This window comes from Ammospiza caudacuta, chromosome 5 (genome assembly GCF_027887145.1).
Source record: "Ammospiza caudacuta isolate bAmmCau1 chromosome 5, bAmmCau1.pri, whole genome shotgun sequence".
In the NCBI taxonomy this organism is placed as follows: domain Eukaryota; kingdom Metazoa; phylum Chordata; class Aves; order Passeriformes; family Passerellidae; genus Ammospiza; species Ammospiza caudacuta.
In genome coordinates, this window is record NC_080597.1 from 74,320,567 (window position 1) to 74,464,745 (window position 144,179).

At 43.9% G+C, this 144,179-nt stretch overlaps 1 protein-coding gene across 1 annotated transcript; it reads left to right on the forward strand.

Annotated features, from left to right (window-relative positions):
- The first annotated feature begins 46,178 nt into the window (after nucleotides 1–46,178).
- Nucleotides 46,179–104,415, forward strand: PRKCQ (protein kinase C theta). Its single transcript, XM_058806158.1, has 19 exons — nucleotides 46,179–46,222; nucleotides 64,576–64,965; nucleotides 66,131–66,256; nucleotides 70,454–70,653; nucleotides 71,861–71,921; nucleotides 73,593–73,755; nucleotides 74,397–74,428; nucleotides 74,525–74,610; nucleotides 75,704–75,833; nucleotides 77,095–77,204; nucleotides 77,325–77,442; nucleotides 78,460–78,635; nucleotides 82,081–82,254; nucleotides 93,190–93,281; nucleotides 94,687–94,749; nucleotides 98,394–98,532; nucleotides 101,071–101,259; nucleotides 101,794–101,922; nucleotides 102,541–104,415. Exons 3-19 carry the CDS (start codon nucleotides 66,139–66,141, stop codon nucleotides 102,694–102,696), a joined length of 2,136 nt encoding a protein of 711 aa, XP_058662141.1. The 5' UTR covers nucleotides 46,179–46,222; nucleotides 64,576–64,965; nucleotides 66,131–66,138; the 3' UTR covers nucleotides 102,697–104,415.
- The last annotated feature ends 39,764 nt before the right edge of the window (nucleotides 104,416–144,179 follow it).

Consider the following 144,179-nt stretch of genomic DNA (forward strand, 5'->3'; position numbering starts at 1 on the left):
TAAGCCCCCACAGTAGAGGCGAGTGAAAGGCAGGTCAGCTCCTCACACTGGCAGCAGCACTTGGTCCCTACAATGTCCTCAGGAGATAAAGTGACTCTGCTTTGGGCTCAGAGAGGAACAGGGATTGCCTCTACCCCAGAAGATCTTTGCCCTGGATTTTTTGGGGGATTTGGTGGAGCTGGCTGACAAAGTTCAATATATCCTTCCAGCAGTGTCTGCCTGCATTGAGCTTAGAATGCAACTGGGTGAAGCAAGCCTGGAATCTCCAATTTGCTCTTTCATGCAGCAGTGCTCAACGATTCTGCTCAAAGAGTCAATTCAAATCAAAATTCTGCTTTGAGGGAACCCGTCCTGACATGTAGGAAAACTGTACTGTGGTTGATGTGCAGACTTGTGCAAGGGAAGAATTAAAGTATTGCTTTTCTTCTCCCAAGTACACTAAAATGTCCATAGGGAGTTTCCATGGAAAATAGCAGTAAGTGAACTCTGGGGAGCACAATACTGAATTCAATGGGCCAGCCTATGTCATGAAAACCAGAGTTTTCATCAAGACATTTGATGTGGTGGGACTTGAGGCCTCTTCTCTCTTTGTCAACCAATTTGGGATAATTCTGAATCAGAATGAGGGGAGTCACATGAGGAATTGCAAATGGCTAAAAACTGTTGACATGGCTACAGAAATAAGAAAGCTGGTTGGATTTTAGAAGGATTAAATTACATTTATTTATCTCCTGCCTCCCCAGGAAGGAAACATTTTGGTTCTGTCACCTCTTGCTCACTCACATGGTCCTCTCTTTACTAGAAGGACCTTCCTGTTACTATTGGGTGTAGTTTACTACCCACCACATAAAGGACCTCAATCTTTCTCTTTTAAAATGCAATTTCCCCATGAGTAGGACACTCCTTTACTCTCAGACTGGTGTGGGGTTTCTCAACATGACAGGCAAGACTTTTACCACCTTAGAAGTGAAGGAGCAAGACAGGAGAGGCTCTTCCACTCAGGAAAGCAGAAGGAGGAGATGAAAGAAGGAATACAGGCCCAGGATGAATCCTAAATAAATGGGTGGCTTCTCTCCTTGTCATGGGCATGATGATTGCTACTGCAGGTGGCCACATTTAATGGTCACTGGCCCAAAAGTCCTGGCTGTGCCTTCAGCAGTGGCTGCTTTCCTACCTACTTCATCCTAAACAAGTCCTCTTGTCACTTCTGGTTGCCTTTATTTCTGTTGGAGCTGGAAATACACATATGGGATTCTATCACATCTCCTGGGAACATCCTGTGGGGGTACAGGAATAGCTGAAGGCAAATCAGGTACTCAGGGGATGGTCCAGTAACATGAAAATAATTCTACACATATGTTCTCTCAGGGTGACTCCTTCCTCTTCTCTCTCTGCTCTGGTTTGAATAAGGAAAACTTGCTGAACAGGCACCCCAGGGGGTTGATGTATTCCATAGCCAAGGAAAGCAATGCCAGCATCTTCCCAACAAATGCTTTTTCCTGCCCATGCAGCTCTTTCTTCCAGCAACTGGTTGCAAATAGGCTTTATTGCTCAATGGCTGGCTCAAGTAGACGTTTAACAGGCTTTAATTCTTCATCAGGCTTCAGATTTTCCACCCAGGAAATCTTCCTCCTTTTTATCGCCTCTCTTTTCTTTCCCTTTGTTAAAAGGGGGACATGACAGCCTGCAGGGTGATGTCTATTGTTGTGAGTTGAAAGATCTAGCACACTCCAGAGTCTGAGAGCATGAATGAATTATTAACATCCTTCCCCACTGCTATGGGTAATGTATGCAGCACTTGAAAAGCCTTTTCTTCCCTCTTAAAGCAGCGTAGATGTTTAGCAGCTATTCAAAACAGCCTGGCAGATGCTGTGTTAATATTGCTCAACCAGGGCTTGACAGGGGTGGATTTTGGATCCTTCCAGTTGGACAGGAGAAGGACCATGGCCCAGGAGTGGAAGCAGCAGCGTTCCAGCAGTAATTAAACAGCTTGTCCCACACTAACAGCCCTGCTAATTAGTGTGAGAGAAGGAAGGGTTGCACTACCCAGTGTTCAGCCATGGCTGCTGCTGGCTAACTTCTCTCAGATGACCAGGACAGGCTAAACAAGCACAGGCACCTGTAGATCACTCTGTGGTCAAAGGGGTGCTAATGTACAGAATCACACAAATGGCTTGGGTTGGAAGGGACCTTAAAAATCATCTCATTCCATGGCAGGGATACCTTCCACTATCCCAGGTTGCTCCAAGCCCCATCCAACCTGGCCTTGAACACATCCAGGGGTGTGGCAGCCACAGCTTCTCTGGGCACCCTGTGCCAGGCCTCACCCTCCTCTTAGTAAACAACTTCTTCCTCATATCTAATCTAAATCTACTCTTCCTCAGTTTAAAGCCATTCCCTCTTGTCCAGTCACCCCTTGCTGCTGTGAAAAGTTCTCCTGCCTTCTTGCAAGCCTCCTTTAGGTACTGGAAGGCTAATTAGCTCCCAAAACTGTTTTGCATCATTCTTCAGTTTTATCTGCTGTTCTCCACTGAGTTTATGGAGTCTCATCATCATAGCCTGTCTCCTTCTCCTCCTCAGTGGCCCTCTTGCACCACATCTCCAGCTTCTGCTCTGCTTCAGTTGTAATGCTCCTCTGCTGAGCCCCCCTGCCTGTGGGGATGGTGATTCCAGGCAGCCTGAGCTGGGAACCTTTCCTGGAAGCAGTGAGATGAAAGCCAGCAGACTCAGTGTTAGGTTGGTTGATGTGCCTTCCATCAGGCTGCCATGCATGATGGCAAAGTTGTCACGTCTCACTTGTTGAGGACAGAGGACTCCAAACACACTTGGAGCACTTTCTAGCACATGTTTTGAAACCAAAACATGGCCATTGTCTCATACATCAAGAAAGGGAAAGGTTGAAAAGTTTGTATTGCAAGGGATGAACAAAATTGTTACTCTGTAGGTAGGAAAAGAAAATACCATGAGAAAAACTGTCCCATGGGTTCTTTGTTCCTGAATTTCTAGGTAAATGTGAGATAAAATAACAATCATGATCTCTTCAGGGACAATTATTCTCAATAAGGAAGTCTGATTTCTCGCAGTTTGGTGTCATGGCCTCACATTCTCTATTCCACAGTCAGCCCCATTTACTGTCCAGTCCTCTATAAACCTCATTCTCCAAAAGTTTCTTGCCTATCCTCTGCTACCTTCATTTTCTTCCTGCATCACATTTTTGCCCTGAAACACCTCAGCTCTCCTCATGTCCATGAGCTATTGAGTCATGGGTTGTGGAGAATGGGTGTGATGGTCAGGGGATGCAATGACAGCAGAAAATCCAAAGTGCTTGTGTTCTTCTCTGCCCCCAGCTATGAACACCTGCAGGGCTGCTTGGCAGCACCTCTGAGGCTGCTGTCCTGGTGTTAAGCTCAGTTCCACCTTGCTGGTGGTTCCACATGTTATCAGGGAGTGCTGGAAGCAGATATGTGCTCTGACAGGCACTCTGTGCTCTCAACCACATTTCTGTCAGAAAGAGATGAAAGAAGTTGAATTCCCCTCAGTTTGTCTCTCTGTGAGAGATGCTGTTAGCTGACCTGCTGGACCACAAAGTTTTGTTCCTCAGACCTTCAGCATTTCACTTAGCTGCGTGGCCAGAAATATTTCTGCTCCCTGGGCTTTCCTTGTACGTGGGAATAATGTGAACATTTTCTTGAGAGAAGAGGCTGGAAATGGGAAAAGAAAAATCACAAGCCAGAAACATCTACATTTTTTCATGCTGTTTTTCATGCTGAAAACCAAATAATCTCTGCAGCAGCTGAGTGTTGGCTTGGTCTGTGATTTCACCTTGAGGGCTGAATTTGTCAAGGCTTCATGAGGCTTTAAACCCCCAGGCTGAAAGTTCTTGTGGTAGTGAAGGAGGATGGTGTCAGACCAGCAGGTGATATCTGGAAGGTTCCTGAAAGAGAGTCCTGTCTGCACTGCCCTGACCTCTCTGCTGTCGGGAGTTTAGTTCAAGCATGGCTTAAAGAAAAAGGCCACGAAGCCATGCAGCTGAGAGAAAAGTAACAGGTAGCTGTGAAGCAGTTTCAAAGCAGTTTCCAGCCTGACTTCTATAAACAATTAGTCTCTCTCAGGCATCCTTGCATAAACAATAAAGTTCTCAGGCAGTCTTCCCATAACAAAGGTAACATCCTCTCTGGGAAAAAATGGCACCCTGGGAACAGTTATGGAAGTTTTGGGAACCGTTCGTATCACAGTGAGAACACTGGATTTGTTTGATGTAAACAATCAACGGTATTGTAAAACAAAAGGAGTGGTTAGAGTTTTCTCTGTTAGCCTATCGTAAACCTGGATTTTGGAATATGCATGAAGTTAATTAACACTGTTATTTAAAGTGACTGATCGATCAATAAATTCGGAGTTCGATGCATTATAGGATGGTCGTTCTCCCCCTCACTTCAACACTCTGCTATGGCACAATCAGAAAAATCCAGTGTTTCTGATCACAGACACGTGGGTCAGAATGTCACAGTGAGATGTGCCACTCTCCATTTGTCCTGCTCCACACTTGATCCAGATCACAGGTGTGAGAATTACTGAGAGCTTCCCCCAACAAAACTAATGTGGCCTCTCCAATGGCTCTCAGCAGTGCTTGCTCATGGCCAAGCAGGCAACACCAACACAGATATTCCTACACAGGGACAGAACTGTTCTTGTCCCTGTTCCAGACTGCAAGGCAAGATGTATTTTATTGCCATCTGTATGGCAGTTGTCTTTTGTCAAGTGGGCACTTTGCCTTATCTCTCTCTCTCTGAGTGACCACAATCACTCCTCCCTCCAGAGGGGACATCTGCTGATAACAGACTATTGAGTGTCTTTGCATGGCTGATAAGAACTACAGCATCCCACTGGGAGATGTGACCAGAGGGAGGAGCCAAGCATTCCTACCTGGATATAATCTGGAGATTCTGGAACACCAGCACGGCTTCTCCACTGGATTTCCCAGAGGAACAGCAGCTGCCTCTTCTTCCACTGGATCTTCAGAGGAAGAATACATCCTTCTCTACAGGATCCCCTTGTTCCAACAGAACCACACCTGATACTTCAGGAGGGCTGCAGGCACAATTCCAATGGGACTGCCACCAACACCCTGACCCACAGGGTGTCAGGTTGGGTTCTGACTCTGTCAGTGCTGTTCTAGTGTACTGCATTGTTTATTTTATCCTTTATTTTTTTCTTCCCTATTAAAGAACTATTATTTCCTGCTCCCATATTTTTTTTCCTGAGAGCCCCTTAATTTAAAATTTATAGCAATTCAGAGGGGTTTACATTCTCCATTTTAGGGGAAACTCCTGCCTTCCTTGGCAGACTCCTGTCTTTCCAAACCAAGACAGTCCCTTGCAATGTCCGTGAAGGTGCTGCTGCTTTGTGCTGCAGGAAGGTGACACCAGGTATCACCAGCTTTGTTGTGTGGGACAGTCTGGAGAAACAAAGATAGGGCTGGTGAATGGGGACCCTGACACACCTCACCCTGTGGACCCTGACACACCTCACCCTGGGGACCCTGACACACCTCACCTTGGGGACCCAGACACACCTCACCCTATGGACCCTGACACACCTCACCCTATGGACCCTGACACACCTCACCTTGGGGACCCAGACACACCTCACCTTATGGACCCTGACACACCTCACCTTGGGGACCCAGACACACCTCACTTTGGGGACCCTCTGCACGCTGTGGAGGTTTGGACTCTCTGTGGTGCCTTGTAGATAGCAGTGCCAAAAGTGTTTCTTTCCCTTTCTATAGAGGACATAAAATACACAGGAAAATAGGGGTTTGTTCTTCAAACACGCTCAGCCTTTAGCCCTTGTTGGAACCTCACATATCCTCCTTCTCTATGCCCCGTGGACTTAAAGCTAATAACACATATGAGAACTTTGTTAACAAACATCTCACCCAGACTACACAAATCATCAAGTTTCCTGAAGAAATTTGGATTTTCCCTGCTGCTTCAGGTCAAGGTAAAGCATTTGGTGGATGCAGAGGCTTAAGAAGGCTCCTTGAGAGTGCACAGGCTCTATGAGATGGAGCAGCATGAAACTGCCTGGGATCAGAGTAAAGATCTGCTCAGCCCAGTTCTGCCTCCAGCAATGTCCAACAGAAAATGTGAAAAGAAGACCAAGAATATCCTGGCATCAAGCAGCTCTGAGTCTTCAGCAGCTACCAAGATATTATGTTTTCTTTCCAGAATATGTTCTATCACTTTTTGAGGTGTTCTCATCCCCTTGTCTTTTGGCAAAATGTATCAGAGCTGTACTTCATCCTGCTACAAGAAATACATCTTTTTTTTTCTGAACTAATCAGATAGCAGTGCTATTTGATGCTCCCCTGGGGTTTAGTGTTAGGAAAATTAGATACAAGTTCCAGTATTCATTTGTATCAGATGCCCCCTCAGCTACCTTTTTTTTTTTTTTTTCCAGACATTTTTTTTTTCCTAGACTTTGTAATTCTTAATTACAGAGAAATAATCCTAAATTTTAACATTTTGTCACACTGCCACTGTTTCCAGTCCCAGGATATTTTGCTCACAGGTGGGGAGACAGGACAGCAACAATAAATAACATCAGCTGAAGGCCATGGAAAGATTTATATAGTAGTGTAATTATGATTTCTGTTATTGTTCTGTTAGCAAAGGCTGCATCACAGAACACAAATGGCATTTTCTTGGTCATAAAATTTTTGTCTTAGAACAATTTGAAACCCCAAATTACTCTCACATCCATGCCACAATTAGTGAGCAGGAGTTGTGGTTGCCCATGAATTTCACTGGTCTATTTGAGTGTCCTCAGCAGCCCCAGATGGTTTGTTCTCTGACACAGCAAGAATTCTGGATAAATAGAAGTCCTCAGGTCAGTGCAGCTCTGGAGCCTGTCTTTCCTCCCTCCCAAAGTGAGTAAAAAAATCTCTTTTTAACAATTAAAAAAAGGGCATTTTTCATTAAAAAACAAGCATCAAGACAGCAAGCTGAGGAGCACAGAACTAGAAACCCAGAGGACAAATCTCGATACCTAGAAACAGATACAAGACAGTATTGCTGTGACTCTCTATATTTCCTAACTCCCAAGGGCTTCATATTTTTCAGACAGTCCCAAATTGTCCCTTTTGTCTGAAACATCAACCTTGTGTCTCATCAGCTAAAATAGCTTCATTTTCAGAGAAATTGGGGGTAGAATTCATACCACCTAATATCATCTCTGTAGGTGTTAGTCACTCTTTCCCCACTTACAATTTAAGAAAAATATGGTCATTTTTAAGACATGATTCATCTGACCTGATTTCCACGTCTGCGATTGTCTGAGTTTGATGTGTTCTGGAGGGGCCTGTTTCTCTCAGGATAAAAACCCTAAACTGCAGTGGATGCTGAGAGCACCCATCAAATTCATGGGCTGGCACCTGCATTCCAAATTTGAACATCTGCATCTCTCAGGGTTCCAAAAGAGAGATGCACCATCTCCTTTTGCTCTCTGTATTATCAGCTTTTCCAGGTGGTTTCATCTAATTTCACCTAGATTTCTGTGTGACAGAAACAGTCTTTCCTGAAGAAAAAAAAAATTAAAAAACCCCAACTTCCCTGCAATGCACAGACACATTTCCTCAGTGCTAATGCATGTTTTATGTCAGGTAGTAAAACCCTGGTGTGTCACTGTTTACACATCAACACCACGTGCAGGATTAGGCTGTAAAAGGAACGTGCTGATTTTGGTTCCTTTTGCCAACAGGGGTAAATTACTCCATATGTCAAGTGGCAGTGAAGTCTTGGTGTGGAGCATTAGTGGAACTATCCTTTAATACCTGTGGGCCATGGCCAGAAGAGGATGAACATTTGTTTCTTGATTGTCGGGCAACAGCTGGGAATTAACAGAGTTAATAGTGCTCAGAGAAAGAAATATTAAAGGAAATCACGGGGATAAAATGAACACAGGGATTTTAATGGTATTTTCAGCTTTTCTTTTTTTTTTTTTTTTTTTTTTTTTTTTTTTTTTTTTTTTTATAGTAGGATATACAATCCAGAACAAATCCAAGAAGGAGGTGACATCAATCCCTCCCTGAGACAGCCTGGAGCCACTGGCTCTTACCCACTGCCATTTATACTCTGGTCTAGTTCTGAGCCAGGACTAGTTAGGAGTGACTCAGACCCTCCCAGTACAAGGGTTTTTCAATAATTGTGAGCTACTGAGGGAAAGACAGATGCATTACTCAGAGAATTTTGATAAACTAACACAAGTGTGCCCTGGTGGAAAATAAGATATAAGTACAACTTAAACAATCACAGATCCAAAATGTGGTTCTGGTTCCACCATCACCCAGTTTGAAATTGTCTTCTTCCAGTTTGCTGGAACTACAAGTCCTCATCTCAGACTTATTTTCACTAGCCATTGGCTCCCCAACAGCTATTTAATTTATTCTCAGAAATCTAGGAATAACTCTGGGAGCCCCAGCTGGTAGGAAAATTCATGCATCCATATTGCCATGAAGATGATAACCTAAAGGACAAAAAGCTTGGAACACAGTGCTCCTCGTGGCCCTCAGGAAAATCAGTCTTTTAAGTGAAAGCAAGCCACACACATTATTAGTATTCATTTAAAGTAAAATAAAGCTGGCATGTTTTTGAGAAAATTGGGGACACCTAGGAAAGAACATATTCTCTTTTTCTCACTCTGAAGACGAGGCGACTTCAGATTTTGATAGTACAATTTTTTTGACCTGTGAAATGCAGCATATCAGATCTGCGGCACAGCTTTCATTTCAAGTTCTCATTTTATAGGATGATCTCTTACATTCCATAGGTTTGCTTGCACTGAAATGAAATATATGGCAATATAAAGGGCATAACACTAAACTTATCACAGGCCTTGCCTGAAGTGCAGGCCTCCCTAGTTCATGTTATCTACTTTTGCTTTCATTTATAAAAGTGCACCTTGTGGTGCATCAAGGAATTTACATTGTCTTGATAAACAACTTTTTTTTTTTTGCTTGATAAACACATTGTCTTGATAAACACCTATTTTTTGTTGTTGTTGCAACCGTGAGTGCCTGCAACAGAGTTGAATAGATGAGGGAAACAATGGAGAAAAATCAAGAAGGCGGTCTTAAGAAATAAATGTTCTGTAAGGAGAAAAACTCTGCTAGTGCTCAGTTGAGCTCCACACTGCTGTGCACTTCAAGCCTCCTTTTCTTTGGAGACATCACCCAGGAGCATTGAAGGTAAGGTGAGGGCACAGTGCCCAGCTCTGGCCCCTCAGCTTGGGAAGGACCTTGGGACACTAAGCACATCCAGAGGCTGGAGAGGGGCTGGGACACAAACCCTGAGGGAGCCCTGAGGGAGCTGAGGGTCCTCAGCCTGCAGAAAAGGAGACTCAGGGTGCCCCCAGCACTCTCACAGCTCCTGAAAGGTGCCTGTGCCCAGCTGCCCTTGGGCTCTGTCTGCAGCAGCACTGGCACACCCAGAGCACACAGCCTGAGCTGGGCCGAGGGAAATCCAGCTTGGAGAGCAGCAAAAAGCTTTTCCAGCAAGGGGGAGAAAGTTCTGCAATGGCTGCCTGGGGAGGTGGTGCAGTCACCATCCCTGGGTGTGTTTAACCAGCCTGGAGGTGGCACTGGGTGCCAGGGGCTGGGCTGGACTCCAGGGCCTTGAAGGGCTCTCCCAACCCAGGGATTCTGGGAATTCTGTGAAGTACCAGCTTAGGCAAGACAGAGATGGTGAGGGTAAAAGGAGGTGATTCACTAAATCATGTTCTAAGAATGGGAATCTTGTATCCTGACAGCCAGAGGTGTGGCTCAGACCACCAATTACCCTCCTGCAGACCTTCATCACCTCCTCGTGTATTTTTGGTCAGAGGCTGGACCTGCTTTCTCTGTTCACACCCTGCAGTGATCAATTCACATCCCACTCTGTCCTGGTTCAGGGCAAATTTTGGAGAGAACTCCCAAAGGGGCTCCTCTGGGAAAGAAGATTCAATCGGCCCCTCACCTAACTGGTTTGGGAGAAAATACCTCCTTGGAGAAAAGTGGGAAAAAACTGTTTATTAAACAATAAAACCTAAACAATATTAAACAATAAAACCCCTTGCTGCTCCAAATGAGAGACAAACTCAGAAAAGTTCCCTCCCTGGGTTGCAGTTCAGCTCACTCAGTCTCTTATCAGCCCCTCTGGTGCTGGAAATGTCGCAGGCCTGGCCCGGTCCAGTGGGCCACAGGTGGGAGCTGCTGTGCTCCTCTGGTGTTCAGTCCAGAGCAGGTTTGTAAAGGTCCAAAGAAAAGGAAAAACAGCCCCACAGTCCAGGGAACTTCTTTGCCTCATCTAGCTAAAACTAACTAAAGCAAAGGAGAGCTCTGTCCCGCTGTCTGTCCATCCACAGACAACACAGGCCAGAGGCAGGAATGTGGAGGAGGAGTGCAGTGTCTGAAAACAAACTGCTGCTTCTTCTCTCCCCCTTCATTCTCTGTAACAAGTCTTAAAGGTGCAAAACTTATTATTCAGCGTAAACAGAACAAGATGATTGGGGATAAAAGCATCATATAGTCAACCTATGACACACTCCCATATCAGCCCAAGTACACAGCCCCTGGGGCCAAAACTGCTTAAGCTGAATTGATTCCTGATGCACCTTTCCTCTGCTCTTGTCTTTGTGCCTCCCTGGCATCTCTGGGAATACAAAGAATACAAATGCTTCCATTTGCCATGATCCTTTCATCTTCCAGCGGGTGAGGCCCTGCTATTACAACCCTCTGCATGTTGTGTAATTATTGTAACAGCTCCCTTCGGGCTCCAGTCATTAGAGCTGTCATTTGATTAGGTTTTTGTCACGGGTCTTTTAAAGAATGGCTGTACCCTTCACACATAGCATATGTTAATTTATTTCCACAAACATCCAAGTGTCTCTCCTCAGCTTGACAGTGACTTGCCTAGATTTTGTGTTTCTTTTGCACATATTACTCTCTTTTAACTGCTGACCAGATGGAAAAGACAATTCCATGCTTGATCATATTTTTGCTCATAATCTAGTCTTATCAACAGATCCAACACATGCATTTAACTTACACATATGAATCAGACAGGGTTCTTCAGACAGCTCTGAAATCATAAGATTAACATTTAACAATTAGTAATTTTCCTATAAAATTTTATTTGTAGGAAGAAATTCCTTTGTCATTTCTAAGCTATCTCAGTGTGCTTTTACAGGATGTTTAAGTTTCCACTGGCTTCAGTAAGTGTTTAACTCTTTCAGTTTGGCTATCAGCTCTTTGATGGAGCCACACCTGGAACATCTGTAAGGAAAACACACTCAATTCCTACGTTATGTTCTACTATGGATGTTCTTGAAGAGCTTCATATGTTTGAGAAATGCTCATTTCACTTACACCATCTTGGCAATTATTAACCTACTACACTCTGACCACAATACCAGTCACTTAAAAGTTGTATAATATTCCTTTATCTGTGTTTGGACCCTATTTGTTACTAAGATGACAATCCCACCACAGAATTTATGCTGTCCTGACCTGAAAACTCAAATTATTGACCTGTGAGGAGAAATTGTTCCTATGTTTTGAGCTGTTGTGGTCATTCAATTTTAAATAACATTTTCTATTCAAGCAGCTGTTGCCACAGAACAATCTGAATTAGTTCCCTGGTAGAAGAAAAATCAGAGGAACAGAACTAATTCTCTCCAGCCGTCACAGCTCAGCACCATGACATTGTGACCATCACAGCTTGGTAAGAAGGTAAAAAGCTAAACAAGATGCTTTGGATGTCTGGTATCATTTCCTCCTAAGGAAAATACAGGAACTTGCAAAGTCACTCAGTGCCTCAATAACTGTTCAGCCACTAAGAACCTGATATTCCTGCACAAATAAAATGAATTTGCTATTTTGATGTCCTGCACTGCCAGTGACAACACCCATCATGCCAAATACTCAGAAGTCAGGTGCATCTGCCTTTGGGTCCATGTTGTGATGCTTTGAGAAGGCTGAGCTAGAGCAGAGGCTGGGCAGAGTTCCAGAATAAAGCAGGGATTCATTCACAGGATCTCCTCCATGGCTGCACCTTGGGCAGCACCAGAGCCCAGCCAGGGCTGCACCCAAGATGACCCAAAACGGCCCCAAAATGCACGAGCGCTGCCGGGGTCTCTCCCTGGGATCAGCTCTGCTCCATTTGCACCTTGCAGTTCATTGTCCCATTGCAGCTTTAGCCCTGCAGTCCCACCCTGCTTGTTTTTCTCTCTCCAGCCCACGGGGTTTGTGCTCCTGGGCTGAGATTTGGGGCATTTGTCCTTGGTGCCCAGCTGGAGCAGGAATTGTTTTGTCTCCCTGCTCTGTGCACAGAGCTCACCATCCCGTAATATGAAGCTCAGAACTGCACACTAAAGCAGTACAGAAAGTGAAAAATATAAAAACTGAAACCTGAGGCATCATCTAAACCAAGAACATTAAGTCAGACCAACCCCTCACGTGCTAGGACAGCATGGGGAACATCAATTTGGGATTTTGGGATGGCGAACAGCTCTGCACAGAGCTGGCAGTGGTGGGAAGGATGTTCCTCTGGTCCAGGTTACAAAATAATTACAGACAGCTCATGCCTGTGTAATGTAAATTGATTGCGTGCCAGACCATGCTTATTTATCTCACCCTGCTTCGGTTTCACACATTGAAAAAAAAAACAAAAAAAGAAAGACCAAACACATCTTTTTCTTAAAAGCACAGTCAGAAAGTCTGATTTTCAGGGAGCTGCTTTGCCCCTGCTGTCTGTCCCACTCCTCCAGCACCGTGGGCTGCTCATCAGGGAGGAGAGATGCCTGTAACCCCCAAAGGTGGGAAAGTCTGCAAGTATCCTTCTTCAGGAGGCAAACAGCTGCATTTGGGTGTTACAATTTTCCACCTCAAACCAGCCCTCGGTGGGCCAAGCAGATAAAGCTCCACCACAAGCTACGGTGCAGCTCATGTGACAATTTTTTCTACTGAAGACTCGAAGGCAAACGTTTGACACATGTCTGGTTGTTCTAACCACAGAGACAGTATCTCCTTCCTCTGGGCTCCGTGGGGAGGCACGGGCTGGGGAGTTTCTCACTCTTCCCTCAAGTGCCCTGAATCATTCACCCTCAGAGATACCTGAGCAAGAGGAAGATAAACTCAAGAAGAAACCTCAAGGGCAGTTATTTTGTGGTCTCCCATCCCAATCAGTCCCAGCTAAGTTTTGGGGCCTTGATCCATGGGACTCTGCAGTTTTCCCAGGTGCAGAAGTCCCAGTGAATCCACAGGATGGATCCATCTGCTGGTTTCCATCTTCCTCCTCATGCCTTCACCCCAGGGAAGAGTAATGCAGTGCCCCAGAGGCTGTTGGGGTCTGATAGGTGCTACTGAATCATCGTAAACAGGGTCAAAGAAAAACAATAAAAATGTGTTCCCATACTTCTTTTCTTTTGTTTTTACTTGCCACAGGAAATAGGCATCAAAGGGCTGCTCTGAGGAGGCAGAGTGAGAGCAGAGCTGCTCTCATAACAAAGGCCCTTTGTGATTCACCATCTTCTGCTTTTCCTAGAAGGAAAGTCAAATATTATGGTACTTGTTTATGAGGAAGTTAAAGAAGAGCCAGCCTCCTGGAGGCCTGCTCAGAGGAAAAGTCTGTGACTCAGAGACTTCATGCCCAAATTTGCCATGGTCACATCATGCTCTTGCATGGTCCCTGCACAAAAACATCAGATCACATAATCCCAGAATATCCTGATTTTGAGGGGACCCACAAGATAATGTTTGAAAACCTGCATGTACCTATAGCTGTCCCCTAAAGCAAGTCAAAAAACACTTTTAGCTTCTGCTACAGTTTCTCTCCTCATTGGGAAAGTTCTCTGCTCAGAGTGGCAGAAGGATGTAAAGACATGGAAACATCTTAATTGAAAAACTAAAAATGAGAAGTTATGTAGATCCATTCAGGAAAATAGTGGGAGGTTTTGGAGTTGCTTTTTTACAATATAGGATTTCTTAACCTCTTGCATAGCAAAACAAAGTTTGAATGAAACAAACAAAACAAAGAACAGGCACAGGAGCACAGTTTTAAATATTATAATGTCACGAGATTGGCCAACTTTCTGCTCAATTTTGCCTCGTGTCCTCAGCAGTCTCACACTGCCATCCAGTATATTGTAAGCTTATTTCTATAAGAAATAAAATAGCTTAGTAAATAGAGCATTACAAAAATAAAGTGAAGAATTTAGAAACTTGGCTCTGGGAATTATACTCCCAAGAGAGTCTTGAAGAGTAAAGAATGGGACATCATCATCTCAGGAGAAGCCCTGACTCTTGGTCCCTGGACCAGGTCATTCCAGCCAGACCTTTGCAGCCCCTAGGCCAGGTGATACCAGTTCAGATTCAGGATGAATGGGACAAGAAATGGTGACTGAGACTGCTGGGATGGGTTAGCAAAAGACATGGAAATGGACTCTGGCTGATGAGTGGGAGTGTGTGAGGAAGACAACAAAAGGAAAAATTGGCATGGACAAAAGTGCATAGCAACCTGGGCAAAATTCAACAAAGAAAGTCACATCTAAAAAAAAGAGGAATGGAAGTGTTAAGGTTTTGTTTTTCTGCCTCTCTAAAAATGAAATGTTGGGGCTCTGAGCAACCTGTTTGCTCTGAGAAGCAGAGATAACTGTGAACACAGCTAGGGGGTTAAATACAGGGGAAATAAAAGAAACCACTGAACCTGACAAGGAACAAAACATTTCAACCTGACTTAAAGAGACCTTCTCTGGGCAGCTTTGTTGATTTTCAAAGAACTCCCCTCAACACCTTACTTCTATGAAATCTCTCACTCCCCACCTGTATTTTTTAAAATTTATTAATTTCATTTACCGAGCCCAGAAGTTTATGAGTTCTGTCCACTTCTTAATTCAACTTGAATTCCTTTTCTTTGCAGCTGAAGGGGCAGCTGGGAAGTAAAAGCCCTTCTGCACCTCTTCAAAATACAGTCCTGCACATATTCCTTTTCCAGGCTCAGATGTCCATAATACCAAGAGAAGAATGACAAGAGTACCTATGTTCAGTACTAACAGAAAGCAGAACTTGAAATGACCTCAGCGTGGGATTCAGCTGTCACAGTTCTGGCTGTGTCTCCCAATTTTTCCTTAATGTGTCCTAGCCACATAGTCAAGGCTTGATTCTCAATCTGCCAATACTTTTCTCTTTCTGATGTTTCAGTTCCTGATTACCACCACATTCTGAGCTCCTATCAAGGGATCTAGCCTCCCACAAAGCAAGAATTTCTCTTCAGTTTTAGATCAGCCATAAAGTCTTCCATGTTTTCAGCTTCTTTTGATAAGAGCTGGTTTAAAGGATCACTCCCACATGTCTTGATGTGGAGTGCAGAACTCCTTCCATCCCTGCTGCACACTTTTGTTGTTAACTCCCTCTGCCTGAGTTAGCTGAAAAGCCTCAAAAGAATGAAATGTTTCATGGCCAGCTGCTGTCAGAAATGTTTTCCTTCCATGGCATGCTTATCTAGATGATGCAAAATGAGGCATTTGCTTTCCTCTCTCCCTAAAGATGTAGTTCCATTAGTGCTTATACCCAGGCTCATCTTCCAGGCACTGCATTACTCCCTTACATTACTTTAGTTTACTCTTTACACCATTAAATGTTCACTAATCACTCTCAATGGCTGTGCCAGGGCCCTGCCTTCTCCAGGGTCTGAGTTTCAGTAATTTCTCATTGTGCAACCAGGATGTTTTCACACTTGGGGATTACTGTGAAAACATCCTGTTACCATGCATTAGCTCCTTCTGATCGATTGCTTGTGTTTCCACGTTTTCCAGTTCATGGGAGCTTGCCAAACCAGTGCTTTCCAAATGCAAGGCTCTTTGTTTCCTTTATTTAGAACCACTGAGGTGTCTCGCTCATACCTGGTGGTTTTCAGTAGCTGTGATGTGGCTACATCTCCGTGCTCATCCTAGAATATTGATTGCAGGATAAAGGCTCTCATTGTTGGGAAAAAAGGTGTAAAACTCGCTTGGTGTATTGATTGTTACTGTCTTGCGAAATGAGATTCATGACCCGACTTCTGCTGCTGTGCTCAATACACATGTGCTGGAATAATGTTTGAGCTGCCTGCCAGCCCTGTCAGACAATAAATCAAGGCCAGAAGAGATCTCCAAAGTTTGGAAAGCTGAGAAGAGTTTCAGTCCTTCATTCCCAGCTCCTCAGTCCCAGCAGAGTTAATCTTCACAAGGATTTTCCTCCAGCACATCTCCCAAGTTCTGATAAGCTGCCAGCGTTTAGGGAAGCTTCAGTTTTGGGTCCTCAGCAAAGAATTTTAAGAAAGCCTCATTTTCAGGGGTTGACACTCAGCCTTTTTTGAAGATTATTCCCATCATACCCACAAAAATCCATCAGCAGCTTCAAAGTATTTCTGAAAGTCCTATCCTAAGAGGACTGCTCAGGTTCCTACCTTTTGCTTTGACTTCCAGGATTGGAGCTCTGGCTTTCCAGACATGTTCAGAAAGAATGAGTTTGACTCCAAGTGAACAAGTCTCTGACATTTCATGGTCAATCTATTTCAATGACAATTTCAGTGTGACCTCAGTGCTGCTGACCACGTCCCTCAATGCTGCCACTTCCTCTCTAGTGCCCATCTTTCTGAAACGGAACATCACTCATCTTAATAAGATCAAAAAGGAGAAACTCTCCCTCATTGTCAGGAGAGAAACTTTATGAAGTTCAGAAAGAAAATGAGTAATTTACATTCTGCAGTAAGTTTTTCATGCAGTGCTCCTTTGTCTCATTTAACTTTAGACAAGTTAAATATTATCAGTTTTAGGATTTTGAACTCAGGATTTACCACTCACAGGCTAACAGCAAAACTTTGTTACATTAATTGTAATTCAATCTTTCTTAATTCAACATCCAGATGCACAGGCAGTCTGCAAACATATTTTATTTTCTGTGGTGTAGTTTGGTCTGTAACTCAGATGCATAATTTCCACTGAATGTGACGTGGGTTGGAACCTTACGTTGCCCACTGAAACCCACTGAGGTTCCCATCTACAGTAATTGCTCTTGTTTGTGCTGCACACAAATATTTACAGAAAAATAGAAGTCCAAACTCAGAGGTGGTGCGTTTGTTCAGAAAAATCACAGAATCACAGCAAATTGGGATCTTAAGATATCATCTCTTCCATCATCTGTCTCAGAGTAGGATCAACCTTACCTGTTTCAGCTCTTTACACACAGAATCACAGAATGGGTTGGGTTGGAAAGGACCTTAAAGACCCTCCAGTGCTACCCCCTGCCATGGGCAGGGACACCTTCCACTGTCCCAGGCTGCTCCAAGCCCCATCCAACCTGGCCTTGGACACTTCCAGGGATGAGGCAGCCACAGCTTCTCTGGGTAACCTGTGCCAGGGCCTCACCGACCTCACAGGAAGAATTTCTTCATAATATCTAGTCTAAATCTCCCCTTTTCCAGCTTGTGGTATTTTCGGGGCCCCCCGTCATAGGGAGGAAAGATGAATCTGACTCCATGTTCTTAGAAGGCTAATTTATTATTTTATGTACTTATATCAAAGAATGCTATACTAAACTATAGTAAAGAATAGAGACAGAAGGCTTAACGAGATACTCGTTAAAAACTCGTGACTCCTCCAGAGTCTGACACAACTGGACAGTGATTGGTCATTAAGTAAAAACAATTCACATGTTGGATAAACAGTCTCCAAACACATTCCAAAGCAGCAAAACACAGGAGCAGCAAATCAGATAATTATTGTTTTCATTTTTCTCTGAATCTTCTCAGCCTCCCAGGAGAAGAATCCTGGGCAAAGAAGATTTTTCAGAAAGCATGACAGTGACAGTCCTATCGCTGACCTTGTTTAATTCCTGATTGAACTCTCCCACAAGTTTTTGTACACGTGCAGGCTCACCTGACTTGTTCTTCAAACCTCAGGTGATGGAGCATCTCCAACCAACCTGCTCAGACTGTCTTGGTCACCTCTGATGAAACAGCCTCGATGTGAGCCCTAATTTCTTCTTGCTGGAATTTAAACCCATTACTGCCAGCCCTGTTCCTGTCATCAGAACCAGTGAATGCACCTCTCAGTAAATGCCCTTTTGGTGTTTTAGGGTAATAATTGCCTTATTGTGACTCCTTTTTACAAAGGAAGATTATATGATAAGGCACCATTTTTTTCCTCTCAGGCACTTGCTGTCAAAGATAAACAGAAAGTGATACTCTGACAGCCAGGTGATGTGTCATACATTACCCTGTATGACTTCTTATTTAATTAATAGCTCCATCCTGCAAGCATTTGCACAATTTTATTCCAGTAAGCTTGTGGACACATAAATATTGGCAACATTCATTCAAAGAAACATATTTCTTCCATTTTTTAAGATTATGTGCTGTTCATGTGCTTCAGGCCTGATTTAGAAGTCCAAACAGCTGAAGTCTGAATCGATCCTCATATTTCTGTAGAAATGTGCTAGAAAACAGCCTTTCCTTGAATTATTGCATAAAAAAAAAAAAAAAAAAGAATATGCACATTTATACCAAACTCTACATGAATAATAGGTTACCAGGATGTGCCATTATCCAGTCAGTTTCAGAGCTTGTATCATCTGCTTTATTTTGGCATGTCATGCTGTCAAACAATCTCCAAAATTTCACATTTGAGATCTACCTCAAACATAAATCCTCTTTAAGTGGTTCATTTCAAGAGTTTGTCAAAAAAGCCCCAGGATTCAATGTGTTTTACAGAAATTCAAAAGAAACTACACATCCATACACATGCAAACATATATATGTGTAGGCATATAAATGTGTCTATATATAAATATTTCATTTATGCAGTTTGGAATCCAGATTTAGCCATAAAAACTCAAATCACTGTTTTTCTCTTTGTGTGGGAAAGGATGAGTCAATCTTCAATCCAGTGCTTGGGTCTGAATCTCTCCTCCCCAAATCTGGCACAAACAGAAGTAACACAAATGAATTATTTGGAGTTACACCAACATGAAAGTATAGCAATGGAGAAAAGAATAATAATCCTCTGTGCATGAAGCTGAAGAGGTTTATTTTAGTTTCATTTATTCCCAGGCTTTTCAGCTGGGAGTGCTGGAGTTTTTCTAACTTCATATGGTGTAACTTGAGTCTGCTGTAAAGACTCCTTTATTCTTTTAAATTTCCTTTGTGTCATCTGTAACCCTTGACTCTCTCATGGAAAATGTGTCCCTCAAAGACTTCTCACAAGAGGGATTGATTGGTTTCATCTTGATTGCATTTTGTAGGACAGGAAATATAAGCAACGTTGACCTAATCCTATGACCTGAGGTATGAAAAAACAAATAAATTAAAGGGAAAGATTTGCATTTGGCTGTTTGCCCATGGGGTCAGCTTTAAGGACTTGATGGCCCCACATCCTGTAGGACCTGGGAGCAATATCTACAAGGCTTTTGCATAAGCCCAGGTCTGATTTATCCAGTTTGGATCCACTGCACCCAGTGCAGATATCCAGAGCTCAGCTCACTCAGTACCCTGCTCTTAGCTGGTTCATTGGCAAGTCTCCCAAAAATTACCCATGTCACCTTCCTCCAGTTACATCCCAGTGTTGTTTAAGGCCATTTCTGCAATTTCAGGCCAAAATGTCTTATCCCCAGGAGACACAGAAGAGAGATATATCTCTTTGCTTCTATTTACTAATTTGAAAGAAGTTGGTGTATTATGCTTTGCTGCTCACTCTCTTGACCTGAACATCCTCCATGGCTTCCATCTATTTCCATGGCCATGCTCCCTACACCCTAATCCCTGTTATCATCCTCTGGTCTCCTCAAAAATCACATTGCAGCCCACCTGGCACTCACTGCAGTCAAAGTAAAGCTGAAACCTAAATGGTCCAGCCTTTCAATACCGGTTTCCCAGTCTGCATTAAACCAGCAGTTTTTCCTTTCCATGAAACCTGTTTCAGTGGCATTTGTCCATTACATTCAGTCTGGCTGGATTTTCATTGTTTAAACTGCAAACTAAGGTTTGGTTGAAAGTATTTCCCTAATATTTTGCTTTCCTCTTCCGTTCCTGACTCCCTTGTTTATTTTGCTTAATTTAATATCTCACGATGATTCAGGAACTCACAGGAGCCCAAGGGAATTCCAGCCACCAGGACTGATCTGTGTCAGCAGCCCTGGAGGCAGCACAGAGCACCAGGCTGAGAGCTGTGCTGTGTTGCAGATCCTGCCCTCTCTTCCTGCCTGTTGCTCTCTTTCCACCAGATATTCCCATCCCTGGAGCAGAGCTGGGGGAATGAATGGCAGGATGGGTCCTGATCCTGTGAAATCACACTCTGCAGTGATGTCATCTAGTCTAAAAATCTCTGTAGTGAAAGCTGTGGGGTAGAGTGGTAAAACCAGATGGAATTTTTAGCTTTTGAAAGATTTATAATCATAAAATCAAAGGAGGGTTTGGGACCTTACATGCCATCTAGCTCCAAGCCCCTGCCACGGGCAGGGACAGCTTCCACTAGACCAGGTTGCTTCAAGTTGGTTTGATATAGCATACAATAATAACTCATCACAAACATCAGAAAAAAAAAACCAAAATGGAATCTCATTACCGCAAAAAAAAACCCAAAATCTCATCTTGTTCTTTATAAAGAAGGTTCACTTTAAGCGGATTTATACACTGTGGATCTTTTTACTTTATTTTATTTTAAAATACCATTAATTTTATTTGCTTATCTTCTGACATGACATTCTTAGAGTATGACATGCATTTATCTCATCACCACTTAATACCATCAGTGCAGATCCACAGGTCCAAATTACTCAGCATGAGGATGCCACTGTGACACTGCTGAAGGTGCAAAGTGGAATCAACAGAGCAAGATCAGTACAAATTTTGTAAAGGACGCTTATTTTGATGCAGGTAATCTTCCCTGGCAGAGTAAATCCATGAGAAGAGGTTAATGGCAGCCCAAAATACATCAGCCTGTCATTGAAAGACATGCACCATCCCAGAAGTTTGCACTGACAGGAGTGTGAGGTTAATTAGCTTGGTAGCCAACAGCATTGCACAGCTTCTGACCTTTGCATTGAGCACCTTTTCTCTGGAAAAAAAAAAAAAAAAAGGAAAAAGCAATGCTGGGGAAAGATGTCAAATCTTGTATGACTGCAGCTAGCAACTGGAATATAGATGAGTTCATACTCACAAAAAATATTCTCAAAAGGGTTTTAAGTTGGGTTTCTTTGTTGGTGTGGTTTAACTTGGCAGGGTGAGTGAGCTGAACTGCTCACTCACTCCCAGAGGGATGGGGGAGAAAATCAGAAAAAGGGTAAAATTAATGGTTAAGATAAAGACAGTTTAGTACAAAGAAAAGAGAGGAAAATAAGCATAAGAATAAGAATAAGAATAAGAATAAGAATAAGAATAAGAATAAGAATAAGAATAAGAATAAGAATAAGAATAGAATAAGAATAAGAATAAAGATAAGGATAAAAATAAATACAAAACAAGTGGTGCACATTGCAATTGTCACCTCGTACTGACCCAGCAAGGGTTGGAGCAGCAGCTGCCACCCCCTGGACCATTCCCCCTGTTCAGTTTTCCTGTTCAGAGATGCTGTATGGTCTGGAATATCCCTTCTCCAGTTTGGGTCTCCTGGCTGTGTTCCCTCCCAATTCCTTGTGCCCCCAGGCTCCTCCCTGCCAGGACAGAATGAGAAGCTGAAAAGTCCTTGACTTAGTGGAAGCACAGCAACAACTAAAACATCAGTATGTCATTAACTCATCTCATCCTAAATCCAAAATACCAGCCACTAGAAAGAAAAATAGCTCTATCTCACCCAAACCCAAGAAATACTCAGTGTTTTTTTTACCTCTTTAAATCTATCCATTGCTCTAATAAAAACATTACCTCTCTCTACAAAACCTCTTGTTACTGATATCCTCAGGACATCAGGGCTACAGAAACACTTCTAGTAAAAAGTCAAATGAATAATACATTAAGGAGAATTTCTCTGTAAATATGTCTTTCAGGTCTTGTGTTTACTCACTTGTAAAAAAACATGAAAGAGAGAGCTTTGCTTTACAGCTCAAGAAAGGTGCAAAGAAAGATGACAAAGATGATAAAAAAGTAACCTTGGACTCACTTCCAGGCTGAGGAGGTGGCTGAGGAGTACAAGAAGGGTCTATCACACTTATACCCCTCTCCTAAATGTTTTTCCTTTGTTTGACATCAGACTGATACTCTGCAAGAACCCCCAGAGCATCTCCCCTGGCCATGCAGATGTTGTAAAAATGAAAAAAGGACGGGGAATAAGCTCAAGAATGAGCTGCTGCTTGCCAGCTTCATGCTCACCAATAAATCCCCATGCCACATCCCAAGGGATAAAACACTCGTTATGGACAGGTTCCTGCTGTGGAGCACAAGTATATCAGACCCCAATGCAGGCTGATTGTTGTGACCTTGGCCTGAAAACAAGACCCTAAAGGGACATCTGAGAACCACAGGAACATAAGACATGTCATGGAGAAGAGCCAGGCCCAAGGGCAATGTGGTGTGGACATAGCCAGGAACATTCCCAGGACAGGCAAACAGCGGTCACAAGGGTTGCAGGTGAAGAGAGAGGAGAGAATGTTGACCTCATGTTCAGAAGGCTTGATTTATTATTTTATGATATATATTACATTTTGACTATACTAAAAGAATAGAAAGTTCTCGGAAGGCTCGCTAAGCTAAGAATAGAAAAGAAATGAATAACAAAGGAGCTCTCTCTGACTCTGTCCCAGAGAGAACTCGGTCCTTGATTGGCAATTAATTGTACACATCCAAGATGGGCCAATCACAGGTGCACCTATTGCATTCCACAGCAGCAGATAACCATTGTTTACATTCTTTTTCTGGGGCCTCAGCTCCCCAGAAGGGAAAATCCTAAAGAAAGGATTTTTATGAAAAGATGTCTGCGACAAAACAGTGCCTGGTTTGGTTAGGTATTAATATTTTTAGGTGTTTCTCCACAGAGCAACAATCTCAAATGTTTTCTGGGAGAGACCAGATTCTGGTAAAAAAAAAAAAAAAAAAAAAAAAACAAAAAACTTAGTGAGGGCACTCTACAGCAGAAAATACTTTTTATTCCCCCTACCTGTGGTCTGAAGACTCTGTCAGGTGCTGAAGTTGACTCCCAGCTCCCCCTTCCAAGCAAGCCACTGCTATTTTTTAAATGTTACTCTCCTGTGCTTCCAAACACTTCTATATGTGCTACCTTTTGGCCATGCAAACATTTTGCTTCCTCAAGACAGACCCATGGTCCTGGGCATCTGGTTTTAATTTCAGCCTCACAAGGGGGTCTGTGATACTGCAGCAGTGGAAACAATTCATTATCACAATTAAATCACTGTTTCATCTCTCAGTTTAATCTGATTTTTCCTGGCCTGCAAAGGCACCTCTGGGATTTATTTCAGTGTTGGGCATGGCTGAGGAACTTTCTTTTGCTGTGTGCCTGACTTACAGGCAATAATTCCTCTGGAGCACATGCTTGGAGCCACATTTCAGACTCATTCCATATAAAAATGGGGCTTGTGGAGCCATATCTTGTGTGCATCCCTTGCTGCACACCTTTGGGTCAGTTTGAAGGTCAGCCTGAGGGCTCTAAGAAATTCACATTTCCCAGAAATGCAGAAGATGGGGATCCATCCCCACCTACAAGGTTGTAGCTGCAAACACAACCTTTATCAGACCTTGGAGAATCCACAACAGGCAAAACCCCTGTGCTGCTCCTCGCACCTTGCAAGTGGGTGAGAGAAACAAGTTCCCCAAAGCAAGTCCACAGGTAAATCATGGAACGACTTCTTTCCTCCTCAAACTGTCAGCTCTGAAATCACCCAGCCCACCATACTCTGCTTCTGTGGGAAAGAAAGGGGGAAATGGGAAAGGGGGAAATGGAAAGGGGAAAATGGGAAATGGGGAAATGGGAAAGGGGAAATGGGAAAGGGGAAATGGGATAGGGGGAAATGGGATAGGGGGAAATGGGAAAGGGGAAATGGGAAAGGGGAAATGGGAAAGGGGAAATGAGAAAGAGGAAAATGGGAAAAGGGGGAAATTGGAAAGGGGGAAATGGGAAAAGGGGGAAATGGGAAAGGGGGAAATGGGAAAGGGGGAAATGGGAAAGGGGGAAATGAGAAAGAGGAAAATGGGAAAAGGGGGAAATGGGAAAGGGGGAAATGGGAAAGGGGGAAATGGAAAAGGGGGAAATGGAAAAGGGGAAAATGGGAAAGGGGGAAATTGGAAGGGGGGAAATGGGAAAGGGGAAAATGGGAAAGGGGGAAATGGGAAAGGGGGAAATGGAAAAGGGGGAAATGGGAAAGGGGGAAATGGGAAAGAGGGAAATGGGAAAGGGGGAAATGGGAAAGAGGAAAATGGGAAAAGGGGGAAATGGGAAAGGGGAAAGGGGGAAATGGAAAAGGGGGAAATGGGAAGGGGGGAAATGGGAAAGGGGGAAATGGGAAAGGGGAAATAGGAAAGGGGGAAATGGGAAAGGGGAAATGAGAAAGAGGAAAATGGGAAAAGGGGGAAATGGGAAAGGGGAAAGGGGGAAATGGGAAAGGGGGAAATGAGAAAGGGGAAATGGGAAAGAGGAAATGAGAAAGGGGGAAATGGGAAAGGGGGAAATGGGAAATGGGAGAACTGAGGCAGGGATGTTCCTCTGTGCTGTTGAAGGGAAGAAGAGCCCAGATTTCCTGAGCTGTGTGCTTTATCACCTGATCCCACTGTGCCACACCTCGAGCTGTAAATTGCCATCTCTGTTTTCATGGGACACTGGTGCAGGGGGTCCTTACAGAGAACAGCCCCCAAAAACCCCTTTTGGCAGCTCTGCTGTCATCTGCCAGCACCAGGACAGCCCACAGCTTCCCCTGTCTGGAACAATTCCCCCACCAACATCAAACACTCATTTCCTTCTACTGGGGGGAGGCCATTGACTTTTGTGGAGAGGAGAAAGGCAGTGCTTGGCTAGAATGTGGGAGGAGGCCACATTTCTACAATGGTAGAAATTGTGGTGAAAACCCAGAAGAAGACAGGAGGTTATCTTCACCAGACATGGGTAAGAGCTTTATTTGGAGGTCAAAGAATTGGTCAATCAATTTATTATTTTTTTTTTTGCCTTCCAGGAAAATTGTGTCGCAGGAGGAAAATTGTGTCACAGGATTTCGGTTCATACCTGAGAAAACAAAGTTATTTCTGAGAGGTGTGAGGGACATATGAACCCAAGTGATATCCTGCATCTTCATGGAGTACCAGGGAGCCTTTGTGCAAGGGAGTTTGTGTCATTCCAAGACTCTCTGAAGATTAGTGATGACAGGCTAGAGTCAAAAAGTGTGGGGAAACATCTGGAGATTATAATTTCAATGAAGAAGATGGATCATGCTTTAATTGCCTGTTTTATTTCTATATTTCAGTGGAATGCTCCTAAAGCAATCATTAACAAATTGAATTCTCATGAGAAAAAGGCAGGGCTTCTCTCACTGACCTAAACTGAGATGTCTGGAACCATCTGAGGATACCTGAGACACTCAGGTGAGGCTGGCTATGTAGGACCTGTGCCTTTCTGGACATGTGGCACTCAGAAACATCTAAAATTGCACTAGACACCCAGAGAACAGCAGTCTGGCACCCTCAGAGTCCAGGCTCCACAAAATCATCTCCATTTTCTGCTGAGGGTGTGACATTTCAGTGCAATGCTGAGCCTCTAAATGCCGAGGAAAGTTAAAGAGCAGTCTGGCACTTCACAGCCAGCCAGCAAATCCCTAAAGCAAAGTATTTTACTAACTTTTATTTTAAGCTTTCCTTTAGCAAACATAGCATGTCTGAATACAAATTATCACAAAGATCAAGATGTTCAGATCTGAAAATACCTCAAAACAACTGTCTGCTTTAACCTTTGCATATTTTACATCTTTTTTCCTGATAATCAGATTCCACCCACTAAAGGATTTCAGAAGCACCGGAAGGCAATGCTTCTATAGAGGGTATTTGGAACATAATACCTCCTATAAAATGTAGCTGGGAATTATTAAATACCATCCTAAAATAGATGTTCCTCATTAGACCTATGCTAATTCAGAGGATCCTGCCATTTTTAAACAAGATGGTACATGCATGTAACATCTGTCTCATTTCTAGAAAATGGTCCCAAGCTTAAAAATTTGAGTCTGGATCTAGATCTTACACCTCGTGAACTGTCAAGAGCTCCAGGCTTGGGGTCTTGCTGAATAAAAGAAAGAAAGAAATAGAAATAATATTAACACAGAGGTCCCAGCACCCAAGCTCTCTGATGAGCCCAGAAAGCAAGACAGGTGTGGAGTCACAGGTACCAGATAAATTCAGTGATCAGGAGTTCATTCATGGAGCCTTTCTCAGCTGCAGGAATTAACTGCAGATGTGCTGGACCTCTCTGCTGGGTTTTTCACCATATAAGTGACATTTCTTCCCAGATTTACCAGAAATGAGGTGATATGGGGCGAGGAGAGCTGGATGACTACACCTTCCCAGGAATGAAAAAAACAGAAACATGGTAAATTCACAGGACTTCAAATCCCTCTCTTTTTTCCCCCCCATCAGTTTAAAAAAAATTCTTAAGGTGAGATAAACGTCTTGTTTGTGGTATTTTCTTGGTACCCATGAGGGTGAGGTCCAGCCTGGAGTCTGCTCTTTTAGAAAGGTATGGAAAAGGAAAGGATGGCAAAAACACCTCAGAGGCTAAGAAAGCATCAGCTACAAGAAAAATTAGAATGAGTTGGAGCAATTTAGTGTTAAGAGAAGACAACTTCAGTGCAGGCAAGATGGTTTCCACTCTGTGAGAGTTACTAATGCCCAAAGAACTAAGAAAAATTATAATAAGCCAAACACACATGTTTCCTTTGATATTTTCCACCTCCAGGAACTTGCATTTCCAGGATTTCCTACACTAGAGAGTCTACTGGAATTTATTAACCCTCAATAGATTTTTATCTGTGCATTTGTCTAAGTGCTTTTTGAACCTGCCTAAGATTTCTGTGGTCACAACATCCTCCAGTGAGAGGTTTCATTACTTATTTACAGGCCTTGCATGCTGCAAGAAGAATTGTATCTGCCCATTGGTCTGAACCTATTTATTTCATATAATTTGATGTCAATTTGGTGTTCTTGTGCTAGAAAAGACTGTGGGCAATCATCTCTTACATGTTGTCTCAATGGCACTCGTGGTTTTTAGAGGTCTGCATCACAGGATGAGAAGTCAGAGGCTTATCATGATGGATTTGGATTGCATGTTAATGATAAATTGTCTTTCTAGTGGTGAAGGGAATGAGGTGCTGAAACAGATTACATGGTAGGAGGATAAGCTTGATTGCATGTGTCAAGAAGGCAGACAATCAATGCTGTTCATGATGCCGTTTATCCCATTCTGAAGTAAATGTCCACATTCAGTCAATTAAATTGCACTTTAAATTCCACTGACTATTGACTGGGTCTTCAGTGACAACCATGAAGCTCCAGAAGCCTTACCTACAGAGAGAGATAACTAAAGTTAGAGGAGAAAAACACCACCCCTTTGGGTCCACCCATGCAAAGCAGGACTGACAAACTTTCATCTTTAGCAATGCTAAACTGTAGAATCATTGGAAGCTACAAAAATGCCATGAGGATGATCTGAGTTATTGCTACAAGGACCAGCTTTTCCTGTGTGTTTTTTGATGCTAGGCTCACAGCACCAGGCCAACTCCCATATATTTTGATTTTACAATTTGTGCTGGGCAGCAGAAAACAGTGGTTGAGCTCTGCCAGGTCATGGAATGGAAGTGAAGACAAGAAACTGAACTGTGGCAGGAAAAGATGGAATCACTTGGGTTCCTTGCTCTCAGCAAGGCTTGTAACAGGTATTTTTCCCATTGAGAGCCCAGTGCTGTGGGTCTGCACTCCTTCCTTTCCCAAACCTCCAGACCTGAGGGACCAACAGCTGAGCTTCCCTCACAAGGGCAGGCATTGACTTTGGGTGGGCTTAGCTCACCCAAAATTATTTCCATTTAGTGGAAATTACTAAAAGATGACCTTGGCTTTGAGAGGCACCACCATCTGAACCGTGACACAGCCATGGAGATCAGCACCAAGGCCTGCCCTGGACTCCACAGCCCACATCCACATGAGTACTCAGGTTCCTAAATCACAGAATCACAGAATGATGAGGTTGGAAGATGCCTCTCAGATCGTCGAGTCCAACCCATGTCCTAACACCTCAACTAGACTGTAGCACCAAGGGCCATGTTCAGTCTTTTTTTAAACACATCCAGAGATGGTGATTCTACCACCTCCCTGGGAAGAGCATTCCAGTACTTTATTATTCTTTCGATGAAAAATTTCTTCCTAATATCCCACCTGTACCTTCCCTGCCATAGCCTGACACTGTGTCCTCTGGTTCTGTCAATGCTGCCTGGTGGAACAGACCGACCCCACCTGTCTGCAGCCTCCCTTCAGGAAGGTGTAAAGAGCAATAAGGGCACCTCTGAGTCTCCTCTTCTCCAGGAGAAGATGCTGCATTCACAGCAGCACAAGGGTGAAGCCTCAACAGGTGAAGCCTTGGACAGTTCCATGCCCAAGGTGCCCCATGAGGCTGATTGCTCGTCCAGTGCCATCACTGTGGCTAATTCCATGCCAGCTGGTTATTTCACCTCCTTTCCACTCCTTCCAGGTGCATCTCATTATCCCTACATCTAATTAGCCAGATCTAAAGAAATGCCAATTTTTTAATCTCTTTTTTTTTTTCTTTTTTTGGTGAATAATGGCCACTCTTAAATCCATGTACCATAATAATGGCAAGTAAGATGAGCAGCATTTAACAGTCATTGAGCTCAGCACAAGCCCAACTGACATGCAGGAGCCTTTTATAACCAGGTACTCTCTGCACTATCATCAATTATCTCCTAATTAAACAACAAAATTCCCCTGAAATGCCCTGGTTAGACATCATTACTAAACATTTTGCCATCACTTAGTGGATTAATGTGTCTAATTAAATAACTTGCAGCGTGGAGGCAGGATCATGGCATGATACTTGAAACGAGGTGTGCAAACCTCCATAAATTGTTTGAAGTCAAAACCTGCTTGGTCTTGTATTGACAGAAAGGATTACTTTAAAAATCAATATCTTTCTTCTGTTATTTTTTTTCCCATCTGGGTGAATGAAAACAAAGAAACTGCACAAATTCCAATGACAAATTGCCCCTGGAAATGTTGGATTTTCCATGCTCAGAGGAGAGACAGCTCATTTGCTCAGTGTTTTCAGGGGTGGGAATCTGAAGATTTTACAGCAAGGATTTGATAAAATTTTCCAGTTAATTTTCCATCAGTGATGAAATCTGAATCCTTTATACACCTTCTGGGGTGTCACTCCATACTGGAGCCTAACTTCACCTGTGAGAGGGAATTCCTGCACTGTTCATATGATACTAATTACACCAGAAAGAATTTGGGGATGATCTTCTCCTGGGAGTGACCAAACCCAGGTTACTGGGTTATTTCTAGTTCCAATCTACTTCTAGGAAACTTGCTGGTTTTCAGGTCCAGCTTCAGCAGTTGCCAGCTTTCCAGTTAGTGATGCAGGCTGAAAAAAGGTTTTTTAGGATGAGATTCCCCTTTGGAGCTGGAGGGGCTATTCACATGTCACAGTGACCCTGATGACAATGTTGACTCTCAAATCCATGTCAGCAAAGGGCAAACCCAAATCACCCTTCCTCTATCCTAGGAAATAATAAACCAAGAGTCTGTCAGTGAAGAAAAAAAAAAATAATCTGAAAAAAACATGATTAGGTGGTAAGATATGTTTGTGTCCTGAGGATGTACAGAGGGTTCAGATTTGTATTCAGATAAAGTGATCACAGTGAAACTGAAACTCCCTGCATGGTAATTACTTCTGAATAATGGCAAGGATGCTGCCTGAATTATTATAAACTCTGAGGCACCTACCAGAAGCAAATGTGCCCCAGATGCTGTTTGGTTGGATGGGGTCCTGAGCTCTCTGCTCTAGTGGAAGGTGTCCCTGCCCAAAGCAGAAAGCTGGAACCAGGTGATCTTTAAGGTCCCTTCAAACCCAAAGCATTCTGTGATTATGTTGTTGGCTGGCACTCCAAAACCGCTGATGTCATGGCTGATGCACTCTCCACCAGGAGGCAGACATTAAATCCCTTCATTTTGCAGTTGATGATCTTGAGTTTTCACTTGATCTGCCCTGCTTGGTTGAGCAGTCTTGCCTGTTCTTCTCTTTCTGCCAAACTGAGAGCAGAAGGATTCAAAGTGAAAGTCACACATATATGAAAATGATCCCTTTGGCTTTCCTGTGGTCTGCAGTTTGATCACTGCACTGCTTTGGAAGATTGATTGTGCATCTCTGGCAGGTTGGACAGAGATATCCAGGTTATCCCTCACTGTTCTGCTGTGGTTTTTTAATTGTGCTCACTGCCCTAGGGTGCCACTGCCTGCCATCATGCCAACGTGGTCATGGTCACATGAGTTAGAATCAAACCTACTCATCTCCAAACAAGCACTTCCTGCCTTCCTTTCAGCCTCACATGTGTCATCATCTTCTGCTTATTTTACTGCCCAGTGCCTGTCACAGTGATCAGTTCCCCTTCCTCCCCTGCACTGCACATACCACACCAAGAAAAAAACAGAGGGGACAAACCCCTGCCCACAGGGGACAAACTGCTCACAGGGAGGTGGCATTTCATTTGGGGTAAAAGGGGTAAAAGCTCTTGCTGGTGGGCTTAGCACAGCAGCCTGATGAAAAGCAGGCAAATGAACCTGTGCAACAACCAAAGGGATGCCTCGGGGTTCAGGCTGGAGGAGGGAGGTCACATCCAGGCTGTGGCTGCTGAAAGGTGTGACAGGGTAAGTCAGTGGCACAACTCCCTCAATGTGTAGGTGACAGCCCTCTCTTCAGTCAGCTGGAGAGCAGGGAACCTGGAGAACAGAGTGTGGAAGAAAACTGGAGAGCGACTTTTGACAAGGGCTTGTAGTGATAGAACAAGGCACAGTGGCTTCAAATTGAAAAAGGAGATATTTAGGTCATACATTAGGAAGAAATTCATTCCTGTGAGGAAGGTGAGGGCCTGGCAAAGGTTGCCCACAGAAGCTGTGGCTGCCCCATCTCTGGAAGTGTCCAAGGCCAGGGTGGACAGAGCAACTTGGGACAGTGGAAGGTGTCACTGCCCATGGCAAGGGCTTGGAACAGAATGGTGTTTTAAGGTCTCTTCTATGTTTGGGGACACTTGGCCTGGTTAGACAGGAGCAGCCACCTCCTCCACAGCCCCACAGACCACAGCAGGAACAGCAAAAGCAAAATTACATCAACCCTGTTCAAGTGGGAAGGAAATAGCTCTGCAACTCCAACCTGGAATAGAGCTATAGTTGTTGGTCCTCTTCACCTCCTGCTCCACATCTTCTAGGTTATCTCCTCAAAATCAGACTCTTGCCTTCTGAAATGTCTCCTACATCATCTCTGGCTGCACATGGCTGTGCCCATCTCTGCATTTGGTCTCATTTTCCCTTGTGGCCATCAGACTCCTCAGCTGAGGGACTGGAGCTGACTCAGACCCTGAGCTGAGGTACCAGAGCAAGGACTGCAGGTTCAGGCATGGAAGATCAGTCCATCCATTTCTGCAGTTCTTTCATGTTAGAGAGGGGGAAATGTCTGTAAAGGAATAAGTGCCTGGAACAGCTCCCCTGGCTCTGTGTCACTGCCATGGCACAGCACATCCCCCCTGGCTTCTAATATCTGGGCAAATGCATTGAGAACATTTGCAAAATTAATAGTGAGACTGGTGGGGAATACAAGTAAACACATGCACAAATACTCACACGGGCAGATGGGACACAAGACTGTTCTGTTCCTGCAATTCTCTTCTATATCTGGGCACCTCTAACTTGTTGTCACCTCCTGCTTGCCCTGCTGCTGGGAGTGACCAGGTCCTCTCCCTGGTTTTAGATGTGGTCACACCCTGATGTGTCTGGGGCTGTACATCTGTAGGACCTTCTGATATCCTGTGTAGATTATGCCCCTGCTACATCCCTGCATGTGAACATTTCTGCAGAGTGCATATGGATGTGGCTTGGCAGGGTTAGGGTTACAGTTGGACTCGATGATTTAAAAACTGTTTCTCCAACCTAAGTGACTTCATGTATGAATATGGATTTGCATGCATAAATACCTTGGGGTTTGTTACTTGTATGCCTCCAGATTAAGGAGCAATGGTTTCAGCATTCAGTTTTCTGGCTCTTAAAAGCATGTTTTTACTCTTAAATTAAACTCTTGACCTTAAGTCTTAAATTAACACCTCACTCTTAAATTAAGCTCTTAACTTGCTCTTCCAGCAAACCTCAAATACAAACCAGTCCATGTAACTTCTTGTTCCAGCACATTCCTTCTGTCCCTTGACTCAAACAAAACAAAACCTTCCAGTGACCCTGAAGTAAACCCATACAAGTATTCCTCTTGATCCAGACTTCTAAAATGATTGGAGATGTAATGCTGTGGTTTAAATGAGCACAAAGCTCCTCAAGCCAATGAACTTTTTCTGATTTGCAAGGAGCTGCCTTTTTGACTTCACTTTCTCAACAATATGGATCTGAATCTGACTGGAATCTACACTGACTGGAATCTACACTTCATGGAAATGAAATCCTACATTAACTTCAGAAGGAAAAGACATGATTCCTGAAGAGAATATATACTGTCTTAGCATCACAGTTATTATTTAGCATTCATATTTCACCAGCACCTTGATTAAAAACCCTCATGCTAGGATGAGTCCAGACCTGTAGAAGTGAAAACTGCTGCTCCAAAGAGCTCAGAGATCCACATCAAAAGAACTGGGGGAAGAAAGGCACTCCACTGGAATGAAATTTCAAAGATAGATGCATAGTCTGCATACCCAGTGCTAAGTGTAGTGACATTACCAAAAGTCAAGGCCCCCTGCGCCTCATGACCTTCCAATTGCAGCACAGAGCTGATTCCCCATTACTGAACGTGCAAGGGCATAAGAAATAACAGGAATTAGGAGTTTGTGCAGTGACATTTTTAAACATTCACTGACTTTTAGGGAAAGCCCACAATGAATATTAAACAAGCCCCTGCCTTTCCTAGGGCTGGTGGGTAAGACCTGACTTTCTCAGTTATGTGAGGTGACCTTTCAAAATAATTTTTGTCGCTGCACCATTCCCCTGTTCTCCTGGTTCTGCAGCCTTATACACTCTGGGACTTCAAAGAATTAAGTCTCTTTTGCTGTTAATAAATGGAGCCCTGCATTCCCTCACCTGGAAAAGGACTTTTAAAAAATGCTACTGTGCACAGAAGAGTGCTCACAAATTATAAGAGCATTTGAGTGGAAAGCAGAGGCACCAATATAAAGAATTGCTGGTTTCAATTGTTACATTTAGTGCTACAGCACCTTGATGCCTTACACAAGACCCAGATTAAGTCCAAATCTGCAAGGCTGTACTGGAAGATAAAACACAAAGCCTTCTTATCACCAAAGTCCCACTTGAGCCTTCAAAATAGATTTCAGGTACAACTGGAGTGCTGCACTTAGCTCCTGTGTGGAGGACCCTCTATAATGCAGTCATTTAATTTCAGGGCATGTTTGAGCTTTTTCTAATGCATCCTGAAGGAAATCATAGGATCAACCACTTGGGATGAGAAAGCAAGAAACAGATTGTAGTTTTGTTTTTGCTCTCCGTCTTTTGTTTTTCCTCTCATTAGCAGGCAGTGCCAAGCAGCCTTCCAGCCAACTAATCCTCTCTGAGAGCTCTCTCTAAGAATCAGACAAAGCTGGAGGTTAAAAAATGATTCATACAGGGATGTGTTTGTCATTGTCTGGAAAGCAAAATGTTCAAATCCACTAGTGACAAAACAGCCCGAGCTGACACCCTCATGACCCACTTTTAATAATAAATGAAAATTCCAGGACTGTGTGTCTGGGGTAAATGTGTGAGGCCCCTAGAGCCCAGCTAGGAGAGATCCTACAGGAAGGATGCTCTGGGATGTTTTCACCCTTCATGTCCTGACCTTCTCCAGAAAGAGAAGATAATGCAGCAATACCATAGTTTTCATTTGTTACCAACAAACAACAAGAGCACTGAGGGGCAGAGAATCATTAAGACTAGAAAATACCTCCAAGACCATCAAGTCCAATTTTCAGTGAAGCAGCCCAGGATGTTTTTCATTCCAGATGTCCAGAATAGTTGCAGCCAATTGTTAGGTTATCCCAAAGTTGCATTTCCATGGCTGTAGTGTCAAGGACAGTATATGTTATGAGTAGAAAAGTTGTCCATTTTTTTTTAAAGGCTGCAGAGTTCACAAGTTAAACCAATTGCTGCCAAGTTGGAGTTCTAACTATTTGCTGTTAATAATTTCATATTGTATTAAAGGAAAACTATTAACTTGTTGGTAATAGTTTTCCTTTAATTACCTGTTGTTGATAGTTAAAAATCCCCTTTATCGAGTATCCCCCTGCTGCTTCCTGGAAGATGGCACCTGGGACTGTAAGGAGGTGACATCAGGGTTGGCATGCAAATGAGGAAACCCCTCACCAAATCTAGCAAGAAAAACCCCTAAAAACAATGAGCTAACACAAAATTGAGGGATTGAAGTAATGTCTAGACATGAATAACAGAATCCAGTATCTGCCAAGACCCTTTTTACCCCTCACCCTAACCTAAAAGACGTTGGCTAGAAAGAGGACCTCGAGTGTCAAACTGAAAAATTGGGGAATCTCCTGATGCTCTCGTGAGGATGGAACCCCCAGCTCTGCCTACAGACCAGTGGACACAGCTGCACTCTTCCTCCTCCTCCGAGTCACTCCTGGGAGCAGCAGTGGTGTGAGCGCGGACCCGTCGGTTCTCCCCCACCTGAGCTGATCACTTTTAATAAAGGCATTAAAAAGGAGAAAGATTTCCTGCCCTGTTTATTTCAGTATACGAAGATTGTGATGCAATGCACAGATACCAGTGATCAACCAGCCCTTCCTCCACATCTGTCGTGTCACAGAGCAGCTCCCTGAGCTGGTTTCAGCCGAGCTCAGGGATTTCTGCACTGCACTGAGGGCAGCAGCACCGGCATCCCCAAAACCACTCTGAGCGAGGTGACATCCTCTGTGTTCACACAGTGTCCCCACTGTGTGGTGCTCCAAACCCTCACCTCCTGACAGGAGCTCTGCCTGTGCCTCCCTCACAGCCCTCTGCTCTTCCCATGGCTTACACAGGGCGCTGGAGGTCACCTACAGCAATATTCTGTCCTTAATTTCTTCCCCTTTTTTCTCCCCCTGGTGTCCTAGCAGAACTGTGGAGGTTTCAGTGCTTCTGTCCCTCCTTGGGCAATGTGGACATGAGTGTCACTCCATGTTGATGGAGTGGCCTTCAGCCATTTTTAGGAAAACAGAAACAATGAGCACCATGGCCCTGAAATGCCCGGAGATCTCCCATTTATTTTTACCTCTGCCAAAATCCCATTTCTACTGCAGCCAGCAATGCTGCAGACACTTGGGCACCTAGGCGGGTTACAATCAGCTGTGGACAGTGACAGAGTGAGAGGATCATGGCTTACTTTAACTTCAGGTACCTTCCTAAAGCTGGAATTGCTCAGGACATTGCCCCAAGTGTCTCCTCCTGAGCCTGAGAACTCTGGAGCCTCTACCTCTGCTGGTCTGAGGGCACTTGGTTTTCAGAGAGAAGGTGACACATTTGACACCATCTTATTTTGTTCTTTCCCATACTGCTAAAAATTGAGTCCATTTTGTTTCTTTCTGTGTGTCCCACAGCTGAGATCATTGATGGAAAAAGTATCCCGCACACCCAGTGTCTTCCAGGGAACTGAGGTTACTGTGGTGTGACGGTGTTCACAGGGGTCTCAGGTTGAGGGAAGAGATGAGGATTTGACTCAATGTTTCAGAAGGCTGATTTATTATTTTATGATATTTATTATATTAAAACTATACTAAAAGAATAGAAGAAAGGATTTCATCAGAAGGCTAGATAAGAATAGAATAACAAAGAATGATAACAAAGGTTTGTGGCTCAGACAGGGAGTCTGAGCCAGCTGACTGTGATTGGCCATTAATTAGAAACAACCACATGAGACCAATCACAGATGCACCTGTTGCATTCCACAGCAGCAGATAATCATTGTTTACATTTTGTTCCTGAGGCCTCCCAGCTTCTCAGGAGGAAAAATCCTAAGGAAAGGATTTTTCATGAAAGATGTCTGCAACACTGTGGCAAGTCATAATTTGGAGAATTTTATGGACGTAATAGAAAGGATCACAGAATCACAGAACCACAGAATCACTTAGGTTGCAAAAGACCTCTGAGATCATCAAGTCCAACCTATGACCACCAATCAGCACCTTGTCAACACAGAATCCCAGAATCAATTAATGCAGAGTCACAGAATCAATTAAAATGTGTGGCAGTGATGTGACAATGGTTGCCTTAACCATTGTTCCCTGATGTGTTTCCACCAGCCAGCCCTGATGGTAAATGCGCTCACTTCAGAAATTTTCATAGCACCGAGAAAACGTTTTGACCTTTCACCTTAACCACTAAGAAAAAGCAAGCCAGCAAACCCACTCCTCACCCAAAATATTCACCACACAGAGGTCAGGTCTGAAATGTTCCCGTCAGCAGCCTCTGCTCGCCCTGACTTACATTAACCCTGCAGCAGAGGGGGGTGATTTCTGGGAAACTCAGAAGGAGCGTGCAGACAACAGCACCCAGCCGAACAACTCATTATTAGCACAATTTCACTGGGAAACAACAACCTGACAGCACCTTAGTTTCTTGTGAACGGGGCACTTCACAAGAATTAATAAATGAGCTCGCGTGAGAAACAGAGAGAGAATTCGGAGAAATCAAACGAGCGCCCTCACAGATCCTCTGTGGCTCCCAGCTGCCCGCGGTGGGTCACAGAGGAGAGGTGAAGCCCACAGGAAGGGCTGGGGTTTGGGGAGCTGGTCCTGGCTGAGGGGTGGCACTGGCAAAGCAAGCAGAAGGGGCAGATCCAAGCTCATTTTGCAGCACACAGAGGGGGAGCGGGATGCGAGTGGAGCAAGGGGCTGCTCAGCACCCTGGGTTGGGTTGGGGGAGGCAGAATGGGCTGAGTCAGGGTTAGCACCTTCCAAACCCTGTCTCAGTTTCAGGGACCCATTTCCTAAACTGCTGATGACTTGTCTCAAAGCCTTTCTTGGAAAAAGCACTACTGAGTGTGAAGGCCTCTAAAGTGCCTGATGCCATTTTGGTGAAGGGTTTGGTGCTTACATCTTCATCAGTGCTGTGTGCACATCTACTACCTCCTGATACATCTCCCCAAGCTTTTCCCTTGCAAAATCAGCTCTTCCTTTGCCTAAACCTTCACCATCTGCAGCAGTTTCCCTCATTCTTTAAGCAGAGGGTGCTGAGGCCCTGGCATAAGTTCCCAGAGAAGCTGTCCCATCCCTGAAAGTGTTCAAGGCCAGGGCTTGGAGTAACCTGGGACAGTGGAAGGTGGGTGTCCATGGCAGAGGGGTTGGAAAGATCTTTAAGGTCCTTTTCAACCCAAACCATTCTGGGATTCTGTCATTAACTTACGCCACACCTCAGGAAAGACTCTCCAGTGGGACAAGTCTCCCTTTCTCCTGTCAGGCCTGACTGTCAGTTCTCACCATGTGCCTTACGGATGTGCCCAAGTGCAAAAGACACCTGGGAATAAAATTTAGCAATATACAGCAAATAATGTAGCAAAAATACAGCACTAATCTGGCCTTAATTTCTTTCCCTTTTTTCCTCCTCCTGGTCTCCTAACAGGAGTGTGGAGATTTCAGTGCTTCTGTCCACACTTCACTAAACTTTTCGCTGTATATTGCTAAATTTTATTTCCAGGTGTCTTTTGCACTGGGACATGCCTGCAAGGCACGTGGTGACAACTGACAGGCCAGGCCTGACAGGAGAAAGGTGGAACTTGTCCCACTGGAGAGTCTTTCCTGAGGTGTGGTGTAAGTTAATGACAGAATCCCAGAATGGTTTGGGTTGGAAAGGACCTTAAAGATCTTTCCAACCCCTCTGCCATGGACAGGGACACCTTCCACTGTCCCAGGTTGCTCCAAGCCCTGTCCCACCTGGCCTTGGACACTTTCAGGAATGGGACAGCTTCTCTGGGAACTTGCACCAGGGCCTCACTGCTTAAAGAATGAGAGAAACTGCTGCAGATGGTGAAGATTTAGGCAAAGGAAGAGCTGATTTAGCAAGGGAAAAGCTTGAGGAAATGTATCAGGAGGTAGTAGATGTGCACACAGCACTGATGAAGATGTAAGCACCAAACCCTTCACCAAAATGGCATCAGGCGCTTTAGAGGCCTTCACACTCAGTAGTGCTTTTTCCAAGAAAGGCTTTGAGACAAGTCATCAGCAGTTTAGGAAATGGTAGCTGTGCACACAGCACTGATGAAGATGTAAGCACCAAACTGACCTCTTCACCAAATTGTGCTGTCAGTTCTCACCACATGCTTTACAGATGTGTCCAAGTGCAAAAGACGCCTGGGAATAAAATGTCCTGGGATTTTTATGTAATGTGCCTGATTGCCCGAGAGCCAGAGATTGCCCTTCTGTTTCCCAAGGCTTTGATCTCTTATCTCTAAAGGAGGGGAAGGTGATCCTTTTCAGGAGAAGTAAGGATAAATGCATTAAAAACTAGGAGATAGTAATATAGTGGTTGTGAAAACCTTTGGTCCTGCCTTAAACATCTTGTTCTCTCTGGCTTTCCCCATCCAGATTATTTGCTGTCAGAAGCAAACAGCAATAACAAATGTCCCTTTTAGGACCCAGTACGAGAGGTTTCTGTATTGGACACAGCATTTACCAATTAATGAGTGATAAACTGCTTTGATTTACTACAGTGTATAGCCCAGAATCAAAGTTATCAGGCAAATCCTCCTACCTCCTCACCATTACATGAGATGGGCAGGCATCTGAGATCCAAATTTGGTGTCTTACTGCTCTTTCTGGCAAACTCTTTCAACTGTGTGCCTACTGAAATTGTACAGATTAAACAAAAAAAAATTGATTCCTAGGAGGAGTTTTCAAACCTGCTGTGAGTGCACACTCACTACATCAAATGCAAGAGCCTTTAACAGCTTTTCTTTTGAAGGAGGTGACTCCAAGAACCTCTGTCCCACCTCTGCAAGCATCAGCAGCATCTTCCAGCCATGATGTCCATTTCAGATTCCACTTATGCTGCAGATTCAATCTTAATACAGACCTCAGACATGGGAGGACACAATGGTGAGGGCTGTTGGCAGAAAGGAACAAAATTCAGACATCCAAATCTAAAACTGAAAACTAAAAAAAAAGTCAGCCTCACAGTCATCTTGCCTTTAGAGTACCCTCTAGAGGAGTGAAAAGGATAACAAAGATAAATGCAAGCATACTGGAAATCCTGGTGATCTCTTAACTTCTGTGACCTCCCTGGGCAGTGCCTTCTACTGATTCCAAATGAAACCAACCAAAAAGTCTTTCAATTGGCAAGACAGAGGATGTATAAATACACAACAAAAAGATCCCAATGTCATTGAGATGGATTCTCCATCCTTGGAACCATTCAGAAGCTGCCTGGACATGGTGCTGGGCACTCAGGTCTCTGTGGCCCTGCTTGTGCAAAGAGTTTGGACAAGGTGACTTCCAAAGGTGCCTTCCCAGCTCAGAGGTTCTGTGTCTCTGTGATTTCTAAGCTGATTTTTGTCTGTTGATTTTGCTTCAGGTTTTCCCTGTGCTATTAATTAATGTCACCAAAAGGGACAGAAGTGGTCCTGCAGCCCTCCAGGAGCAGGCACTTTGTCTCCAGTTGTGGTTAAGAATAATTGGAGTGGCTTTGGAGTGGCTTTCCATGGTCCCCATTTTAGGGGGAATTATCAGGGGTGGTGTCTCTGCAGGAGTCAGAGGGGGGATATTGATTTCACACAAACAAAGGGAGACTGTTCTCCAGGACAGCAGAGGAGCTTCCAATCACAAGGGACTTTGCATTTTCCCAGCAGTTCCAAAGCAGCTCACCTCTCATGCAGTGTCACCTGGAGGCATGCTCACATACCACGAACCCTTTGTGGATGTCTTCACCCACTCCCACCCCTCAGCCTCTTTGCCCCCATCACTCTGATCACTCAGCCCTTCACAGGGCCATTTCCTATGAAAATGATTCCTCTTACAGGCAAAGGGCAACCCTATTTTTTTTGTTGTCTTTTCATTTGTCGGTTTGTTTGTTTTTTTTTTTTTCCTTTTCATTTTTGCTTTGCTTGTGTTTCTTACATGCAGGCTGTTGTGCTGCTCTGGCTGAGAGCACTGAGGTGATGGGTTGAGTCAGCAAAGTGAGGAAACCATAGCCTGGAGTGACAGGCAGAGGGTACCTTTTCTGGGAAAAATAAGCCCGAAAAAGGACCCACATTAACAGAGGATTAACCCTTAAAAACCAATAACCTGTTGCATATTCATACACCTCATACATGATGCATAAATTCCATTCACACACAGGATTCTGTCTGGTCAGTGTCAGCTTCTTCCTCCTAATCCTGACAGTGTCTTCAGAGCTGAGCAAGGTGGGAAGTTAATTTCTGATAATGGAGCAATAAATTCCCTTTCTCTGAAAGAGTCAGGTGCCCTGTGACTGCTATCTCAGAGACAGGAGACAGGCAGAGGGTGGAAACCAGCAGGTGACGGCAGGCAGAGGCTTTGCCTCCCTCAACCTGTGCCCTAAAATGCATTTTATACACATGCTTAAATTAATTATCTTGAGTGCTGCTGACAAACCAGAGCATTGAGCCCAAAATGACACATAAAAAACGTTGAAACTTTATAAAATCAGAGATGAGCAAACTTTATGGGCTGGGAACACATTTAACATCATATATTCAGCTGATCCTCAACATGAGACTAACAGCCTGAAGGATTTTTTAACACCAGCCCCACAGCTGATTTATTTCTCTTTATGGCTTGAAAGGGACAACACAAATCTCCAGTCAAGGAGTTCCCAGGAAGTCAAGTCAGGCTGGACCCTGTGGAAAGATTTACTCAACGTTTTCTGGTGAAGCCTGGCAGATGGGCATCGTCACACAGCATTTTGCAAGCGGTTTGATTTGCTCACTGCATTTCCTGTCCTCTTCTGGGCATTGTGTAACCTCCAGCTGGGCAGACATCTCATGGAACAGAGATTTGGGAGTGCTGGACCTGCTCTATGGTAAAAGGGATGAAGTGCTCTCCGCTCCTTTCTAAGCAGTTTTGTTTTTTATCACTGCTAGAAGAGACTGAAATGTAAATTAAACCTCATGGTAACATGCAGTGCACTCTTGTGGAAGAAGTAGAAACCTTTGAGGATAGAACTAAAAAATACAAAAATCTCTGAAAATAACTTGACCTGCTATATTTTTTCTTTATTCTTCAAACACATTAATTAATTCATTTCAATTAATTCATTTCAATGAATTCAAAGCACAGACCAAGAAGAATATTATATCTGCTTTCACAGCAGTTATTAATTATGTTCCCTTATTATTTCCCCCACCACCTCCTCTAAATTAAGAATAAATTACAAACAACTACCCTTAAAAAACAAACAACAGAGCCCAAATATTTTGAGAATGAAACTCTTCAGAAAGGCCCACTGCCCAGGCAAAATGCTCAATCAGTTTTGGATTTTTTTTTTTTTTTTTGTTCTTACTGCAAATGTGGGTGGTTTTCAAATACAGGAAAGAAAACACGATGGCTTGTGGTGATATTTTCCACCAGAAAGATGCAGCTTTAAGGGCGTTTGGTTTCCAGATACCTCCACCCACAGGAGTGGCCTCACCTACTGTAGAACCTGATTAGTTGTAGAGTTGAGTTAAATGACAATAACAATGCTCAGCAGTCATGGTGTGGTTCAGTGGAAGCTCTGTGTAGCTGGGTAATTATCCTGAGTGTGGGTAATTAATATGGCAGCTGCCTCCCAGACCACAGAGCTTTAAAATTATATGCTGTGGGAAAAAAAAGGAAAAAAAAAAAAAGGAGTGGAAAGAAGTGGAGAATCTGTTCTCTGTATCCCTGGTGGACTGGATGGAGTTGAAGATGTCCCTGCTCATTGCAGGGGGTGTGGACTTTACAGCCTTAAAAGATCCTTTCCAAATCCAACCCATGCTCTGCTTCTGTGATCCCATAAGGAGAAATGGGTTTAAATCCCACCAGGGAAAGTTTAGGCTACACACGAAGAGCAGTGAGGGACAACTTTGGGACAGACAGGTGTGGACCTCACCAGAGGTCTGGAGTGACAAGATGGGTGAATGTCCCTTCAGAAAGCGCTCCTGCTGATTTATTTTCCCTTGCAGCAGGTGTTGGAATCCTTGGCTTGTCTTGCCAACAATTTTCCCTGATCTGAGATCTTGTTCTTGCACAGTCAGATGTTTTGCTGGGGGAGGATGCAGGATCAAACCTTCTGCCAGATTGGAGGTGTGAAAAATGCGTATTTCATGATTGGCTTTTCACAAATATTAAAATGAATGTTATATGTGTTGTGTTAGAAAGTAATGCTGTATTAATTCTCTTAAGTAGTCTGTTAAATATAGTTTTAGGTAATAACAAAATGTTAAAATAGAAACTATGCTATGTAGGATACTTTTTTTCTAAAGAAAGGACTCACAGTGAGACAGCAGCCACAGGACACCTGAATCTTTCAGAGGAAGAGAATTTGTTGCTCCATTATCAGGAGAAATGAACTTCTTCCCACCTTGCTCAGCTCTGAAGATGCTGTTAGGATTAAGAGGAAGAAGTTGACACTGCCCAGACAGAATCCTGTGTTTGAATGGAATTTATGCATCATGTATGAGGTGTAGGAATATACAACAGGTTATTGTTTTTAAAGGTTAATCCTCTGTTAACGTGGGTCCTTTTTGGGCTTATGCTGCCCAGAAAAAGGTACCCGGACGTCCATAACTCTTTGTTTCTATTGTCTCATATTGTCCTAAGTTGAATTGTCCAAATTATTATTACTCTAATTATATTACTATTGTTATAACCATTTTATTACTATTAAACTTTAAAAATTTTATAAGCAAGTGATTGGCATTTTTCACAGAGATAAGTGGCCTGGTGCACTGTCTTGTGTGTGATGCATGGACAGTAACTCTGAGCCTAAATATTTGCACACCTGCCAAGTTGCTAAAGGCAAAGGGATCCTCATGGAGCCACCTGCTCTGTCGCGCTCTGACCCCCAGATCATGGAATCACAGAATCCCAGAATGGTTTGGGTTGGAAAGGACCTTAAAAACCATCTCATTCCAACCCCCTGCCATGGTCAGGGACACTTTCCACTAGACCAGGTTACTCAGAGCCCCATCCAGCCTGGTCCTCAGCATTTCCAGGGATGGGATGTGACCCATGTGAGAGAAGCAATGGGGTCAGGGAATGGGGGACACACCGTGGGGCTGCATCCCAGCTGGGGATAGGCCAGTACAGCACCCAAAGCTTGCACCCAGCCCAAGGGCAGGAGATATGCTCCTCTAAACATCAGATTCCTGTGCAAATTTCAGCAACCGCATCAGCCACCAACAGAGCTGAAAACTGAAGCTTGGGATGGGTATACATGGAGTTTTGATTATCTACAACTTGCCGTCAGCTGGGGTGAAAGAATCTATTCTTTTTGTATACTTTTGGTATCAACAGCCCAATATAATGGACTCTGATGCAGACAGGAAGGATGATGTGTAAGTTAATGGGGTGTGAGCAATTAAAATGCAAAATCATCTGCCTCACTAAATGTCTTTTTCTCTCCTGCCAGTGACAGGAATAGGTGTTACAGACTAATTGTCTCAGAAAATAGGAAAGAACCACTCTTTGAAAGCAATTCATTTCCCCTGATTTCCAAAATCCCAACAGCCTTTCCCTTTGCCTCACCTCCCTTTTCTTTATTTTAATGCATAATTTACATTTTAGAGACCAGCATCAAGGGCAAAATAATCACAATTATACTCAAAGGGCCATCCCAGCCTGCTCAAAGTGAACACTTACAGACCCTAAAGTTTCTAAGTACCTCATTTGGGTGATCTCAGACAAAACATCTTTCACAGAACTGGCATGTGTGGTGTTCTGTACATCAGCCTTGTAGAGAAACACTATTTGAGATTCTTCACTGAAGCCTTTGGAGCCACAGAAGGCGGCTGAACATGGCCTCATGTTTTCTGTGGGTACACCAGGGAGCTGAAGGACATTTTTAGGTCTCCTTGCTATAGCTGTGATCAAATTGATCTGTCTCTCAGCAAAGCCCACGGGTCTCACAGAGCTGGTGTGGCCTGTAGGATAGGGAAATTTCCCACTCTCTTCTCCAGAATCCCTTGCCACCACATTTCTGGGGTTTCCTTTCCTTCCCGTGGCTCCTCTCCCATGTTCCTGGACCAGTTTCCTGCTCCAGATCCGCCCATCCATGACCTCCAGCATCCCACCTGTTCTGACAGCACAGGAGGACACCAGGATTCCTGGGGAGCTCAGAAGGTCTCCTAGGGAACATCTTGAGCAAAACTCACTTTTGACACCCTCAGCCCCTGAAAGGGATGCACCAAACAGGTACCACCCATCCTTCTTCCCCACAACAACCTGGTCTGAGGTTCCTAACAGAGCCAAGGACATAACACAGTGGGAGAGATGAATGAAGAAAGGACTTCTCCGCAGACACTCCCTCTGCACCCCTGTGGAAAACGCCACTTGTTTTTAAAATTTTAAAAGTTTAATTGTAATAAAATGGTTATAAAAATAGTAATATAATTAGAGTAATAATAATTTGGACAATTTGAATTAGGACAATATGAGACAATAGAAACAAAGAGTTATGGACAGTCCGAGTACCTTTTTCTGGGCAGCATAAGCCTCAAAAAGGACCCAATTAACAAAGCATTAACCCTTAAAAACAACAACCTGTTGCATATTCCTACACCTCATACATGATGCATAAATTCCATTCAAACACAGGATTCTGTCTGGGCAGTGTCAGCTTCTTCCTCTGAATCCTAATGGTGTTGTCCTGGCTGAGCCAGGCAGGAAGAAGTTCATTTCTCCTGATAATGGAGCAATAAATTCTTTTTGTCTGAAAGATTCAGGTGTCCTGTGGCTGCTATCTCGCTGTAAGTCCTTTCTTTAGGAAAAAAATTATCCTACATAGCATAGCTTCTATTATAACATTTTGTTATAACCTAAAACTACATTTACCACACTACTTAAGAGAATTAATACAGCATAACTTCCTAACACAACTCATATAACATTCATTTTAATATTTGCGAAAAACCAATCATAAAATACGCGCATTTTTCACACAACCCCTCAGCAACCCCCCCTGCCAGTCACGACAACAACGCTTTGCAGCCTGGACAAAAAAAAAAAAAAAAAAAAAAAAGAAAAAAAAGAAAAAAAAATCAGATTGTCCTGTTTGATTATTTTGGGAAAGATCACTGCAGGCAACAGGGATCCCAGCCCTAAGGGACATCGCGCCCAAACAGAGGACACCGGGGGCGTGGAGGGGGTGGTGCCGAGGACGAGGAGGAGGAGGAGGAGGAGGAGGAAGAAGAAGGGCGGCCAGGGCAGCCCCCGTGGTGGCTGCGGGCGGCCCGGAGAGCGCTGCTTCCTTGCGGGGGCGGCGGGAGCGCTGAGCCGGGCTGGGCTGTGCTGAGCTGGGCTGTGCTGAGCCGAGCCGGGCTGGGCTGGGCTGGGCTGGGCTGGGCTGTGCTGAGCCGGGCCGGGCCGGGCTGAGCCGGGTTGGGCCGGGCTGGGCTGGGCTGTGCTGAGCCGGGCCGGGCTGGGCTGAGCCGGGCCGGGCTGGGCTGAGCCGGGCCGGGCTGGGCTGTGCCGGGCCGGGCTGGGCTGAGCTGAGCCGGGCTGGGCTGGGCTGGGCTGAGCTGAGCCGGGCGGGGCTGGGCTGGGCTGTGCTGTGCTGTGCTGAGCCGGGCTGGGCTGGGCTGGGCTGGGCTGTGCCGGGCGGAGCTCTGCAGAGCCGGGCTGGGCTGGGCTGTGCCGAGCTAAGTTTGTCTGTGCCGGGCTGAGCCGAGCCGGGCTGTGCGGGCAGGACTGGGTTCAAGCCAAGCCAAGCAGAACTGAGCCGAACAGGACTGATCCGAGCCGAGCCGAGCCGCGCTGCGCGGGCAGCAGGTACCGCGGGCGGAGCGGGATGCGCGGGGGATGCAGGGCCGGGCCGGGCAGGGTGTCCCGCTGCAGGGCGATGTGCCAGGGCCGAGAGCACATCTCCGAGAACAGGAGAACCTGTGCAGCAGCACCGGGAAAGTTGAGGGCGCTGCTTGGTGCATTTCAGCGTCCCTTGCTCCGCTGCAGCCATGGGCGCTGCTGTTTCGGGGTTTTAAAGGCGATCACTTGGCGTTTGTCCGGAGAGCTGTGTTTTATTTATCATTTTACCTTTAAATAAGAGTTTAAATTGCTTTCGGCTTCTCCACCTGGTTCATCTTGCGAGTGTTTGTGGTTTCGCCATCGCATTTTCCTGCCTTTAAAAGAGAGCGTTGTTCTCTCCCGTGTAGCTTCGTGTAACAGAGAGAAGGGGAAAGTGAGAAACATAATGAAACAACTACAATGAAACAACGAGTACAAACAGCTTTAGTCAACAGAGTGAACCAACTGGGGAAGATATAGAGGGAAAACCCTTTCTCCTGCTGGGCTCAGCGATGATTTGTAGGTGTTTCACGGTTACAGCAGTGTGTGATAGGACAGACAGACAGAAAAGTAGTTTTAGAGGCTTTGCCGCAGTTCAGCGGCTGGGTATGTATCACTTTGGGGTCGAGTTTGTAATGTTCTTGCGATAAGTTTGAGGGCAGATTTGGGCAGTTTAAGAGGAATGAAGCCTCCTTCCCTCCTGCACCGCTCGGGCTGCGTTTCCTTTCGGAGGAGGGACTGAAACCCAGCCCGACTGAATTCTCTGCTACACACTGAACTCGAGCACAGCTAAACTCTTGGGTGTAATCAGAGCCTTTCTACCAGGCAAGTAATCAACTTCTCAGCTACACTTTAATCTCCAGGAGTGTGATACTTTTCAGAGAAGAAAGCTTTTTTTTTTTTTTTTTTTTTTTTTTCCATTTGTGCCGATGAAAGAACAGTAGCAAAAAAAAAAAAAAAAACCCAAACCGACTTCAGCAGCTGAAAGCCACTCAATTGAGTCATGCTAACAGCAGATTATTTAGTAGGGTTACTAGGACAGGAAGAGATAAAGTTTCACTGAACTTGTTATTAAAAAAAAAAAAACCAACAAAGGCGGGGGGAGCAGCAGAACTATTTGCAGTGAAAAGGGCAATGTTCAAACTTTTGTGTTCTTGAACAGCCAAGTCCTTGAGGCCCTGCATGTGTGGGGTTCTTTTGTATTTCTCTTTTTATCCTTCTTTCCAATTGAAGAAAGGACTCCACATCTCTGTTGAGGCCACCAGGCACTGTGAGTTTCTGGGGAATGAGCTTTAGGAGCAGAGTTGAGGGAGTAGCAAGGAGCTCCTGCTCCAAGGAGGTTCTTGTCCCACCTGGATGTGGTGGAGCAGGACTGCATCCAGCTGGAAGTACCAGGATGCTCCTAGGATGCTGCTTGCCTGGAGTTCACCAGGGAGCTGCCCTTCCTGAACTCCTGACATCAGAATTGAATCTGAATCCCAGCATTGTTGCCTCTGCCTCTTTTTTGCTGTCTCGGCTGGACATGAGACTTTGGTGTCTGCCAGACACCACTTTGGTGTCTCTTTACTTTCCAAGGCCCCCTGAGCCCTGCTGGACCCCTCATTTCCCTCACATGCCTCTTTACCCAAGCCCTGTGTGGACATGAGGTGAATTAAGCAAGTGATGCTCAGCCTGTGCAGAGGTTTTGGCCTGGAAGGAGAATCCCTGCCTTAAAATGATGCCACAGTTGCACTGGTACAGGCAACACAAAGTTTACTTGGACTTTCCCCTCACTTTTACATGTATTTTATTATTTGTTTTTTAAGGCCTTATTGAAGATTTAGATCTCCCTCCTGAACCTCTACCCTGCAGTTCAGCAGCCCCCTGTGCCCAGGCTGGTTTTGTGCTCATGTTGCTACACTGGGGAAACCTTTTCATTTTCTTTTTCCACCTCGAGGTTATTACACTGCCAGGGTGGAGCTAACTAAGCTCTTTTGTCCCTGCCTCAAGTGTGTTTCCTCTCAAAGAAAGTTACTTGCTTGACTCTCAGAGCTTCTCACAGGAGCAACATGTGCCTCAGTATCCCGTCAGAGATGGAGAGCTCAAAGGAAAGAGGGAGAGGCAGGGAAGGAGGGATGGAGGGAACAAGAGAAGCAGCTTAGCTTTCCCAACCTGCCAAATTTTTATTTTTCTTCATTGGGATATTTTGCAGCTTAGTCTCTGTTTCCACGTGCTCTGAAGGAAGTGATGTGGTGAATATAACTTCTGATGGCAACTTTTTTGGTTTCTTCTCTTATTACCTGAGTTTAATAGCAGAGAGCTCTGTAGCAGCTTAGGAGGGAGGTGAAGGATGAAGCATTTTCCAGGGTTTGGCCAGGAGAGCTGTTCTGCTCTTGGCTTTTTTAATGCATGTGCTTGTGGATCCAAGTTATAACACTTGGCTGCAAGTTCTGCTGTTGCTTCCCATTTTGCTGAAGCCAGGATTTGTGTAAACAGAGTGTTGTTCTTTGCTCAAGCTTTGAGAAAGTGACTCCTAAACTAGAAAAGGAAGAGAAAGTCAATACAGGAATATGAACATCCTAAACCTGTGTGTGTGAAACCATGGAAAGGATTAATCAGAGCCTTGTGCCTGTGGTCACAGGTACCAGGAGCTCTGCACAGCTCCCTCCCAGGGCTGCTCACGGGCCTGTTCTCACACAGAAACGTTCCCCAGGTCACTCTGGTGATTGACATTGGAAGCAGCCAGCAAACACGCACTGACAGTGTGTTTCCATCCCGTGCTGTTGTTCTCTCTTTGCCTCCTTGCCTTGCATCCAGCTCCTGCTTGGGAGGAAAACATTGGCAAAGGCAGCCCAAGCAGCAAACCCTTCTCTGTAGCCAACTGCACGGTGTTTTTATTGTATCATGGCTTGTTTGTGTCAATTTTGTGATTTATCTGCATCGTTGCTTCCTTGTGTTAATATTGTTATTTATCGGGCCTGTTGGAGATTTTTCATCTCTCCCCACCAGCCAGATCACATCCAACAGAGATAACATTTATTAACTGTGATGGTGAGGGTGGAAGGGACCCAAATTACTTTGCAAATCACACCCAGCTGTGTTAGCAATGGACAATTCCTCTGGTTGCTATCATACCTTTTAGCAACACCATTGCTTAGGAGTGGTTTTCTGGGCAGAGTGGTGAAATCCCTTTTGGGGGTGTTTTTATTTCTACCTATGTGTAAGAACATGTGCTGTGTTTGGGGCAGAAATGCTGAGTGGAGTAAATGTGCAGTTTTAAAGGATGTACCCAGGGTGAGATGAAAAGAAGCTGGTGCAGCTTTCACTAAACTGTGCCCCGTCTCTGTCACCACATGTGTAGTGAGGATGTAGGGCTCAATTATCTCTCCAGTGAATTTCCTGATATTTATATGAACTGTAAAGACCCATGAGATGTCCAGGGGATGAGCTCAATGTGACATATTTCTGGTTTGTTTCTTTTTTTAATGGTCATTTCCACCTCACATTTGACCCATTTTGGGCTGGATTATTTCTCAGTAATCAGCTGCATCAATTGTTACAGCATTTAATTTGCTTGGCATTCATTGTGGAGCAGCGTATCCTCCTTTCCTGATCATCCCACTTATCTGCAGGAAATAAAAATAGCCAGAGCATTTGTGTAGGAAATACCAGTGCTAAAAGACAAAAATGTTTCTGGTTGATAAACAAGTGAGAAGAGGGAGGTGATGGATCTTGGGCCATCATGATCATGGATGATATTCAGCCTGATTCTGTTAGAATCATAGATCACAGAATGGTTTGGGTCAGAAGGGTCCTTAAGTTCATCCAGTTTTCCCCCTGCCACGGGCAGGGACACCTCCCACTATCCCAGGTTTTCCAAACCCTGCTCAACCTGGCCTTGGACACTTCCAGGGGTTCTTAATGAGAAATCTGCATCCATTTACCAAAATATCACCTCCTGACATAGGCAGGGAACCCACAGACATGAAAAAGATCCGTTTTCATCCAAGGTTACCAGACCATGGAGAGTTAAAGGAAAGTATTTGATGTGACATCTAGAGGAGGAAGTTAGAACATCTTCCATGATACTTAAAAAAATCTTAAAGATACTTAAAAAAATGGCATTTAAAAAGTTTTTGTACTTTTCACATGATAATTATCAATACATTTGTCAGTGGGAGGACTGTTCCTAGAATTAAAACTGCCCTGAGAGGAGAGAGGGATGAGATCACACATGAATCCATAAAAATAATTCTATATACATCTACATTCTTACCTACAATGTGTATGAGTGAAAGCAAACTTAGCACAGATAATGGTACATATAGAAGTAGAAAAGGTGAAAGGAGGAGATGGGAAGAAGGAGGAGGTGTTGCAGCCTTGTGTGTAGCCAAATTCCAGCTCTTCTTGGGCACACTGAGCTGCTCCCTGGTGAAGTGTTACAACAGCAGGATCTAAGCTGGAAGCATCAGGGTTTACAGACTCAGATGGCTTTGGAGGACAAGAGAAATTGAGGAGTTTTCCTTTCCAAAACACTGAAGATGGTCAGTTTTGGGGGTTTTTTTTAGGTTTTTTAATGGAAAATATTTTGTTCCACAACAAAGATGTTTTGATTCTGAGCTGTTATTGTGTCTTGTAGGAATTTAGTTAAAGATGATGGGTGCATTTCCATTCAGTTGTTTCCTGCAAAGTGCAAGGTGACATCTTCATGTGGTGCAGAAAGGTGTTGGCTCTGTCTCCAGTGTCCATGGCAATAGTGATCAGGGAAGATGTGGATCTGTGGATAAATCTGGTTGGCAGAAAGAATGAGGATATGTGGGAACCTTAGGGATGAATCATTATGATTAATTTGCTTTGTCAAAATATTCAGACCCTACAGCAAAACCCATCATTTTCCTTCAGAAAATACCCATATTTTTAGTTGGAAAAAGGAAAGTCCTTATGCTTGCCAGAATTTTCTATGGCAACCAAAAGCACTTCTCACCACCTGCTGCCCATGGGTTTCACCATTTAGAAAGGCAGGAAAATGATGTTTGGAAAGGTGATCCCAGACATTGGTAGTAACTTGGGAGAAGGTGTGAGTGTGCCTGCAGAAGTGAACCCTGAGCTGAGGAGGTGATCTAGACCTCACATTTGTCAGGAATGCAATCAGAGGCAGGAAAACACCTGAGTGGAAAAAAAAAAAAAAAAACCTGAGAAAAAGGTGTAAGGAGGTGGGTATAAGATAAGTCTGTGGTGAGAGGAGTGTGTGGGGCTGGAACAGCTCGTACAGGCTGTTCCAGCCCCACACACTCCTGCAGAAACATGAAGGTTTAAGGTATAGATTCAGCTGTGTTCATGTTGGAATTCAGGACATTCCTCTGGCTGTCCTGGACTGCCAAGACCCTGCCAGGGGGCTCAGAGACCCTGGCACAGAGCCCAGCATGCCTGTGATTTTTATTATGACCCACGGAGCAAATTACCAACCTTAAATGAAGATCTGCAGGCCACGACAGTTTAAGTAGAATGATAGTGAATTTATCATGGGGTGAAAAATAGATTTTTTGGCATTTTTAGAATGAGGGTTCGGGGTCAAGATGGAGGAATCTCAGCGTGTCCAGCCTTTCTCCTTCTTCTTCTTCTTGGCCTCCATCTTCTGGGTGATGTTGGCACTTTTGGATTGGTTTAAGGTAGAAGCTCACTGTCTAACATAGTTGATAGGTATTGGTAAATTATTGTAAATAATGTACACATAGTTTTTAGTATAAAAAGATAACACCACCCCAAGGCAGGCAGAATGCCTCTGACTGTCTTGCTGAGTGGACCTTAGCTGGACAGTAGCAAGAATTTTATAGATAAGAAACAATATACAACCTTGAGACTGAGAAATGAAGAGCTCTGACTCCTTCTTCGACCTTTGGGCTGGGAAAAGAGACTTTCTAACACATCTTGGGGTCACTCTGAGCAGCAGAAGCCCCAAGATGTTTAGGTCTGGCACATGTTACCGAAGGGCTTTGGTGGTAAAGATATGGCTGATGAAGCAGTGGAGGATCAGAGCAATGTACAGGAGCAACCTGCTCTAGTCCAAAGTGTCCCTGCCCATGGCAAGTGATCTTTAAGATCCTTTCCAATCCAAACCATTCTATGATTCTGTGACGTGTGAGGCATTTGGAAGATCCAGGAAGAGTACAGCAGGCAGCTTAAACCCTGAAGATCATCGCTAAACCAAGCACAGATTCCTCCTCTGTCATCACACTGGGGTGTTTTACTGCAGAGCAGCCACCCACCCAGGCCAGGAAGTGCAATTCCTGCCTCAAATGTCATTGCACCACGTATTTCTGGACAAGCAAATAAACCCAGTCCATCCCAACAAGCAGAAGGGCTGTCCCACCACTGTCAATGCCCCCATTTATGGATATGTGTATGGATTTGGTGTAGCTCATCTCGGGGATGCAGGGATGGAGCGTGGAAGAGGATTCTCAAAGCAAACTAGTCATAGGGCTTTGGCTGAGTTGTTTTGTGAAGTTGTTCTGGGGTTTTCTGTGAGTGAGGAACCCTTCTGACAAATGTTCTCCCAGCTCTGGGCTGACAGCAAGGTTTTTCTTGGGTTTAGTAGGGGGATATTTTATCTCTGTCTGTCCTCATTGGTGCAGTAACTCATCACTTTGTACTCAGTTCTTTGGGATTAAACACACAACAGCAGTTGCCTCATTTGGGCTAAATGACTGTTGGAGAGGCCCTAATCTATACAAACTGCCCAGATATGCGGCCTTAATTTTATTTTTTAACCCAAAAAAACCCCAAAAAAGTAAAACAGAGAGAATTGCTAGAGCGTGGCAGCATAACTGTCATAGAATCATTGAATCACAGAATGGTTTGGGTTGGAAGGCTTCTTCAGGACTGTTCCAACCCCCCTGCCATGGTCAAGGACACTTTCCAGTAGACCAGGTTGCTCAGATCCTGGCCTGGAACCCTTCCAGGGATGGGGAAGGAGGTCACACACTCTCACATAATTTCCTGAGCCATGCAGGTGTGTCAAGGCTTTGTCTTGGTACAAGTGAAGACCAGATTCAGCTGAGTGTTTTAATGACCTTTTTAATGATTTTGTAAATAGCAGATATATATATATATATATATATATATATATATATATATATAAATATAATATGACTATATATATAACTATATATATAAAACTATATATAACTATATACACGCACACACACACATATATATATAATATAACAATCCCCAGGGATACTCAGGGACACCAGACCCAGCAGCAGGATGGGTGTCACCTTCCCATAAGGGCCAAAATTTGGGATCACCCAGTGCCATAAATCCCCAGGAACCTGACTCTAGATTGTTCTTGGAGCAGAAGTTTAACTTCTATTTTGTTTTAAATCTAAACTTATACATGATTAATTTTACACTTGGATCTGAGCATTTTCTTCTGAGGAGGTTTTTGATGTGGTGGTTTCACTTTGCTGTGCAGTTTCTGTGTGCTGATGAGGCTGCTCCTCTTCCTCACTAAATCAGGAGCAAAATCAGGGACAGCTGAGGTGGGAGGAGAGCCTGGGTGAGAGGGGAGGCATTTTGGGGCTATGTCCAGAACAGAAAGAGCAGCTGAGGCTTGTGGAGATCTGCTCTGACTTGTGAATGGGATTTGAAGAAGGTTATCCATGGAAAACAGAGACAAGTGCAGCTGTGGGAGTCACTGCTGCTTGTCTTGAAGGATTTTGCATGTGCTGAGGGCTGAATTTACCCAGGTTTTCCCCTCCCACCCTTACAGTAACACTTGCTATTTATGTTTTGATTTACAACATGGGTGAAATAGTAAAAATGTGCATCCTCCAGCTTCCGTTTTCAGCTGCCCTGTCCCTCCTCCCCCTCATGCCAGGGGAGGCTGTCAGCTACAGACATTGTTATTAAAACAATTAAAACATTGGTTGAGCCAATAAAATTCCAGAGAACAGCCCTTTTTCTCCCTGTCCCCCTCCATCAAAATGAGGTGATTCTCTGCAATGTATTTTGCAGTGAAATTGGAAAGGATGGTTCTTTTACCAAATATCTTCATTAGAAAATTCAATTATACAGCTTCTGTCAGTTTTCCCAGTTCCTGGTCATTAGCATTGTCCTTCTGCCTTATTTATAGACCAGATTCAAACCCCGTGGAAAGTAAATAAAGGTTTCAGAGCATTTTGGTTGTACTTAGGGATAACTGTAAACCATCCTGTTGTTTTGGTTTTTTTTTTAACTCCTGGGGGTTTCAATGCAGAAAAAACAGCCACGAGCTGATCCCTGAATTAACTGAGCTTATGGCAGGTGAGAGCCATCCCCTCTGGTGTCAGGAGTGGGATTCTGTGTGAGGACACACACCTCCACCTGAACCAGGCTTCCCCCAGCCCTGGGGGAAGGAGGCATTTGAAGTCACCAGGTATTTGACCCGTTTCTTCATTAGAAAATTCAATTATACAGCTTCTGTCAGTTTTCATAGTTCCTGGTCATTAGCATTGTCCTCCTGCCTTATTTATAGACCAGATTCAAACCCCGTGGAAAGTAAATAAAGGTTTCAGAGCATTTTGGTTGTATTTTGGTTGTACTTAGGGAGAACTGTAAACCATCCTGTCCTCAGCTTTTTTTTTTTTTTTTTTTTTTTTTTTTTTTTTGTCTCTGTTTGCAATACCTGGGAGTTTCAATGCAGAAAAAACACCCATGAACTGATCCCTGAATTAACTGAGCTTGTGGCAGGTGAGAGCCATCCCCTCTGGTGTCAGAAGCTGGGGTATCAGATACACACCTCCACCTGAACCAGGCTTCCCCCAGCCCTGGGGAAGGAGGCATCTGAGGTCACCAGGCATCCGACCCATTTCAGTCAGCGAGATGGAGACAATGGAAACTGAAAACCCAGCAGATCTCTCTCTTTCTGCTGTTTGTGGAGGGGCCTGGGGTGAACAGAACTCATGCAAATGTGCATGGAGGAGGTGGGAGGGTGAATGTCCAAAGCTGGGGGTCAGGAACTGGTTGGTTTGGGTGAAGAGCAGAGGGAAGGGACCCCCAGTGTGTCCCAGTTTGGGATTTTGTGAGTGCAGCTGGATGTCTGGGTGTGTGACTGAGCTTTTGTGTGGCCTGGGAGGAGGAGCAGCACATCCCTGTGCTCTGCACTGCTGAGGTGAAGCAGATATTGTCTGCATGTCCATGATTTCCCTTTTCTCACAGCGTGAAGATGAACTCACAAAGGTTTGCTTAAGCAGCCATATGGTGATATAAAAAAAAAAACAAAACAAAAACCCCAGAAACTAAATTAGAAACTAAAACAACAGCAACAAAACAGCCCCAAAACCTGATTCTCGCCACTTTGGTCTAAAATTAATTTTCTCTGTGTTTTATATTTCCTTCTTCATCCCACTGTGTGTGCTGTATCCCTCCCAGTCAGGGAGATAGCAAAGGGCAGAAGCACAGAAAGAAACTGGTGGGTAAATGATAAAGTTGATGTGAGTTAAATGGTGAGTGGAGTGGGAAGATATGGAGAGCTGGAAAGTCTCCCAGGAACTGATCTGGAGCTCTGACACTGAGAATAGGACACCAAAATATAAATGGGGAGAGGACTTTCAGCATAACTGGAGCCAGGGCTTCTTTATTTAAGTAGAAGTGCTGTTTTAAATTTAAATTTAAATTGAATGTGACTGAAGAAGAGGAAATGGTATATCAGAGTTTATTAAAGGAGGTGGCTGGAGTCCAGAGGCATTGGAGGGAGTGGGAAGAACACAGGAGGTGGAGTTGGGATGGTGCTGACAAGAGATGGCACAGATGTGGCACCTGAAATTGATGGGAGCAACACCAACAACAAATTGAGGGTGATTGTGGTGAAGCCATGGCAGCAAAAATTGATGGAGCAGAGAATAAAGGCAGACACTGTAGCTCTACAAACATCTGCTATGCGAAAGAAAGATTTCCGATTCTGATATATATTTATTTATATATAATTTCTAGATAATCTTTTTGCAGTTCCTATCTGCTGAGCTTGATAAAAAAACATCCACTGCTGCAGAGGAGTGAGGAGGAAACAGTGATTTTCTTTAAATAATGGTGAAAACTCTGGAGAAACATGGGACAATCCTAGATCAAAATTAGTTTCCTAAAATACATACAATTATAGAATGGTTTGGCTTGGGAGGCACCTTAAAGATCATCTCATTCCAAACCCCTGCCATGGGCAGGGACACCTTCCATGGTGAAAAACACCAATCACTTGTTTTTAAAATTTTAAAAGTTTAATAGTAATAAAATGGTGATAAAAATAGTAATGCAATTAGAGTAATAATAATTTGGACAATTTGGATTAGGGCAATATGAAACAATAGAAACAAAGAGTTATGGACAGTCTGAGTACCTTTTCTGGGCAAAATAAGCCCAAAAAAGGACCCACATTAACAGAGGATTAACCCTTAAAAGCAATAACCTGTTGCATATTCATACACCTCATACATGATGCATAAATTTCATTCAAACACAGGATTCTGTCTGGTCAGTGTCAGCTTCTTCCTCTGAATCCTGACAGCATCTTTGAGGCAGGAAGAAGTTCATTTCTCCTGATAATGGAGCAATACAATCTCTTTCTCTGAAAGATTCATGTGTCCTGTGGCTGCTGTCTCACTGTGAGTCCTTTCTTTAAAAAAAGTATCCTACATAGCATAGTTTCTATTACAACATTTTGTTATAACCTAGAACTATATTTAACACACTACTTGAGAAAGTTAATACAGCATCACTTTCTAACACAATACATATAATATTCATTTTAATATTTGCAAAAAGCAAATAATAAAATATGCATTTTTCACATACTATCCCAGGGTGCTCCAAGCCCCATCCAGCGTGGCCTACATCTCCAAGCTGCATTTTGTCACACAGAAATCAGTTACGCATGTCCAATGTGAACTCCAGTTATGATCTGAGTCTCCTGTGACAAATTTGCCCATTTTTTGAGGAGTGTGTGGTAACACCAAGCACAGGGGAAGCTTCACTGCTGACAGATACCTCAGGGAGGAGGTGGACTCAGTCTGCTGGGTGGCAGAGGAGTGAATGAAATGCTCTTTTCCAGCCCAACATTTCTGTAATCCAGGGTCCAAACACCCTGAGCAGATTTCTGGATTAAAGAAAGACCTTAAATACCTCAACTGCTGAATTAGGTTCATCACAGCATGAAACTGTGCCTGCACAAGGAAGGATGTTCATAAGTCTGTGCCCCTCTTTGGGATTTTTTTCTTTGTTTTTAAGAGAAAGAAAAAATAGGTGCAGATGCTGGCACTGACAGGAAGTCAGTGCATTAAAAAACATCCTGGTACAAGATGGTGAAGTATTTAAGGAACACTCCACCTGTTAAAAAAGCATTAAAAAAAGCACCAAAAAACACCCAAAACGCCAGACAAGAAATCTGTGAACCAGTGCCAAAATCATGCAGAAATAGAGAAATTGCTGTGCTAATGAACAAGAGGAACAAAAGGAAAGGACATTGTAGCTACATCTCAGTTTGGGATGTTTTTATTTCCCTGATTACATTGAAAATCTCTTGAAAGAATTTTGTGTTCAGTGTTTTTTAAACAGTGCTCTGCCACTTCTGGTTTGTTCTGTGTTAGCAGACAATTAAAACCTGAAAATATAGTAATAAAAATTATAGATAAGTATAATAGGGATAATAACTTTGAAAACATTTCTTTTGAGCTTGTGTGGTCCAGGTGTTACAGAAATCAAGTGATACAGGAAAATAAATTAACCATAAGTTTTCCAGGAAAATAAGGAAGCAAAATTGACAAGTTGCTCTTAATGCACTGGACCCCAAAAATGCACAAAAAAAAAGATAAAAGTTTTACAAAGTAGAATAAACTAAATAGCTGGGAATTTTTCCAAGAGTACAAGTGACAAAGATTGCTTTGTTTCAGGACCACACGTGACAAAAATTCATTAAATGTGAGGAAAGAAAAGAGATCTGACCTGGCTTGAGGGACAGGACCTGGAAGGGTTTAATGCAAATAAAGATTTGGTGTGTCTGCTCTGGTTCTCTTTCCAGTTTGCACAAATAACAAGGGTTTCAGCTTTAAACACCCTGCCAAGGTAGACAAATTCACATTGTCTGCTGGAAAACAAAAGGCATGTCTGAGAGAGATTCTCCTTCTGGTGTGAGAATTTGTATCCTCTGAGCAAATCAAAAAGTACTCAGGGCTGTTCCTGTGCCTTGGACCCTTTTTCCATTTCTAAGCACATTCCAGAGTGGATGGTTTTGGTGTGGGGTCCTCCCCCAGATATTTTTCACTGTCTCTCCAAGCTGCCATCACTGTTAGACAGGAATGCACCCAGAAAAATCTGGATCCTTTTACCCTGGACAGCTGAACACCAGTGCTGGGATTGACCTTGTCCCTCTTTGTGTAACCATGGGGCAGAAACAGCAGTTCCAGGGTGGGTTTGGGTTTGTTTAAAATACCTTCTTTAGGATGGGAAGATGCACCCCTAGAGAGGTTTATATCTCTGTTTATATCCCTGTCCTGGCTGTTCTGGGAGCTGGGCTGGCAGTCCATGTGTGCAGGGCAGTTGTCTCTGTACATTCCTGTGAATCCACCTTCAATCTCTCCACAGGCAGCCAGGCCATGATTTCCCAGCCTCTTTATCCCAAACAAAAGGCAGTTGCTGCACACCATCCCCCCCCCCCCATCATCATCATCATCATCCTCATCATCATCATCACCACTCCTGCTTAGGACAGGCCTCACATCCTGCAGGGGCAGTCAGAACAGGAGGTGGATGATGCAGCTGCAAACTGGCTGGTCAAGCAGGGAAAAGAGAGGTTCCTTTAGAGAAATCTGCTCTGAAGGGACCTCAGGCTGTGCTGGAGGAGATTGGGAAGCTGCAGAGTGGCAGGGGTTGAAAAGCTGAACAAAATCCTTGGGCACAGCCTGTGTATAGGTCAGGCTGAAGGAATTGTTGTGTGGAGACCCAAGGGGATAGCAAAGCACAAATTCCCTGGTTTTAAGGCCCATGTGTCCCTAGAAAGGTTGAGGATTCCATCCTTGAGTCCATGGACGAGTGTAGTGACCACTGGCATTGCCAGCAGCTATTCCTGCCATTCCCCAGTGGGATGGACACCAACCCTTCTGCAGCTGTAAATGTGTTCACATGTGTCAACTCCACTGTGGTTTAATCATGTTTAAGATCTGAAGATAGACCTAAGGTTCCATTCTTGCCTTGTGCACCACAAAAGCAACAAAAGAAAACCCCTGAGCTCAGCAGAGCCCAGACAGAGTTTGTAGGGTGTATATAGGAGATAGAACCTGTCACCAATTCACACCACTCCCTCCAAACACAGCTCCACAAGACATCCCAGGGGGTTTTAAACAGAAATGTCCATCCCTGTGCCTGACACTGCTCCTAGAAAAGCCTGAAAGCCTCATTTCCAGAGGAGAAAGAAATGCTTTGCCCAGGTCCTCTGTGTTTGCAAGTGATGGAAAGGCTTTGTGTGGGGAGCATCAGCTCTGTTTGGAAATCAGGTGGTTCCAGGAAGTTTTGGGAGGCAACAAAACAAAAGAACAAAAATGCAACAAAAGAAAACCTCTGAGCTCAGCAGAGCCCAGACAGAGTTTGTAGGCTTTATATAGGAGTTAGATCCTTTCACCAATTCACACCACTCCCTCCAAACACAGCTCCACAAGACATCCCATGGGGTTTTAAACAGAAATGTCCATCCCTGTGCCTGACACTGCTCCTAGAAAAGCCTGCAAGCCTCATTTCCAGAGGGGAAAGAAATGTTTTGCCCAGGTCCTCTGTGTCTGCAAGTGATGGAAAGGGTTTATGTGGGGAGCATCAGCTCTGTTTGGAAATCAAGTGCTCCCAGGAAGTTTTGGGAAGTTTGGGAGTCTGATATTGTACCAATCTCATCAGAGACTTCAGTTCCTGCCTTGCCTCACTCTCTCCCTCCTCTGCCTTTGTTGAAGATGGGGTGGCTGAGAACAGAAAGAGGGAAAATCAAAGGGCTCTGCATCTTCCCTCCTTTCCCTCCTCTGATCCACATCCTTGCCAAAGGAAAGTGTGAGAAATGTTGGCTGGCACCCAGAGGGGTTCTGAACTTCCTCCTTCATGGGCAGGCTGGTGTGAGGTCCTTTGGAATAGCAGCTGATAGGGGCACCCAAAATGTGTCTCTCAGGGGAGTTGTTTAGATCCCCATTCCCTCCTGTTTGCTCTGTGGGATAGGAGGAGTCAGGGGATGGAGAAAGGGATTTCAGCCATCCCTGCTGGTGTTCAGGGCTGCTCTTGAAATCTGCAGGAAGGCCTTGAGGTGTGTAATGCTCATGTGCAGGTCTCCACCAGCCTTACAAACAGATCCCTGCAGGGTCAGGACCTGCCTTTTGCTGGGGGATTCCTTGGAAAGGGGGTGAAGGAAAGTTCATACCCTCCGGCTATAACTCCTGGATCCTTTCCCTCTTAGTGATGCTGATCTGGAGATTATGACCTCGTTTTGCAAGAAGTTTTGCCTTAAAAAAAAAAAAAAAAAAGAGAGAGAGCTGGGAATGTTCCCTCTGACCCTGAGAAAATGAGAGTTTGATGACATTAAAAAGAAGCATCTCAAATCCAGAAATATTTCCCTTTTCAGCTGGGCCTTGTTCAGTAAATTGCCATCTTTACTGTGTCATACATGCATCCATTTTCAGTCAGGGAAAGGCAGAAGCACAGATCCCATCCCAGGCAGCTGTCCTCCATCCAGATCTGCTGCTGACTGGGAGCAGGAACTCATTTCTTCCTCTCTACTTAGCCACAATTAATTAAGGATGTTAAAAGAGTTTATTGCTTCCTAATATCATCTGGGAATGGTTTCCATATGTTGTATTATTCTCCAGAGTGGGCAGAGCTCCTCAGCAAAGTGGGGTGCAGCGTTGCTGAACCCCAATTAGGTTGTGTTTAAGGAGAGGTTGCAGGTGGCCTCTCACAGAAAGCTGCATCTCATCCTTGGTTCCCAGACACCTCACAGGATCCTTTCCACAGGGAAATTAAGCAGACACTCTCCACATCCAGTGCAGCTGTTTGTGGTGTTAAATTAAAGTGCTGCGATTGCAGAGAGCCATTCTGGAGCCGAGCTGTTGCTTAATTGTTTATGGCCATGGATGCCAGCCAAGCAGCAGTTCTGGAGTGGCAAACACTGCAAATCTGACCTGAAAAACAGATGTTTGGGGCAAAGCCAAGGTGGTTTCAGGAAAGACAGTGGGAGGAATGAGAGAAAAGCAGGAAACCAGTTATCTGTCTGATTTATTGGGCAGGGTAAAGAAATCCAGCCCAGAGCAGAGTGCTCACACGAGGCTGGGACAGCGGTAAACTCTGGTTTTAGCAAGCTTGAGCCAGCCTTTGCAAGGCTTACGAGGGCAGCTGTTGGTTTATCTGTGCTGATTCTTGCTGTGCCAGACTGTTTGCTCTGCAGCTGGTGGAAAGTTCTCACCTGTTTGCCGGAGGCTGCAGAGCATCTCCTGCAATAAATTGGTTTTTGTGAAGTGTGACGGTGTTCACAGGGATTCTTGGATGAGGGAAGAGACAAGGATCTGACTCCATGTTTCAGAAGGCTGATTTATTGTTTTATAATATATATTACATTAAAACTATACTAAAAGAATAGAAGAAAAGGTTCTCATCAGAAGGCCAGCTAAGAATAGAATAGCAAAGAATGATAACAAAGGTTTGTGTGTCTTGGACAGAGTCCGAGCCAGCTGGGCTGTGATTGGCCATTAATTAGAAACAACCACATGAGATCAATCACAGATGCACTTGTTGCATTCCACAGCAGCAGATAATTAATGTTTACATTTTGTTCCTGAGGCTTCCAGCTTCTCAGGAGGAAAAATCCTAAGGAAAGGATTTTTCAAAGAAGATGTCTGTGACAGTGAAGTCCCAGCACAAGTCTCTCAAATTTGATACATTGAAGGGATCCATTGAAATGTTAATGGTTTGGGGAATCTGATCAAAACTAAATCTTGCAGTGAAGGTGCTTCATGTAAATAGATCATTCCCAGGTATTCACATTGGCTCTCACAGGAGGGAAATCTCACATTGGTGGTTCCAGTTCAGGAGCTGAGGGTGCCAATTTCCCTCTGTTCCTCTCTCAGGAGCCCAGAGGACTACCTGGCATGGGGATGCAGATGTTGCAGACATCTGGGTCTTGGTGAGATCTATCCCCCTGTGTCTCCACAGAACCTCTTGGGCTTTTAAGTCACCTCTTCTTGTCCCCTTCTTGTCCTCTTCTTGTCCCCCTGCTTGAGCTTTGAAGTGACCTCTTCTTGTCCCCCTCTCCTGCCCAAGCAGGGACACCAGGAGCTGCCCTGGATCATGCCCAGATGGATTTTGAATATTTCAAGAGTGAAGATTCCACAACATCTCTGGGATACCTGATCAGGAGGTGCTTGATTGCAGAGAGTCAAAATGAAGAGTTGCACTGGAGGGGAGGGAGGGAACATCCAGCATTTAAGATGAAGGAAAGTTTTAAATGCCACTGCTCAGGGAGCTGATCCTCAGATCTGAGCAGTAGCACATCCAAGCTGTGATTTTTGGAGCAGTGACAGGAGTATTTAGCAGGACAAGATGCTTTCACAGTTTTACCTATGTTGTGAATACATTGATTTAATTGAAGTGTGACGAATTGCAGCTCAAACGTTTAGTCCTAATTTTATTTCTTTTATACCTGAGTCCATAGTCACCACATTTTATTGCTGAGGAGCCATCAAAAGATCTTTGGATTCTTTTAGCAGCACTCATGTTCTTAGATGCCCAACACACTGACTAATAATTCTGACTGCCACTCTGAGCTTTTAAAGGGGAATTTGGAAAGTCCTGGTAAGGGAATGCTTAACCCCTAGCACTTCCTCCTGCTCCTGCTTGTGGAACAAGAGGTTCCTAAAGCCAGAGGTGTAGGAATTAGGGATTTGGAAGGGGATCATAATTTTCTCTTGCCCAGCAGTGAGCAGAATTGGTGGAATATGGTAAGAAAGGACATTTCTGTTCACACACAGAGATTCAATGAGGATGTTTTCGCTGTTGATTTTAGTCTTTGCCCATCTTTAGCTTTCCACACTGATGCTACAGAATATGCAGCTCCTTGGATTTCGCCTCTGCTGCCAGACACCCTTTGATTTGTTTTTCCTTTTGTCTTTAGACTTCATAGGCGTCTTGCTTTTTGAAACAAAGGAAATGTCTAAGTAATAATACATGTCTGCATCGCACACAGAGGGGGAAAAAATATCTTTCTTATTTAATAATATATTTATATTTAATATATATTAATTATATATATTATATATATTCAATCATATATAATATATAAAATATATAATATATAACATATATTTCTATATAATATATAATATATAAAATGTATATAATATATATTATATATATTCTATATTATATATTTTATATTATATATTTTATATTATATATTTTATATTATATAATATTATATTATATTATATTATATTATATTATATTATATTATATTATATTATATTATATATATGTATTATATATATTATATATATTATATATGTATATATGTATTTCTACTGAAGAGATTTTTTTTTTTCCTTTCTTAGTTTGATCAGGTTTCTCTGCTTCTGACAGTTGAGGCAGAACTTTTAGCCTTTTCTTGCCGTGGAGCACTCACAAACCACTCACTGCACTTCTCTTGCAGTGCCACAGGTCTAGCTGTGCTTGAGGATCTGTCTAAATGCAAGTGGCTCTCCAAAGCAGCTTCATCAGGCACTTGGCTAATGTGAAACCTCCTTAAGAGATGCTGCCCTCATCCAGAGGAGAACAGGATTGTCTTGACTGCCTGCATCCAGCCTGACCTGGTGCTTTGCCTTTCCCAGCTTTTGGGACTTTGCAGAAGCTCTGATGTTTTCCTGGTTGAGGGCAATGCCATGTGCAGAGATCCATGGTCTCTGCATTTCTGGAGATACACAATAGACATGAGTCACAGGACATTTTTCCCTTTCTCTGCCCCAGACACCTGATGGTTTTCTTCTCTTTTAAGTGCACTATCCAAGAGAGTTTGTGACTTTCTTGCTGTTTTCCTGAAAACTCAGCCTGGTTGTTGGCTAACACAGCCAGGAGCTCAAATGGGAACTAGAGTCTTCAGATGCTGTTTGTTGTATAAATTGGCCTGATGTAGAGTAATAAATTTAGGGAAACTTTCTGGGAAGGCAAATTCTTTGTCAGAGAACATGGACAGTTGGCTTCATGAGCCATCTGTGTTGGAAAATGTTGGAATGTGGGTGCTCAGTGCTTGTGAGTGCTCAGCCAGAAGATTTGGTGTTCCAGTCCCAGCAATAACTGCAGCACTTTGTTTTATAAAACAGGAGGAAGGAGAAGATCCCATCAGATCCAGGATAAAAGTGGAATAACAACCTGCAAGCTGGCCATGTGCTGATGAAAAGTTGTTCTGGGTTTTGTAGCAGACCCAGACTTTTGTACGAGGGGCTGATGGAAACTCATCGCTCCACACTGCTGGGGAAGAGAGAGGACCCTCAAGCAAAGGGCTACATCTTGGTTCCTCAAGTTCTCCTCTCTCCTTGATGGTCTTGCCTCCTGTGTCTTTGAACAGAGAGGCAGGTTTTGAAATCAGCCTGGCCAGAGGAGCAGGTATTCATTCTGCTGAAAAAAACCTTTCCATGTTGTCCACAATAGTGATGAAAAGAGAAGCACCTCTCAGAGACTGAACTCATCTGTCAGGAAAATACCATTTGCAGGTAAGAAAATGCTATTCCCAGCAAAACACATGGAACTTCTTCCAAGTGAGGCTAGAGAAGCTTCCCTTCACAAAGATCATTTTTTATGTGTAAAATGCAGAAGTGACTTGGCTGCATCCCACACCACAAGTCGTTCATCCTTTTGCTGTTGTGCTTGAACAATGTGTCCTTGTCAATATATTTGACAGATAGCAGCTGGTGATATCACTGATGGCTTTTAACTCTGGTGGTCCAAGACAGACATCTGCAGCTGAGTTCAGAGTGCCTCTTGCTCCACATTGACTGGAGGAGAAGCCAGGAATGACAGGCTCAGATGATGAGACAAAAGTTGGTGGTAAATCCCAGTTTTGGGCCCAGATGGTAAAATGATGGGCACTAGCTACAGCAGTTAGTAATTTCTGGTTTTACTAAATCTTCTCTCTGAAGGCTTTGGAAGACCTTGCAGAGGAATTTCTGTAGATTTTCAACCCAAAGGTTTTGTAATGTTTCAACCCAGAGGTTTTGTAGTGTTTCCTGGCACCTTGATTGTATTTGTTTCTGTTTTCAGCTGCTTAAAATAAACCCTGAGGTGCTGCTTTTTCTGGTGGGGTATTTTGTTTCACTGTCTATACAGTGTGGTTCATATGAGCTGAACTTTCTCTTTATAGCTTCACTTGTGAATATGGTTCAGCACCCAGGAATGCCTGAGCTCCTTCCCATGCCGCATATAAATAGTGCACAGTTATTTCACAGTTTCACATTCAGCTTGCAGGCTTCCAACAGTATTCCCAAACCCCTCTCTACACCCATAGCGTTCAGGTTCTTGATGTGACTCAACATCCATTACAGCAGAGGTTCACCCCAGGCCAAGCAAGCTCTGATTTGTGACTCCTGTGCATTGTCATCCTCGTTCCCGGCGGCCGGCGTGGAGTCAGCAGTGCTCAGGGCTGCTCCTGTGGGTTTTCCCAGCCCTGTGATGAGTTCAGCTCCGTGGTTAAGCCAAGAGCTGAGTTCCAGTACCTTGGGCACGTCCAGCAGTGCTGGCTCAGTCCGTGCGAGGAGGTCAGAGAGGCTCCAGCTGGATGGATAACTAGCGGCCGCTGCCCGACGGAGATAAGGGGCTGCTCAAACCCAGGGGAAGTTTCAGACTCTGTCCCAAGTGTTGCCTGTCTCTTGTTTGGCACAGGACTTGTCATGTCTCCCTTCCTGAGGATTGGTTTGTCCAACTATGATAGTGGCCCTTACCTGCCATCCCAGGGGGAGGTGATTAACCCCTACTGCGCCGTGATGGTCAAAGAAGCCGTGGAGTCAGGTGAGTGGGGAGGGCTTGGGGGCTTCTGTAATTCATGTCTGTGCTTTTCTGGGTCATTTCCTGTGTGGGGGTAACTAGAATGAGCCATAAAATAGGTTGGCTTGGAAGAGACCTCAAAATCATCCATTTCCAACCCCACTTTGTAAAGATTTGTGAAGCCCTTTATGTGTCCCAGCACAGCACAAATTTGGTTTGGCGTGGTCTGCAAGGCAATCTGATTTTAAGATGGTGCCAGACAAATCTGTATCTCCAGTTTGATGAAATTATCAGCTGCATTACAAGCCCCAGCATGTGACAGAGCAGATGAGCCGAGCTGCATTTGGTTTCACCCTTCTATGACCAGTTGTTGGTTTGTCAGTGGGACTCCAGACAGGTGAAATCTGAGTGCGCTAAAATATTCTGGCAGGGCCATCATTGTTAATCACTTTTTGGGGGGAGACTGACAGACCCAGCCACTTCCATAATTAAAAAAAAAAAAAAAAAAAGGTACTCAAAGAGCCCAGTCTCTGCAGAAATAGTTAATTTATCTGTGTAATTGCTGTGCTGTGTAAAAGGTTCAAAAATGAAACCTCTTGAGAAGCTGTTTGCTGTGTCTGGATCTATGGATTGTTGCACATTTATCCTGGTTGAGCAACACTGATGAGTCCTCCTTCAGAAAACATTTATTCTATGTCTTATGCATGAAAATAATTCCAGTGAAAGGATAAAAAGTTCTCCAATTGTGCTTTCAAAGGATCATGAAGAGCAAGACCTTCAGTGTTAGGAAGTTACTCATATTGGCTGATATTTGGCTTAAATCTTTGATACATTTCTAATTTGACTGCTGTGATTCTTTGAAAAATAAAATCCACTCAGAAATCCCTATTTATTGAGAATCCCCGTGACTGTAAACCCCAGAGGATGTTAAAGTGGTTTTAAAAAAAATGAGAATTTTAAAATAATTCAGTATTTCACTGGGGTTCCTTTTTTATTTGAGTCAGCATTTATCACATTGAACTTTGTCTTGCCTTAAATGATACTTCAAATAATAATGGAAGATATAGTGAAGTAAATTCAAAAGGAAAGAAAATACTGCATGACAAGATATCCCTAAAATCTTACTTTTATCAGAAAATGCATTCTATTTTAGCTCTGTGCAGAGCCTGGCTGTTTGCTTTAATGAGACTTTTGAAAGCCATAACTCAAATTGAAATCTGTGTCAGTTTAAAAGTGAATAAAATCAATTTGGTCAGAACAGACCTATATTTATTTGTCTGACACAGAGCTGAAAGTGTTTTCTGGTATCCAACAAACACAAAAGTGTTTTCTAAGGGATATCATTTTTGTGCTCCTCAGAGTCAATAATCATTATAGTAATTATATTTATTTTAATTATTAGTGTAATAATTATAATTATTTTAATTATTATTATAATAAATCCTCCACCAACAAAAAAATTGTGGTTGAGGGAACTTTTCTCCATTAGTAAGGGCTGAGTGTAGGAAAGTGACTTTTTGACATTGGGAGATTTCTGTTTGCTGGGATGAAATTTCATCTGGTGATGGCTCAGAGCATGGTGGGACAGGATCTCCTGGGGCTGATCCACCTCACCCTCCCCTCCTAGGGTGGGCTGAAGCACCTGTGGGAGGTGTTAACCTGCTGGAGGGTGTTTAAATGTGTGGATGGACAACTTTACCTTAAAGGCACTGAGGAAAGTGAGGCCACCACGGAATCCATCCACCCTGTAATTCCCAGGTAGTGCTGTGTGAGCACTCCCAGCCTGAGGGACACATCCATGAGGAGTGTGGTGAATCACACCCTGGAAAAGCTCCCCCTGGCCACACAGAGCACTCAGAGGTCTCTTTCTGACGTGCGGGGAGCTGAGCCTGACTCCAAATCCCAGGAATGCTCTCCGTCACCATCCCAAGGAGCTGTCATGCTCTAGCAGGCTTCGAGAAGGCAAAAGGTCTCCAGACAAACATTAACTAAATATATTTGAGGCAGAATCATGGAATCATTAAGATTGGGAAAGACCTCCAATAACGTCAAGTCCAGCTGTGAATCCAACGCTTCTAGTTCCACCACTAAACTGTGCCTTATCCCTGCTTCGTGATCATTTTTCTTTTGGTCATAATTTGCTCTCCAGCTCCCTGATTTGACAAAGAATTACTACTCAGTTGTAATTGGATAAAAAAAAAAATTAAAAATTTTAAAAAAATATATATATCACTGATATACAAATTTTGGCTAAAATTTTGGCTTGACCAAGGAGTAGGAGTGGATCAGCTGCACAGCTGGTGAGAGATGCTAATCACCCTGGCCTTGTGCACTGACACTTGGCAATGAAGGAGTTTTTTAGAGCAGAAATGATTGCTGAGCAGGGCAGGACATGCCTACATGTTCAAGGCCAAGGAACAACCTGGTCTAGTGGAAGTTGTCCTTGCCCATGGCAGGGGGATGGAACTGAATGGTTTTTTAAGGTCCCTTCCAACCTGAACCATTCTGTGGTTCTATGTTAGCACTGGCAAATTGTGGGTTTTTTTGGTTTTGGTTTTGTTTGTTTGTTTGGTTGGTTGGCTGGGTTTTTACAAACACAACAGTGGTAGATGATAAATGTGTTTTTCCAAAACCAGGGAGTTTGACTTTGGGTTCATGCCAAAGGCTGTCCCTTGTCAACCAGCCATAAGGAAAAGGTCATTGGTCCCCAGGGATCTGAGAGTGTTGAACATCCTCTGTGGACACAGGGTTGTCACAGCAAGACCACAGTGAACAATTTCAGAAGTTGTGGATAGATCTTGGGTAGCCTTTTACATTTTTCCACTTGCTTATTTTGTAAAAGAAACCCTGTCACATTATAATGCAATCTGAAAAAAAAAAAAAAAACACACCTCCATACAGTTGGAGGTGTTACAGCAATTTATAACTGATGACAAAATATTTCAGAAATTATGTGTGCCTCTGAGATATAAAAAGAGTCTGCCCTTTAAAAGTGGCTTCTGCCTTCACAAGCCACCTGGCCGGGTGCCATTTTGCCACCTGCCTTGGTGACATTTGCTTCATGAAGGCTCCTGCTTCATGTCTGAACTCCGCAAAGCCTCCAGGAAAAGCTCTCCCAGCCACAGTGGAAGCTGCTCCCCGGGAAAGACAGTTGCAATTTCATTTTTCAGGAGCCTGGGGTTGGATTAATCCCTGGCAGAATTCCACAGCCGTCAGCGGGACGCACCAGGGGTGGCTGTCTGATCCCGTATGTTGGGCAGTTCATTCACATTCCAGGGCTTGTTTATTTAAGCCTGGTGTCCTAGAGTGCAACACAAATGAAATCACTTGTTTTGCAAGTGCTGTGTTTCGCATCTGTGGCTTTTTCACTGATACAGCAGAGAAATGATGGTCCTTTACTGAGATTTCTGCTTTCCGGGATGCTGGAAAGTTTATGCCTCATTTTTGTCTCTGATTTTTTGTGAATTAGTCCTCTCATTTAGGGAAAATTTTTTTTTCAGCATGTGTTTCCTTCCAGCTGCATGTTCTTTTCCATCTGGGATTATTGGAAATAGCAGCAGGGCCTTTAGATAGGGGTCACAGGTCTGCTGCTCTTTTTCTCTTATTCCTTCAGCTTCAGCATTTGATGGGTTGAATATTTGCAGAGGGTGTGATATAGAACTTACCTTGAGTAAGCATCCAAGACTTTTACAGGGCTGTATGAAGTAAAACTGGCTCTGTGACATAAATAAATCTGGCTGAGATTCTTTTCAGAGAGACCCAGTTACAGAGAAACCTCTGCAAACCTCAGAGATATCCATTTTTTTTACCCATCACCATATTAAGATGCTGTGAAAGAACAGGAATTAAAGAATTAGGGAAAGTTTGTTTCATTGAAAACTCTACATCCCTTTGGGATAGTTACAGATCTGCAAGACAGTTCATGTTTTAACATCCCTTAGCTGGCTACTGGGCTGGACATTAATCCCAAAGTGCACCCAGCTTTTGGGGGGTTTGAAGCAAACCTGTCTCATTCTGCAGTGCTTTGGGACAGGTGATAAACAAGGTGGGATGGGATTCACCTGATTAGAAGTGGGTATTTATGGTGCTGGAGTCAGCATTAGAGATCTCCTCAACAGAACTGATGGGGTCAAGGGTGGAAATTACATTTTTAGGGTAAATGTCTGTATTTGGTCTCATGAGCAGCCCTCACTGGATCAATTTGTGTTCTCCTCTCAACAGAGAATGGCCAAGTGTACGTGCAGAAGAAGCCCACCATGTACCCACCCTGGAACAGCACTTTTGATGCCCACATCAACAATGGCCGGGTCATGCACATCGTGGTCAAGGACAAAAGTGCTGAAATGGTCTCAGAGACCACAGTGGAGCTGAAGGTGCTGGCAGAGAGGTGCAAGAAGAGCAATGGGAAGACAGAGATATGGGTGAGCATCACTCTCTCCTCCTGCAGGATGTGCTGGGGAGCTCCTGTAGGGTAAGGGGAGGTGTCCTTGTGTCCATGCCAGGCTGTGGTGTCGCCAGCAGCACAGGGGGACTGGCTGGAATAATGTTTGGAGACTACTTGGGCATGGCTTGAGGGAGAGACTTGTCAGAAGAGAAGAGCTTGGCACTTTTATTTTAATTGAAACCTGCCCTGTGCTAGTGAGGATCCTGCTTCAGGTGAGTTGTGCCCACGTATTAATCTTTGCTGAGGAAACCCAGTGGGAACAAATGTTAGTATGACTGGCTGAGCATGAGTTATTTTATGTTCTCTGGGGAAACAGCTTTAAAAAATTTTATCTGATATCAAGTAGCTGATTCACAGCTGCCTGAGTTCAGAGTTATGTCAGAGCAACTCCTTAAAAATCGCTGAAGTTATGGTGGTGTAAATTTGAGCAGTCTTCACTGGAATGCTGAATGTGAGGTTGTGTTCCGTGTTAGTCCAAGCAAGAAGGATCCTGGCAGAAATATTTAAATGCAGAATCCAGCTAATATGAATCCAGTGGATTCAGATTTCCAAAGGCACTTATGGATGATGAGTCAGGTAGGTGGGAATTGCCAAGTCCATAGGGGAGGCTCCAAAAAATGCCTGAATCACACAGAATGACTGGGTTGGAAGAGACCTTCAGGATCATCGAGTCCAACCCAGCCCCAACACTTCAAATGGACCATGGCACCCCAATAATGAGCTTGCAGCATCCCTCAGGTTGACTCTAAAGATGTTAGACTTGCAGAACTGACTGCCTAAAAGATTTCAGCATCACCTGTCTGAAGCTGGCTGGGTTTTTTGAACTGCTCCCACTTTCCCCTTGCAGGATCCATTGGGAAAACGTTTTTTCTATAGAAAGTGGTGCTCCTAATTTGGTGTCTAAAAAGCTGCCCACATCTTCTGTGCTTTAATCACATTCATCTCTCCTATCATGCTGCTCTGAGTGTTTGATATGATGAGATCAACCCTCCTCTCTCTGTAGCTGCTCCTACCCTGCTTGTTGCCTCACATGGGTATGAGAAACCTGAAAATTAGCATTCATTGCTATTCATCAGTTCCCACTGGGAAAAGGAGATCGCTTGCAAGTCATCTGAAAAGATTTTCCCTTCTCTGAGTGACTGTTTAATGGACTTTTTTTCTTGTTTTTCACTTATCTCAACCAGCTAGAACTGAAGCCTCAAGGGCGAATGCTGATGAATGCAAGATACTTCCTGGAAATCAGTGGCAAGTGATTCTGTTTGTTAATTTATGGCTGTGATTTCTGGGCTGTGGGGCAGACATGGTGTCTTCACTAAAAGCAATGCCTATGTTATTACTGACTGATCCATAACAACAAACATAACTGCTTGAAAGAAAAACTCCAGAAAAGTGATTTTTATTGTGTGGTTACCATTCTTCTGTGATTTGCAAGGCAGATTTTTTTGGCTGGTTTACCACTAAATGGCAGATATTCCCATTATGCTAAACAAGACAGAACAGATACATAAGGAGGCAGCTCCTTCTGAAATAATTCTGCTTTATGTACTGCAGGAAATTCATGGAGGGGCTGGAGCATGTCCAGAGAAGGGAATGGAGCTGGGAAGGGTCTGGAGAGCCAGGAGGGGCTGAGGGAGCTGGGCAGGGTCTGGAGAACCAGGAGGGGCTGAGGGAGCTGGGAAGGGTCTGGAGAACCAGGAGGGGCTGAGGGAGCTGGGAAGGGGCTGAGCCTGGAGCAAAGGAGGCTCAGGGGCCCTTGTGGCTCTGCACAAGTCCCTGCCAGGAGGGCACAGCCGGGGAACAGGGACAGGAGCAGAGGGAATGGCCTCAGGGAACAGCCTCAGGCTGGCTATTAGGGAAAATTTCATGTAGAAAGGGCTGCATTCTTCTCTGTTGAAGGAAATGGTTAAATTCAAATGCTTGGTCTTATTCTCCCATCTTTGTTGCCAGTATTCTCATACCCTCAGGTGCAGGGTGTAGCTGTGAGGTGCAGATATCTGGAAGGCTCTTCCATTCATAGAAACAGAGAAGCACTGAAAGCAGCCATGGCCATGCTGATATTCTCTTAACCATCCCTACCTTTAATATAGATTGGACTGCTGTTTGTGTGTTAAAAGGGGTTAGGGAGGCCAAAGCATAGAAAATGCAAGCTGTGCTTGTAAAACAAATATCAAGATCAGCATCAGATCACACAGGGAGCCAGTTCTTACAGGTTACCTGAGTGACTCACTGTGCAGTGCAGGAGTGAAATAAGCAGAGATTGATTTTCTGTGTGAATTTTAGATTTGTAGGCACAAGCTCATGTAGAAGTGTGCGTGAAGTCAGAATTGGTTTGTTTGCTGTCCCAAAAAGTTTAAATAACTATGAATTACAACAAGGGCACAGCCAACAGCAAGGCAAGTGTTGGCATGGAAAAATAAGAAAAATATCCTGGGACATAAATATCTGCTTAATGACACATGTATATGCACACAGAAAGGATTCTGTTAAATACCCATCAATAAAAAAAAAAAATATATATATATATACACACATGTAAGTTTGTGTCCATATATCAGTAATTATTAATTTTTATGGAATTTCATTCTTTTTAGGACATGTTTCTTCAGCCATATAGAGTTTTATAATTAAATTACCTCTCCTTGGGAAATTTTTGTTCTAGGTTTCAAGAGCAATGTTATGAATAGTCAAGAGAGCTCAGTGTCCCAAGTCTAAAGTCATTTCAGGGTAGGAATGGTAGCTAAAAACCATCCAAATGAGACTTTTCATAACATGGGTTTAATAAAATGGTGTTTCTTTGAGTATTCATTACCATCAGTGAATCATCAGCTTCAGTCACATAGTACTTGGGCAATTTGCATTTTCTGAAGGTACCTGATCAGGACAGGGTACACTCAAATACCTTTCCTCTCCTCCCAGATGCGAAGGACCTGGCTGACTGTGAGACTGAAAGCTTCTTCTCCTTGCACCAGCGCAGGGGAGCCATCAAGCAGGCCAAAATCCACAACGTCAAGTGCCACGAGTTCACAGCCACCTTCTTTCCACAGCCCACCTTCTGCTCTGTGTGCCACGAGTTTGTCTGGTAAATGCAAAAGGATCTGGGCTTCTGCTCCTTTGAACCCCAGGAGCCCTTGCTGGTGTCACTGTGGCGCTTGGGAACGTGGCTTAGCGTTGGGCATGGAAATGGGCAACACGGGGGCAACATGGGCGAGATCTGGGTTAATGGTTGGGCTGGAGGATTTTAAAGGTCTTTTCTGGATGATTTTAAAGGTCTTTTCAAGCCTAAAATATTCCATGATTCCCTGTTAAATATCTGTTCTCCTCCTGTAAGACCCTAGGCATTTTACGTGTAGAGTTATTGCATCACTTTAAGGATGTGGTTTGCAGTTGTAATTCCAACTGTGAAAAATTCCCCTCATTTTTAAATTTATTTTTTACAAATATTTTTGGGTTTGGCAAAATGCACAGGTATTTCTCATTGGTCCAGTTTGCTGTTGGGATTTCCTGAAATTCAGGATGTGAATGTGTGCTGAAAAGGCTGTGAGAACCATAGAGAATCACTGCACCATCAGATTAATTGAGGATAATGAAATTAAATAAGCTCTACAATGCGTGATAAAAAGCAAAGCAGTTTTGTTCTCCTTCTTTGATAATCATTGCTCTTCTTTCTTCTACTGAGCCTTTCAGACAACTCAGGATTAACCACTGCTCTGTTCATTTCAGGGGTCTGAATAAACAAGGCTATCAATGCAGACGTAAGAAACTTTCTTTTGTTTTCTTATTGGCATTATTTACTTAATATTTTCTTAAGGAATTTCTTTATTAACACCATGACACCCTTGCTGTTGCAGAATGTAACGCTGCCATTCATAAGAAGTGCATTGATAAAGTAATAGCCAAGTGTACAGGATCAGCAATCAATAGCAGAGAGACAATGGTAGGTTGTATTACTATTATTATTGTTTTATTTTATTTTATTTTATTTTATTTTATTTTATTTTATTTTATTTTATTTTATTTTATTTTATTTTATTTTGATTCCCTTTAAAAAGTCTTGAGTGTCACTCAGATCTCTCCTACACCACTGCAAAGCAACTTGTGATGAAGCAAAAGGACCTACTGAGCTAAGGACTCTGTGACCTCATCTGTGCCCTTTGCTTTTTATGTTCCCAGTGATCTCATTACCTCCTACTTAAGATTTACTCAAATGCAGCTGCAGAATAAGCAGTTGCTGAGTCAGAACTGACATTTTTCTAATGCATAAAGTATAACTCAGAGGGAAGTAATGGACATGAGGTGGAGATTTACTGGAGAAAACTCTTCACTATCCAATGTTAAGCTGGACATCAGGCTGAATTTTCAGTTTTGTGCTTGAACAAATCTGTGCTTGTGTTGTCTGAAACAGTCAGTGGGAGATCTGATATCTCTGCTGTTATTTGCTTTATTTTTCTCATGTCAGTTTATTCTAAAATTTTCTTTTTGGTAGGCAAACCCAGATCTTAAACTCCTGATAGCACTATTCCCTTTACCTTGTGTCCTACAACTTCTGTTTACTACTGTTCTCCTTCTACAGTTTTTATAGATGAGATTGCTCTCCCTTCTCTTCTGACATCTCCAGGGTAGATGTAACCAACTTTGTCATCACCTTTCACACTAAGAGAATTACAACAGGCTCTTCCAAGGAGTGATTCATGACAACAAATGTAGGCATCTATTTCAGGATGAGGTGAATGATTTTTAAAAGTACCAATGTTTTCCCACTGAGAATTAGCAGAGCCTGGGTATGTTAATGAGGCACAAGCTGTTTTTTGGTCAAGGCCAGGGATGAAATGACCCAATTCCCTCTGAACTGCAGTCACTATGTATCAAAATTTGGGTTTGTGAGCCTGATAAGCAATTTCTGCTTGGCAGTCATACCCAAGAATAAAAGAGCAGTAGAGAAAGCAACTTCTGTGGTACAGGTTTGTTCTTCCCCACGGCGCCGAGGTGGAAATGAGGAGTGGATTTTCAGCCTGGCTTTTGTCTTGCAGTTCCACAAGGAGAGGTTCAAGATCGACATGCCCCACCGCTTCAAAGTGTACAACTACAAGAGCCCCACGTTCTGTGAGCACTGTGGCACCCTGCTCTGGGGGCTGGCACGGCAGGGGCTCAAGTGTGACGGTGAGTCCTGGCCAGGGTGGCACCAGCTGGGCGTGGGAGGGGTCGCTGTCTTTGGAGGGTGGCAGTCTGAAAATCCAAACCGCATTTATCGCCTTTCTCTGTAAAATCACTATGAGGTGGCCCCCAGGGGGGTTTCTGTGGTTGAGATGGCCCCTGAGGTATTAAAAGTCTTTTTTGCCAGCCTCATGACCAAAAAAAAAGTCGAGATTCCTTGGTTCTGCTTTTTTTTTCTTTTTATTTGCTCTTATCTATTCCATTCTCTCTCTGACCTGCTGAGATCTGTCCAGCAGGTCGGGTTGTGGCACAGTCCCTGCCCTTGGGGTCGTGTAGGCTTTGTATACCAGCAACTACCTGTACTTTATTTACAATAATTTTCCAGTACCTATCACCTACGTTAGACAGTCTGTCTCTACTCTAAACCAGTCCAGAAGTGTCACCATCACAGCAGAAGATGGAGGACAAGAAGTAGGAGAAGGACAGGACACACCCAGATTCCTCTCTCTTGCCTCTTGAACCCCCATTCTAAAACCCCAAAATTGCTCTTTTTCTTTTTTCTTTTTTCTTTTTCACCCTGTGACAAATTCACTATCATTCTACTCAAACTCTTGTGGCTTGTAACTCCTCACACAAAGTTGGGAATTGTTTCCATGGGCTAAAATCAAAGGCACAGCTGTTTGTGACTCTGTGCCAAGGTCTCTGAGCCCCCTGTCAGGGTCTGGAATAACCCAGGGCAGCCAGAGCAATGTGCTGGGTTCTGACAGCACCCAGGAGGGTAAAGGAGTGGTCTACAGGACTGTCCTTCAGGGAGGATTGTTCTTCAAGAATGAGGACAACTGTCCATGAGCTGAGAGATGTTTGATCCAGCAGGATGATGAGTTGCTTCCCAAAGGGACAAAGAGCACCACAGTGACCCTGTTCATGTCCCAAGTCACCCCCAGTATGAACTGGCAAGCTCTATTTCCATTGTCAGACCCAAGACATTTCACTGTCTTCATAATTTCAAACTAATGGCAGGATCCTCTTCTGTGATTACAGTTTATCTCTGAGATGGTGACTTGTAATTTTAGTAGCCTGTACCTGCAGAGGCTGATGGATGTGGAAATGCAACTTCTAGCCAGGAGAAAATACAAAAATAGTCTCCATAGGGAACCAAAAAACTCCCTGAGTGCCATCTCAGGAGCTCTTTAGGTGGCTGATCTCTGTCCCTGGCCAACACCTGCTCCTGCCCAACCCTTCATTGTCCTCGTGTTCTCTCTTTCAGCCTGTGGCATGAACGTCCACCACAAGTGCCAGGCAAAAGTAGCAAATCTTTGTGGAGTGAACCAGAAACTGATGGCTGAAGCTCTGGCAATGATAGAGAGCACCCAGCAGGTAAATAGTTTAAGTATTTTTAGATACTCTTCTAGATTTTGGCTTTTATGAGTCACACTCAAGAAGTCATGGTGTTGGCATGTGATTTTGGCTCAAAATTTGCTGGTTTCTGTGCCCCAGGCTCGCTGCCAACGTGACAGTGAGCAGATCTCCAGGGATGGACCTCTGGAAATTGGCTTCCCTGTTCCTGTGAAGGATGTGACACCACTTCAGGCCCTGCCAGCATCAGGGAAAAAAGGTAATTCCTCCTGGTGATACAGGACAGAGCTTTGCTGTTGTTCGGTTGGTAACTGGTGAGTTGGGGGTGACACGAGTGGGGAATTTATTGCCAAGCTCTAAACAGGATATTTGGAATCCTTCTGATCACCATGGCTAATTTTCTTTCTGATTTCATATTTTTGGGTGGAGGTTGAATTCCAATAGCTTTGAAAACCACTGGTAGGCCTCCACTTCACTCACCCAGGAGCTGATCTAGGTGTCACAGCCCTCTATCATACAAGGACAGATGTTTAGGAGGGTAAATGGGAGACTGTGCCCTTTGGACCCCAAGGAAAAATAAATTATGTCCCCCTCTGTGTTTATTTGTGTTCTGTTCAAGTAGAACTGGCTGTGCTGATGTGAAACAGTGAAGCCTCAGGTGGTTTCACATCTGTTTCACGTGTGGGTGAGTTTGCTGAGCAGTGTTCAGCATTTTAGAGCAGTTACAGCAACGGGATAAATCCAGTGAGGGACAAAATCTCTTACAAGTTCTTATAAATCCAGGTTAGTGGAGTATTGGAAAAAACTCAGAGTGATTCCACTCCAGGCTGGCTGGAATGGTTGATCTGGAATGCTTCACATCCAGAGCAGGGGCACAGTGTGAAAATGCCATCCCAGCTTTTCACCCAGCTTTGCCTAGGGTTTTGAAAAGACCTTGAAAAATGAAACTGCATCATAATGGCAAGCAGCAAGAAGGACTGGAGAAGACAAGTGGCCAGAAATTAGGGATTTGGTGCTATAAAACAGAAAGACGAAGGAGTTTGTAATGTGGTTTGTGAATTTTAAAAAAAGCTACTGAAGAAGATGCAGCTTCCACTGGAGTAAAGTTTCCTCTGGAGAGAAAGCAGTGTGGGAGCAGATGTACTCAGAGATGGCCACCACACTTCCATTTGTCTAAAATACCCTTTTAAACCTCTAAGCAGAATACCTGTGAGTGTTCTGGGGATTTTCTGCTCCTGTCCAGAGGTTTATTTGGGTGCTTTGATGTGTGTTGCAGAGCCACAAGGCATCTCCTGGGAGACCCCAGTGGAGGGCACAGTGAAGGGAGAATCCCTCATAGAGTCAGACTTGGGAGAGCAGTCCCAGGAGCAGCAGGAGCACCAAGTGCAGTTAAAACTGACCATTGAAGATTTTGTCCTGCACAAGATGCTGGGGAAGGGCAGTTTTGGCAAGGTAAGAACTGGGACTGGGACACCACTGTGGGCATTTGCGTGTTGCTTTGTGTGGCATTAAATAGATCTGGTTTGAAGGGACACTTAGGGAAAAACACGGAATGGAATCATTTAGGTTGGAATGAATGGAATCATTTAGGTGGGAAAAGACCTCCAAGGTTTTTCCATCCAACTGCTAACCCAGCACTGCCAAGTCCACCACTAACTGTGTCCCCAAGTGCCACATCCACGTGTTTTTTGAGCACTTTCAGGGATGGTGACTCCACCACTTCCTTGGGCAGCCCCTTTAATGCCTGACCACTCTTCCAGTGAAGAAATTTTTTTGAATATCCCATCTCAACCTCCCCTGGAACAACTTGAGGCCATTTCCTCTTGTTCTGTCCCTGTTCCCTGGAGCAGAGCCTGACTCCCCCTGTCTGTCCCCTCCTGTCAGCAGTTGTGCACAAGGTCCCCCCTGAGCCTCCTTTGCTCCAGGCTGAGCCCTTTCCCAGCTCCTTCTGGTGTTCTAGCCCCTTCCCCAGCTCCATTCCCTTCTCTGGACGTGCTCCAGCCCCTCAGTGCCTTCCTTGTAGTGATGGACCCAGAACTGAGTACAGGATTTGAGTTGTGGCCTCACCAGTGCCCAGTACAGGTCCCTGCCCTGGTCCTGCTGCCACACAATGGCTGATAAATCTCAAAATCTTCAAAGAATCCTTCTCTGGCATGGCTGAATCCTGAACTCCATCTTCTCCTCACCTTGTCCTTCTCCCTGTCCCATTAGCTGCTCTCTCATGACAGGACAGGGATGCCCCAGGCAGGGTTTCAATTTCCCCTTCTGTGCAGGTTGATGGATCCCCAGGATGTCGCAGACGTCTTTTTGTGAAAATCCTTTCTTAGGATTTTTCCTGCTGAAGCTGGGAAGTTTCAGCAACAAAATGTAAACAATGATTATCTGCTGCTGTAGAATGCAACAAGTTCATCTGTGATTGGCCCATCTTAGATGTTTATAATTAATGGCCAATCAAGGACCGAGCTATCTCAGACTGTCAGAGAGAGCTGCCTTTTGTTATCATTCATTCTTTTATATTCTTAGCTTAGCTAGCTTCTGAAGAAACCTTTCCTTCTATTTCTTTTTAGTATAGTTATAATGTAATATATATATATATATATATATATATATATCATAAAATAATAAATCAAGCCTTCTGAACACAGAGTCAACATTCTCATCCCTTGCCTCATCCAAGAACCCCTGTGAACACTGTCACACCAGGATATCCCCAGAGAGCTGGTGGGAAAGGTCTCTGTGCTCTCCCTCTTCACAGGGAGGTGGAAGCATGAGCTGAGGAGCTGAGTGTGGATCAGCTCTGCTCTCAGAGTAGCAGGTCCCAGCTGGGAGCAGAAACTGCTCTTTCCAGCTCTGATCCGTGCTGCAGCCCAAAGCAAATTCTGCAGCAGCCAAGGATTTGTGCTTTTGAAACAAGAACCACCTGTTTTCAGTGGATGCTTTAATCCTGGTGAATTGTGGATTATTCTTCCCCATTGCAGGGGACTCGTGTTACTCAGTGCCAGCACAGAGCTGAGAGAAGCAATTTCAGAGGGACTCCCCATTGTGTTTTCACAGCCAATAAGGAGAAGGAATATGGATCACATTGCCTGCATCCCACTTCTTTCCAAGGGGGAAACTGTGCCTTGACAAAGGGCTGCTTTTTGTCTGCTAAATGATCTGGAGCAATTGCTGCAGCCAGTTCCTCCACTGGTAAAATATTTCCTGTGTTGGCCTTTCACAGAATCATAGAATGGTTTGGGCTGAAAGGGACCTTAAAGACCATCTATTTCCAGCTCAATGCACAGGGAAATTTTCCACTAGAAAGTGTTGTGTCCACTTGTCATGTCCTCAGTTTGCATGGGAGCCAGAGCTGAAGCATCTCACAGCTAAACCAGAGTACCCCAAACCAATATTCCAGACTAACCTGCAATCAAGAGTGTGGATATAATATATAAACATTTTTATTGGAAGTAAAGGATCTCTGGAGGTCTTCTTATCTAAACCATTCCTCAAAAGAGATCTCATGAGAGGTGAGAGGTGTTCATCTCTTCAAGTCCTGAGTGCCTCCATTGAAGCACATTCTGTACCTTGTTTTAGCCCTCATGCTGACATGGACTCTGCAGGTTTCTGCATCTCTCTGAAGTGCACATCTCTGTGGGTGTGGAGAGGATGGGCCATTTTGTGCCTTTCTGCAACAAAAACTCACCCACGAGTTTCCTGTGCTGGTGTCACTCCTGGTGGCCTCATTTGCTTGGAGAGAGATTCACTTCCCCATAGAGGGGACAGGGTGTCACATCTCAGTGCCTGTGTGATCCTGGGGGGCTGAGGGGCAGATCCTTGAGGATATCTCCCACCACCCCCTCTGGATGTGCTCTGGCATTGCCTCCCCTGCTCCTTGGGAGCCACAGCACAGGTCACAAATGCAGCACATTCATTACCCAGCTTCCCCAGGAGAGCAGTGCCCAGCACAAACATGAGGGTAAAAAGGGAGCCTGCAGCATCAGCACTGTGAGCATTTCTGGTCATTCAGTGCAGAGACAGAGGGAGGCTCTACTCTCTGTCTGGTGCCACAAAGTGAAATGCAGCAGTAGCCAAAAGGATAAATAAAACTTTTGTCGGGGCTAAAACGTGTCTGAGCTTACTCAGTAAATAGTGTCTGGCAGAGAACTTCAAAGACCTCTTTGAAGAGGTCTTTAAATAAATCTTACACATTTATTCAGTCTATAGAAACAGGGTCAGCAGGCTGTTAGTGTGAAGATCAGGACTGTCACTGCCTTCCAGGAGAGACCTCTTTGCTCTGTGGTCTCTAGAAACCCTTCTCTGCTGCTCTGGGTTTAATTTTCCCTGCCTATAAAAATAGACAGAGGTTGTAACTCCTCTGGGAGGTGTTTTCCCATTCTCAGAGAAGAACCAGGGACCCAGCCTGTGTGCTCAGACCTGAAAACTGAGAGGAAGGAGGGAAAGACATCTGATATAAAACCAGTCCAGCTACTGGTGGACATCATTTTCCACCTGCTTAAGAGCTGGTGCAGGGTATTTGCATTTCAAATGCTGACAAAGCATTATTCTGTGTTTTATTATTTGAAGTCAGAAAACAGGAAATGTATCTGAGGAGCATTTGCATGGGGATGGTTTCTGTTATCAGAGGTGTTTGGCTCTCTGGCATGTCCTTTCCATCCAGGCATGTACCCTTCTCCTGTAATTGCCAAGATTTTCACATCCTTCTCCAGGGCTCAACTTCATAAAACTATTCTGGGTGTGGGGAGCAAACTCAAAGTCCTTAATGGCAGAATGGGGCCTTAAGCATCGAGGTTTTTAAGGTGTACCCCAGTGAATTCCCAGGAGCTCAGTTCCCACCCTCACATGGCTGTTCTGAGAGAAGATAATCCCTCTCTCTGAGCAGCTGTTTCCATTCCAGGTGTTCCTGGCCGAGCTGAAGAGCACAGACCAGTATTTTGCTGTGAAGGCCCTGAAGAAGGACGTGGTGCTGATGGACGATGACGTTGAGTGCACGATGGTGGAGAAGAGAGTCCTCTCCTTGGCTTGGGAGCACCCATTCCTCACTCATGTCTTCTGCACGTTCCAGACCAAGGTGAGACAAGCATCTGCCACCTTCTTCCACAGGCTGAGAATGCTTTACTGAAATACAGATGCTTGGTGAAGGGCTTCAGCCTGCTGGGGTCCACCTGGGACATGAAGTGGTGCTCAGGGAAGGGATCTTCAGATTAAGCACTCAGAAAATAGCTCCAGAAATTTAATCTACTTTTCCCACATCAGTCTGGGGATGGGATGGTGTATTTGAGGATTATGGCATCCAAGAGTCATTGAGGTAAAATCTGCTGTTAAAATCTGCATCTGGTACCCTGGGCCAAGGATGTGCCAAGGCCACAGCCAGGGTAAGGATGACACTGACTCCTCATGGAGTTATCTGAACCTCTTGGACCATGGAGCATTGTGCTGCAGCTAGCCTGGATCAAAGCCAACTCAAGAAACCCTGGTTTTGGAGGATAAACATGCTGTCATTCACTTCTTTGCCTCCAGTTATTGTTAAATGGCATCAGACACTGGTGGTTCTGCAGCTCAGAGCTCCTGAAACCTTGCTTGTGACTCCAAACCAAAACTGAAGTGACATTTAAGTAATCCACATATTTCCATGGTCCTACATGCCAACAACTGCTCAGCTTCCCAGAGGCACCACCAATAGCCTTAACACCAAAGCACACACAAGGCATAGAAAGTAACCATGGAAGTTTGAGGGTTTGTCTTTGTCCAGCCTACTCAAACCATTCCTGAGAGATGGTTGATATCTCTTAGCTCAATTTCAGAGCAGCACTGTCTCATGGCTGCTTGTTCAGGGGTTTGTTTGGATGCTCCCAGTCCCTGCTCAGCCCCAGGGTTTGGTGGCACAAGGCCTTGCTCAGTGTAAGGTTAGGATCTGACCAGTGGGAGGTTCTTCTGCAGGCTCACGAGAAACAAATACAACCTCTGTGCTACATCCCAGTCATCTGTGGATGTGGCACCTGTTTAAAGACAGGTTAAATTTATAACAGGGAACATCTGGGAACTGCTGTAGGTGCTGTAGGCATTGAGCCCAGGCATTCATGTTTAACCCCTTTGGGACTGAGAGTGGGGATAATGTGTGCTGGGAATGAATCCTTTTAACTCCCTACTTGAGGAGGGCTGGTTTTCAGAGGAAAATATAAATGCCACAACTCCAAAAGCAAAGAAGATCAAGATTTAATTGAAGAGAGAAAAAATTGACAGCAGTCACAGCTCTATGAGGGAGATTTTACTCCAGGGATTGCTGCCTATATCTCCAGAGGGATGCTGACTGAAGTCAGCAGCAGAGCCATGCTGTCTGTGCTCCAGCCTGGTCTGGGAGCTGTAGGTTGTGATGATGTTCATAAAAGTCTTAGGATGAGGGAAGAGATGATAATGTTTCAGAAGGCTGATTTATTATTTTATTATATATATTATATTAAAACTATACTAAAAGAATAGTTATATACTATATATAGTATATATATACTAGTATATATATATACTAGTATTATATACTATATACATATATATATACTAGTATATATATATACTAGTACTATATACTATATACTATATACTATATACTATATACTATATACTATATACTATATACTATATACTATATACTATATATATACTAGTACTATATATATTAAAAATATTATATATATACTATACTATATACTTTTATAATAGTATATATATATACACACTAGTATAAAACTATACTAAAAGAATAGTAGTATACTAAAACTATACTAAAATAATATATTATATTAAAACTATACTAAAAAACTCCATGTTTCAGAAGGCTGATTTAATATTTTATGATATATATTATATTAAAACTATACTAAAAGAATAGAAGAAAAGATTTCATCAGAAGGCTGGCTAAGAATAGAAAAAGAATGATGACAAAGGCATGTGACTGTCCAAGAAAGTCCAGATCGCTGGGCTGTGATTGGCCATTAATTAGAAACAACCACATGAGACCAATCCCAGATGCACCTGTTGCATTCCACAGCAGCAGATAACCATTGTTTACATTTTGTTCCTTAGGCCTCCCAGCTTCTCAGGAGAAAAAACCTTAAGGAAAGGATTTTTCATGAAACATGTCTGTGACAGTAGGTCAGGGTCAGGATGGTGCAGCAGGGACATTCTGGAGTCTGGGTTCAGGCAGTGCAGGCATGCAAGTGTCCCCTCATGAGACCACAGCAAAAAGAGGAGAGGCCAAATGGGGTGGTGTCAGGATCCAGGTGGGATTTACTGACTGTTTAAGGGGAAAAACTGAAGGATGGAAAAGCAATGAGTGCCTGAAAAATTCATGGGTGCCAGGCTCAAAAAGCCAGATGATTTTTTTTCAGCACTTCAGGGCAGCAGCACAGAATTGCCCTCCTGTCATGGAGAAAGAATTCCCATCCATCTCATCCCAAGCCATCCCTGCCTCTTTAAATCTGTGTGATCTCCCCATCTTAGCTCCACAGACAGGAGCTGGGATGGGGCTGCCCAGGCCAAAGCTGCTCTGGGCTCTGGTTGATTTTCTCCCCTGTATTTTCTCCCCTGACCTTTGCAAGCCAGCAGAGATCACTCAGGGCAGGAAAGTCACCCAGAGCTGGGAGCTGTGACAACCTTGGATGGTCCTCCAGGGCTCAAAGCACTGTGGCTGTCAGAATGTCTTTTATGGCAATAGTTTTAGGATCATGGAATGGTTTGGGTTGGAAGGGACCTTAAAAATCACCTATTCCCATCCCCCTGCCATGGGCAGAAGCCACAGCACTGCTGTGTAGAGTCCCTCTATGGATTTTAATATTGAAAATATGACATTTTTTTGTTTCTTGGAGTTTCACTGGATAGATAAGTAAACAGAAACACATGTGCCAATGCCTTTCTGAATGCCTCATGCTTTGGCTTCCTGAGCTGCTCCAGGTGCTGTGTCTCTGCAAAGGACAGTAAAACCAGGAATATTCCTGCACCAAAGCAAGGACCTCAATAGTCCACATGTTTCCAGAGGGGGAAAAAGTCCTTTAATCTGTTGGCAGCTCTCTGAGCTCTGGGATGAGTTTCTTCCTCACCTCCACCCAGGTAATGAGTGACTGCTCAATTACATAAATCTGGATGGCCCTTCAGACAGGTTTTTGGAGTCTGAATGATCGATGCTTTCAAAATTCTGAATACTTTTCTTGTTTTATTGCATGAGAATAAATACAAGCCCACAGTGTTTGCGTGGGTTTTTTTTGTCCAATCTTTTTTTGAAATTTTCTGTTTTATTTTACTGCAGTCATCTTTGTATCCAGATACTCAGCTGGCATAATTACATACTCTGAATTTTAACAATAAGCTCAAAGAGCTATTCTGCTATTCTGCTGTACTAGATTTAAAGGGATGCTGTTATGTTAAAGAGGAGGAAAAATATGTTTATAATTCTGTGAAATCCCAAAATCAGTAATGCCAAAATAATGACTAGGCATCCCAGAGCTTATGTTTTATTCTTTTTTGCATTTCACTGATCTTCTGCCATAAAAATAGGCTTCCCCTTTTTGAAAGTCACTTTTATTTCTGTTTCTTTACCTCATTGACCAAGTTTTATTAACACCCTTTACCTAAATGCAAATTAAATCTTGAGGCATTTTGACTTGCAGCACAAAATAGCATCAGAGAAGATTATCTCAACCCAAAAGAGAAGTAATGGTTACTGCAATTTAAAAGAAAATATTACAGAAATGTTTATTTTCTGCTTAGTGTTGTATTACGTGTTTTTTTCCTGGTGGTGAGCCTTTTTCTCATCCTCTGTTGCCCTTGTGTGCTTAATACTGACTGAAAAATCTCTTACACCGGCAAGAAGGAGAAAAGAATTGTAAAAGAAGTGTGGTCATAATTTGAAAATTCTTTGTTTTCCATGGGTATTTTCAGATTTTTCATTAGAATATCTCCTCAGAGGTTACTTAAATTCCTGAAATTATTTTTTTTTTCCAAGCATGATTTCAGTTTTCTTCTCTCTCTGACTGCCTCTTGAGGGGCAGGGCTGATTTCTTTGCCCTGAATCAGAGCATGGGGTTGGCATGGGGGCATTTCACACCCTTGGCATGTTCAGCTCCTCTGCCTGGTGGTGCCAGGGACCTCCTGAACATCCCTAGCTCCATCCTCCTACTTTTTCTTGGAAATATCTGTCCATCCCTGTAGTATTCTGAGTACTTTGTGCTTGGAAAAAATCTGATTCAAGGCCAAATTTGAAGCAGCTGATGGGAAATTTTAGGAAAGCTCTGAGGATTTTGCCTCTTGCAACCAACAGGCAGGAAAGCTGGCAAGGTCTTGTTGGATCCTGGCCAAAATTTCAACGTGGTTTAGCAGAAATAGCAACGCCTCAGCAGAGCTTTGGGATTTCTACAGGGTTGTGCCAGAGGAGGTGTGAGCAGCTGTAATTAAAATATCAAATATGTGAAGTTTTTGTAAGACACTTCTAGGTGATGTTAGCCCATGTGATGTGAACTGGGGGAAGGAATTGGCCAGGAAAAGAGGAGGATAGCTCAGAAGTGGGGTTTTTTAAAGTAAAAGATGAATGCCATATTCAATACACATATTGTCATTGCCTCCCCATTGTCCAGCCTGAGGAAAATCAGCCCAAAATGCAGTCAGCTTTGCCTGAGATTTCTAAAAATCTGTAGTCTAGCTGCACTTTATCCTGAAAAAAAATTACTTCCTAAAATAAAAGCATTTAAATTTTATTATGTTTTTCAACGGCTAAAATATTTACGTTTCATGGATTTGGCTAGTTTTTGTTTCGTTTTTGGTCTAGTGAATTTTTTTTTTTTTTTTTAATCCACAAAACTTCAGACAAATCTTTCTGTAGCCTTGAGGAAATCAGTCTCTCTCCAAGATTCTGCTGGACACTGATAGGGAGAACCACTTCTCTTACAAGACCTGGGCTGCTGGTGCCTCAGTTTATCAGTGAGTGATGGGCTCTGTCTGCTCTGAGTGTGAGGAAAGGTCTTGGGATCTCAGAGCTCGAGTGGAAGCCAAGTCTGCACCTTCCTCTCTGCAAATGTATTTTATTTATGTGTATAAATATATATTCATATGTATAAATATATTCCTGTGCTTTGTACCAAGCAGATGGGCACATCATGCTGAGCATCCCAAACGAGCAGCTCGAACAGCCAGGAATGCTGAGAGTGCAAGGATTAGAACAAGGAATAAACACTGAGAGAAAAGGCTGGGCTGGATTATTGGGCAGCTGTAAGAAATGCTGCCATCTCCAGAAGACTGGCTGATATTACACAAGAGGGTGGGGAAAAATATTTAAACCAAAAAAACAGAATTAAAACTTGGATTGCTCTGGTGCAAATTCCAGTGGAGGTGAAGGAGTAACCCTGTGTTAACTGTTCCTTGTGACAGTGGACACAGAGAGGACTGCACTGCCCTCTTTCCCACTGGATGGGATGCTCTCAAGGGATTGCAGCACTCAGTGATGTGGTGGAAAAGGCTGGAGAAGCTTTTGGCTGCCAGCTTTCCCATGAAATAAAACAGATCCAAGGTGTGGATCAGCATCAGCATCCAGGCTGTGCTGAGCTGCATGAAAAGGTGAGAGCAGAGCCAGCTGCAGGAATTGCATCATGTCCAGCCTTTCCCTTATCTAGGGACAGCCTAGTTCAATGGGAATGCAGCAGGATTGATCTAGAGCCCTCTCCACATGGAGGCATTTGTTAGGGTAACTGATCTAAACACAGGTAAATCCACACTGTCCTGCAGCATTAATTATTCTGACATCCATCCTCCTGGAATCCCTGGGAAGAAGAATTTTTGCTCCTCGGTAAATGGTGTTAAATTGTGTATTTGTATGTATGCAAGTGCTTTCAAAATGCAAAGAAAACAAAAATCTGAAAATCTCTGCAGAAAAGTGCTCTGGAGGGCTTCCAGCTGGTTAAAGGACTTTAAGAGCCTATTAAAGGATGTACCTTCAAAAGATCCATTTAAATGCTGCCTGCTTTATACTCATTGTTTATAAAGTTGAAAGCATCTCTGATAGTGCCTATTCATTCTCCCAGCAGTGCAGCAGAGCAGGTTGGTTTAACCCCATCCCTGCCATGCCTTGGAGAGGGAGCAGGTGGCTCTGTGGGGAGGAGCTCAGCACAGGCACTGAGGGATTGAAAGGGCAGGGAAGTGAGTTCCTGCAGCAATCCAGGCTTTCAGCACTGGCAAGACTGGGGAGCAGTGTTATTTTGTGTGCAGGAGCTGTGTTATGCTGTGCAGGACACTGCTGCCATGTCTGTGTGTTGTACAACCTCATGTTGTAGGGCTCTGTCTGCTGCAGGAGCAGCACTTCACCCTCCCACAGAAGGGTTTGTCCTGTTCCCAGTGCTGCAATGGAGAGAGATGGGAGATGGCCTAGAAGTAGAGAATGGCTGATTGTCTTGGTTTGGAAAGACAGGAGTCTGCTAAGGAAGGCAGAAGCCTCCCCTGACTGAAGTTGAGAACGTAAACCCTCCCCCCCCCCTCCAAATTGCTAGAAATTTTAATTTAAAGGACTTTCGGGCAAAAATATGGAAGCAGGAAATAACAGTTCTTTAATAGGAAAGGAAAAATAAAAGAATAAAATAAACAATGCAGTACACTAGAACAACACTGACAGAGTCAGAACCCAACCTGACACCCTGTGGGTCAGGGTGTTGGCAGCAGTCCCATTGGAATTGTGCCTGCAGCCCTCCTGCAGTGTCAGAGGTGGTTCTGTTGGAGCAAGGGGGATTTGTAGAGAAGGATGTATTCTTCCTCTGAAGATCCAGTGGGAGAGGCAGCTGCTGTTCCTCTGGGGAATCCAGTGGAGAAGCCGTGCTGGTGTTCCAGAATCTCCAGATTATATCCAGGTAGGAATGCTTGGCTCCTCCCTCTGGGCACACATCTCCCAGTGGGAAGCTGCAGTTCTTATCAGCCATGCAGTGACATTCAATAGCTGTTATCAGCAGATGTCCCCTCCCAAGGGAGGAGTGATTGTGAGCACTCAGAGAGAGATAAGGCAAACTGCCCACTTGACAAAGGTAATCTGTCATACAGATGGCAGTAGAATACATCTTGCATTGCAATCTGGAACACTGATATATGGATATTTATTGTCATCTTATTGCGGGGGTTCCATACTGTTGTCTCCTGTCACAAAAGTTCCAAACCTTCTTGGTGTTTCTCATGGGCGGCTCCTCCCAGCACTGACTCTTTCTCCTTCACAAAGCCCTCAACTGACTCCAGGTCCCTTCTTACCCAGCCACCCCACTCTTTTATAGCATCTTCTGCTCATTGCTTACAGCTGTGGCCTGTTAAAGTCAGGCCTGTTCCTGATCTTTGATAATTGGCCCAGCTGCAGCTCCTTAGGGGTGAGATTACTTTCTACACTATCTTTATTTTCTTATATTCTATCCCCCTACAGATATTCTGGTGTTAAATACATCAGGAAGTGTTTGGACAATGCTCCCAGGCACCTGGTGTGATTCTCAGGGGTGTCCTGTGTCCAGGAGTTGGACTGTGATGATCCTTGTTGGTCCCTTCCAGCTCAGAATTTCTATGATTTTATAACTACCCTGGTGCAGTGTCCATCTCTGAGTGAAGGAAGGGCCTTTACAATCCTCCTTGAGCTCTGTGGTCACAAAAGATGGTCATGAGGTCTGTCATGGCACCAAACTTTTTCTGTTGTGTGAGTCCAGAACCATGACCAGAAGTTTAGCTTGAGCATTTGCTACCCAGGGATGCTCCCACAGGTGGTCAGCACTCTGTCTGTCACCTGCCTGCAGGACAGAGGAACAGGACACTCTTTCCAAGCCTTCTGCAGAGCTGTGTGGGTCTCACATTGAGCAACAACATTCCTGTTGTTTGCTCAACATCCACAGGCAGGACTGCTGAATTTGCAGGCAACTCCAACATGGGAAGAGAGGAGAATCTTTCATGTTTCAGAAGGCTGATTTATTATTTTATGATATATATTAATGTTAAAAGAAAATGAGATATTAAAACTATACTTAAAGAATAGAAGAAAGGATTTCATCAGAAAGCTGGAATGGAATGGAATGGAATGATAATAAAATCTTGTGACTGACCAGAGAGTCTGGGACAGCTGGACTGCGATTGGCCATTAATTAAAAACAACCACATGAGATCAATCACAGATGCACCTGTTGCATTCCACAGCAGCAGATAACCATTGTTTACATTTAGTTTCTGAAGCCTCTCAGCTTCTCAGGAGAAAGGATCCTAACAAAAGGATTTTTCATAAAATATGTCTGTGACACAGGACCGCTGCAGGGGATAAGGGCATGGCAGAGCCTTGAGAATCAGGGAGTGGTTTGGGCTAGAAAGGACCTTTAAAGGTCATCTAGTCCAGCTGCCCTGCAGTGAGCAGGGACATTTTCAACCAGATAAAACCCCCTTGCCTGCTCCAAGTGCTGACAGGCTCCAGAGCCTCCCAGGACTGGCAGGAGCCATCAGCCAACTTTCCCAGGACAAGGGGCAGTGAAGTGGAGCCTGTGTGCAAGAACGTCCCCCCCGCCACTCCGACCCTTTGACCTCAGCTCTCTCTTGAATTTTTGGTGGTTTCTACAACGGGTTTTGCCACTTCCCATATTTAATGTGCTCTGCAGATCTCAGACCTAGGAAGCTGACTGCAGCAAGTTGTTGCACTTGGCCTTTCTTGGTTACACCTCACCACTCACAATGACGTAGGGCTGATCTCAACCAGTTCTCTTCCATGAGCTGTTCCAGGAATCTGCACTTCTTAAGAAACAAGGGGAACTTCCAAACCCCTTCCAAGAGCAGGAAAGTCAGAGTGATCCTGTCTGTCTTTTCAATAGAGTTTTCTATAGCACCTGATATATCATAAACTTCAGTACTAAACATTCCTGAGTAAAGTTTGTATTCTCCAGCTCCATGACTTAACGAGCAACAGGGTTTGTATATGTGGATGTAAATTATTCTGAGGGGTTGCTCCACCTTTTCTTCCCTCAAGGATGCTGCCAGAGTCCCCAGTTTCAAGTCAGAGTCCCTGGTTTCATTTAAATAAGTACATCAGATGTTGCTCAATCCATGAACAAGCAGAGCATGACTGCTCATTCTACTGGATAAACAAGGATTTCAGGCTACAATTAGAGATGTGTGATGAGGTGTACCCAAAATCAGTGGACTTTACAGGGGAACTGAGGGGTTTTTTTCCTTCCCAGACCCCTAAAGCTGAGTCTGGCCCATTTCAAGCCCCATGAGGTTTCTTCAGTCCCAGCAGGACACACATGGTTGCTGGTGTGTTGTTGGCTAAACCCCATCACCTCCCTGTGCACCTTCCCAAAGAGCATCTGTTCATGTATTTTCCTGAGCTCACATTGCTTCCAGCATTTATACATTTCTTCACTAAATTTCCCACCTTCCTCTGGCCTTTTTTGCTTGCTGAAACTCATTTATGTGCACAGCCCCCTGCAGGTGCAAGAAACACTGAAAACCTGCACCCATTTGGTTGAGTGATGGAATTTGTATTCTTTCCCCAGGAGGCCAGATCTGGCTTTGAGCTTGTTGGATAACAGGTGGGGTTTCCAGTGAGTCCATTTAAATTAGAGTGCTGTAATTAAGAGGATCTGGCTAAAGAAATTGCACAAATTAGAGCAGACAGCTGTTGTTTGAAATGAACAAGCACTTTTGTGATTTTTGAACATAGCCAGCTCTTGGCTTGCTGCCAGAGATACTTTTTATGGATAAAAACCTTCAACTGTTAAAAATATAAGTGAAAATAACTCTATTTGCCCCCCAGAAAAAATGTAATGGGCAATAGGCAACACAAGGAAGATATTCATAAACTTTATAGCATAGCCTAGAGATGACTGACTTCAGGTGTGTACAGAACAGAGAGAGGCTTTGAGGGGGAAAAATACCACATCCATTTTGTTTTGTTCCTGCACTTATGCACAAAAGGTGAGATTCCCAAAACAGAAGTTTAAACTGGGACCATAGCTCAGTGTGCAGATCCGTTCCTTCAGAAAAAGGTGTCCTTTCTGCTTTGTAGAGACAATTCAGAGTGGAAGGCATCAATCCAAACCAGCTTCTGCAGGGTTCTGGTGGTGAGTTTTGGCTCTTGCAGCTGTGAGTGGATCAGTGTCATGGACATGAGCAACCTGGTCTAGTGGGAGGTGTCCCTGCCCAGGGCAGGGGGTTGGAACCTTAGGGGTCTTTAAGGTCCCTTCCCACCCAAACCATGCAGTGATTCCATGATTCTGTATCAAGGATTGGAAAAGAAACCTCAGTGATCAGTTCTGCTCATGATATATAGAGAGATTCCATCATTTCTGTGTGCCAGGAGGAGAGTTTTTCACTGCCCTGGTTGAACAACTGATGGTTTCTTGTAACTGAGGACAACAACTCGACCATGCAAGTGCTCAATGGGTATCTAGAAACATGATTAATTCATTACTTTCCCCACCAGCAAGTTACATACAGCAGCTTTCAGGCTTAAAATCAAGCATGTACTTGGAACAAATGGCTGTGTCTGGCTGGTGTCTCTGATGACTTGAGAGAGTCAGCCCCAGGTGCCTCCACAGAAGCTGTGCAGGAATGCAGGTGACACCAGCTTGAAGTGACTCCACTGGATGGGTACTGAACTGGGATGGGGACCAGAGGAGAGCTGGGAGTGATTTTTGCCTTTTCCACTAGAAGCTTGTCCATCTGTCCTTCTACTGTACGGGCACTGTAAAGTCACTGACCCCTTTCTGTGAGCCTGGAGCTCTGCTGGTAAAAATCCACGGCCCCAGCTGGTTATGAAGGGGCTTTGCAGTGTTTGCTAGTGGTGTTTATAGAAATCAGAGCAGGGAATGTGAGTTTGGGCTTAGGGAACCAAGAGGAGAAATGAGGAATCTAAAAAAAAAGCTGTTTTCTTTCCAAAACCCTCACAGTAACACTTTCCTTCCTCTTTTTGAGTGTTTTCTGAGCAGTTTGATTTTATTATTTATTATCTCCTTGTCTCATTCTCTAGGAAAACCTCTTTTTTGTGATGGAATACCTCAATGGAGGAGACCTCATGTTCCACATCCAGAGCTGCCACAAGTTCGACCTCCCCAGAGCAACGTAAGACATTTACCATTGCCTTTGGGCCTGATTTTATTCCCTGCTCTGCCCCTGCCCTGCAGAGGAAATCTTGGGCAGATTATTTCACCTCTCTCCACCTTGCCCAGCTGAAAAGTGGGGATGATGCTTGTGCTGGAAGCCTCTCTGTCCCAGCTGTCCCCAAACTCAACAGACCCATACAGGACATTCTCCCAGCTCAGGGAGGGACTGGAGTGAGTCACTTCCCATCCTCTTCTCCCTCCCACAGAAGACTTTTAGTCTTGGTTTCACTCAGACATGACCTTGCTGCTTTTCAACACCCTGTAGCCAAATTGCAGGACCTGCTGAAGCTGAGGTTCCCAGCCCAGTGGTCAGAGGTGAAGCTGTTGTTTGTCAGAAGTAATGGGATTTTCCCTTTTTTCCCCACTTAAAGTTCAAGGGGGTGGGGTGAAAACCTATCAAAAGCACAAAAGGTAAATTTAAACAAAAAATTAATATACCAGCAGAGAATTAAATATGTATTTAGCTTTGATTAAAGCAAATAGAAGAATTAGAATATATGAAAGGTGCTTTTGATCCTTCTGCAAGCAAAAGGTATTTTGAAAGTCAACATTGAAACCACTATAGGAATTACGTTTATTTAATAATTTAATAATAAAAAACCCACACCATATTTTAAATCAGTGTTTGGTGATATTTTTCAAATGAATTTGAACATCCAGAGTTAAGGGCGAATGCATTGAAGACTGAGGGAGCAGAGCTGTGCCACACTGGAGTGGGATATGATCCTGTGGTTTCATTCACTTCTGGGACAGCACTTTCATTCTTCACAATGATGGCCTCTTTGACCTTTGGGTCAAAATGTGCTGAGAACAATGACTTCGAGCTCAAAAAACAACTCCAGAGAAAGGCCACCAGCCTGCTGGATAGCCCATATTATGGATAAGCTTTCAAAACCAGAAAACAATTTCTTTACTGAAAGTGTACTCAGTCATTGGAACAGGCTGTCCAGGGAAGTGGTGGGATCACTGTCCCTGGAAGTGTTCAAAAAATGTGGATGTGGCACTTGGGGATGTGGTTTTTTAGTGGTGGTTTTGGCAGTGCTGGGTTAATGGCTGGACTCAATGATAGAGGGGTTTTCCAAGCTAAATAATTCCAGAATTCCAGGATTCTTTGAAAAGCAGGTCATAAATCTGGGCAGGGAGTCTGTCTGTGCTCCCCATCTCAGATTCCCCCTGCTTTTGGGAATCTCACATCACCCATCAGGAAAACACAGTCACCCCAAGCCTTCTGGAGACACTCCAAACCTTCTGGAACCTAAAGAAATTTTGGCTCTTGTGGGGACAAGGTTTTTCTCTTTTTGGGTCTAATTGAAAAAACCTTTGGGAAGAAGCTCCTGTTCTGACCTGTGCCTTCTGTCATTCAGGTTTTATGCTGCTGAAATAATTTGTGGGCTCCAGTTCCTCCACTCCAAGGGCATCATATACAGGTAATTTTACTCTTTAGTGTAATTAATATGCTAAATGCTAAACCTTTTTTGCTTTTTCCTGCAATGGCAGCAGAGAGGCTGTTCCTTGGCTGTACTTACTGGCATTGCAATTCCCTGCACATTTCCCTTCTACATAGTTTGGGTGCTTTATTTTGAAGACTGTAGAAAAGGCAGTTTTGATCCTTCTTTCAGAACCCACTTCTATTTCAGTTAACAGTAAAACAAATGGATTTATTGGGATTTAGTTTTTACATTTTGCATTTACACAGAGCCATTCACACAGCACCCAGTGCAGGCACCTGGTTTAAGCTTTCAACATATCAAGGTATATTAGGGTCGAGTCAGAAACAAGAAATTTGGTACATCTGCTGTGCTGGTTACCTTGGGACAGTGGTGACAAGCTCAACCCTAGTAACAAAATCAGTGAGACAGTGATATATCTTAATTTTGGATTAATTTTGTGCACAGTGGGGAGATGGGATTCATCTCATCATCATGAATCTGAGTTGTCTGTTAAGTTCTTCTTGTAATAAGCAGAGAGCAGAGGGCATTTTTAGGTTCATCAAGCCTGTGTTAAAATGTGTATGGGAAATGTCCAGTTCTACCAGAAATTAGGCCACAGTCTGATTTCCCATGGCCAAAAGGAGGAACTGAATTTCTGGGGAGCTCTGGTTAAGCTCAACCTCATGGCAAAATTCAGTTATTACATTGCAGCCTTCTTTAAAAGCAGAAAACAAATAACTTGTCACAAATAAATGAGCAAGCTCCCTACAGCAATGATGTTTGCAGAGCCCAAAATGAGCTTATTTCAGTGTTTGTCATGTAGCATGAACATTAGAGCAAATGCTGAAAGTGGATGACTTGCTCACAATCCATTCTCCCTTTAAAACACGAGTTTTGATTCTTATTAGTACTCATGTGGGAGCCATTTATAGACTTTATTGACCAGTGATGGTGATTGCATAAACATGAGATCAATATCAGTGGCATTAAGCTAAGATGATCTCTGGGGCCTCAGCAACTTTTCTGTCTCTAATTACTATTCTCCATGAGTGAAGGGAAAAATTTTCTGAAGTGCACAAATCACTTGGCCATGTCTGTTATTTTTAGTCAGTCTTCTCAGAAAATCTGATTAAAAATATCTGCAGGACGTGGTGACTTTATGGCAGAGCTCCTAACGCTGACATTTTATTTATAATTCACATTTTTACTTGGAATCACTGTGCCAGTGCTGTGCTGGGGTTTGGGACCCATTTCCTCCTGAAAGGAGAGGGGTGCTTAGAGTCTGGAACCTTGGGAATTGAGGGAAAATTGGCACATCTGGGCACTGGGTAACATGTGGATAGGGAGAAATATCTCATTCCCAGAAGTTGGTGATATTGCTTTGGGTATCAAGCATTGAGAGAAAAGATTTAACCAGTCCTACTCTCTTTTCCCTTTTTCACTGAAAACAATGACAACAAGGTCAGCTGAGACCACAGAGTCATCAGTATCTCTGTCAGAGCAAACTAAGCACTTAGGAAAGTGAATAGAAATAATTTTTGAAGCTGCATCTCTTGTGATGTTGTAAGAATAATGAATCCAGCTGTTCTGTCTCATGCACCCACGTTTGGAAACATTGCCTTAAATTTTAACGAATGAGCCGAGGTGTTTTTTGGCAGAAACTCCAGTCCCTGGAGCCAATGAGTTTAAGACTCATCAAAATAATGAAAGGAAACTGTAGGTGATGTTTTTTTTTGTTTTGCTTCAATCTACTAGATGAATAAAAGCAGTGCTGGCAGCCCGAGATTGATCTCAACGTTGTAACTAAAATAAGTCATTCCAGCTGGAAATTGTGACAACATGAGTGTCTGCCACTTGGAAGGCAAATGTTTCTCAGTTTTCTCTTTATTTCTCTTTGATTGATGACTCCCATTTTGTCTGGGGCCATATTCTTGCAGCACACAACAATTTAGTGTGTAAACACTGCAGTGTCCCCCACCCTGATGGGGACCTGGCCCAAGCAGGACAAGGAGCTTTGCACAGAGAGATTCTGAAGAATCACCTTCCCTGCAATTGCAGGCCATTATCCCAGGAGCATCAAGCACTGAAAATTACTTTCTTTGAGGGACATTTCTGAAAAACCCCACATTGTAAAGCAGTTGTCAGAGGGAGGGCGTCCCTGCAGTAGCCTTGTTGTTGGGCCTCTTGCCTGAAATGTGGAAAATCACAGAATCACAGCGTGGTTTGGGTTGGAAGGAGCCCTGAAGATCACCAGCCCCCTCACCATGGGCAGGGATGACATCCACAGGATCAGCTCCCATCCAACTTGGCCTGTTGGCCAAAATATGTGTACGCCCTGAATTACTGTGAATAATAACAATTGCACCCTCAGATGTGGGTGTAATTGTTATTTTTATTTATTATTTTTATATATTATATTAATATATAATAATTTTTTAAATATATATATTAAGACACACAAATGTGTCTGGGTGCTTTGGGAGAAGGAGCAGTGATTGCCAGCACAAACCAGGCAGTGCAGGAATGTCTGTGCTCAAAGACCAAGTGAACCAAATTCTACCCACATCCCCAGCTGAGTGCAGCATCACTGATCCAAACATTTTACCTGGGTCACTATCTCAAATCAAAACAAAACCTTTAGGAAAGATTTAAGAAAATTAGCATGGAATCCATGCCACTCTTCCTTTCTTTCTGCTTTTTCTACTTTACAAGTTTTTCTCTCCTTTCACAGTTAGTTCCCACTTGAGCACCTCTTTGTTCTCCACCAAGGGTCATGATTCATCAGCTCGTTTGCTTTTATTTCCTTCTCTGTCCATTTCTGTTTTCTTCCTCTCTCTGGGCTCTTTGTTTCCCAGAGTAGCTGAGAGCCTGAAAACTGAGACAGCAGCCTGGCAGCTGAGTGTGAAAGGCTTTCTAAATCCTGGGGTTCAGATGGTGCAGCCCAGCAGTGGTGGGAACTCTAAGATTATTCTGGGATTATTCTGAGGTTATTCTGGGATTATTCTGGGGTTATTCTGACCCTCTGCAGGGCTTGTGAGTCCTTACCTCTTGTGGCATTTGTAGAGTCTGCACTACAAGGGAGATCTGGCAGCAGCTTCAGGGAAAATATTGAGATTCCCAGGGGAGGAGAGAGTGAGAATTACCTGCTCTCATTCTCCAGACTGTGTTAGGGAAGAAGCACCAGCTGGCACAAAACCCTTCTTAGCTTCATTATTGTGCATCCTTGAAGGAAACAGCTTTTAGAAGATGTCTTGGGTGATGTGATCCTTGGAAGTATCCAAGGCCAGGTTGGATGGGGTTTGGAGCAATATGGGATAGTGGAAGCTGTCCCTGCCCATGGCAGGGGATTGGAACTGGGGAATCTTTAAGGTCCCTTCCAAGTCAAACCACTCTGTGATTCCATGATTCTGTGTCCTCTCCAGCAGATAAATCAGATAAATCAGTGCTGCAACAAGAGAAATGCAGGAGGGGAATGCTGAAGCCCAAGAGAGCAGTTCCTCATTTGTCCCTCAGCCTTCCTTTGTATTTCCAGCATGGAGGCAATACACAGAGGCAGAGAATGAGTGTAATAAGTGTAACCTGCTGAAATAACTTGTGTGCTTCACACTTTGAAGAAATTGTTTTCTTCTCTTCCTCCACAGAGACTTGAAGCTGGACAATGTCCTCCTGGACAACGAGGGGCACATCAAAATTGCCGACTTTGGGATGTGCAAGGAGAACATGTTTGGAGATGCAAAGACAAGCACTTTCTGTGGTACTCCCGACTATATTGCCCCTGAGGTAGGTGTGGGGCACAGGGAACGCTGTGGGACAGGGAACATCTCCAGACATGACTGCTGTGCAGTGGTGGAGGTTACAACGAGCAATAACCTGGTTAGGAGCAGTTCCAGGCCAGAAACTGGATTTCAGCGTGGCTCAATCTGTGTTACTGTTTGGCATTGCTTATATTTTTTGTGGCTAATTCATTTTTTGGTGCAAGTGGAACTTGGCTTAAACCAAGGAAGAGAATGCTCGATGGAAATTCTTTTTGGACCATGGCAGAAGAAACTCCAAGAGGTCCTGAAATTGAGGGACAGACACAGCCTGAGGAATGCTGACTGTGCCCTTTCCCTTATTTCAATTTTTACCCAGACATAAGCTTGTTCTTTATTTAAGCTAGAAAATTTAGGTGTTTTGGACTAGATGTCTCCAGAAAAGAGAAAGTTTCCTTAACTTGATGGCTTCACACAATGATTGATCCTACTATAGAGTGGCTTTGACTAATCAGGTGGCCACAGAAAATATTTTTTTAGCTCAGAGAAAAACCTACAAGTCATCCATGCATCATGTCTGACATTGGTCTGAAATCCATTTATTTACCTTTCAAGATCCCATTTTGTAATTTTCATGTTTTCATGATGGATATTGGTATTTTCCAAAGAGTTGTCAAAACCTTTAGGGTATTTTTTCCCTCTGCTGTAATTCATTGGTCCTTCACTGTGCACTAAGGGCTCGAGTCTGGCTGAGGTTACACCACTGCTGGCTCAAGGGTCTCTTCAAATCAATTGGATTTCTATTGCCTAAGAATGGGTGTAAGTGTGCTCTGCAATCAAGCTGCAATTGTCTTTTATTCCACTTCAGTATGCCTTTATTTAAGAAAAAAAAATGCTATTTTTTGCTCCTAAAAAACAAAAGCCAAGAGTTGATCCATTATATGTGATTTTATTTTATAGAAAAGAGAAAAACTGAAGTAGCTCAGAGTTTTATTTCTACGCTATGTTTATTTTAGGGATTCAATGAGTGCCTATAAAACATTTTATCTCCAAATTGAAAGCACTTCTGGAGTTTATGGATCATCTCTCCTGCCACAGGCAGGAGCACTGGACTCTGTCAGTATTTCACTGCTGTAAATTTTTACAGACCCAGCACCTTGGCCACAGCCATGCAAATAAGGGGGGTATGGGTCAGTAGACAAGCAATTTTTTTTTCTTTTCAAAAAAATCTGACCAGAAAAAAGACAGCCTGAAATTAAATTAATGAGTTTATTTTTGTCCCAGAGAATTTCAAACAAAATAAACCCTTTTATTTCTGAGTGCCATAAAACACTTCAATTTCAATTTCCAGATACTTAAGACTTTTAAAGATAAAGCCTTATAAAAATAATTTCTCTTTTCAGAAGGAAAGGTTGGGATGATTTTGTTTGCAAGTGATCCAGAAAAAAATATATTAAGGGGTCTTGGTGATTTTTATTTTTTTTGGCTCTGAGTAGAATTGTATATATTACAGCATACTGTATATAGTACAGCTCATTGTATATATTACAGCATATATTCAAATCTATTTTTTGTCCCTTTGGCATCTCCCCTTCTGGAGACAGATGGAGCGTAGAGCATCCCACTGCAACCAAGATGTGGGCTCAACAGTAAAGATTGTGGCTCAAAATTAAATTTTCCCCTCTACAGCTCTAAAATTCTGATAAGAGTCCTACGCACCACAGTCATCACGTGAACCTTTAGATATCTGCAATGTAAAAATCTATATATGAGCAGGTTTTTGAGGCTCTTTGAGAACCAAAGGAGACACACAGGGGTTGTATTTTACAGCAGGTAGATATTTAATTAGATGCTTAAAACTGGATGAGTTCCCTTCCTTGGCTATAAAAGGAGCTAGTGATAAGTGGTCCAGCTCTAGATATCTCCACAACAGATACCTAAAAGCAGGTGAGATTAATTTTGCTTCTCCAGAGAGGAAGTTTGAGAACTTGGTGAACAAACCAAGGGACTGACTGAGGACAAATTCCCATTCCTCCATTTAAAGATGTCGCAAGAGGACAGACCAGCAACCCCTTTCATGTTTTTCCTGGGGAGGATGTTGCTGGGGTAGAGTCACACCCTTTTAAGTGACTGATAGTCCCCAAGTACCTTTAAGCTGCCACATTTGTAATTTAAAACTCAGCTTGTGTCGCTGGAATCAATCCCAAGATGCTGATTCCTGACCATTTGTCTTCTTGGACTTCACAAGCCTGATTTGAACCCTTGGAGAGCAGGCTAAAGATGACTCGTCTCATCTTTTACATTTGAGATCTCATTGGTAGCCAAGGATTTGTTCAAGTAATGTAAGAATTACATGCAGCTTGTTGTCTGTAGTGCCAGGGACTGTTTTGGCACCCAGGTGTGGCTCCAAATTTCCAGTGGCAGAATTCTGGCTCCTGCTGCAGGCAGGGGGAAGCACCTCTGACAGAGCAGCTGTGGCAAGGCCATGGTCTGCCCGCCCTCCTGAAGCTGAAAAACTCATGTCAGACATTTGATTTCTGCCTTTGTGGCTCCTCTTTCTGGGCAGATACTGCTGGGACAGAAGTACAACACCTCTGTGGACTGGTGGTCCTTTGGTGTCCTCCTGTATGAGATGCTCATTGGCCAATCCCCTTTCCATGGCCAAGATGAGGAGGAGCTTTTCCAGTCCATCCGCATGGACAACCCCTTCTACCCTCGCTGGCTGGACAAGGATGCAAAGGACATTCTGGTGAAGGTAAGAGTCAACACCCATCAAATGAAAGCCTTTCTGCCAGAATTATTGCTTTGTCTTCAATTTGTTTATCCTCAGCTGTTGTAGAGAGGAACAGATGTAGTTTAGTCATTGTCTTTCCTGTACCACACCTCTCCCATAAGGAGATTTGGGTGTATTCCTTCTCCTGATATCTCCTCACAGATACCTGCAGAGATCAGTTTATTTGCAGAGCAATCCCTAAGGTTTTAATGAGAAAAGCTCATTAACTCCTGGGAAAAATACTTCAAACTAAGGGTTACATGAGTCTGAGATGTTGAACATATCTTTTTGGGGCACATGCTTCCATCTTTCTGCCCAAACACCCTGTACTGGTGTAATCTGTCAGGATTAGAGGTAAGAATCATCTAAATACCAATCAGTAAACTTCCTTGTTTAGGAAAAGAAAATCCTAACATTTTCTCAATTATGGCCTCCTCTCTGGATAATTACACATTCCGCCCTGCTTTATGCCTGTGTTATCATCAGAGAATTTAACCTATGGGATCAACATTCCAGCTTTTTGTAAGAGAGCCCGAGAGGAGGCTGGGGGCGAGAGGGAACATCCGCCAGCACGCCTTCTTCAGGGAAATCAACTGGGAGGCTTTGGAAGAGAGAAGGATGGAGCCTCCTTTCAAACCAAGAGTGGTAAGGATGGATCTTCTTTCACTTCCACCCATCTCAGGTCTTCTAAACCGTGTATTTCTACTGGCTGATCCTCACAGCACTGCTTGGTGGTGGCTGCGAGCCCAGGTCTGGCACAACCACACCTGGGAAACCATAAATTACTCACTGCTTTCCCAGTTACTACAGCAGGGTAACACCTTCCCTTCACCTCAGAACTGCAGCCCATTCTGAAGGGATTGCCTTTCATTGCACTGCTGAAGGTAAAACAGCTCAGAAACCAAGTGTTTGGCTACATCAGAATAATCCTGACTATTAATAACAGTCTTGTTAAATTATTAAAGTCCTGTTAATAACAATAATAGAATTTATTTGACAAGCACATCATATTTTCATTTTACAGTCTTCCACAACTGTTATGCAATTGGTGAGTTCAGTCTGCCATGTTACAAAGCTGTAACATCCCTGCCTGGCAGAATTCCTGGATCACAGGCTCAATGCCTCCTTTACAATATTTATATTTACTGGCTCCCAGCTGAAGGTTGAGCTGAGCCCATAGGAAGGAGCCTGACAGAGCCAGTACCATGGTAATAAAGATCTGACTATTAGTGGTTTAACTTTTTTTTTTTTCTTTTCTTGAAGAAATCTCCAAGTGACTGTAGCAACTTCGACAAGGAATTCCTAAATGAAAAACCCAGACTGTCCTGTGCTGACAGAGCACTGATTAACAGCATGGACCAAAATATGTTCAGCAACTTCTCTTTTGTGAACCCTAAAATGGAGAAAATATTTTCCTGAGATCTGCCTTACTGAAGGAATTCTCTGTAATGATTTGAGTAGCACTTTGTCAGCTGAAGACTGTGCATGGTTGTTTTTATCAAGAACCCTCCAGAAAGAAAGCACCTCAGCGAAAGTTTGTACCATGCCTGGAGGCTTCTGACTTTCTCCAGTCCATGGCAGATGCCAGCCCACTCTTCATTGATGATAAAGTTTCTTTGTGGTATCTTTTGGTCTCTCTTCTCTCTCTTCCTAATGTTCTTGAAGTAGAAATCGTTTGAAAATGAGGAGGTGCCAAAACCTGTTCCCCACTATTGTACACTCAGTCAACAGGTTTCTCTGTAAGAAAATATTAATATATTTAAGCATTCTGGTGATGTCAGTGCCCATTTCTGCAACTCTGACTCAGACCCACCTTCTTCTGAAGGAAAAGTGGTTTGCTCAAGGCCTGAGGGTATCAGGGAAGACTCAGGTTGGATGCTTTGGTAACCTCCACTTGTACATGTGCAGAATTGCCAAAGTGTGCACAGCTTTGAAGAAAGAAATTTGCTCCCTACATCCTTTAGAAATGCTGTTCACACGTGTTAGGATTCAGTTTTTCTCCATGGGACAAAGAGACTTTTTTCAGGTGTCCATTCCACATCTCAATGGATCATTACCAAAGAGAGTGCCAAGATTGGTACAGAAAACCAGAGGTTTACACTTAGTGACTGAGCAGGAAGGATGGGAAGTTGTAGAATGTTTCAAGAACCCTGTTCTAAAGCTTTAAGTGTCTTCTGACACACCAGACTCAGGGCAAGATCTCAATGGGGCTTTCTGACATTTTACCCTAAAACCACATGAGAAAAAGGCAACATTTCCTCAAACCATTGTTTAAGCATTGCAAATGTGGCCTTGCACTCCCAGAATTGGGGTATTTAAGTTTAAAGGTGCTAACTGGTCCTGCAAAGGCTGATTTACTTATTTCTGTAAATGATGTCCCAGCTCACAGGTCAATGAGCTGCACACAATGGTCACAGGGCAGGAGACACCTCAGGTGAGGGTGGTCCTCACCCACACCTTGTGACATTTTGCTGTGTGTTCTATCCAGTCTGTGGGAATGTGGGTGGGTTTAAAAAAATGTCTTTTCCATGATCCTTTCATCATGGGATCCTTTTAAATAAAGGTGCACTGTTTTCTGAGGTTGGAGATGCGTGAAACCACTTGTCACTGAGATACCCATGAAAAGCTGCGTCAAAATCAAGTCAGAGTCTAAAAAGAAGATTTTGTATCAACTTGGGCTTAGCCAGTCTCTCAGGCTGGTGTTGGAATTTATTTGAAGAACATACATTTGGAGCTTTGTTGCATCAGCCTCCAGCCCATGGAGAATAAAAGCTCTGGCAGGTGAGTTATCCCAAAATCTGGTTCCCTTTCAGAGGTGCCTTCCTGGTTCTGCTGGTCCAGGCTGTCAATTTGGAGCTCCCAACAGGATGAGTGCAGCCTTGCAGGCAGTGCTGGGATATCACTGGCAGTGGCTGCAGGCACAGAATCCAGCAGGAGCAAGGCTTGAAGTCAACAAGAAGAGCAGAACACCCTGAGAGAGGTTTCAGTCCAGTGACTCTGATGAAATCCTTGTTTGTGCTGTGTGAAATGCAGGAGGGGGCAGCTGTTCTCACAGTTTGTGGAGCTGGTCATCATGTTTAATTAGAACAGTTGACATGAATTTTTTAAATGCCAGTGCTGTTTGTACAGTTTAATAAAATGTTGTGTATAATTGGGAAATGGGCATTGAAGTGATTCAATAGGGACAAAGAACAGAGGTGTTTAGAAAAGCTATTAAAACGGCTCTGTGCTGTCTGGGAAACATTCTCCAGGGGAATTTTGATCCATAAATACACATCAGCAGCAAGCACTTGAACAACTACTACTCCACAGGGCAACATCTAGACCAAGGATTTGGTGCTGTGCAAAGGTACCCAGGAAGAGAGTGAAATGTTCCTTTTCACTACCAGAAGGTGAAAAAGCTCTCAGTGGGGTCTGGTATCTCTGAGGGGTTGCAAAGGAGATGTGCAGAGGTATTTATTAAAAGAGGGTGACTTAGGACATGGTCCTTTGACACCCAGATGAGGGTGAGCCAATTCACATGAGGGCCTGAGTGTGTCCATGACTCTGATGGAGTCTGGCCAGCCTCATCCAGACTAGAAACTGCATTTCTAAGCATTTGAAGACTGGTAGTATCCCTGGAAGAGTTTTAGGGATGTTCGCTTTGCAGTGGAAGAGCATTTTGGTCTTGACTCCAATTCAGGGACAACCCAAGAGCACAGACCAAGGGAGGAGGGTGCTGGCTCACCTCTTGTGGTTAAGTCACTGAAGAGAAACAGGTTTTAACACCTCTGTGATCAGAAGGAGGGCTCTCTGCACTCCAGCTGTGGTCCCATAGAACCACAAGCATGACTTGTGAAGGAGCTGCTTGAGTAACTGCTAAAGCAGGCACAGCGTGAGGTTTAGTGTGAAGCTTTTGATGCAAACCACAAGAAGCAGCACCTGCTTCTCTCTGTGAGGCACCTCCAGCTTGAAAACCCCACAAACCCACTGGGGATGGGGGCAGGGAGAGGGGGAGGTGGGTACAATGCACCACAAATGTGCTCACTGTGTGTCCCAGCTGTGCCTGGGGGTGTGAAGAGTGACGTGGGAAGCAGCAAACGCTTTCCTGTGGTGACAGTGATTGAGAGATATCAGCCTGGGAGGGCTGAAAGCACCCATACAGAAATGAGCCCAGGTACCCACAGAGATGCTCCTCTGCCTTAGCTGAACCTGGCACCTCCATTTCCACCTTATTTCTCTTTCTTTCTCTCCCCTCCTCCATGAAATATTCATTTTATGGCATAGTAGATTGTCACAGACATGTTTTATGAAAAATCCTTTCCTTAGGATTTTTCCTCCTGAGAAGTTGAGAGGCCTCAGGAACAAAATGTAAACAATGGCTATCTGTTGCTGTGGAATGCAACAGGTGGATCTGTGATTGGTCTCATGTGGTTGTTTCTAATTAATGGCCAATCACAGTCAGCTGGCTTGGACTCTCTGTCCGACCCACAAGCTTTTGTTATCATTCCTTCTTTTCCTATTCTTAGCATAGCTAGCCTTCTGATGAAATCCTTTCTTCTATTCTTTTAGTATAGTTTTAATATAATATATATCATAAAATAATAAATCAAGCCTTCTGAAAGATGGAGTCAGATCCTCATCTCTTCCCTCATCCTCGTACCCCTGTGAATACCATCACAATAGGTGGGGCCTGACAGGTTTGGTTATTTGTTTGCTGAAGGCTCCATGCTGTTCTGGAGCCCTGTGGGATCACAGCACTGCTGCAGGACCATGGCACCAGCAAACATCTGGGCCTGACCTCCAGCACCACCTGCTTCAGCTCAGGTTTTGGGAGTCCCAAGTGCTCCTTTCTCAGTCTTGCTGCCTCACCTGGTGGATGTATGGATTCCTACTTGTTGGCATCCACCAGATCAGGATGAGTGGGAGTCACCTGTCAATGACAGCCCTGATTCCAGCACTCCTGCAAAGACCTCCAAGAGGAGCTGGGTTGGTCTCACAGCTCCTCAGCATTCAGAAGAGAAAACCAAGCTCTGTTCTGCACCCACCACGCTCTTTGCAGCCTGTGCTGAAAGGAAAGACAACTTTGCCCAGTTACTACAAGACACTCTTGCAGTACAAAGGTGTCACCAGAATTCCCTGTCTGACAACACAACTCCAAAGAGGGGGTCCTGGCAGTTGAACTGCTCTTCCTTTTGTAGTTATATTTGTACCTTGGACATATAAAACCCACATTAGAGATCCCAGCTGGGACCTTACCTGCTCCTGCACTCCAGGGATGCCACATCACCTGCAGCCACCACATCATCATCAGTGTGTGGCTCAAAATGTGTCTTGTGGTGTGAGGCCAGCAGAGGTCTCAGTGCAGAGCTCAGGAAGCTTTTCTACCTTCCTTGCTTACACAGAAATTTTATCTCTGCTCCATCACAGCACAAGCAGAGCTGGTGAAATACAGGAAGTAAACGTAATTTTAGCTCTTCTGTAACTGGCAGTGAGTGCAGCCCAGTGACTGTACCTGCTGTAGTGGGGTCCATTCCACTGTTGGTAACAGGAAATTTGGAGTCCTTTATCTTCTACATCATCTCAATATTTATGTACACAAAGATAGAATTGGAAAATAGATGAGATGTGAAACAAAGGAAAAAACAGCATCGAGCTGTGGAAGGTGAAGCAAGCACAGAAAAGGCAAGTAAGGAAGAAAAGAGGGATACAGGTTGGTGTAATGTTATGTAACACTTCCCTCATCCATTGGTCTCAATTAGAACTCTGCTGTTTTCCTTCAAAGCCATCAGCACCATCCTAGAGTTGCTTTTGTTGCCAAAGCACAGAACTTTTGGAGATTTCAGAGGATGGGACAGCCTGAGACCAGAATGGCTCTGATCTGGCCTCCCAGGCAGCACAGAGCTGCAACCCCTGCTCTGACATCTCCCCTAGAAATCCAGACATTTCTGCTTTGAATCTGGATTCAGGTCCCAATGCAAGTATTTTAATTAGGCTGTCTACAGCAGAGGAATGCAGTTTAACTGTTTGCTTTTAGTCAGGTAGCACCTCTGAGACACCCTGGGTTATCCTGGAGGACTTTTCCTAAATATGGGTCTGCCCTACAACCTGTGACTTACCCCACAGCCCTATTTCCTCCAAATACCCCCAACAGCCATGGACACCTCTCTCTGTGAGCAGTCAGGCCTGGAGTTCACCCTCCAGCAGGACCCTGCACTCATCCAGGCAAGTCTTGTCAGAAGAAACATCAAAAATTAGTTATCAACTTGTTTTCTGCAGTTGCTAAAGAAACTTCATGAAGGAAATCCTCCATCCTCCTGGTACATCCTCATTAAGAGGGACCAGAGGGCACTGCATTCCCATTTTCACTGCCAAGCATGTTCCCTGCTCCCACACTAAAGCAGTGATAATGAGAGAGACACCAAGCTCAGTAGTTATGGTTTTTTGAGAACTCTTTGCTCTTGAAGGGGAACACTTTTAAGCTGAAAGAAGGTAGGTTTAGATCAGATGGTAAGAATTTTTTTTTTTTTTTTAAGATGGTGGTGAGGCCCTGGCACAGGGTGCCCAGGGAAGCTGTGGCTGCCCCTGGATCCCTGGAAGTGCCCATGGCCAGGCTGGATGGGGCTTGGAGCAACCTGGGACAGTGGAAACTGCCCCTGCCCATGGCAGGGGGTGGAATGAAATGGGCTTTAAGGTCCTTTCCAACCCAAACCATTCTGTGATTCAACCACAGGAGATACATCACAGGGGGTGCTCAGTTACAATTAAGCTCAAGGGCATCAGTTCTTTCTCATTCTGCATTTTCACATGTTGAATTTAAAATAAAAAAACAACCCTTAATCTCTCTTCCAAGAGTCAACTGGATTCTGCCTGTCTGGGACCCAGCAATCTCCCAACTCATGCTGCTCCTCTGCCTAAACAAAAACCTGCCAGTGCACAGCAGCTGGGGAGGTGAATCATTATTTTAATAATCACCTAGAGGAAAACATGCTGCTTGAGTGGAGAGAAAATAAAAATTAAGTATCACATTTAATTTATGATGTGGCCTTTTATTTTAAAGGAACATAAACTGAAAATATTCAGACATCAAAGGAAGAATCTCAGCTTTCACTTCTAAATTCTATTTTATTATTGCTGTTAGCCTCCCAGAAGCAAAGGAAATGAATTCTTTGGTAATAATTTCCATTTAATTTTCAGCTCCCTTCTGTTGATAGCATCGTGTGTAACCTTTTTTCTAACAGTTACTTTAAATTGTGTATTTTGATATTCCATTCAGCTGGTGGAGAAAGAAAAATCAGTTCTAAAAAAGCCATTTTATCTCTGCTGTACATGAGCTCAGCAGGATAATGTGATATCTTAGTGAGCATATTTATTTTAAGTTATTGGTATTTTCCACCAAGGTGAAATTGTTCAAGATATAACCTCCCATTGCCTCCCCTCTTCCTGCCCAAAAAATGTCATGGGGCCAAAGCAGTGGAGAAAAAGGAACAAAATAGCAATGCTCATTGAAAAGGAACAATAATCCACCCAGCAAATCAACTCAGTTATGGTCATTCTGGGCAGGATGAAAAGAGTGAAAAAAACCTGAGAAAACGGGGGAAATGGAGCACACAATCATCATAGGGATAATAAATGCCTGGGCACAGTTTTTGAGTAGTGAGGGAGAGGTCAGCAGTGCCACTGAGCCACCTTTCTCATAAAGATGTTAAAGCTCAACAAAGTGGTTTGGGTCTTCAGGAGATCCACTGACACTGGAATTCAGGTGGAAAGAGGAATGCTGGTTTTCCTTTGTGCTGGGCTGTCTCTGCACCAAATCTCAAACTTGCTTCTTTTTCTTTGGGTGTACTGAAAAGAAAGGAATAAAAAGAAAGCCTCCACAAAAGACCACAGCAGCTTTGGCTGAAAACCAGCCAAAAGCAGGGCTTGAACCTTCTGCAATGAGGACTAAGTGCCTTAATATTCCAATTAAATTCCTTGTTGAGAATCAGCAACACTTTCACAGACTTATGTGGAATAACCACTGAAGAGAGGCAGCTGTAACAGCTCAAACCTCTGCTTTTAGCAGCAGATTTACCTTGCAGCACTTCCCATGTTCCAAATTGAGGGTCTCCAGTGGAGCTCTGGGGAGCTGTGATGTGGTTCTTTATCAGCACAGGAGCATATGGCAGATTAAGATCTCACACTTCCAAAGTCTTCCAAAATGTTATGTCTAGACATAGCTGACAAGGAAAATTCAAGGCTGGGGCTGCAGAGGGCCACAGCAGGAGAAAATGTGCTTTTTTTTCTTGGTATAAAGAAATAATAAAGACTGGTTGCTGTGGAGGCACTCTCTGAAATGCACAATTCTTACCCACCATCAGTGCTCAGCCAAACACTGACACTGCAGTGGTGAAGCTATGACCAAGCTCTTCATTTTCAGAAGAAATAAGTCAGCCCTGCACTGGAGGCAGCTTTCCACCATGACTTAGCACAGGTGTAGCTCAGTGTCCCTGGCACAATTCCTGATTTACACCAGGGAATCAGCCCCAAACATCTGCCTGTTCATTTGATTAGATATTTGGGATTAACCCTGTGCTTCTTCTGCTGCTACAGAGGAGAGGTCTGGAAAGTGTTTATATTTGAGTGTGGCTCTGAAAATGACATAATGTTTGGTAAGGATCCCTTTTCTTCACAGTCTGTAGACCTGAGCTGGATTTTGAGTTTGGAATCTATTTTCCATGATAGGACAAGCCTTATTTTCTTCATCTGATTTTAGCTATAGAGATCATGGAATCATAGGATTGTTCAGACTGAAGAAGACCTCTAATTCCATGGATTCCAGCCATTAATCCAACACGGCCAGGTGCTCCAAGGGTCCAGCTCAACAGGACAAGGAGTTTTCCCACACAGTCAGCAATGGCACATGGGTAGGAAGGTTGATCCCATCCCAAAAAGGGGATCAACAAAAAATTCCAATGAAACACTCCCTAGCTGCCTGTGAAACCAACACCAGGACTGAGCCAATATTGTGTCTGTGACACATCTGCAGCCCAGGTGACATTAAAGTGCTGTAGAAATCTGTGATTTACACCTGCACTAGAGTGTGTGGAGTGTAGGTGTTTGTACCTGACTGAGCACAACCTCAGCTCCCTCTACAGTCACTGAGGACTAATTATTACTGTCAGAGAAACTTATAACCCTCTTACAGCCTGCCCATGGAGGGCTGAGAGTTTATTGCCTTGATGGCAAGCACCAAAAATGCTGTGAAGTGTTTGAATCAGAAACGTAAGAAATTTTTAGAACTTTGGGCCTGTAAACCAAAGCTTAGAATTAAACACAGGATTTAATCTGAGACTTTGGAAAAGATTTCCAAACTAAAGTACTAGAAGAAGAATTTATAGTTTAAAGCAGAGACATGTTAAGAAGAAGGAAGTTTAGAGTTTTAGAGTTTAAGACATAGTAAAAATAAAACTAATTACAAAGATAAGTTTAGAAGTTTAGAATACAGTACTGCAAGTTTGTGTATCATAATGGTTGACTAAGAAAATTTACACTGTAATATGAATCTGTAAAACAAAATATTTAAGGATTGGATCAAAAACATAAATATCCTTATTAGCAGTGTTTTATTAGTCAATAAATCCTTAAAAGGTCTTATAACTAAGGGTCTTGTAATCTTCTGAACTACCTAGTAAAGATGTGAACCAAACTCACACTTCCTGTCTATGCAGAAGATAAGAAAAACAAATCCTATCTCTAACTCATTCAAAATTCCCTCCAAAATCCCTATAGTGAGGTAAACCCAGGTGAGATCTCTGTGATATTCTGCCTAAGTTCCTGGTGATCATGCCAACAGGCTGAAGATATTGCCCTCTCTTCCTAGACCTACCCTCTCCAAAAAAGGAGAAATCAGCCCATGCTGAAGTGACCTCATCCAAAGAATTCAGTGTTATTACTCCAGACTTACACCACTGTAAAACATTCCAGGTGTCTCCTGAGTCCCTGACAATGGCAGGGCAGCAAAGGGCTGAGACTTCTTCCCTTTGGATCAACCCAAAGGGAAGAAGTCTCCTCTGCACCCCTCTGCACCCCTCTGCACGTGCAGATGTTCATCCTTCTCTCACCTTTCAGCTCTCAGAGGGGGGATTTCATCTCTCCAGAATTATTTCAGGAGTCACTTTGTGCCAGTTGTGCACACTGAAAGGCCTGGGTGAAACCTCTGGGTCTGTTCCAGGGCAAAGAAAAGAAAAATCTAGAAGGCTCAAAAAATTAACTTGAAATAAAATTTACTCAAGTAGTTTTAATGAATATCAAAATATTCTTCCTGTGAGGGAAAGAAACCACTTTGATCTACTCTGAATCCTAGCATCTTCATTCAATGGTTTCAGCAATGTCCTTAGCAAGTTGAGGACTTGGATCCAAATTCCTGCATGTTTGGCCATCTTTGGACATGGAGATTTAGCTCATCTCATCTCTTTTTCTCTCATCCACTCACTGTGTGTAAATTATTCCTTCCTTTTTACTCACTCAGCAGAGAACTGAAATTTGCTGATGTCAGGATCTCAGAACAGATGGAAGAGCAGTATTGATTAGGCAGTTGAGAGGAGGACATAAATAGCTTGTTAAAAGTAAATAATAATAGTTTAAATGCTGTGTACAAACCTTTATAAAACCTAGTGAAGCAAATCGAATAATCCTTCCAGAAATCCATCTGAGTTTTTTAGCAAGGTGATGAAATTCAAGAGCCTTTTTCACTTCCTTATGTTAGTGCTGATATAAGAGCTGATTGAATCAACAGTCTGGAACTGCCAGAGATGAGCCTGCCTTCAGCATCCCAGCCAAATGAGATGTTTGCAGCTGATGTGTAAAAGGGAAAAGAGAATTGATGAGGGGGAGAGAGCAGGAGGACAGGAGCTGCAGAGTGTGAGCCAGTTTTGTTAGCAGTGGGGAGGGAAATTTATTTTTCATCATAAATTCAGACTCTGGGCCCAAACTCACTGCTGTGTGTGACATCCAAATTGGGGTCTAAGGCAGAGCATGGTATAAAGCCATGGATGAGATGTATCCTTATTGATTTTGGTTCAGGTTTGATATGTACAAAGTCCTTCAGAAATGAGAGCTTTGTGAAGTCCGTGCTTAAAATTCATCTGTTCCTCCATCCACAAACCACACAGTACCCAGCTGGTTGTGACTCCCAGTTATCATGGTAGATATTAAAAAGAAATTAAAATTCTAAGGTTATATATCAAAGAACTGGAGAAAGAAAATTCATTCTGAGTTTGGGCTGTTATTTTCCCTCAGATAAAAGCCATGTTTTCTTGATCCATGTCTCTGCTGATCAATCAGAATCTGGACAAAGTCTGCAGCAGAGACTGAGTCACTTCAGAAGTGTTCAGAATTATAATAATAGTTCAAGATGAGGGACAGGATGTTAAAAAAAAAAAAAAAAGAAAAAAAAAAGAGGGGAAAAACAAAGAGAAAAATAATTCCTTCAAGTTATTTGCTAGAGAGAAAAGAGAATTTTCCTGTGGACCCATTCCCTGCTGCTGTCACATTGACCTGTTTCAGCCAAGAACATGGTGGCAAGAACACTGATGGCAGGGCTGGCCCCTGGAATGCTGGACATGCCTCCTCTGGAAGGACATTGCTTCCCTCAAGTGTTCATCATTGCTTTTGCAGAAGGAAATGCTGGAAACTCACTGCCTTCATCCCCTGAGTCCTGAATTTCACCCACGATGGGCTGGGCACCATGAAGGGGGTCCCTGCTCCCTTCCCACCCTGGGGCAACGGGCCAGGAGGAAACTCTCTCCTTTGCACCTAGGAATTGTTTAAAGTTTCCAGTGACTGATTTCAGAAAAACTGAAATGCTCTGTGTTGGAACCCAGGACATTCCTCTGGCTGCCCTGGAGGACTCAAGACCCTTGGCACAAAGTCACAAACACCTGTGCCTTTGATTTTAGCCCATGGAAACAATTACCAACTTTGTGTGAGGAGTTACAAGCCACAACAGTTTGAGTAGAATGATAGTGAATTTACCATGGGGTAGAAACGTAGAATTTCGGAGTTTTTAGAATGGGGGTTCAAGAAGAAGAAGGAGAAAGACAGAATACGCTCAGATTCCTCCATCTTGCTTCTTGAACCCCCATTCTAAAAACTCCAAAATTCTCCAAATTTTTCACCCTGTGATAAATTATCATTCTATCCAAATTTTTGTGGCTTGTAACTCCTCACACAAAGTTGGTAATTGTTTCCATGGGCTAAAATCAAAGGCACAGGTGTTTGTGACTCTGTGCCAAGGTCTCTGAGCCCCCTGCCAGGGTCTTGAGTCCTCCAGGGCAGCCAGAGGAATGTTCTGGGTTCTGACAGCCCTGAACAGATTCTGTTGGGATGTTTTCAGATGAAATTTCTTATAGATTCAAGGTGCTGTGGAAAGATTCCCATTTAAAGAAAAAGTGAGAGATCCCAACAACTTCTAAAGCAGATTCCACATCTCAATGTAGAGACAAAATAAATATCTGGCCTCAGGACTTTCAGCAGAAGTGACAGCCTAGGAATTTGAGACACGGGCACACTGGAATACACAGCTCTGCAGGGAAGCAAAATTTCTTACACAGCCTCATAACCAAAAAGACAAATCAATTAAAGATTTTGCAACAGCTACATGCAATGAATAATTAACTTGTGAAAATCACTGCTGAAGGATAATGTGGAGTTTAACAGCACCTCAAATGTTTTAGTAATATTGGATGAAAACATGTGAGGAATAGGAAAAGAATAAAAAGAGAAACTCACAGCTGGGTCAGATCAATAGAACTCATGGTGCACAATCATCTCCCCAACCATGGTGAGAAGTCCTTGTGCAGGGAAATCTAAGAAAAAAAGGGATCCTCCTAATTTTCCCTCTCTTTCAGCTCCAAACTTAATGTAAAGAAGGAATAGAATACCAACAGAAAAAAAAATTTTGTGACAATGGCAGTACAGAAGAGATTTGGATATAATCCCATTTTCCATTTAGCAAAGGGCAAATATTACCTCTGCACACCTCCTTTCCTATGAAAAGAGATTACCAGTCTTCCTTAAATAGCAGGTGTGCTAATATAGAGCCAGAGCACTTTGGAGATTATCTGCTGATACGATTATGAAAAACAGATATTAGATAAAAAGATCAATAAAGGAAAAGTTGTTTGTGTTACTCCTGATTCTCATGAAGAAAAGAAAATTCCCACAGTGAAGAATTTTCCTGATGAGCAGAAGGTTGCTGTGTAACAACATTAAGGCATCACAGCAACATTAAAGGGAATTGCCGCTATAAACAAGTTATTTGATATATTGAGAATGTTTTGTTTGCCTTAATTATTCACAAACAGGTGGTATTTTTACTAATTTGTTCTCTGCTCAAAATACTTGGTTTAAACATATTTTTGTCTCTCTGATAGCACATCAGCAGTGTTCTCATTAGTCCTTCCTGGCTATTTGTGTCACTGTTGGATATTAAATCACACATCAGAAATTATGATTTTGCCACTACAGCATCAGCTGCCTCTCAAAAATAAAAAAAAAAGGGGAAAAACATCCTTTCCTTTTTTTATTTTTTTTGTTGGCAAATTATCTGCAAAAAGCTTAGCATTGTTTGAATAATAAAAAAAGCTTTTACAGATGGCCGCAAAAGTGTTTGAAACGAGAGCATTCTCATGAATATTTATTCTCACCAATTCTCCTGACAACTTAACTTTCTGCAGACATTCTTACAAGTAAACATTCAGTCTCCAAAAAGCAAATAAAAAGCTTTTGCATATAAACAGAAGAAAACTCACAGATCCTTTATTTTGCAGCGGTACCTTGAAATCTCACCCAGAAGAAAAGCCCTCTTGTGTTCAGTTCTGTAGAGGCACAGATGAGAAATTTCCTCCTTAGTGGAGAGTTTGGTCTAAATGCACATAAAAGAAAAAGGATCCAATACTGCCCTCATTTTCTAGACATGGAGCTGATGCTGACCACAGAGGAGACTTCTCCTAAATTAGACAGCAAATAGAAAAAAAATCACAAAATTGGCCTCTGCTCTCCCTGAATACCCAGCCTTGCATGAGGTTTAGTTCTAGGTGTTTTTTGCCAGGCAGTGATTTAGGGGTTTTTTAGTGGGTGGATTTTTGGTCTTTCACTCTCTGATAACTCCAAACAATGTACAACCCCTATAAAGGGTTCCCTATGTAAAATCTAAGAGTCATGTTGGAAGGAAGACCTGAAGACCATTTTGTTCCACCCCTTGCCATGGGCAGGGACGCCTTCCACCAGCCCAGGTTGCACCAAGTCCCATCCAGCCTGGCCTTGGGCACTTCCAGGGATCCAAGGGCAGCCACAGCTGCTCTGAACCATCTGTGCCAGGGCCTGCCCTCACAATAATGAATTTCTTTCTAATATCCAATGTAAACCACTCTCTTTTAGTTTAAAGCCATTCCCTGTGTCCTGTCCCTCCATGCTTTGTCCCAAGTCCCTCTCCAGCTCTCCTGAAGCCCCTTTAGACTCTGGAAAGGGCTCTGAAGTCTCTCTGGAGCCTTCTCTTCTCCAGGTGAGCACTCCCAGTTCTCCCAGCTTGGCTCCAGCCCTTGGAGCATCTCCATGGCCTCCTCTGGACTCACTCCAACAGCTCCATGTCGTGCTTGTGCTGGGGGCTCCAGAGCTGGCAGCAGCACTGAGGGTGGGGTCTCAGCAGGGCAGAGGGACAGAATCCCCTCCCACGACCTGCTGGTCACCCTTGAGATGCAGCCCAGGATGTGTTTGAGCTTTCTGTGAGTGCCCAAACATTCTGAGTTTCTCATCATCCAACACCCCGATAATTCAGCCTCCAGCTGGGTGCATATTTGCCCCCGAGCAGGCTGCACGGGCCGGATAGCTCAGTCCTTTATGGGGACAGACTGCCTGAGAACCCAAGCTCTTAACTGCTGGCAACCTTAGCAAGCTTAAGGGATATCAGCTCTTTTAGTGATTATCAGCTCTCTGTGATTCCAGCTCTTAGCTTGCAGGGTGCCTAGGCAGGCAGACTCAGGGCGAGAGAGGAGAAGGCCGAGAAGGCCGTTCTGATGTTCCACAGCAATGTCTTTATTGATTCTTCTGTGAAGGGTTCCAGCGATAGCTCTTCTGCCAAACTGGGCTAAAACAGCCCTTTATATAGCGTACAGGGGGATCAGAAATTGTCCAGTAGCAGGGGTTAGGAGAAGTGACCTATGGGCTTACAGAGAGATAAGCAGGGGTCCAAAAGGCAGAAGACAGGGGCTTGCCATGACTTGGCATTTCCTATCTTTAGGCCTCTGCCCTCCACAGGGCCCTAGCAAGCCCATGGCCTGCTAGACCCTGAGTGCCCCACCTCAGGGCTGCTCTTAATCCTTGTTTTAGCTTGGGATTGCCTCCACCCAGGTGCAGGACCTTGCACTTGGCCTTTTTGAGCTTCACCAGTGCTGAAGATTGCAATGCAAGATGTTGTCAATTACCATCTGTATGGTAGATTACCTTTGTCAAGTGGGCAGTTTGCCTTATCTCTCTCTTTGAGTGACCACATTCACATCTCTCTGGGAGGGGATATCTGCTGATAACAGCTATTGAATGTCACTGCATGGCTGATAAGAACTACAGCATCCCACTGGGAGATGTGTGCCCAGAGGGAGGAGCCAAGCATTGCTACCTGGATATAATCCAGAGGTTTTTGAGATACCAGCATTGGCTTTCTCCACTGGATTCCCCAGAGCAACAGCAGCTGCCTCTTCTCCCATTGGATCTTCAGAGGAAGAATACATCCTTCTCTACAGGATCCCTGCTCCAGCAGAACCACCCCTGACACTGCAGGAGGGCTGAGCCACAATTCCAATGGGACTGCTGCCAACACCCTGACCCACAGGGTGTCAGGTTGTGTTCTGACTCTGTCAGTGTTGTTCTAGTGCACTGCATTGTTTATTTTATCCTTTTTTTTTTCCCTTCCCTATTAAAGAACTGTTATTTCCTGCTTCTATATTTTTTTTGCCTGAGAGCCCCTTAATTTAAAATTTCTAGCAATTCAAAGGGGTGGGGAGGGTTTACATTCTCCATTTCAGGGGAGGCTCCTGCCTTCCTTAGCAGACTCCTGTATTTCCAAACCAAGACAACCAGGTTTGCAGAGACACACCTCTGCAGCCTGTCCTGGATCACATCCCCAAACAAGCGCTTTGTAGTTGGTGTCAGTACCCTCCACATCCTAGCAAGGGCAAGAACTGCAGTTATCCACTTTAATGAGCAGGGGCTATTTTGCCTCAGCCAAATTCAACGTCCACTGCAGGATTTTTGAAACAAAGGCAGAATCCTTTCATGGACTGCCACAGTGAGCAGCATTTGAATGGCACAGCAGCACGGGTGCAAGGCACAGAGGCTGGAGCTCTGGAGGGTGACTGTGAAAAACGCCAATCACTCGTTTTTAAAACCTTAAAAGTTTAATAGTAATAAAATGGTTATAAAAATAGTAATATAATTAGAGTAACAAAAATTTGGACAATTAGGATTTAGGGCAATATGAGACTATAAAAACAAAGAGTTAGGAACATCCGGGTACCTTTTTCTGGGCAAAATAAGCCCGAAAAAGGACCCATGTTAACAGAGGATTAACCCTTAAAAGCAATAACCTGTTGCATATTCATGGGCTCTCAGCTTATCCATGATGCATAAATTCCATCCAAACACAGGATTCTGGCTGGTCAGTGTCAATTTCTTCCTCTGAATCCTATCAGCATCTTCATAACTGAGTGAGGCAGGAAGAAGTTCATTCCTCCTGATAATGGGGCAATAAATTCTCTTTTTCTGAAAGATTCAGGTGTCCTGTGGCTGCTATCTCAGTGTGAGTCCTCTCTTTAAAAAAAGTATCTTACACAGCACAGTTTATATTATAACATTATGTTATAACCTAAAATTATATTTAAACACTACTTAAGAAAGCATAACCTTCTAACACAACACATATAACATTCATTTTAATATTTGCAAAAAGCCAATCATAAAGTACACATTTTTTACAGTGGTGTATTCAGCTGGGATGCTTTTCCCCACATGGTTCTTTTACAGGAGTTGAATCACTGCAGATTATGCCTGGCTGAAAGGAAACTGTATATTCTGTGGTGTTTAAAGATGCCACACTCATTGCAGAGCTTTTGCAAACCAGTGAGTCAGCAGGAGGAACACAATGCTGGTTCCAGCTATTAGGCAGTTATTTAAAACAAAACAAACAGGAAAAAAAAAAAAAAAAAAAAAAAAAAAAGCCAGCCACTTGTGAATTCAACAGATGCAGTGAATTCCCTGCTCTGCAAAGGCTAAAGTGTTTGCACAGAGGAAAGGGACACTTTGATTAACATAAAGGTCACTGCAGTTCAATTCTTCCTTTGAATGAGTTATTCAGTATTTCCTTTTAATCTCGTTAAACTTGGATGTCTATAAACAAATTCTGAAGATGCAGAGAAAATCAGACTAGCAAAAAGCATGTGCAGCAATGGGAAAGAAACAGAGTTGACAACTTTTGGGTGCACAAGGAGCACAGAAAGATTTTAGCTCAATGGAGGAATCACACGTGAGAGCTCAAAATACCATTTTGACTTCTTCAACCCTTCTCCTACGTGTCCTGCCTTCCCCATGCATGGATGGCTTGTTGCAGATGTGTTTCCAGCAGTGCTTAGAGAATGGAAGGGCCTGTGATCCACAAAACTCATCACTGAACCCTCTAGATATCCAGGCTCCCAGGTAAAATAGGATTAAATTTACTCAAAATGGGATTAGACAGCCCAAGTTCTCCTAAATCCATGTGTTCTGTGTTTCCTATCAAAACTTTCAGAGATGCTGAAGGCATCTAAGTCTACTTAGAAAAACTGTTTTCATGTAATTAGGTATAATTTCAATGCTTTACATTTTCAGAACATTGAGATGCTTAACTTCCTTTAAGAAACAGGAAACCTGAAGCCACCACAGATGACATGGCACAATGTAATTACACAGAGCTTTCTGGCACAGATCTACTCCCTCCCTTTCTGTACATCTATAAAATCTCAGAATAGATTTGGATGGACTCTCCAGACATAACTGGAATTTAAGAAATAATGTTTTTCACTTTTCCATGCATGGTAATTAATATATGCAAAGACAGAAGCTCCAGAGCTGTGCATCCAGCATCTGGATGTTGGAGCTCTGGAACTAGCTAAAAATCAAAATAGAGGAAAGGAAAAAAAAAAATCACAGCATCTTCTGATTAAGAATTTTCTGTTCTCAGACTTTTAATTTTCACCAACTCATTTGTCAGTCACAGCTATTTGAGGAGTGCTTTGAGCAGCCATCTCATCACTGATCTTTGTAGCTTATTCTTTTGCAACATCTGTATTTATTTGAATTTAATGAGCCTGCTTGGGTGGTGGTCTCACTGTAAATATTCCCTTTGTTTGCTGGTTCTGGTTCTAAAACACTCTTCACTTTTAGGCAGCTCTATTTAGCCAAAACCTGGAACTAGCATCTCTTCTGGTTAAAGGGAACACTGTATTTCCAGGAATAACTACATGCTTTGTTTTCATCTAATGAATTCCTGGTGTTTAGTTACTAAAGCCCTTGGGTTTTATTTGCAGCCCTGCCTGAGCACAGAGATAAATCTAAATCCAAGACTCATGGCCACTGTAAGCTTCTCCTGGTGGATAGTGATTTAGGCTTGGTACTTTGATCTATGGATTTTGCCTCTCCTGATTTGGTTCTCCTCAGATTGAGAACAGGGTGAAATAAATTTTTAAAAAGTATAAAACAAGCTAAAATTGCACAGATTTGCTCATTGCTAGTCTGAGCTGGTTAGCAAAGGAAGGTATTGCAGAAAACTTATGAACTTTTAAGTTCTTGTGTGCCAAAGAAACGTCCTACTTTCTCAGAACTCCTCTTCCTTGTAACTACAACTTATTCCCATGGCAATGGCATCAGCCTTATCAGCCTTTTTTTTTTTTTAGTTCACAGAATTTTTTTTTCTCTGAAACAGAAAACCACATTGCAAGTTGATTACCCTTGTGTATGCTTGAGTCAGATTCAAAAATAAAGAACAGGCAAGTTCAGACCCAAACAATGGCATGAAAGAAGGCTCTCCAAGACAGAGCTGGCTCATAACCAACCAATTTCCAGTCACATTTCAGAGAAAGACTTCAAGGAGACTGCTCTCAACCATATTTGGTGCTACTGTACTGGCTCTAAATTGTTCTCTCCTTAAACCCTTTGCATAGAAAAGGACAGATCCAGCAATACCCATCTGTTGTCACCTTTTTCTCCTCAAATTGCTCTGTGCTTTCCTGACAAAGGAAAGGAGGAATAACAGCAGCCAGGAGAGGGGTGGAACTCCGATTCAGGATAGCAGCCTGACCCTGAGCCTAACTTCACTCACCTGGATAATGACCTTTCTCACAAAGTTTAACACTAACTAGGTCAACATGGCTATTTAATACCTTCAAGAAGTGCTTATGGCCACCTAAAACACAAGTCTAACAGATTCTGCCATCCTGTCAAGAGGAAAAAGCAATTAAAGTTCAAGCACCTGAGCTGAATTTAGGACATAACCCAGAATTAAGAAGCAGACTTCAGGTAATGCAGGGCACCCCTAAAAATACCACCCCAGACACTGCATTGAAACCAATTTCAGTAAAGAAAATATTTCAATTTTCATTTTCCTCTTCCTTTTCTAGTTTAATAAGACTTATCAATCCTGTTCTCTGATTTCTTCTCTGCTTGTCTTTTTTCATTGTGCTCCATTCACCTTCTGGATCTACTGAAAACAAGTTAATAAGCAGAAAAAAGAGAGTGCCAACAGGGAAATTCACCATAGTCAGGGCTCTTCCTGTGGCCCTGAGGTCCCAGACAACAACCTGTTCATCTCCATCAAGTGCAACTCTTTCAGGTCTCATCCAAACTGACTTTTGAATTGCTCTTTGACCCATGCTAAGTTTTGGATGGTGGAAGTTGTCTGGAAGAACCTCAGCCAGTGAGAGTTTCATTTTTATTTTTTTTTTAAATCATCCCATTAACTGAACCATTACAGTCCAGGTTCTTGTGCAATTTCTTGCTATGAACACAACCAGACAGATGTGATTAAAATGTGTCTGTTCATGGCAAGTCAAGAACCATTCTTGTACTGCCAGATTACTCCACATTTCTGCTTTTCATCCATCAGAGCCTCAAAGGTTCACAGAATTCTCAACGGGGGAGAGAAGAGCTTCTCTGAATGAAGCTGATCCTTTCCAAACTGCTCTAAAGTGGAGGACAGTAGGAGCTCACAGAGCCAGTAATGGCCAGTAATTTAAAATAGTTTCTTTACCTCTTTTCCCTTGTTTTTGGAATCAGCAGATGAGGATTCTCCTTCAGACTGGAATCCCAGCTGATGGTCAGGCATTGCCCAATTCCCTTGAATTATTTGTAATTCTTCCACAAGCAACACTTCCCTGTCACAAACTCAGTCTGACTCTAAGTTTGGACCACATTAATTGGGATCAGATGCCCTGGAGTTGAAAATAGCTCTACGACCACGACCTTCTGCTGGAGCTTTTTAGCAAAGATTTTTCCTGAGAAAACAAGGAATTGAAGAAGATATTTTATAGCTCTGGATGACCAAGCCTGCTGATTTGTGCCTACCCTTGAGAGACTGTGAGCCCCATCAAGGTCACTCACAGCATTTTTATTGTGCCCACCTGGGTGAGAGATGCACTTAGAGCACATTTCCAGCATGCCTGTTTGATTCTTGTAAATTTGAAATCTGCTCTCCAAATGAGTTGCTTTAATTAGCTGTTTGAGTGGAGTTTTCTGCCAGCAAACTCATTTGCTAAAATATGCATAGAAGGTAAATGCAGAAGAATATCTACCAGTTGTGAGCGTGTCTAGAAATTAGAGTGAATATCCACTGCACTGATTTGACAGTAATTGCTATGATGCATTAAATCTGGGCCATTTTTATGCCTGGAACGATGATTCCTGAAGTTGTCTGAGTCTGTTCTATACATCCACTTCACTTGTACAGCTGCTGATTCCAGTTGAGGACGGGAATGAAAGGAAGTCATTTTTATCTGACGGCCATTTGTTGGCAACAATAAAATCAGCTGGCAATCACAGCTCATTTCCTGCTGCTGAGAGGCCTCACCAATAATTCCCAACCCTCACACAATTCCCTGCAGAGAAGCCTCAGGATGGATGAGCAAAGCTGGTCTCAGATCCACAGGGTGGGAATTGTGCAGCATCCCAGGCCCCCTCTGAGCTCAGAGGGAGCAAAAGCTGCCACCCCTGCTCAGGGCAACAGAACAGGGCACTCACACCCCCCTGAACTGTTTGTTATTAAATTGTTGGACTCAGTGGGGTCTTGTTTTGCCTAAATGATCCTAGGATTCCATTATGATGCACTCAGGGAGGGCAAAAATTGACTTTTTTCTCTCTGAACCTCCTATGTGCAGCCTGTGCATGAGCTGCATGGCTGGGAAATATGGCAATTTATATCACAGTTTAGATCTTTCCAAACTCTTTAACCCTCTCCTTGAGGTGCCTGTGCCATGAAACACAGTGCCCATGAAACACCCTGAGCCAGGAAAGGAAAGGAAAAGGGAAAGGGAAAGGGAAAGGAAAAGGAAAAGGGAAAGGGAAAGGGAGACTTTTCCAAAAGTTCTCCAGCTGCATTATCTTTTCCCACACTGATGTGGCTTGGTGGGCAGCAGGGCAGGCAGTGCCAGCGCCAAACCTTCTTCTTACTCATGGTGTTTATTTGCATTTTTCCTGTCCCTGTATAAACCTCTCCTCTCCTGTTTTCCATCTGGATTATAAAAATTCCATCTTTCTAGTGCACTGGGGTTAAAACTGTTCAAACTAATCAGTGAAATAAATGAGCCAGGGGATGCTCCCATGTACTGGGGTCACCTTGAATGTCATGGCTGGCTCTGTGGCACTGACCCAGCAGCCAGAGCAAGGCTGTGAGCAAACTGCCAGATGGAAATGGTCCCTGGACTGGACTAATTGCCAAATGTGGGAATGGTTTGGAGGTTACTTAGTAGAAATAAGCCAAATTTGTGGCTTCTAATATTTCACAAACATTGGCAGTGGCCAATAATATCTCTAGCACCCTTGACCAATTTTATTAGCATAATTATACACAGGGTATATACCTGTACTGGTGTGCTTGTGTCCAGGGACACCGGGTCCACAGAGGGAATTCCTAATTATCCCTCAAAGCAGGTCACATAAATGAGTAAACTATGATTAATCTCATCCCTCCTTCAGAACCATGGTCTCCGATCTCACAGTTTTCCCAAAGAGCAATTGTGACACAAGCGTATTTTGCAACCAGCAGCAAATCTGTCACTGCTTCAAATCTGGCCAAATGTCACATGGTTTCTCTTGCAAATGTCTAGTGCAGGTCTGGGTCAAAAACTGGGCACTGAAGTGACAGTGTGATAGGAATTACACAGAATGACAAATATAAATGTTGCTGTGAGCAACTTTTTTGTACACGTAGGTTGACTGGGCAAGATTTAATCTGGCAGTGCCCTGCTTTTTGAAAAGAAGCCAAAACTGTCTTTAAAAGTTTCAAGAGCCATTTCTGGGAGGGAATTGCTGGTTTGATTTAATAACACAATAACACAGATATAGCCCATCAGACTAGACAGTGCAAAGTCTCCATGCACTGAAACTTTACAGGGTGGGGAAAAGAATCAGATGTCTGGTTTTAAAGGGTGGTTGTAGGGATTTGCCAGACCATTTATGATAGGAGTGAGCACAAAGCTGAAGCACCTCCTGGGATATGAGTGCCACACACCTTTAATCAACCATGATGTGCAAAAAAAAAAAAAAAAATTAAAATTACTACCTGGAGACCCTGGGTGGGATGGAGATGGAGCCTGACCTAGACTTCATGCTTCTGTCTTGTGTTGATCCAGTGTTTCCAATAGTTATTATTTTCCACAGGAAAGCTGCCAAAGAGATTGAGAATCTGTAGCCTGTTCAGCGAAGAAAAAAGCCTCTGTCCTTTCTCCAGAAGTGAACACAAGATGGTGCTGCCATCCACCAATTGCCAGCCTTGCTTGTAACCTTACACTGCTTCTGATCCTTGGGATGTTTAAAATGAGAGGTATTTGAAATGCCTGAGCATGCTCATGTAGGAATTAGGGCTTCCCCCCCAACAAATGTGGTGGGATCAATAACCCAAATCAAATACATCTAAACCCAGCGCCTCAAATTACACCAGAGGAGGTTAAGGCTGGATATTAGAAAAAATTCCTTCACTGAAATGCTTGCCAAGCATTGGAATGGGTTGTTCAGGGCAGTGGTGGAGTCACCACCCCTGAAGGATTTAAAAGATGTGTAGATGTAGCTCTCAGGGACATGGATTAGTGTCAGGCTTGGCAGTGCTGCATTAATGGCTGGATTCAACGACATTAGAGGTCTATTCCTAACTAAATGTTGCTCTGATTCTGTGAAAATCCTCATTAGTCCAGGCAGAAAGTGCCAGATGGCAAATGCAACACGAGCTGAGCAAAAAACTAGCAACAAAAAAATGCACTCTCCAGGATTATACTGTAACCAAATTCAGAGCTGCTGTATCTGCAGTGTGCCCACCCCAGTCAGCATTTGGGAAACACTTCTCAGTCCACTGTGGATGCAATGTAAATTCCCAGCTCTTTGCTCCTCTCTAAGGAAAAGCTCTGACTGATGTGTGTGAGGCTTGAGCCACTGGACCAGACTGAGCCAACATCAAAAGGAGCGAGCTTGAGGAAAAGAAGCATCAACTACCAGGGAGCTGGAGCAGATGGCAACTCACTGCTCCCAAAATCACATGGTTGTATGAGGCTCACTCTGAAAAAGATGTGCCAGACTAGCAAATTTTAATGAAAATGAGGAAACCAGTTCCTCACAACATCAAAATCCTTTCTCTCTTGGCTCCTGAGCTGAGCCCTGCACGTCACTGAGACATTTATGAATCGCATTTCTGCTCATGGCTCTTGCACAGGGCCTTTTGTGCCCAGTGACTTTGTGTCCCCTTCATTAGAGCCTCTCACAGAGATTCTTCTTCCACCCAGCCCCATGCTTGCAAAATCCATGGGCATGTCAGTTCCTGGGAGACTTGTCCCTCCCTCCTGACTGAGATTGGAACCAGCCAAGTGGTTCAATGGTTCTTGGTGGGACCCACAGCACTGAGGAAGTCTCTCCAAAGGAAACCAGGCTAAAGGGAGATTTCTTTTCTTTCTGGGAGACTTTCCCATGCATTGAGAACATCATGCAGATGTTCTTTCCATGAGGAGGGAGAGAGCTGCTCCATGGTTTTGTACTCTGAGTGCTCTGTCCCACCCCTCATTTCTTGGCTTCCCAGTCCAGAGTAGATCATTTGGATCTCTGGTCCATCTTCATGGTACTGTGGCAGGACCAGGGGCTGTGGTTTCTACAGATGTGGCTTAAACGTTTTCTCAGGTGTTTCTTCCTCCCATCAAAATCCACATGGTTTCCTCCTCACACAGCCATGCCACTGGGCCTTGGAATATTGTGAATATCCTGAGTTGGAAGGGACCCCACAAGGATCATCAGCTCTTGCAGAGGTGTTGCCATCCTGGTATCATCCACACTGCAGCCCATGTGGGTTTCAGTGACACAGGGAAAACTCACAAGCTGTTATTGATATTTCTAACCCTGAACTAAACCAACCTTCTCCTCTCAGACCCCTCAAACTGGTTTGAAGCCATTCCTAGAGGTCTCCACTCCAGGTTTCCTCCTCCATGGCATAGACACACATTACCAAAAGCCAATCGTCCCCTAGGAGTGCCTGGAAATTTTCAGCCTGACATTTTTCAGTCTGGGCTCTGAGATTTGCCTGCAGTTTGACAGCATTGATAGCTGGGTGGTCAGAGGTGAATAAACCAAGCAGTAGAAAATTGCAGGATGGCTCAGATGTTCACCAATTCAGTGGGAGGGTGTTGAATCCGGTGATCAAATCCTCATCCTTCTTTAGATTCCCATTTAGCCACCCCTTCCCTGCAATTACCTTGATCTTTGTAGTAACCAATCTATTTCTTTGTGCTGATTTACCTTCAGGATCATTTGTTTGGAGAGAAATGCCCCTCCTGGAAAGGCCTTTCTGCTGTCACAGGAGCATCCTCTTTTCTGTCCCTATTTCTGTGATATCCTATACTTTAAAAATAAATAAGGATGTGGTGGGGAATGTCACTCACAGGCAGACACACACAGAGCTCACTAGTCCAAAACTCTGTATGGTTTGTGAGACAGATAGATTATATCAGCATGGGTAAATACTGCATGGGATGGAAAATAAGTGGGAAAAATACTCATGTAAACTTTCAAGTGCCAAAAAGCAATTCCAAAAGGCAAACAGCCTGGATGTGATTCCTCTCAACACCACAATTGTACATCACAATTGTGTCGAACCCTTCCCAGTGAGGAGGATGAGCCGGCTACAAACCCAACAGAATTATCTGATGATTCTATGAAATAAGTCATCATTATCTGATGATTCTATGAAATCAGGGAAGTTCACAATACGTCTGTTCTGGATTGCCAAGCAAAATGTGTTCTATTTGCCATCTGTATGGCAGTGGTCTTCTGTTCAGTGGACAGTTTTCCTTATCTCTTCCACAACTAATCCTCCATCTGGAGAGACATCTGCTGAAAACAGGCCATTGAATGTCACTGCATGGCTGATAAGAACTACAGCATCCCATTGGGAGATGTGAGCCCAGAGGGAGGAGCCAAGCATTCCTACCTGGATATAATCTGGAGATTCTGGAACACCAGCACAGCTTCTCCACCGGATTCCCCAGAGGAACAGCAACTGCCTCTCCTTCCACTGGATCTTCAGAGGAAGAATACGTTCTTCTCTACAGATCCCTCCTCCAGCAGAACCACCTCTGACACTGCAGGAGGGCTGCAGGCACAATTCCAATGGGACTGCCACCAACACCCTGACCCACAGGGTGTCAGGCTGTGTTCTGACTCTGTCAGTGTTGTTCTAGTGTACTGCATTGTTTATTTTATCCATTTATTTTCTTCCCTAATAACTGTTATTCCTGCTGCATATTTTTTGCCGGAGAGCCCCTTAATTTAAAATTTATAAAATTCAGAGGGAGAGGGTTTACAGTTTCCATTTTAGGAAGGCTCCTGCCTTCCTTAGCAGACACCTGTCTTTCCAAACATCTCAGCAGGGAAAAGTGAATATCAACTCAAAGAGCATCAGCTCAGGGATCCAGTACACACCTAGAGCTGCAAGGATGTACACACAGCTCAGGTTCTACCTGTTGGAGTGGAGACAGACAGCAACAGGGATTGTCCAGGAGGAGACAGCTGTCAACATGGATTGGTCAGGAATTCAGGTCCTTACAGCTTCTCATTCATTCTGTTTATCACCAGAGGCTGAGCAGGAATACATTGTCCAGACCACATCAGTGGTCAGACAAATGAGATAAGACATCTTTCTCCAAAGGCCAAGCACTTCTGTGCTCCCTGTCAGCAGGTACCACACACCTGGGATCACTGCCAGCAGCAAAATGTTGCACCTCAAGAGTCTCCTCCATCCCTAAAGGAAGGCACAGAAGGCTGGCCTTGCAATGATATGGACATTTTCTGTTCAGGACCATGCCAAGGACTGTCAAACTCATTCATCAGCTGCCTCTGTACAAAGGGCAGCAGCATTCACTGGCCAGAAGCTTGGCAGGGCTTCAGAGCACTGACCTAGAAGTTAAAGGCTCTTTGTTTATCACTAATCCCTGGAGCTATACAGTCCCAAAGCCATTCCCTTTCTGTGCAACACAAGACCAGCTTTCAGAGCCCCCAGCCTGAGCCCAGTGAAGCCAATAGAAAGGCTGCCATTGTCTCTGGTGACCAGTGCACTGTCCCTGGATTCTGCAAAACAAGACTGGCTCCTGCTTTTGTTGAAATCAATGCAAGTATTACCAGTGGCCACAGCTGAATCCAGACGGGGCTGTGGCACGTGTCCCTCAGGAGCCTGAAATCCATGGGTGCCTTTTTCTGAATATTTCAGAGAATGCAGGATAAAGGCTTAGATTTTCAGCAGGTTTTTAATATTTTAGGTGCCTTTTATTCCCAGAAGGACTTCTTACATCATGTACTCCTTTGTCCTACTCCCACATAACCCTTTTTGAAAGCTTTACATCTCCTAGAAGCTCTTCTGCAGTGATGTGAAATCACAGTCTGGGTATAGCAACGCCTTTTCTAGTGCAAAAACTGAGCTGGGAAATGGCAGATCCAGAAAATAAACATCAGCTAATTGTTTGAAACCATCCAAGAATCTGTTTTCATCTTAAAAGCAAAACCCCTGGGTTATATCCTTGAGCAAGTCTCCTCCTGGACTACTGGGATCTCCTCTGCTCCCACTGTCTTTGTGTCATTAACAAAATCACTGCTATGAATTGGTCCTTGATAAAGGTCAGAATGATTCTCAGATTTGGGGAAAAATTAATAAAAATTAAAAAATAAAGCCATGAAATCCTGTGCCAGGCATTCAAGAGAAGGATGAGTTGGCCTCTGGAATTATCCTCTTCTCCATATTAACCACAAGGAGAACCACTCCCGTATTTTACACTAAGTCCTTGCACTTTCACTGACAGAACCCAGAGGAAAACTGACCCACAGAAAGCAAACCCATCCCACTGACCATGGCAAGCACAAGGTTAAGCCACAGTGTTTCAGGCACAAATTTTCAGAGCTTTCTTCAATTTTGAATAATTATTGCAGATAAAATGCCTTTTCTGGGTCTACGCACCAAAAAACTCTGCATATTATTATTTTCAATATTAAAAGAATTGTTTTCGTTGGAATTTTGAATGTTGAGAAATGAAAATTTGCCTCCTATTGATTTAGGTTATTTTTATTAGAAAAAAAAAAGGCTGAGTGGGACATTTTTGTGCTGAGTTCACTTTGTTTAATGCACTCATAGAAGGGCCCAAGACAGATGCTGGTGAAGGACTGGCATTTCCCTTTATGGCAGTAGATGGAGCTACATCCTCAATAATGTTCTTTTCCACCCAGGAGAGCCCAGAAAAGGAGTTGTGCTCATCACTTCTCCCAAAACTTCCTCCAGAAGGGGACTGGGTGGACAGAGGAGATGAATAAGCAAGGGTGGAAAGAATGAAGACATTTCCAGGAGTGGGATCATTACCCACTTCTCCAAGGGCTTTATTTACCAAACATTTACAGTGGGAGCTGTGAACTCCCTTCACTCCATCCACTGTAACCTGTGCTAGAAGAAAATCCCCTGAGTTACATCCTTGACCAAGACTTCTCCTGGACAGCTGGAAACTCCTTTGCTCCCAGTGTCTGTGTCATTAATAACATCCCGGATATTTATTAGTTTTTGATAAAATTGGAATGATTCTCAAATTGGGGAGAGAGGGGGGATAATAATAATAATAATAATAATAATAATAATAATAATAATAATAATAATAATAATAATAATAATAATAATAAAGAAAAATAAACAAAAAAACAATGCCAAAGAACTTGTTTGCTGCACATCCAAGTGTTTGCATTTCTCCACAGCGTGGCTGTAGTCAGCCTTCAGGCTCTTCTCCCAGAGTTCTTTTACTCCCTCCTGTTGAATGGAAGAGTTGGGGTTCTTCATTAAATTCCAGGAATTCATCATTTAAGTGCCTTAAATTACTTCATTAGCCTGTGTCTTCAATGTCCAGAGCTGGAAGACCCTCCATCTCCTGCCAGGAGCTCTTGGCTTCTTCTCCTTTCCCATGAACAGTTTAAGCCCTGCAGATCTTTTTAATTTATATGGATTAAAACCTCCTCTGGCATAGGTTCATGCTTCATCTTCAGGACTCCATAAATTCCCTCAACATTCTCCTCCAGACCTGCTCCTCCCAAGTTTTCATGTATTCTCTCCAAAGGAAGAATAGAGACTCCTTTCTCTCCCCCACACTGACAGAAGCCATAATTTTGAATATTATTTCCTTGAAGTGGTCAAAAAGTGAATCATTGTGTAAGCACAACACCTTGTTTTTTATGAGCAGGCAAATCACAGAAAGACATTTTAATAATACCATGTTTATCATCACAAAAACTTCAGCAACGTTTCCACAGGACTGAGCAGCTTTAGCCCAGAGCCTTCAGGTTATTGTGAAAGGCATCCACGAAACTGTAAAATCATCTCAAGCTGGGTGGGGCAGGAGGGAAAGTTTATTTATTATTTCTAAATCCATTTTATTCTAACCAGGGCTAAACAAGCTGTTCCTGGATGGCAGAGCCTGCCTGGATTTGTTGTTTGGAAGCTCGTGGTTGGATTTTCAATGCCTGTGAGCTTCCAGTGGGGTTTTCCCTCTACCTCAGGTTTTAATTTGAATTCTTTGGTGCCTTGTAAGGAATGATTTCATGGCATAGAGCTTCCTTCAGTGGAGGAATTGATATATTCTCTGTCTTCCTTCGGGCTACCTATTTTCATTAAACTCCTTGGAATCAGTACCTTGCAGCCTTTTTCTCTCTGCCAGGTTCAGTTTAAACAATCTGTAGCATCCTAGAGCTAGTGTGATGAAAGGATTCACCTCAGCATCCTCACAGCTGGAAACTGGAGATGCAGCTGGAAAAATGGGGGATTTTGACATGCTTCGAAAACAAGGCAGTTCCCATGAATGTGTCAGTGTCACCAGCCTCACAAATTCCAGGGGAAAAAAATTAGATTTCCTGGGATAAGAGCTGCAACTGTTGCCTGAGTGTCTGCTTCAGCTTGCATAGCTGAGATGTTTCTGATTTGTGGACAGGGAGACACTGGCAGAGCAAATTGCCATTTTCTGGTGTGTTCCTCCCTCTCTTCCCTTGCCCCTGCCAAGAAAGCAGGAGTGGAGTGACCACTCCCTGGTAATCAACCCACACTTCTGCATTAAAAAGGCAGCTTCTGCAGCTTTTAATCTGACCTGAAACATGTTGGGACCGGGCAGAGGGAGCTGAGCAGTGGGAGAAGCTGGCAGACGTGTGCTTTGCCCTTGTTGTCTCCAAGCATGGAGACAATTTTGAAGGAGCTGCAAGTCTGAAAAACACCCAGTCATTTCCAGCTGGGAGGCTTTCCAATGCTCTCCAGCAATGTTTTGGGTGCTGGTGGAGAGAGGAGCCAGGTAAGAGAAGGAAAGCCCTGGAGTTTTTCAATCGTTCCACCCACTGCGGAGCCAGGCAAGCGCCAGGAACACATTTCATAGCATCTGTGATGTTTTCCCCTCTGCAAGAAAGAGCTCTGAGCTGCGTCTCACACACTCAGATAAGATCACAGGGTGCAGGGGCAGAGGGGAGGCACTGACTGGAACTATTGTAACTCTCTCCAAAACTCCTCAGTCTCAGGTAGGATCCACGTGAGAGCAACACGTGCCATGGGAATCCAGGCAGGAGGGGCACTGGGGCTGGATCTTGTTTATTGTTCTTGCCTGAGCCCAGCCTGGAAGGCAAGGGGGAGCTCAGGAGGACATTATGTACCCTGCTCCCTTCCTGTGTCCACCCAAAGGCAATTTATTCTCAAGCTGAGCCATGGCCCCAAAGCAAAATAAATTCCAGTGTTTGGCTCCGAACACAGAGTACACTGCAGCTAGGGAAACCTTCAGTGTAAAATGCTTCCCATATGGGAAATGTTGATGGAAAACATTGGAGAAAGGCTTGTCCATCCATTATTGGCACTTCTGGCTGTTGCAGAGGGTTTCTTCTGCCCTTAGGAGGGATTTCAATAGGGTTCATGCTCTTATCTCACCTTCAACTCCCCCTTTTGGGTTTCCCCAACTTTTGTGCCCACAAAACTCCCTCTGTCCTGGAAGGATTCTGGATAGTTTAAGAAGGTGATGAGAAGGACTGGGAAGGATGCCTGGCTGTAGGGATGGGCTGTGTGCCCCATAGTCCTGGTTCCCCAGCTGCCCAGGCCAGGGCCTCATGCTCTTGGTGTCACACCGAGCCTCATGTCCCAACAGGAAACAAAGGTGTGTTGGCAGTGACCAGGGCTTCAAGCAAACCATGAATGGTCCTGAACAGCATCCTATGCCTACAGGACCTGGGTCTTACTCATATTGGGTCAGGTCAGTGGTTTAATATCTTCTGGAAATAATCATAAACCACAGGAATTCATAAAGCTAATTGAAAATGGAGCACTGGCAGAGAAGACTGCCCCACTCAAACTCACTTTGTCTCTTAAAAGTATTCCCTGTGGATGTTCAAAATCCCTTTTTTTTCTCTTTCCTCTTCTTTTTTTTTGGAAGAAGGGGTAACAGGAGATATCTCTCCCTAATTATCTAAGCAGCAGAATTAAGATGAATCTCTTGCTGTCATAATCAGAAGGGAGGAACAAGCATCTGTCTGTCCTGTACATTTGTCAAAGTAATGCAACAGAGGTTGTTTGCTCCTGTCACCTCCTTACTGTGATGAGCTCCTCAAACCAATGCCTCTCAGATGTCTTCTGCAAAAAATCCACGAGGGTTAGACTCCCTCCAGAGCCAGGGAACACTTCTAGCACACAATTTATCTGCTACACATCTGTGTTTGGAAAACTGAATCGAACATCACAGTCGATAATCTGGGCAGTGACATAACTCACTCTGTGTCAGGCACCTGCATGTGACTGGCTGGATCCCTGCCCAGGTTCTGTTGGTTATCTAAATCTCCTTTGGGCTCCTAAATCACAAGGAGATGCCTCTGAGTGCATGCACTGGATGCCTGTGCCAGTAAGGATCTGATTGTGTTGGCTTTGTTTGTGAGGTGGAAAGAGCAGCATGGAACACCCTTATGGTCTCTGATCCCCACTGAAAGGGAGGAAAAAAAAAGTAGATGGAAATTTCTCCTGCCTTGCCATTTGCAGGTCCCTCAGTGTTCCGTGGTCACTACAGGTGGGTTCATCAGCACTGCAAAAATAGAAGCTGTTTTAGACCAGATTAGATTACCTTTATGGTAGGTTGTGTCACACTATTCCAACATGACTGTGCAAGTAGCCATCTCCTTCCTGGAAATGGCAGCACAGAGCACAATACCTTGATATTCTCTTGATTGGAAATGGGTGGAGGTGAAGTCTGGAGAGGTGAAACTACACAGAATCACTGAATGTCCTAAGTTGGAAGGGACCCACAAGGATCATTGGGTCCAACTCCTGGCCCTGCACAGGACAGCCCCAACAATGACACCCTGTGCCTGAGAACAGAGCTACATTTTTCCCAAGGGATGTCCAGTTAGTTGGAAATGGTCATTTGGTTTCTAAACAGGCAATGAGAACCAGGCAGGTGCTCCAGGTATCCCAGATTGTGAATAACCACAGAAACTGCTGTCAGATCTGCTGCCACATCCCACCATAACTTGTATCTGAAGCAAAAGAACCCACACTTCATCCCTAGCTGCACACCCTGCCCTGAGCTGATCTCCTTCACCCAAAAAATATTTGTGGGCTGCTGGGTTTCGATACATTCAAGTGGCACAGTTACAGGGCACCAGCCCTTGGGCACCAGCTATTGAAAAGCAGCCCTCCTGTTTATCTGATCCAGCTCTTACCAACCCCTCCTTCTCCACAGGATGGAATTTGCTGGCACCGCTGCCAGCCTATTCCATCTTTTCAATAATTGCCATGACCGTGCAGCATCCCAGGGTGTTGGCAGATGCTCTTCAGAGTAGGAGGGCATTGCTCTGCATGCCTTTCCTTTCATTAAAAAAATTCCCCAGAATTATTATATTAGCCCCTATTCCCAAAACATGTCTAGACAGAGTTATTTAGGGTGGGCTGTATTACAGAGTCCTGCCTCAAAGAAATAACCAATTGTTCATTTGTTTATTGAGAGTATCACAGTCAGAGATCCCTGTCTCCCTACATGCAGTCAACTAGAAAGAAAACACTTGAAGTACAGATATTCATCACCTAAAGCCTGAAAAAGATGAAATAAATAAAGAGAGAAAAGAGACCAGTGCATAAGAGTGCAAAATTATTTAGACTTTAAAGACCTTGGGTCTAGCACAGAGAAATTCAAGGGCAAAACTGATGGTTTTACCTGTTTTTTCTCAACCCAAAACTTTAGGAATTGGTTTTCAGGGCAGGTCTTTAGCAAGAGGGAGTGGAGAAAAGTATGAGGATTGTTTAGGTATTGTGAATCTTTTGAACTCTCAAATTTAGAACAAAGTGTAGTCGGATTTGAAACTGGGGGTATCACAAAACATTCCTCCATGCAATTTAAGACATTGTTTGTACAAGTAGATGCCCTGATTGATTTCTTTGACTTTGTAACTGAATGCAAGACTGTGTTATGCAAGCTTTAATTATTCTTATTTGGAAACAATTTTCTCTTTTACTTTCAGGGTTCTTTGGGGAATAGGAGGCAGCTCAAAACAGCAGAGTTTGCCAAAGCTAAGAAAATCTTCCACAAAGTTTCACTCTGTTCTGAGTCTGTGTTGTAGCAATTCTGATAAACTTTAATATTGGCAGAAGAATGTGTCTTCTCCTGATCTTCTTTTGGGTACCAAATATTATCCAATATATCCAAATATACTGTTTCAAAGTAAAACTCTCTGGAGTTTAGAACACATGAACACTTCAGGGTCTGACAGTTTCAAGAGAACAACACCAAGTTTACTGAGATTGGAGAATCAAACTTATTAACCTCAGGGTTTACACATTTTACAAGAAAAACAAAAGAGTAAAAAATGTCAGGCTGGCTGGAAATTCAACCAGAGTTGAATCCTAGTTTAAGCCACTGCACCAAGGACTTGCCTACACTGGAGTTCTAGCTGAAATGCCATTCTGCTGCAGCCATATTGATTTTGGTATATGAAGCAGTTCTGTATATGGTCAGTAACATTTATTCTAATTATCATGAAGATATGCTCCTGAGAAAGTAGAATCATGAGTATTTAGTCTTTCCACTTTGAACTGTGCCATTCAAATGGAACTGTGCCATCCTACAGCTGTGGGACAGGTTAACCTTCAAGATCAATAGATAGAGGGGTGGTATTTTTAATTTGAAAGTCTCACTCCAGATCCCACTTCAGACCCAAATGAGTATCATTACAGGCAATGTGGGAGTTTTTGTTCAGGATGAAAGTAAACTCATCTGAGCTTTCAGGTTGTTTCCATATTGGGGTTTTGGTTTGGTTTTTTTCTATACTTAAATTCATAGAATCACAGGGTTGCCTCAGTTGAAAGGGATCTTAAAAGGATTTCTATTCCATAGTCAGAAGTCTGTGCACAGCCTTGCAATCAGTCCCACCCTTGTTGTACTCTGCTCCTGATGGTATGGGGGCAATTTTCTGAGAAAAGCTATGGTAAATGGAGCACTGGGAATGTCCTGAAGGTTAATTAGGTTGACTTGTACCAACCTCCATCTTGTCTACCATGTCACTCTTGCACATCTGGGCAGTGGACCTGAAGGATCTGTCCCTACACCACTGCTGGGGGAGTGACACCTCCCAGTATATACTGGGACAGATATAACCTGCTATGGAATCCGATGTGTAATGCTGTCTCAATGTCTTGACAAGGTTTTACACTTGACTTCTTCCTTTCTTTCCCAGTTTCACAGCAAACAGCAAAAAAATCAACCCCTCCTTATCCAAATTTTGCATTTTTCCTACCACTACCTGCTGCATATGATTGGGCACACCCAGCCAAGGCAAGACAGGGAGCAACCTGGTCTAGAGGAAGGTGCTCCTGTCTATGGCAGGGGGTTGGAACTAGGTGATCTTTAGGATCCTTTTCAACCCAAAGCATTCTGTGATTCCATGATACTTTGATCCTAAGATTCTATGACCAGGGTCAGCTGCTCTGAAGCTCATTTCATCCAAGATGCTTCTTGCAGCCCCATCCCACACATCCACTCTGTGCTTTGCAAAGGACACTACATTCATCCCCTTCATGCCCCTACCCACCCACAGCTGCAGCACCAGGAAATTTTGGACCAGACCAAGGAGGGAGAGTCATCTCTATGCTGTCCTGTACCTGGCAGCCTCTCCCAAGGTTTTTCTGAGATCATGAGCCTTTCCATCCCAGGCATTGTTGTCTCATGCCTTGAGGATCTGGAGCAAAAGTCTTATGAGGAGCAGCTGGGAGCACTGGGGTTGTTTAGTCTGGAGAAAAGGAGGCTCAGGAGGGATCTTATCACTCTCTACAACTCCCAGAAAGGAGGTTGTGGAAGGTGGGGGTCAGGCTTTTTTCACAAGTAACAAATGATAGGTCAGGAGGAAACAGCTTCAAGTTGTGCCAGGCTGGGTTTATACTGGATATTAGGGAAAACTTTACCACATGGGTTTTCAAGCACTGGAACAGGTTTTCCAGGGAAGTGGAAATCCCTAGAGGGATTTAAAAGATGTGTAGATGTGGCTCTCAGGGATGTGCTTTAGTGTTGGGTTAACGTCACATTCACATTCTCTGAAAAATCCCTTCGCCCAGGATTTTTCTCCTGGGAAGCTGGGAAGCCTCAGAGAAAAAGGAAAACAATAATTATCTCATTTGCTTCTCCTCTGTTTTGCTCATGTGGAATGTGTTTGAAGATTGTTTACCCACAGGTGATTGTTTCATTGGATTTCTGGTGTGAGTTGTTTGGCCAATCAGTGCCAAGCTGTGTTGGGACTCTGGAGAGAGTCACGAGCTTTCATTATTATCTTTTTAGCCTTCTGTAAGTATCCTTTCTGTATTCTTTAGTACAGTTTAGTATAGTATTCTTTAATATAATATAGTATCATAAAAGAATAAATTAGCCTTCTGAGAGCATGGAGTCAGATTCATCATTCCTCCCTGCCATGGGGATCCCAGCAAACACAATAAGTTAATGGTTGGACTCAATGATGTAAGAGGTCTCCTCCAATCTTATTCTGCAATTCTATGAGTACATCCCCCCACAGAGCTGTCACCTTGGGAACAGCCCTAGCCCTCTACCCTTACCCCTCTGCCTCCCCTGTGAAATGACATCACTGCAGCCAATTTACAGCTAATCAATAGGATTTACCAGAGGCAGATACAGCCCTGACAGAAGCCGCTGATGCAGCTCTATCCCGCCAGCAGTGAACGCCTCCACGCCAGCAGAGCATGCTCTGCCTTTGTTGGCATTTTCTGCTTTGTCTCCCCCCAGCATTTGCATCTCCTCATTAAATAAGTATGGGCAACTGTATAAATATATATATAGCATTGCATTAAAGCCCTGGGATCTGTCTGACAGCCCAGCATGATGCAGCAGCATTAGCAATGTTTGCTGTACCGTTTCAAATTACCTCATTTGGAAGGGAATTGCAGCCAGCCTAACCCAGACAGTTGCAGGCACATGGGTTTTAGTAGAAATACATCCACTGAATTTCGTTTGGCTGTCCTTTTCTTTGTAAAGGCCATAAGTGCTCTTAGTGAAGTTAATCTGTGCCTGCACAACTGTGGATTACATTCTGATGTGTTCCATCAGATAAGTGAGCTGTCAAGCTGTGATGGCAAACTGTTGGAAGTTGACAGATGATTGATGCTTGGGAAACTGCAATTTGGCGTCCTCACACACCAGGACTAGGTCTTCAGCTTCTTCTCCCCAAAATGTCTTTCTCCTCCACGCACAGGATGAGCAGATCTTCAAGGACGGGTTAGTGTTCCATTGGGGGAGGAAGAACTGGGATGAAGTAAAAGTGATAGGAGCAACTGCTTGCTTTGGAGGGTGGCCTTCCCCTGCTCACCTTTCCTTTGAGGAGGATGATCTAATCAGTTCCACAAAGTTTTGCGCATTACTTCCATATCACCTTTTTCTAAGCAAACACTGCAACTCCAGGCTCATTTACACACAGATCACTCTCGTGCAGGGCAGTGTCATGCGCAGCCCAGGCTGGAAATACTTTTCCACTGACATCAAGAGTTGAATTCGGTCCAGAGGTGACTTTACAATCTCAGGAGTCATCCCTCCTCTCCACCTAACATGGCCTCCATTGTTCACTGAACAGCATGCCCCGTGTCAGCTATTGCTCAGCAAAAAACAGAGAAGGGATGATTCAGATTTCTTGGCTTACCTATGAGCTGATTCTTAGAGCATCAGTGAGGGTGACAATTAACCCTACTCTCCCAGCTGCCAGTGTTTAAATAAGTTTCTTAGTCCTCCAAGCAGGAAGCAGGATGATAAATTAGATTATCTCATCATTATCTGGAGGAAGGAGGCCAGCTGGGTCAGTGCAATGCTGTTTAGCATGACAGCCGGTGTATAAATAGGAACAGGACTTACAGAAGGTGACCAAGGTTAAAAGAATAACTAGTGTATAAATATACTGGGATCATGCTTAAATCCTGCCTGTATTTCCTGTGCAGGGGCTGAGCACAATGAGCATTCACCTTGTTCGGAGCATCAGGGGATTTCTGAAGGCACCACGGGCAGACAGGAGAGGGCTGGGCACTGCCAGCTGGGCAGGGTGGGTCTGTGCCCCCCATCAGCTCCCCAGGCAATGATGGAAATTGGAAATCAGCTTTCCCCTCCCCGTGACCTGGGACAGACGCAGCACAGGACTGTCATGAGCACCAGTCAGTTAATAAGATGCCAATGTCCCCAGGCAGGCAGAAATGTGCACACATGGACAACCCAAGGATGCGCTGTCTGTGGAGGCTGGAGTGCTGGCATGGATCTGGAGGGTTTGCTCTGGCTTCATGCTTCAGTGAAAGCCAAAGTAAAGTGTCTTCTGGAGTTCACAGCACCATTCACACAGCACAGGAACCTGCTTGAATGACTGACACAGCTGAGGAGATCAAGATGGGTGGAAGGGGAGGCTCAGGCTGCTCCCTGCCAAGGAGGAGACCTTGCTCCTCTACACACAGTTGGCAAAGGCAGGGAATAAGGGTCAAAACTCTCCCTGGTGGCTTCAGGAGGCTTTCAGGCAGGTGAACAGGGAGACAAAGAGCTCAGCCTAGCCCACAGTCTGCACAGGCACTGTGCCTTGAGAAGCCAAGGATCATGTTTTCTCTTCCAAAATCCATGGGCACTTGGTGCTTGTTGCCACAGAGGTCTTGAGTTTGTGCATCTCCTAGAAGCCTCTCTGCTTTAGCAGTGACCTGCAGCAGATGAGAACAGCCTTAGCTTTTGATGGTGATTTTCCATTCTTTAATTCCCTCCCCGCCAAAAAAAATTATATAACCCCATCCATTTTTAGAAATGTAGATCCAGGGCTCAGCAGATCTGGCTAATATTGATTCTTTCAGCCTTTGTGAATTCAGAAAGGCTCCACAGGGTAGGACAGGGCAGGGGAGTGATAACAGAGCACTTAGGGGGTATGGCAGCATTTTCTGTGTTGCAGCCATGAGCTCTGGTGGAACAGAGGATGTGTTATCCTGCTTGCACAGCATCTTCTGACCTGCTTTTGACCCAAGAAGTATTTGCATTCATAAATACTGGATCTGTACCCCTGGGAGGTGAGGGAATAAGAGGAAAGGAAAAGAGTAGGTTTATCAAACCAGCAATCTGGGATCGCTTCAGGGCCCGAAAAGAAAACCTTCTTCCTCTCTCTTCCAACTGTAAACTACACTGCATCCAAGAGGGCTTGTTTATTAGCCCTTAGATTGGACAGTTTTCACCATGACAGTTCCCCAGTCAGACACCTTTGGTTGAGAGCACAGAAAAACAGATTCAGGAGATCATCCTGCTCCCCGCCATGCCTCCAGGAAGGTGTTGACTGAGCAACTCAGTTCTGGAAGACTTTACTCAGTGCTGCTGTTGTTTTGGGCTGAGAAGGGCTTGAGAAGGTTCTGTATAAGAAACTACTCACTTCTCTGCCATGTGACAACACAGAGAGACAGGGGAATAGTTTGAGGACAGCTCAAGGTGGGTGGTGAAAAAGGACATTGGAAGAATGGCAATGAAAGCCAGCATCTAACTGGAAAGATGAGAGTAGCACAGATATCCAGATCTGGAATATGAAACACAGTTCTTGTTCTCCAAAACAGACAAACAAAACTGGGAGAGATACAGAGAGAAGCAATAGGAGGGCTGAGATACAGATCTGACTTTGCATTTCAATAAATAAAGCATTTCATCTAGAAATGGTGTGTTCTGAGTGGAATAAAATGCTTAGAAGATCATGAGTGGCCTGAAAGACAAAAACTCAGAGGGAACACCAATCCCACCTCCAGATCCTGAGCCTTGGCTGTGCCCTTCTGACTGACAGAGCTGTCAGTCCCCAATCCATGTGTCCTGACAAGTGGTTTTTCTTCACAAGGGATTGCACTTGCTAAGTCAGGCAGGCATAGCTGAAAGATAATGGTTTTCTCCTGTTGAAAATTATTTTATGCCTGCAAGAGCAGCCAAGGCACACTATGAAAAAGCAACTAGAGAGCCCTAAGGATGCATCTAAATGACTATTCACATATGTCTATTCACAAATTTAAAATCTATAGGAACTTGCTCTTGCTATAGAGGTTCTGTGGCTTTTGTTTAGGGTTTATTTAAGATAAGGCATCTCAGTGGTAAGCAGATATCTAAGTTCAATTCCCTACATTCTTTAGTGGTTATTTCCTCTGGGATCTTCATTACATCTCTCTGCGCACTCCAATTTTCCCAGAAATAACTCTAACTACCTGCCTGAAGAGTTGGGGGAGACACAATAAAGGCTGTAAAGAGCTGAGATAATGTTGTAACAGGAGCTGTAAAATTACCTACAGAAAATAGAGATCCCTTTATATCACCACTGGAGCTGATATGTGATGCAGCTTGTGGAAAAGGCACATGGCTGCTGGAGTGTCTTGGGCTCACCGGGGGAATCCAGTTACATTGAGCACTAAAATCACATTGTGTTGTTTCTCAGCCTCTACTAGAGCAGCCAAATGTTTACACACAACTTCCACGTTCACTTCAGACACTGCCTGAAAGCTCATCCTGTGCCTGGGGAAGCAGGTCACACCTGAACACACAGTCCTTTGTTTTGTTGCTAGTAGTAATTTTAAGGGACTTTTGGGGGTTTATAAGAAAGAGGGAAAGAATCTTCTTATACAGGCAGTGATAAGATAGAGGGGAACATTTTTAAACTAAAATAGAAGAGATTTAGGTTAGAAATTATGAAGAAATTGTTCCCTGTGAAGGTGGTGAGGCCCTGGCACAGGGTATCCAGAGAAGCTGTGGCTGCCCCATCCCTGGAAATGTCCAAGGCCAGGCTGGATGGGGTTTGGAGCAATCTGGCTGTGGCAGGAGGGTTGGAACTGGATGGTCTTTAAGGTCTCTTACAGCCTCAACTATTCAATTATTTTGTTACTTTTTTCATTTAGGTCACCACATTACAAAGTGAATTTTGCTTACACAAAAGCAAGTCACACGCATGAGGACAAGGGATAACCTGATTTATCATCACTAAAATATTTTCTTCCCCTCTTTGAAGCTGTATATGAGACGATGGGCTCCATTCAAGAACACATTCCTCAATGCCAGATCGTGTGCTGGGAACATGGAAAGGAGTAAGAAACATAATCGTCTTTCACTTACAGGCGTTTCATTTTATCAGAATTCGATTTTTTGCCTCCCAAGGAATTTTGTGCACCAGTAATTTACCACTAGGCAATGTGCCATTAGCCTGGCTGTGAAAGGGCACAGTCCCAAGCCAGATAGAACCTCAAAAACATCAACAGCACAGTCACAGTACTCCCCTCGGAGCTGCGTGTCACCTGAGGAAGAGGAGAGCACGGTGCAGCCTTGGGGACAGCCACTAGATGGGGGCACAAACACACAGGTCCTCAGGGCCCCAGCTGAACCCCAGAGCACGAGCACCAGGAGGTGACACCTCACCGACCTTCCCTGCCCCTTGGCACCGAGCAATGTGGATTCTCCACATTCGGCTATTGTCCTGGTTTAGGGCAAATCTGGGAGAAAACATCCAAAGGGGGCCCCCCCAGAAAGCAAACCCACACGGCCCCTCCCCTCAACCAGTTTGGGAAGGATTCTCAGAGAGAAGTGGAAAGAACCTGTTTATTTAACAGGCACAGCACCCCCAGCACACAAAATGAGCAATACTGGGTGACAACATTCTTTCACTGCTCTGAAAAGGATGACAAATTCAGAAAGTCTCTCTGGGGGTGGTCGCTCTGTTATCAGTCCCTCCTGTGCTGGGGATGGCTGCTGCCCAGAGTAGGCCCCAGTAGGCCACAAGATGCAAACTCTCAGTGTTCCCAGGCCCCAGTCCAGAGCAGGCTTGAGTAGGTCTAAAAAAGGGAAAGGAGAAACAGTCCAGAGAAAAATTCAGACTGCTTAGCTAAACTAACTAATAAGCAGAAGCAAAGAGCAAGAGCAAAGCAAAAAGCCCAGCAAAAAGCAAAAGCAGCACCATGTACTGCCCTGTCTCTGTGTCCCGCCAGCCGTGGGAGAGCGGCTGATAACAAAAACAAAACAAAACTTTCACTCTTCAGAGTCAGTCTTGAAGGCACAGAACACAATATCCAGCATTAACAGAACACTGGAATGGGGATACAAGAATCATAACGTCACCCTAGGACAGCTATCCACCAAATTCACCCCAGTGAGCCATGCATGCATCCACCCACAGCTGGGGTGATAGGAGCTGACTGTGTTGTGGCTTTGGGGAGCTCAGGCTGGGCCATGGACAGCAGCTTGATGCCCCATGTGGCTCCCACTCGAGATCTTTCTGGAGCCACAGAACTCTGGTCTTGCAATCTGCTCCAAAAGATTTCTTCGTTTGGTACTTCCAGACAGCCAATTCTCTCTCACACCACAAAAAGGTGCCTGCCCATTTCTCTGGAGACCTCAGCTCTTCCAGACCATCACTGGAAACAGCCTGTGGGTGCTGTCTGCTGCCTGCCTTTTGACAGGGTGTCCCTCAAATTGGCTCTGACTGAGCACAGCTCTGCTTTCACAGAGCCTGGAGCATGTGAAACCTCCTCCCGACCCCGACACATCCGACATGTTCTCTTGGTGAAGGAGCAACTGCAAGAGGCTGCCAAACACATCAGCCCTGGAGCCTGAGCAAATCTGTCATGAACTGCAGTTTATACACTCACAAATATATTCCCTCCTCCAAAAGTGGAGGGAGGGGGAATTTTTACCCTTCTGGGAATGCTAAGCCCTGTTTGTGTGACCAGCTTTGCAGAAACATAAAGAGGCCTAAACAGTTGCCACTAATGATGTGTCATCAATTAAGCAGTTTTATGAGGGAAAAAGATTTGGCTAATGCACAATCCTCATGACATTTCCATGGAAAGGCTCCTTGAGCAGGCACCACTTCATACCCATCCTTCAGATGATGAACAAGCCAGTGAAACTGGGAGCTTTCTTGACTCAATGACAAGGCAAAGCAGTGGAGAGCAGCTTCCCTCCTTGTGTTCTCAAGGATGCTCATAGCAGGTTTTTCAGGAGCCCTTGGATGGGAGCCTACACAGCCAGCCTGTCTCTTGAAATGACTTTTCTCACCGCCAAAATAGAAAGGTCCCCATCATTTCTTGCATCCCTGCTGACTGACACTGGTCCAGCAAGTTTTCCCAGTGCTCTGAGGCAGAGAATCCCTGCCATTCACTTTGAAAACCTGTGGGAATTTAGTAGTGTATGGCAAGATCATATATCACACAGAGGTTACAATAAATCACATCCCTTTTCATCCTCCAGCACCTCATGGCCACCACAGTTTAGAAGCACTTGATCTGAGATCTGGGAGTTGCAAATAATTCTGTCCAGACACTTCCCAACCAGCCTGACCCTTGATAGCCTCTGCCAGCCGAGGAAACAGAGAGTTTTTCAGATGATTATTGTTTTCTCCGTGTAACTGAGGCTCCTTGTTCAATGCAAGAAGAAAATAGCTCATTGTCAAGCCTGTCTTTGCCACCGACATGTGACCAAAATATCAGTTTCTCCTTTTTGCTAAGGCCCAGTTGCTCCTTTGCTGGTAAGAAGGGAAATCCCTGGAAACAGAGAGCAAAGTTAAAGACACGCAGGCTGTGCCCTGTGAGTCAGCATGGCAAAGTTCTCCTCACTCCCCCTCTGCCAGCC

Coding starts and splice junctions, on each gene's coding strand:
- PRKCQ (XM_058806158.1), top strand. CDS start 66,139: ATGTCTCCCTTCCTGAGGATTGGTTTGTCCAACTATGATAGTGGCCCT. Junction 74,611..75,703: donor TCAATAGCAGAGAGACAATG/GTAGGTTGTATT, acceptor TTTGTCTTGCAG/TTCCACAAGGAGAGGTTCAA. Junction 77,443..78,459: donor GCCAGCATCAGGGAAAAAAG/GTAATTCCTCCT, acceptor TGTGTGTTGCAG/AGCCACAAGGCATCTCCTGG.